Raw genomic sequence first — 113,546 nt, forward strand, 5'->3', positions numbered from 1 at the left:
ACACTCTTCCTGTCCTGGAAGAATTCACAGACAGGAAAGGATAGAGCCTCATGTTTTAAAATAATAATGAACGGTGATAAGTGCAACCGTAGAAACAATTTCAAGATACTGCAGGTACAGTAAGGCAGGAGTAGTTGATAAGGATTAAAACTAAGCTCCTTTCACAATATACCTAAGTCACATCATTATGGTGTACCCCTTAAACATATGCATTGCTGTGTGTCAACTATATCTCAATAAAACTGGGGAAAAAACTAAGGTAGGTTTAAAACATGTGTTGGAGGGTGGAGCAGGGGTTTGCTTCTTTTCTCTCCCAAGGCTTAAACAGTGGTTCCCAGCTGGGGACAGTTTTATCCCACAGTGTCAGGAGACATTTTGGTCATCACAGCTGGAAAGGGGAGGCATCTAATGGGTAGAGGCCAGGGATGCTGCTAAACACCCTATATTACACAGGATAGCCCCTTACAACAAAGAATTATCTGGCCCCAAACTTCAACAGTGGTAAGACTGAGAAACCCTGGCTTAAATAAATGCTCAATGCCTTATTTAATTTGATTTAATTTGTGATTATGTGACTGGACAGCAAATCCAAAGATGATATATCGATTTTCACTTTTTCTGTTAAATAGTAAGTATATGGTAATTTTATTTTTTTCATAAATTTATTTATTTTTGGCTGCATTGGGTCTTTGTTGCTGCGCACAGGTTTTCTCTAGTTGCGGCGAGCGGGGGCTACTCTTCGTTGCGGTGCGTGGGCTTCTCATTGCAGTGGCTTCTCTAGTTGCGGAGCACGGGCTCTAGGCACGCGGGCTTCAGTAGTTGTGGCTCGTGGGCTCAGTTGCTCCGCGGCATGGAGGATCTTCCAGGACCAGGGGTCAAACCCATGTGCCCTGCATTGCCAGGCAGATTCTTAACCACTGCACCACCAGGGAAGCCCAGTATATGGTAATTTTAAAAATTCATTCTGCTCATTTGTCCAACATAATTTGAGTGCATTGCTCCAGATGAAAACATTTGTCATTTGGAGGATTCTGTTTTAGGCTTTAAGCTCCTACATAATAATTACAATATGGTCATAGGAATTACCAAAGAAAATAGGAGTATTTCCAAAAGTGTGTTTTAAGTTAGTTGCTTCTGAATCTTAGACGCTGTCTTGTATAAAATTTTTGCAAAGATTTTGTATCCCCTATTAGGTGGTGAGGACTTTGTCCATTTTGATATCTGCTCCTTCCTCCTTGGCCTTCTCAGCCTTCAACCCCACTTAGAACAGTACTTCTCACATATATGCAAGTTTTCATTACAGATTGTTCTGTGATTGGACATTTTAATTTTAAATATATTTTTAAAGCAAGATACACATCAAAACTTAAACCCTCTAAAATTTAGGAGACTTTGTACACACAAATGCTTAAAGATATTATTTAATATTTAGTCCTAATCTATCCAAAGCAAAAAAGATTTAAATCTTTAGAAGAGTGTGACACACCATTAGAGTCAGCTTTGAAGCCTCAAACCACAGAGGTGCCCAATAGCCAAAAATCAAAATGTAGGCTAAGCCTGAGGAAATGTGTGATCAGAAACCGAACTCTAAAGATAACATGTTACCAAAACCCTGCATCTAGTTAAAACCAGGCCAGAGAACAGGTCAATTTAATGTGTTTTCATTGTGGTTATTACTTTAAACAGTTATCAGCAGTTTGTTTTTTCAAACTTCCCTTTTATAAGTAATTATAAAAAGTAAACAACTCCAATGAGGTGATATGCTTAGACTCTGGGGATTTTTAATTATACAGACACTTGACAGGTTTTGAAGCAACCATCACTAACCTCAGTCTCAGCCCGCTTCTCTCAGGCAGACCAATCAAAAGTGTGTTTGATTGTAGGAAGCAAATATTAACTGACTGAATGAACTTACACTAATCAACATTAATTGGAAGAGGATAGAGGAGAACTGACAATAAGCAGCCAGCACAAAGTTAAATAATTGGCAATTTAAGTTCAGTAAAACAAGTTTGCATTGAGAACTGTAAGCATCTAAAACACCAGCTCTAAGCACACCTTTGTTCTCTCCATGTAGTAAGTGCCAGTGATAAAAATCTATGTTTTTTTTAATGAATACAAAAAATTATTTATTTAATGATATCTTTGGGGACCTGGGGAAATGGTGAGGGGTAGGAGCTATATTAATATCCTAGGGCTGCCGTAACAAATTACCACAACCTGGGTGTCTTAAAAATGACAGAAATATACTCTCTCATAGTTCTGGAGGCCAGAAGTGTGAAATCAAAGTGTCAGCAGGGTTGATTCCCCTGGAGGCTCTGAGGGAGAAAATATCCCATACCTCTCTCCTAGCTTGCGGAGAAAGCCTCTGGTTGTCAGCGATCCCTGGTGTTCCTTGGCTTGTAGACACATCACTCCAATCTCTGCCTCCTCTTCACATTCTGCCTTCTCTGTGTGTCTCTGTGCCCAAATCTCCCTCTTCTTCCTCTTACGAAAACATCAGTCAGTGGATTTAAGGTCCACCCTGAATCCAGGATGAGATCCTTAACTAATTATGTCTGCAAAGACTGTATTTTCAAATAAGCGTAGTCACAAATTTTGGGGAGACACTGTTCAACCCACTACAGGGGCAGTCTGTGTGTTTAAGGGTACAAAATGTAAAGACGGGTTTTTGTTGTTTTTTTAACATGGGTAGATTTACTAGCTCTTGAGTTTAAAGTGAAAGTTCAAATTATTTGGCGGAAATTCAGGTGAAAGTTATTTATTAATAATTAGAAGAATTTTCCTATAAACTTCTTTGCTTTTTTAATACTCAACCTAATTGAATTTTTCTTCAATTTTTAAAAAAATATAACTATATATTACACAGTTACCATTGTCAAACTACTTGATCATAAACTCCATAACAGCAGTTAACATGTTTATACTTAACTTTTTATTTATTTTATTTTTTTTAACATCTTTATTGGAGTATAATTACTTTACAATGGTGTGTTAGTTTCTGCTTTATAACAAAGTGAGTCAGCTATACATATACATACACCCCCATATCTCCTCCCTCTTGCATGTCCCTCCCACCCTCCCTATCCCATCCCTCTAGGTGGTCACAAAGCACCAAGCTGATCTCCCTGTGCTATCTGGCTGCTTCCCACTAGCTATCTATTTTACATTTGGTAGTATATATAAGTACATGCCACTCTCTTACTTCATCCCATCTTACCCTTCCCTCTCCCCATGTCCTCAAGTCCATTCTCTATGTCTGTGTCTTTATTCCTGTCCTTTCCCTAGGTTCTTCAGAACCATTTTTTTTTTCTTTTTAGATTCCATATATATGTGTTAGCATACAGTATTTGTTTTTCTCTTTCTGACTTACTTCACTCTGTGTGACAGACTTTAGGTCCATCCATCTCATTACAAATAACTCAATTTCATTTCTTTTTATGGCTGAGTAATATTCCATTGTATATATGTGCCACATCTTCTTTATCCATTCATCTGTTGATGGACACTTAGGTTGCTTCCACGTCCTGACTATTGTAAATAGAGCTGCAATAAACATTGTGGTACATGATTCTTTTTGAATTATGATTTTCTCAGGGTATATGCCCAGTAGTGGGATTGCTGGGTCTTATGGTAGTTGTATTTTTAGGTTTTTAAGGAACTTCCATACTGCTCTCCATAGTGGCTGTATCAATTCACATTCCCACCAACAGTGCAAGAGGATTCCCTTTTCTTCACACCCTCTCCAGCATTTATTGTTTGTAGATTTTTTGATGACGGCCATTCTGACTGGTGTGAGGTGATACCTCATTGTAGTTTTGATTTGCATTTCTCTAATGATTAGTAATGCTGAACATCCTTTTTGTTGGCAATCTGTATATCTTCTTTGGAGAAATGTCGAGTTAGGTCTTCTGCCCATTTTTGGATTGGGTTGTTTGTTTTTTTGATATTGAGCTGCATGAACTGCTTGTATATTTTGGAGATTAATCCTCTGTCAGATGCTTCATTTGCAAATATTTTCTCCCATTCTGAGGGTTATCTTTTCATCTTGTTTATGTTTTCCTTTGCTGTGCAAAAGCTTTTAAGTTTCATTAGGTCTCATTTGTTTATTTTTGTTTTTATCTCCATTACTCTAGGAGGTGGGTCAAAAAGGATCTTGCTGTGATTTATGTCATAGAGTGTCCTGCCTGTGTTTTCCTCTAAGAGTTTTGTAGTGTCTGGCCTTACATTTAGGTCTTTAATCCATCTTGAGTTTATTTTTGTGTATGGTGTTAGGGAGTGTTTTAATTTCATTCTTTTATATGTAGTTGTCCAGTTTTCCCAATGCCACTTATTGAAGAGACTGTCTTTTCTCCATTGTATATTCTTGCCTCCTTTATCAAAAATAAGATGACCATATGTGTGTGGGTTTATCTCTGGGCTTTCTATCCTGTTCCATTGATCTATCTTTCTGTTTTTGTGCCAGTACCATACTGTCTTTTTTTTTTTTTTTTTTTTTTTTTTTTTTTTTCACATTTTTTTTTATTTATTTATTTATTTATTTTTTATTAACATCTTTATTGGGGTATAATTACTTTACAATGGTGTGTTAGTTTCTGCTTTATAACAAAGTGAATCAGTTATACATATACATATGTTCCCATATCTCTTCCCTCTTGCGTCTCCCTCCCTCCCACCCTCCCTATCCCACCCCTCCAGGCTGTCACAGAGCACCGAGCCAATATCCCCGTGCCATGCGGCTGCTTCCCTCTAGCTATCTACCTTACTACGTTTGTTAGTGTGTATATGTCCATGACTCTCTCTCGCCCCGTCACAGCTCACCCTTCCCCCTCCCCATAACCTCAAGTCCGTTCTCTAGGAGGTCTGCGTCTTTATTCCTGCCTTACCCCTAGGTTCTTCATGACATTTTTTTTTTCTTAAATTCCATATATATGTGTTAGCATACGGTATTTGTCTTTTTCGTTCTGACTTACTTCACTGTGTATGACAGACTCTAGGTCTATCCACCTCATTACAAATAGCTCAATTTCGTTTCTTTTTATGGCTGAGTAATATTCCATTGTATATATGTGCCACATCTTCTTTATCCATTCATCCGATGATGGGCACTTAGGTTGTTTCCATCTCCGGGCTATTGTAAATAGAGCTGCGATGAACATTTTGGTACATGACTCTTTTTGAATTTCGGTTTTCTCAGGGTATATGCCCAGTAGTGGGATTGCTGGGTCATATGGTAGTTCTATTTGTAGTTTTTTAAGGAACCTCCATACTGTTCTCCATAGTGGCTGAACCAATTCACATTCCCACCAGCAGTGCAAGAGGGTTCCCTTTTCTCCACACCCTCTCCAGCATTTATTGTTTCTAGATTTATTGATGATGGCCATTCTGACTGGTGTGAGATGATATCTCATTGTAGTTTTGATTTGCATTTCTCTAATGATTAATGATGTTGAGCATTCTTTCATGTGTTTGTTGGCAGTCTGTATATCTTCTTTGGAGAAATGTCTATTTAGGTCTTCTGCCCATTTTTGGATTGGGTTGTTTGTTTTTTTGTTGTTGTTGAGCTGCATGAGCTGCTTGTAAATTTTGGAGATTAATCCTTTGTCAGTTGCTTCATTTGCAAATATTTTCTCCCATTCTGAGGGTTGTCTTTTGGTCTTGTTTATGGTTTCCTTTGCTGTGCAAAAGCTTTGAAGTTTCATTAGGTCCCATTTGTTTATTTTTGTTTTTATTTCCATTACTCTAGGGGGTGGGTCAGAAAGAATCTTGCTGTGATTTATGTCATAGAGTGTTCTGCCTATGTTTTCCTCTAATAGTTTGATAGTTTCTGGCCTTATATTTAGGTCTTTAATCCATTTTGAGCTTATTTTTGTGTATGGTGTTAGGGAGTGTTCTAATTTCATTCTTTTACATGTACCTGTCCAGTTTTCCCAGCACCATTTATTGAAGAGGCTGTCCTTTCTCCACTGTACATTCCTGCCACCTTTATCAAAGATAAGGTGTCCATATGTGCATGGGTTTATCTCTGGGCTTTCTATCCTGTTCCATTGATCTATCTTTCTGTTTTTGTGCCAGTACCATACTGTCTTGATAACTGTAGCTTTGTAGTATAGTCTGAAGTCAGGGAGCCTGATTCCTCCAGCTCCGTTTTTCTTTCTCAAGGTTGCTTTGGCTATTCGGAGTCTTTTGTGTTTCCATACAAAGTGTGAAAGTTTTTGTACTAGTTCTGTGAAATATGCCATTGGTAGTTTGATAGGGATTGCATTGAATCTGTAGATTGCTTTGGGTAGTATAGTCATTTTCACAATGCTGATTCTTCCAATCCAAGAACATCGTATATCTCTCCATCTGTTTGTACCATCTTTAATTTCTTTCATCAGTGTCTTATAGTTTTCTGCATACAAATCTTTTGTCTCCTTAGGTAGATTTATTCCTAGGTATTTTATTCTTTTTGTTGCAATGGTAAATGGGAGTGTTTCCTTAATTTCTCTTTCAGATTTTTCATCATCAGTGTATAGGAATGCCAGAGATTTCTGTGTATTAATTTTGTATCCTGCAACTTTACCAAATTCATTGATTAGCTCTAGTAGTTTTCTGTTAACATCTTTAGGATTCTTTATGTATAGTATCATGTCATCTGCAAACAGTGACAGTTTTACTTCTTCTTTTCCAATTTGGATTCCTTTTATTTCTTTTTCTTCTCTGATTGCTGTGGCTAAAACTTCCAAAACTGTGTTGAATAATAGTGGTGAGAGTGGACAACCTTGTCTTGTTCCTGATCTTAGAGGAAATGGTTTCAGTTTTTCACCATTGAGAACGATGTTGGCTGTGGGTTTGTCATATATGGCCTTTATTATGTTGAGGTAAGTTCCCTCTATGCCTACTTTCTGGAGGGATATTATTACTTAACTTTTTAATGTTGCATTTGATGAAAACTCTAGTTCAAATACTTTTAAAGCAGTTTTGTGAACGTCATCTCTTTGTAGATCTCTTTTTAATGCTAGATGTTGCCCATAACAAAAAAGCAAAAACCAGATTCTGGTTTTCATTGGTTTTCATCTTACCACTTTCCTATCTGCTCCTACTTCTTTAACCATTCTTTCTCAGTTCTTTCACTGCTTAAATCTGCAAATGTTCTCTTGGCCCTCTTTCCTTTTAACTCTAATATTGTCTTCCTTCCAGTTTAATGTCAACTGTGCTATCACAACTCCCAGAGCTTAATGTCCAGCCCCAATCTCTCTCCTAACCTCCAAACTCATGCAGCCAACTGCCTGCTGGTCATTTCCACTGGGATATCCACATATATCTTAAACTCAATATGAAAAAATTCTGTCCTGATCTACAAAGGACTCTTGTATTTAGAATATATAAAGAACTCTCAAAACTCGACAGTTAAAAAAAATCCAAACAGAAAATGAGCAAAAGGCATAAAAAAATTTCACCAGAGAGGGATATAAGCACATGAAAAGATGTTCAACATCATTAGCCATTAAGGAAATGAAAATTATAACCACAATGAGGGCTTCCCTGGTGGCGCAGTGGTTGAGAGTCCGCCTGCCGATGCAGGGGACACGGGTTCGTGCCCCGGTCCGGGAAGATCCCACATGCCGCGGAGCGGCTGGGCCCGTGGGCCATGGCCGCTGAGCCTGCGCATCCGGAGCCTGTGCTCCGCAACAGGAGAGGCCACAACAGTGAGAGGCACGCGTACGGCAAAAAAAAAAAAAAAAAAAACACAATGAGACATCACTACACATCTATATGAATGTCTAAAAAAAAAAAGATAGTGACAATACCAAATGCTGGTGATGATGGGGAGAAGCTGGATCACTCACACATCACTAATGACAATGTAAAACGGTACTCATCACTGGAAAACAGTTCAGTGGTTTCTTAAAAAACTAAACTTGCAACTAGCATATGACCCAGAAATTATACTTCTGGGCATTTATCCCAGAGAAATGAAAATTTATGTTCACACAAAAACCTGTACATCAATGTTCATAGTAGCTTCATTCATAATAGTCCAAAACTGGAAACAACCCAAATGTCCTTCAACAGGTTGAACAGACTGTTGTATATCCTTACAATGGAATGCTTTTCAGCAATGAAAAGGAATGAAGTATTGATACACACAACAGCTTAAATGAAACTCCAGAGAATTATGTTGAGAGAAAAAAAGTCAGTCTCAAAAGGTTACATACCTGTATGATGCCATTTATAAAACATTCTTGAAATAACAAAATTGTGGAAATAGAGAACAGATTAGAAGTTTCTAGAGTTAAGAAGGAGGGTGGATGTGACTATAAAAGGGCAACAGGAGAGATCCTTATGATGATGAAGATGTTCTGTATCTTGACTGTATCAATGTCAGTATCCTGGTTGTGACACTATACTATAGTTTTGCAAAATGCTACCATTGGGGAGAAGTAGGTAAAGAGCACAAATATTCTCTTTGTATTATTTTTTACAACTGCACGTGAATCAACAATTATCTCAAAATAAAATATTTAATTCAAAAAATAAGCCTGGCAGGTGTAGTAAAATATTAATGATAGAATCTAGATGCCAACAGAAAGGGCAATGAGTACACTGTGCCAGAGATAGGGAAGCAGAACATGCCTCATACTTGACATTTATACATTAAACACTGACATTCCTAATTGTTTTTTGAATGCCAAATTTCAATGCTGAAAATAGCATTTCCAGCTATTACATTACCTTCCTGCTGGCCAGCAAGCACTTCAGTTCAGTTAGTTGAATTGTACAATTAGTAGAATATTGTACGTTGTAACTATTCACCAGAACTTCCTCTAAAATTTTTAACTCTCATATCTCATGCTTGGACCACCACTTTCTTTCCAACTCCTTTACTTCTTTCTTTTGATCCCCCTTTTCCTTCCAATCTATCACCCTCATCTTCAACCCTTCCTCTAGCTAGCTGAAACCATGAACAGCCTGTCAGCCCCTTCTGCCTTTATTCTTCTGCCTTAACTGCATCATGAAATTACACTCCCACTAACAGGCTTCTCAGTTTCCACATCAGGGTGGGAAGAGTTGCTAGAGAAAAGTCACGTAATTGTTCAGAGTGTTGCCCCTACAAGTCCCTGGTCTCCAACCTCAGGGGGACTTTCGGTACCACCCAGCTATCTTCCTGTGAGCACTCCCCCTTCCTCATCAGCTTCCTCTCCCAGAGCAGCTTTTGCAACTGTTGCCACTCTCCTCAAGTCCCTTCTTTTATGTCTCCCACCCTCGAAGTAAAGACATGTCCTTCTTTTTTGCTGAGAACATGGAGACCGTCTGAAGTTTCCAGCACCTTCCCTGTCCTGCAGTTTATCTGCATTTGCTTCCATTTCTTAGTGACATAGTTTTCTCCCATCTCAAATTATTCCTGCTGCCTGTACTTTGAGTTTATGAACTGCTACCTCCTCTGGTCCTTTAATCTCTCAATTTCCCCCCCCCCCTTTTTCCTGATGTGTTCCCTTACCTCATTGTCTTTGGCTAACAAACTAATCTTTCTCCCATTAAAACAAAACAAAACAAACCCATAATAGCAACAAAAACGTCCTTAATACACTTGTCTTGCAAACTTCTCATATCTCTCCCGTTTATTTCACAGTCAAGCTTAGAGCTGTCTATACATCCTAATACTGGCAATTGCTTGCACCCAAATCACTCACAAATCTATATTATTCCAATTGCTAATATCACTGGAATGCCTATTTATTAATTTATAGTGAGAAATATAGCCCAAACGGAATAGAATGTTTGTATCAGTGTCATCCACTTATTCTGGAGATAAAGTATAGCATATTGTCTCAGTTTGTAGACTCTTAATAAAACTGAGTTGCTCATTAACTATGTGATCTTAGGGAAGTTAAAGTCTCTGAATCTCAGTGTTTTTATCTATAAAATGGGGTAAGTGATAGAACCTACCTCATAGGGTTGTTTTGAAGATTAAATGAGATAATCCATGTAAAATGTACTTGGAACAGAGTTGGTGCTAAATATTAGCTATTATTGTTGTTATTTTTCCTCTCAAAATGCAAATTTATCCAGATAGTCAAACTATAGTCAGAAGATGGCTTGGTGAAGGAGGGTGTGGTTCCCAGAGGCGGTTGTTCATTCAGCTCTGTAATGACCTCGGACAGCACACAGCTGCCTAAGTGACTTCGGGGCTCAAACTCAGGGAGTGGGTGTGCTTTCCTGGATTCTTTAGAATCCTACTTTTATTTGACATCTCCACACAATTTGACACTCTTGGGCTTTCCGTCTTTAATCTTCTATTCCTCACTGTCTTCTCTCAGTTTTTGTCCTATGTAAACAGAGTAAACAGATTCCTCTTCTTCAACCTAACCATTCAGTTTGGTGCTTCTCTTTCCTCTTCTGCCTCTATATACTTTTTCCTAAGTTACCTCATTTCTTCCTGTGGCTTCAGCTATCAAATCTCTAACTCTAGGCAACATCCCTCTGAACTCCAAGTCCATGACTTAACTGTTGACTGAACAATTCCACTTTGACACTCCGGGTGCCAAATGAAATGTCCAGAATGGAATTAGTGAGAGGCCCCTGTTCAGTGAGAGTCTGCTTTCCTCTGGTTTTCTCACTCTTTGGGACTGAGGCACCAAAGCCAGAAACCTGGGAGTCATCCTTATCTCAGGCCTCTCTTTAATGCCTTATACACATCTGTCAGCTTCTTTCTAACATCTCTTGCATTTGGTCCTTCTCTCCAACCCCACAACCATTACCTTAGTAGCCATTATCACTTCTCACCGGAATTTCTGCTACAGCCATCAAACAGGCCTTCCTGCTTCTAGTTTCATACACTTCACAGCTACTAATCTCACACCTCTGAGTATCCTCACACCTAGAACAGTGTCTGGCATTTAGTAGACATGCAATAAATATTTCCTGAAGGAACAAATAAATGAATTCCTATCCTCATGGAGTTATACTCCAGCTAAGAGATCAACATTAAACCAACGTGTGCACTAGATGTTGGGGGAATCCCAGGCAATCTCCTGGCTCTTGAAGATGGAATGGAGCCCTGATCCAGATGGGAGTCAAGTGCTGACTGGCTGGGGCTACATTTCATAGCAGGCCCAAGAGACTAGGAGAGGAAGATAATTCACACAAATGAGACCCAAGAGAACAAACACATCAGTTAATTCTTCTCTCTGTTAATGAGGCCCCCATTAATTTAAAATGATATATAAGTTGCCATGATGATTTGGGCAGGGAAAAGTGAACAGAATTAGCTAGGAAAGAGTTGGGAGTGATGGAATAAAATGAAATAAGGCTTATTTTTTAAACTTTTTACTTGGAGACAATTGTACATTTACATGCAGCGGTAAGAAACAATAGGGAGAGATTTCATTTCCCCTTTACCCAGTTTCCTCTGATGGTAATGTCTTACATAACCATGCATTACTATAATACAATATCACATCCAGGAAACTGACAACATACAATACACCCACCTTAGTTTTACATGCACTCATTTGTGTATGTGTGTGTGCACACATGTAGTTAGTTCTATGCAATTTAATCACATGTGTAGATTCGTGTGATCACCACCAGTTAAGATCGGAATAGTTCCATCGCAAGGATTCTTCATACTTTTAATAGCCGCACCTACTTCTCTCCAAACCCCACCCCCTCCTCAATCCCTGGTAACCACTAAACTGTTCTCCATCTTTATAATTGTTTCACCTTTATAATTTTGTCATGTATAAATGGAATCATACAATAACCTTTTTGCTGTGGAGCACAGGCTCTGGACGCGCAGGCCCAGCTGCCATGGCTCGCGGGCCCAGCCACTCCGCACGCGGGATCCTCCCGGATCCTCCTGGGATCCTCCAGGACCGGGGCACGAACCCGTGTCCCCTGCACCGGCAGGCGGACTCCCAACCACTGCGCCACCAGGGAAGCCCTACAATAACCTTTTGAGATTACTTTCTTTTAACTCGGCATAATTCCCTTGAGAGCCATCAAAGCTGCATTTATCAGTGGTTTTCTTGCTGAATAGTGTTTTATGGTATGAATACCACAGTTAAACCATTCACCCGTTAAAGAATTTATGTTGTTCCCCATTTGGGCTATTATGAACAAACCTGTTATAAAAATTGGGGTACAGGTTTTTGTGTGAACATAAATCTTCATTTCTCTGGCATAAATGCCTAATTTGGGCTGCTTTAACAAAAATACCACAGACTGGGTGGAAGCACATCACTTAGCTGGTTTCACAGGTTCACAGCTGGAGAGGATCTTCGGCACTTTATAATAAGGATTGCCTTTTCTCCGTTGTCCAAAAACATCTTCATTTCTGTCTGATACCTCATCAGAATCACCTTTAGTGTCCATATTTCTAACAACATTCTGTACATGATTATTTGTATACTCTAAGAAGATGGAAGCTTTCTCTACAGCTCTCCTCTTTTCCTTTCTCAGCCCTGACCAGCATTACCATTAACAACCCCTTCATGGCAATGTCGACTTTTTCTAGCATGCATCAAAAACCACTACCAGCCTATACCCATTAACCAGTTCAAAAGCCTCTTCCACATTTTTAAGGTATTTGTTACAGCTGCACCCCACTTCTGAATATCAGATTCTTTCTCAGGGTTCTTCAGAGAAAGAGAACTTATATACATATATATATATATATATATATATATATATATATATGTGATTTACTATGAGGAATTGGCTTATGTGCTCAAGGAGGCTGCTAAGTTCCATGAGTTAATGTCTTCAAGCTGGAAACCCAGGAAAGCTAGTAGTGTAGTTCTAGTCCGAATCTGAAGGCCTGAGAATCAGAGCAACAGTGTAAAAAAGTCCATCCATGTTGTCTGCAAGTCCACTTTTCATATGTCATGAGAATAGGGCTAAAGTTATATAACAGTTAATAGGGAGAGGCGAAGGACAAGATCTCAATTATCTAACTTATCTAACAAAAGGGACTGTAAAGATACCCTGATGTCACCATGGATGCAGAATAGCCTCATCCTCAGATAAGAAAGTCTTAGGTAAGGAAAAGGGGTTAGCCATCATAAAAGTTCTAAGGGGAAACAAAGGGTAGTGAATGCAAACAAAAGCCTGGGACAGGATTGGAGCATCTGCTTTAGTGGAACATATAGGATAACTGTTGTTGAGCGTACAGTTTGTGGGGCTTTCTTATGCAATACAAAAGACTGGGCAAGAAGTGACTGACGACTACCTAAAAAAATGGATTTTTATGTTATTGGCATTACCTCACCTAATTTTTAAATTGTAATCTTGTCCTGTCTTTGTAATATATGCTCAGTGCTACAACATACTTACTTTATACATGAGGAAACTGAGGCCCAGAGAAGCTAAATCCCTTACTTACCCAAGACCGCACAGGCATTAAGGGTCTAGGCCAGGATCCAAAGTAAAGCTCTGGCCTACTTTGAACCCTACATTCTTTTTTTTTTTTTTCCTTTAGCCGTACGTGGGCCTCTCACTGTTGTGGCCTCTCCTGCCGTGGAGCACAGGCTCTGGACGCGCAGGCCCAGCGGCCATGGCTCAGGGGCCATGGCTCAGGGGCCCAGCCACTCCGCGGCATGTGGGATCCTCCTGGACCGGGGCACGAACCCACGTCCCTTGCATCGGCAGGCGGACTCTCAACCACTGCGCCACCAGGGAAGCCCTGAACCCTACATTCTTTCTCAACACCAAGGAACCACACTTTTTGCTGGCTTCCTTCCCTGACTCCATTATTTTTGCCAACCATCAACAGCATGAATCAGTTATTCACGATTGCCTTCATTAGAGCCATTTTCCTCTTGCAGTTGGGTGAAGATGTCAGTGTTTTCTTCATTAGCAAGAAGAGAAAATGGTTAAAAAGAGTTTTCTTAACTGAAATGATTCTCAAGATGACAATGGTGAAAAACATTAAGGCTTGCTTAAAATACAGGGCTACAATCAATTTGTGGAGATGTTTCAACCTAACAGTAAAGAAATCATTTTTCCCCTCCTTTTCATTACTTATATTCATCCTTCATTTGGCTTTAGTACCATCAGGACTGATTAAAACAGTAATTTACACATAAATAATGTCTAGAACTTTGTTGTGCAATGCGGTAGCCACTAGCCACAGGGGGCTATTGAGCACCTGAAATGTGCCTAATCCCAAGTGAGAATTGCAGAAAATGTAAAATACACTTTGGATTTTGATTAGTATGAAAAAAGAGAAACTCTCATTAATATCTTTATATTAATTACATGTTGGAATGATACCATTTGGGATCTACTGGGTTAAGTAAACTGTATTATGAAAATTAATTTCACCTGTTTCTTTTCACGCGCGTAATGTACCTTCTAGAAAATTTATAATTACATAAGTGGCTTGCATTTGTGGTTCGCATTATATTTTGATTGGACAGCACTGGTAAAAGATGAAAAGGAGGAGAGTTTCATTGAAAGGTAGGGTATTTTCTTAAAATTTCTGGAGGGGAAGAGAAAAGGGAAGAGAGTAAAGCTTGGTCACAGTGTGACCTACTGTGATAAATATCTACAGTGAATTGAGATGGGCCGGGGTGGGGGGCATTTGTGATTCTGTTCCTACTCCCCTCCCCGCAGCTCACGTAGCAGGTGGCAGAGCAGCTTCCAGAGCCCCCTTCCCGACTAGTCCTCCGGTCTCGCAGGCGCCGGGTCATTGAACACACCTGCGCGCCCACGGAGGTGCGCGTCCACGAACCCTGGCTCTGGCTCCACGCCCCTCCCCCCGTATTTTTATTTTCCTGGCATCAACCGTCAGTGACTTCTCTCCATAGAACCTCATGTAGGCCGGGCCCGCCAGGGGTAAGCGAGCCCGCCCCGGGAACCGACATGCCCTCGCCCCGAGCCCGGCCCTCGCCCGACAGCCCTCGCCCGGCCCGAGGCGAGCAGGGCTGTCCAGCGGTCTAGCTACCCCTCTCCCGGCAGCCTGCAGGACCGCGGCCGCCGGCCCGCCGCGAACGGGGCCTCCGGGCCGCGGGGGGCCGCTGTGACCCGCCTTCGCCCCCGACGCGCCGAAGGCGGGGGAGCTGGGTTTTGGGGGAGAATCAGAAAGCGGAGGGTAGCCGTGGGGGCCGGGCGCTCCGGTGCGGCGGCTTTGGCGGGTGCTCAAGCTGCCGTCCGCTCCGCCGAAGCGCGGAGGAGCCGAGCAGGGGCCCGCCGCCCTCCTCCATGAGGCCCCAGTGAGCTCGGCGGCGAGAGCCGGGCTGCGACGCCTCTCCCGGCGTCCTCTTCCGAGCGCAGCGGCGGTGGCCCCCGCAGGAGGAGGAGGAGGAGGAGCATGTCGGACGGTTTCGATCGGGCCCCAGGTGCTGGTCGGGGCCGGAGCCGGGGCCTGGGCCTGGGCCGCGGAGGGGGCGGGCCTGAGGGCGGCGGTTTCCCGAGCGGAACTGGGCCTGCTGAGCGGCCGCGGCACCCGCCGCCGCCGCAGCCCAAAGCCCCGGGCTTCCTGCAGCCGCCGCCGCTGCGCCAGCCCAGGACGGCCCCGCCGCCAGGGGCCCAGTGCGAGGTCCCCGCCGGCCCCCAGAGGCCTCCCCGGCCCGGGGCGCTCCCAGGTACGGAGGCGCTCTAGGGGACCCCGTCCTCCTGGGCCAAACGCTTCCCCACGGCCCTCCGCGCGCGCGCGCGAGGGCGGCGCTCTGTCTCCTCTTTCCTCCCGGTTCCCCGAAAGCATTCCCCGAGGGACCCGGTTGTTACGGGGTGGGGACGGGCCCGGAACGGGGTTTGGAAGGTGGCCGCTGGAATCCTTTGTGCGCCCGGGCTGGGGGAGGGGTCCGGTGCGCGGTCTCCTGAGTTCTGTTGTCCCGGGAGGAAGTAAAAATCGCCTCCCCCTCCCCAGCCCCCGAGAGGGAGGCCTTAGGCGGGCAACCATCTCTTTTTAACCGACTTTAAAAAGAAAAAAAAAAGGAAAAATAAGCCCTCAAGTGTTTATTAAGGAAGCAGGTCTGTTCATAAATGAGCTAAAGCAAGTCTATTGTTCCTTTTTGTAGGCTCTCTGCGCATATCCTGGCGATAACCTTAAATTTCGTGAGGGTTCTTGTTTGACTTAAAAACCATCCCTGCTCAGATGGCTTCTCAGTGTACAGTAAGTTGTTATACAAGGGCATGAACGCATCTAACACCGATTTTTTTTTTCCTTTCTCAGAACAAACGAGGCCCCTGAGAGCTCCACCTAGTTCGCAGGATAATAGCCCACAGCAGAATTCGGAGTCAACAATGGCTAAACCCCAGGTGGTTGCAGCTCCTGTGTTAATGTCTAAGCTGTCCGTGAACGCCCCTGAATTTTACCCATCAAGTTATTCTTCTAATTATACAGTAAGTACACTTTTACTGCAATTCTAGGTTAATATTATTGGAATAATATGGTTATTGCATCATTTATCAATATACTGGTGTGCTTTCTGTACCACACATAAAACATTGTATGAATTTATTGAAATCATGAAACAAAATTGATTCAAGAATGTATTTTGTAGTTATTATTTTCAAGATATCAGAATGTAAGCTTAAGAGTAGACAATCTTGTCTATTTTGTTCACTGCTGTATTTCCAGCATCTATAGACCATCTCTAGTCTAATAAATTTAAGGTGGTCAAGGACATCTTCAGTCTATGAAACTAAAGTCTGTGTCCTGACTTTATGGACAACCTATAGAATAGTGGCCTGGCAAAGTTAATTTTTGATTTTAGTAGGACAGCTGAATATTCATTGGTAGCTTTAGGGTAAATTATCAGTGGTTTTGCTGCAGACTAATTCAGGTAGGTTTTTGAATGTTGAGAAATACACATCTGGGCTCTGTTATGTTAAAATAGAAGTGTTTCTGGTTCTAATTAACAGTTATGTAGAAATGTAGGGAGTTTTGATGAAGTGTTTTAAACTTTTGATAAAGTGTTTTAAACTTTCAGAGTCATCTTTGTCAATAACGTAAGAATTTTAGAAATTGATCACACTTAAATGGCAGGAAAAAACACCAAGCACGATTGGGATATATAGAAAGGAATTTGTTGTGCTATGTAAATGCATAGCAATTAATTATAGATAAGTAGGGCAGGGACCATTCTGGATTGAAGAAATGATAATACTTTAGCATAAGTCCTATTTTTCCGGTCTTCATTTTTTGACATGTAATATACAGAATAGTGTACATTAAGTTATCAACACCCCCAAAGCCCGCTCTGTCCCCTTCTAATCATTACTGCTCTCCAAAGGTAACCGCTATTTTGCTTGAACAATAGTTTTGCCTCTGTTCAAAGTTCATATAAATGGAGTCATATAAAATATATTTTTCTTTCATTCAATATCAAAAGTAATCCATATAGTAGCATGTAATTGGAGGTGACTAATTCTCATAGCATTCCATTGTGTGAATATTTGTCTGTTGATGAGCATTTGGGTAGCTTTCAGTTTGGGGCGTTTACGATTAGGGCTGCTATTCTTGTCCATGCCTTGGTGGACATTTGCCCTTGTTTCTGTTTGGTATATACCTAGGAGTGGAGTTGTTGGGACTCAAGGTAGCCAGCTTTAGTAGAGACTGCCAAATATTTTTCCAAAGAGACTGTTCCAATGTATGTGTTGAGCACTGTTTGGTTTCCAGTCGCTTTAATTTCTTGTCAGCACTAGGTATTTGCTATTTAAGTTTAGCCATTCTGGTGGATGGGTGTTAGTTTTTTAATTTGAATGTATCTGATCAACTAATGGTGGCACACCTTTTTTTGTTACTTTTGGGGCGAGGATGGGGGGACTTGACTTTCATATTTGATAGGAAGCATGGGAAAGCTTTATTCCATATTTTAGAAACTTCATGCATCTTAGACTGCATTAAGAAGAACCTTGAGGCTGGAGAGGGGAAAATATAGGCATAGTAGGAAGAGCAATTGATTTGGGGTGGAATGGGCCATCAATCAGGTAAAGTAGAAATGAGAGCAGCTGGATTCTTGCCCCAAAACTGTATTTGGCTTAGAGAAGAAAGGAACCATTGGAGAGCTGTGAGTAGTTGAATAACTCTTAAGGATACTTACCTTAAGAACCACAAATGTTCCTCATTTGTTTGTCTTGCTATTGATTTGGGCTATCTTATGGTGGGAGGGATGCAATTTTTTTTTTTTTTGCAGTTCTTTGCCAACTAGTTTTATACATAGTTCAAGTGATTCCTGAGAGCAGTGTGTTGAGCCATGTTAGTCCACCTCCTTTGAGCCACGGCCATCTTTTAGGTGCTCCTTGGTCTCCTGAGATCCTGCTGCACTCATTTTGCCAGAAAAGATTGCAGACTGGAAGCCTGTGGCTCACGTGTACCCTGCAGGTGTGTCTTTTTTGGCCCTGAGTTTTTTTAAAAGGGGCTTTATAATTTACCAGTACTTAAATTAGGTATTGCAAATCTGAATTTTTTGGTTTCTTTTGAAATCCGTAAGATCTGGCCATACTGGACTGCTGTTTTGGTAGAGCAGAGTTGGCTGGAGCTGAATAGAGGCAGCCCCTTTATATAGAATGTGTAAGCTGTAATTTGCTCACTGGCTTACTTCATTTGCCTGTAATCCACCTGGATTCTATAAGCATTCAAGCTTGCTACCCCTGCCTTGATAAATTTTCGGGCCTTACCCTTTTACCCTCTGTCAAAGCTAGGAGTTTTTCTCAATCCAGTTAGTCACAGAACAGCAAAATCCTTGTTTTTCCCAAGTCTTAGGATAAAATCTGGTTATGAGAGAAACTTTTCCTTGTAGTAACCGTAATCCAAAGTCACTCACTCATTAAGAAATAGTTGAGGGCTTCCCTGGTGGCACAGTGGTTAAGAATCTGCCTGCCAATACAGGGGATGCGGGTTTGAGCCCTGGTCCAGGAAGATCCCGTATGCCGTGGAGCAACTAAGCCCATGTGCCACAACTACTGAGCCTGCGCTCCAGAGCCCGTGAGCCACAACTACTGAAGCCCGCGTGCCTAGAGCCCGTGCTGGGAAACAAAGAGAAGCCTCCACAATGAGAAGCCCATGCACTGCAATGAAGAGTAATCCCCACTCGCCGCAACTAGAGAAAGCCTGCGTGCGGCAATGAAGACCCAACGCAGCCAAAAATAAAATAAAATAAAAGTCGAATGCTTACCACGAGTCAAGGGCTGGGGATACATCAGTGGATAAAATGGACAAAAATTCTTGTCTTTGTAGAGCCTCTATTCTAGTGGTCTCCTAGCTGGGTTTCCAGAAATTCCTTGAGTCTGCTTTTGTTACACACATGAGAAGCTATTGCCTGGTATCATTGAGCTGGATCTGCTCTCAAGAATGCATGCTTTTTAAATTTTTTCTGATAGTCTTTTGCTGTGCTTTCATAACCCTTCTAAAACTCCAAGCCTTTTATCTTCGATCCTTCCTCTAATCCCACTGCTAGAATTTTACTGCTTACCATGCCTTCTTACCAATGAGTTGCTGTATCCATCTATTACTGGCCATTGCTTCTTCTCAGGTAAGCCATTACATCTTGAATATTTAATCATGGTTCACTTACGAGAACCAAAAATTCCACATAGGAGTTGATAAAGCATTCATTAAGAGACAACCCGCCCCCCCCCCCACATGCACAAAAAAATCCCAGCTTTTGCTAAGAATATCCTCCTTCAACTTACTGCCCAGTTTTTCTTCTGCCTTTCAATAGTGATATTCTCCAAAATGAAAAATTATTCACTGTTGGTACTACTTTACTTCTCACTGACCGTTCAAACCTCTGCAGACTGATCCTCTTAATTGTACTGATATTATTTTTGTGACAGATGCTGATGTTGTTTGGGTTTTAAAATCTATCGTCCTCTTAAACCTCATCTAAATAGACTTTGTTGACCACAGTATGATCTATAAGGTTTAATTCCCAGTGTGGGTCCTGTTCTAGGTGCCAAGGGTACCTTTTCAGTCTTTCAGGATTTCTTCCTTTTTATAAAAACTGAATATTTAAGATACTAATTTACTCAGGTTTTTTCTCTGTGTGCATAGTTCTGATTCCTAAGACTCTGCAACCATCATTCTCTCAGATTTTAACCAATGACATTATTCTGTAGCATTTGCTATTATGAGCACCTCTCCTCATTTACCTTTTCCTTTGGCTTCTGTGGCAGTACTTCATCCTCCCAACTTTGAGACCATTCCTCCTTCCCTCAGACTGCAGGCTCTGAGGTTCTGTCTTCTGTTTTATTACTTCCCTTAGTGATACTAGAATCCCCTAGAATCTGACCATCACCAACCTGCCTGTTGATAACTCTGGAATCTAATTCTTCCTCTTAACTCCAGGCTTGTGTTTCCATTTGTCTTGACCTTTTCTGAGGATCTCACATTCAAACTCAAGAACGAAAAAGAATTTATCTTTTGCAAACCTCTTCTTATACTTTTATATTCTAACTAGCTGCTCAGGCTAAAAGCTTGTGGTGTATTGACTCACTTTCCTCTTTCACACTCTTGCCCGCTTCCAATCAAGTTAACTAAAATAGTCTCGACTATTCCACCTAAGTGATCATTTCCTTTTATCCCACTGCTTTGGATTAGGTTCTCATCTCTTGACAGTGTATTCAAAGTACCTACTGGGAAGTGAGTTTTCTTTTTTGTTTTTTTTAATTAATAGACTGTTTTTTAGAGCAGCTTTAGATTCACAGCACAGCTGATTGGAGAGTACGGAGAGTTCCCATATACCCCTATCCCCCCGTATGTACCGCCTCCCCCCGGAAGTGAGTTTTCTAGTTGATGTCCCTCCTAACCTCTTGTCACAGAACTCTTTCTAAGAAAAATAAAACTTAAATATTCCTCTGCTTGGAAGCCATTTGACTTCACATTGAAGACTGAAGAAATGTATACTTTAAAAAATCTGGTACTAGAGAACTAATACAAGCTTTAATTCAAACACATTGGAGTGCTCATCTGTTCAGAATACTGTGTCTCCCTTTTTGCTTGAAACAACAGGCCCTGAATCACCTTTTCAGCTTTTTTCAGAACAGCTCTACTTTCCTCTTTTACTTTCACACTTCAAATTCTCTTAAAAGAGTTATGCTTATTTGGGAAAAAAAAAAGACTGAAATCAGTGTTCTAAACTGCATTTTGCCACAATGAATGATGTTTGATAGGAACAGTTAAGAAATCAGTACCATCAACTGGGACCTGTAGACTTCCTGCTTTTCATTGTCATTAATAGTAGGATACTACAAATCTGTAAAACTCTAAACTGTATATCAGAAACTTAAACTAGTTTTTAATTGTAAAATTCACACGTTTGTGGTTAACATTAAGTAATTATTTAATATACATGCATTTATAATGCTTAACTGCTTTCACAATTTCATAATAAAGGGTCTGTATTTATAACATAAATCTTTCCTCACTCCAGATGTAACTACTATTATCCCTTGTCTGTCTTCCCAGAAATTTTTATTGGCTGTAAGTCTCTCTAAAAATTAAATAATACTAAAATATGGTTTTGTGTTCTTTTAATTAAAAGGTTGGGAACTACTTAAAGGTGATAGTGGTATATTTAAAAAAAATTTTATTGGAGTATAGTTAATTTATAATGTTGTGTTAGTTTCAGCAAAGTGAATCAGTTATACATATATTCACTCTTTTTTAGATTCTTTTCCCATGTAGGTCATTACAGAGTATTGAGTAGAGTTCCTTTTGCTATACAGTAGGTCCTTATTAGTTATCTGTTTTATATATAGTAGTGTGTATATGTCAGTCCCATTCTCCCAGTTTATCCCTTCTCCCTCCTTTCCTCCCTGGTAGCCATAAGTTTGTTTTCTACATCTGTGACTCCATTTCTGTTTTGTAAATATGTTCATTTGTGTCATTTTTTTAGATTCCACATGTAAGTGATATCATATGATCTTTGTCTTTCTCTGTCTGACTGACTTCACTTAGTATGATAATCTCTGGGTCCATCCATGTTGCTGCAAATAGCATTATTTCATTCTTTTTTATGACTGAGTAATATTCCGTTGTATATAAGTACCACATCTTCTTTATCCACTCATCTGTCGATGGGCATTTAGGTTGCTTCCATACCTTGGCTATTGTAAATAATGTTGCTATGAACATTGGGGTGGTAGTGATAGATATTAATTGGAAACTGTTGCTACTATCAAGATTGGCTGGAAACTTGGACATAGCAAGTCTCCTACCACTGTACACTATGATATTTTATAGTCACTTAACTATATATTTATTTCCATGTCCTTGGGGATTGACAGATGACAAACTTCTTTTTTCAATATAGAAATTGTCAAATATCTACAAGGATAGAGAATGGTATAATGAATGCCCATGGCCTCAGTAGTTAGCTACAGGTGGCCATTCTTGTTTCTATATCTCTGGTCCCTCTCCCCCTCCCATTTTGAAACAAATCCTGGATCTTATTGTATCTATAAATCTTAATTTTGATCTTGGTATTATAATGAAATGTTGGTTTAAACTTTATTTCTCAGCCGTCTTGTAAATCTACCAGAGGTGAGAAGACAATTCTCTACCCAGCGAGATGAAGCCCTTCTATTATAACATTTTGGCTATTGGGCAAGGAAGAAGTGGACTTAACTTTTTGAAGAAAATAACACATTTTATCAGGTTAAGGATTCTTAAAAATATAATTTGAGCTAGAGACATCCCAACTCAAAGCTGCTTCATGTTTTTTTAGCCAGTTGCATGGATTAATTTATGTTTAACCTTTTGATCTATAGGAATCCTATGAGGATGGTTGTGAGGATTATCCCACTTTGTCAGAATATGTTCAGGATTTTTTGAATCATCTTACAGAGCAGCCTGGCAGTTTTGAAACTGAAATTGAACAGTTTGCAGAGACACTGAATGGCTGGGTTACAACAGATGATGCTTTGCAAGAACTTGTGGAACTCATCTATCAACAGGTAGGTTGGCTAATAGCATGGGGCAATCACTGGATAGCTTCCCTGATGCCCAAAGGTGGTGGCTGCTCCTTGAGGGAGGCCAGGTACGTGTTCACCAGCCTCCACACTCCTTGACTCTTTATGGTTCATGAGAGCTTTTAAGTCTCTGTTGTACAGAATTTCTGTAATTAGGGATCCAGGACTAGAGCCAGACTGCAAATTTTCCTGTGTAGCCAAGGCTCTGTACAGGCAGTTGGAAGGAGCTTTGGACACTTCTGAGGCCACTACATGAGTATCATGCCTTTTTTCCAAACCCCTGTTTTATAAGGATCTGCCATTATTGAAGTAGGGGAGAAAAAAAGTCATGGGAGAACTTTTTTGCCTCACAAATGATTCTTTATTTAAAAAAAAAAAAAAAAAGGACCACAAAACACCTTGATTTAAGTCTTAACATTTGTGCTTGTCTTTAAAAATTTCAAGGATTTACATCTCAATTCCTTTAAAAAATCTAATGTCAGTCTAGGTTGTTCACACAAAGTTTAGTTTTAATTCTAGCATATTGGTCACTGACACATTAATGCTATTTTAAGGGGGAAAAAATAGACAACACTCAATTTTGAAGACAAATTTAAGGTCAGTGAGGAGGCTGGCCAAAAACAGAGTAGGAGATAAACGCCACCAAAGGTTATATTTCTGTTTCAGTCATTGCTGAAAGAGCAGCTCAAACTGGGAATATATGTGAGGGTGACTTATGATAGCAGGTTGTTTTTTTGTGTGTTTTCTTAATCCTACCTCGTGTTTCATTTGACTACTTTTCCAGTTTGTTCTGGATTGTTACTGGACCTCAGTATTACCTGACCAACTCTTAGATTTCTAAAAATGCTTGAGGTTTTAGGAAGATAGATCTGCTCTATTTGTACTGATTCCTACTTTTGCCATCTAAATGGATTAAAAAGGAATATTAGATAAGAAAATGGAAGAATTTTACTGTTTTCTTTTTGCTTTTCTGGCTCTATTTAGTTTCAGCTCTTCAATAGGCTGCTTGATTATAGTTCTTATATCAGAATTATATTATTATAGTTCTTATTATGCTCGTATTATATCAGGGTTGGTTAGAAAGGCTCTAACCTAACAAACTACAATTTCTGTGATTGTCTCAAAGCCAACGCTTCATATATTTTAAGTTCTACCATTCTATGGTCAGTGATATAGATTTACCAACAGTAAAAAAAAAAAAAGCAGATTAAACCTACATACTCAATTTTGATTCCTCACCAAATACTACTGTAAAATGACAGTGTGGGGATTTTAGAACACCAAAAGCCCTTAAGGACTTATATGGCGAAAGGAGATAGAAGTACCCATTTTGGAGACTAGAACGCAGATGGGTGAGTGGTAACTGACCTGGCGGATTTTTTTAAAAGTTGAATTCCAAGCCAGTGGGGAAAGTCGAGAATCGCCCTGATTTATGATGCAGAATCTCCAAAAAGGTTCTAGGATAAGGATGGAATGAGGCTAAAAAGATTGCTTGAACATCTAAAAAAAATTAGACTGTCTAGATCTTTTTGCACTGAGTAACCAGTTTGAAGTTTTATCATAATCCTTCTTGAAGTTATTGAAGGAGGTACTCCACCAAAAGGAGGATTTAAGGATGAAGACATGGGAACTAGGAAACAGGGAATTTTACAGGAGAAGCTAAGTGAATCATCCAGATGATGGTGAAGGGAGATCCCAAGATAGTAGCCATGCACATAGTAGGCCTAGAGGTACAAGGCTTCACTGGAATCGGGCAGAATGCTCCAGGAGAGACTTCCCTGGTAAGATGAGGACACTCCCTTATGTTTGAAGATATTAAGAAGAAAAAACTAATGAGAAGTCAGTGAGAAATATATTTAAAAGTAGGAAAAATTAAGTCTAGGGAAAACAAGGTTGTGCAAGAGAGGAGAAATCAGCATAATACATGGTACAACTGTAAAGGGAAACACAAAACTATTTAAAAAAATCATGGTGTATCTACAGTTATACCATAGTGGAATGAAGTAAGGTTAAACAGGGTGAAAAGTAAATGCTTATCTTCCTTCGTGGGGAGCTAGTAAGAAATGGCTAAACTCAAATCATGGAGCATGGAGATACGGAGGTTAAAACCTTTTCAGCTGAAAGAATTGAAAGTGGTTGTCTATGGAAGTAAAATTGAGGTATAGCAGGGAGGCAGGAAACTTTAATGACCAGCCTTGTTGTCTTTAAATTTACTTTAAATTTTAAAAGTAAAGGAAAACAGGCAATGCCAATAATGGGAAAAGTATAAATTTTGAATTTCAAGTCTTTTGGGGTACATACATGAATGTCAGGAGGAATCAGTCTTTCTTCCTTGCTGAGAAATGTACAGGGTCCTGTGTGAGCAAGGAAATAATTAGAAATAAAAAGTTCTAACTATAAAGTACTTACTCCATGCCAGGCAATGCTAAACACTTGACCTGTAGTTAACTCATTTAATCCTCAGTGGTTGCAAGGTATTACTCTTATCCCCATTTTATACATAGCTTAACAGAGGTTAAATGACTTGTCTAAGGTTGCACATGAGTAACTAGACCCAACATAGGATTGGAGGGGCATCAGGCCATTTGTTAGATCTAGACTCTGGTAAACTACTACCTTTGTGAGATTGGCCAAGTCCCTTAACCTCTTAATGTGTGTATTCTACTGTTCTTTAAAAACTGCAGTGAAAGTTAAACTTCCTGAGTACTTCTTTGGCTATGTCACACAGTCTTTGATACTCAGTGTTTTTCCACTGTCTTCTTATTAAAAATAGCTTATTTCTTTTGATTTCCTCTTTTATTACCCCAAGTGTTTGGAGTGTTGTTGAAGTGTTAATCTTTTGCATCAGGTATCATTAATTACCTCTTTAGGAATCAAGAAACTGAAGCTCAGGGAGGTTTAGAGATATCCAGGGTCACAAAACAGGCCTGGGATTCTTGTTCTGGACTGCTAGATGCCAAAGTTGGTGCCATCCTATTCCTGAGAAATGCCACAGATCATTAGTTTGGCAAATATACTTCATAATTGGCACTATGCAACTGGGTACATGTACATATTTTGTGCAAAAATTAGTTGGTGTAAAGAGAGATTTATCTCTTTGCTTTCTGCTAACCTCGGGTAAATGGTGGGGAGAGCTTACCTTAATGTTTTTCTTTGTACTTATTCTGGTTCTTGGTGTAAGGTTGGGAGGGAGAGTTAATATCCTTATGCCTAACAATTACAAATGACTTGTACATTTTTCTGTACAGTTTTGGGGGCAGGAATGTTTTTCCTCTTTAGAATATTGCTGTTAAGTGTTTGCATTAATAACTTGATGTGTCTGTGTCATATAAAACTTTTTTCTTTTTGAAAGGCCACATCTATCCCAAATTTCTCTTACATGGGAGCTCGCCTCTGTAATTACCTGTCCCATCATCTGACAATTAGCCCACAGAGTGGCAACTTCCGCCAATTGCTACTTCAAAGGTTAGTGTGTATATATGAAATTAAAGGAAAACTACTTCTAAATGTACTAGAATTTGACCATTCTTCTTTGCTAAAGACTGTTCTTTATAGAAAGTTGCAGGGGAGAATAGGGCAGCCATTCTTTTTTTTTTTCTTTCTTTTTAAAATTTATTTATTTATTTATTTTTGGCTGCATTGGGTCTTCGTTGCTGTGCAGGAGCTTTCTCTAGTTGCAGTGAGCAGGGGCTACTCTTCGTTGTGGTGAGCGGGCTTCTCATTGCAGTGGCTTCTCTTGTTGTGGAGCACGGGCTCTAGGCACGCAGGCTTCAGTAGTTGCAGCTCGTGGGCTCAGTAGTTGTGGCTCGCGGGCTCTAGAGCACAGGCTCAGTAGTTGTGGTGCACAGGCTTAGTTGCTCCGTGACATGTGGGATCTTCCTGGACCAGGGCTCAAACCCGTGTACCCTGCATTGGCAGGTGGATTCTTGACCACTGTGCCACCAGGGAAACCTGGCAGGTGGATTCTTAACTGCTGCGCCACCAGGGAAGTCCAAGGGCAGACCATTCTTACTTGTATAGTATTAAGTTTATAGTCATGTATATGCCTTTTTCTTATGATGGTCTCTGCCTTTGGTTTTGTGCCTAGAAAGGTCTTTTCCTTTTCCAAGATCTTAAAAATGGTCACTTTACATATTTTTTAGTACTTTTGGCTTGAGTAAGGATCTAATTTCATTTATTGCCACATGTTTAACCACTTTTTTGAATGATCCATTCCTTATTAGAACTGCTGCCTTTATCACACTACATCCTTATATTTGCATTGATTCTGGACTTTCATTCTATTCCATTCATTACTTGTTCTCTTCCTGTTTTATTACCAGGCTATTAAAAAACTCTCATTTTTTCACACTAGTCTAGTTAGTTCCCCATTCGTTTGTGTGTCTGTGTGTGTGTGTGTGTGTGTGTGTGTCTGTGTGTGTGTGTAGTCTTCTTTGCTATTCTTGCATGCTTATTTTCTCTGAACTTTAGAATCAGCATGTGAAATTACACAAATGTTGTTACTTATTTATGTTTTGGGATGACATTGAATTAATGAGCTAATGTAGGGAAATGAATTTTCTTATAATCTGAGTTGTTTTATTCAATAACAAGGTTGTCTTTGAGTTTATTAGAGATTGCCTGTTAGTTCTTTAAAGATACTTTTAATGGTTGCAAAGTATTCCATCGTGTGGTTAAACTGCACTGGAACAGAATAAAGACTCCAAAAGTACACTCCAGAGACACTTGAAAATTAAGCTTTTAACGAAGGTGACACTTCAGATACATAAGTAAAAGACAAATTGTGCTGCTGACATAACTGGCTAGTCATTTGGGAAGAAAAAAAACACAGATGGGTTCCTGTCTCATTCTTTACACCAAAATATATTTCAGATATAAAACTGAAACAGTAAATACTAGGGGAAAAAATGACAAACAAAAATATTAGGTTGGTAAAGCCATTTTAAGCAAGACATGATACCTACAGGCCCTAAAACAAGAGATTAAACTTAATTTCATATAGATTATAATATTGGAGGGGTCATAAATTTATAAGAAGTGAAGTAAAAATAGGGACATTTGTAACAACATGGCAGTGAGCTCATTTATTTAATATGAAAAGAGGGGCCTCTTAGGAATGAGTAAGAAAAAGGCCAGAAATATTTCTATTTTTAATAGAAGTATTTGGAATGACTCTGGATAGGTGCAGTTTGGAAAAATATAAATGACAAAGTTACAGAAATATCCAACCTTACCTAATCATTAAAGTACAAATTATAGCTTTTGGAAAGATGTGAAAGTTGGCACTTTGAGGAGGTAGGATGGTAGAAAGGCTTGCTTATCTTCCCTTGTGCTACTCACCCCTGGCTCTGCCTTGGAGTTACCTAGAGACTTAAAATGGAGCTAAGCCCCCAGTCTTGGAAATTCTGATATAATTAGACTGAAGGAGAGTGTGGGCATGGTTTATAAATCTCCCCAAGTGATTCTACTATGTAGTCATGGTTGAGAATCACTCTTCTGGCTCTTTTGACTCTGTATCCCCTGTGTGTGCTTCTCTAGTACTAGGATACTGTCAAAGCTATCAACATGGAAAAACACTAATCATATAACAAGTGAAAAGATCATAATTCTGTTAACTTAAAAATGTAGAATACTTTGAAACAGATAGAAGTTACCTTCACAGCAGTTATTTCTGGGCTGCAGTGTCTTTATTCTTTATATTTTTCTGTTTTAACCTTTTTGAAATAGCCATGTATTACTTTTATAATTGAAAGTCTTTAGCTTAAAGTTTTAGAGTCTTTCCTCTCACCTAGATAATCAACCATGTACAAGGGTAGGGATTTGCATTTGTACGTACATTAACATATATTAATATATAATCTAATAGTAATGGCGTTGATAAAACAAAAAGGTCATTTCATCGAAGCTCTTACCTGAAAAGTCGTAAAAGGAAAGACAGAAAGGAAAGCAGCCAACAAGGTGCTTGGATAACTGAATTGGCATTAATTAACTGATCCTTTCCATTATTAACCAGTGTTCTATTTATAGATATCCCAACTTTTTTTCTGATGAGGAATTAATATATATGAGAAGATGACCAATATCTTTCCATGTCTGACTCAAACAGCAGATGTTGCTCATTTAATATAGCTTGTAAGCATTGGCACAATAAGCTAAGCTGGGTTTATGATTGATACATAAACTGAACCAAGGTAAATTCTTGGACAAGAAATGACTTTTTAGGTTCTTTTTGAAAATTTTTTTAAATTGGTACCTCAGGTATGAAAGCCATTAAGCCTTCATAAGCTGCTCCCTTGGTCTTTAAAAGGAGAACTATCAAAATCATTTTTATAAAACGCATGACTTTTCTAGAATGTTCTTACACCTTATCAATAAAAATAAAAAAATCTTAACACCAAAATGGTGAACATTAAAAGTAAATTTTAAAAATCCGTTTTAGTAACAGCTGACACCATAATTCATTGGTATAGACAATGACAGGCTTATTGTGATTATTTTAGATAATAAGAGCTATGTAAGCTCTAAGGTGAATGCACCAAGTCAGGGAGAAATCAAACAAGGGAAAATAAATTGACTCCTTTAGTCTCTATTAGAAACAAAGACCCAGACAAAGACCAGATTAATTGCCTTCTATGTTTCTGTGTGGTTTCAATTGGGGACTTCCTCCTCTTACTTCACTTCTCTGATTCGTATAATAGAAATTCTAAGAATAATGGGCTTAATAAGAATTCATTTTCAGCTTAGTTGGACGTCACCTGTATTTATATATCTTTTTTAAAGCTCTGTTCAAAGTTCGTATTTCAGCAAGAGCACAATATTTTAGGGATACTTCGCATAAAAACAGTGCTTTCTTAAAAAGCCTATGAGACAATAAATAAGGTGAGGCAGTGAGGGTTTTTGTTTTGTTTTTTAGTGCCAATATACAACGAACCTCATGAAATCTATGTAGCTGTAACTTGTTACAGTTTGTTCTAGTAATAGGTTTATTTTCAACTATTCTTATCAGTTTCTTAAAACTAGGAATCTTTGTATGAAAAGATAGTACATATTCTGATCGCTACAATAGACAGGAACACTTTTTATTACAGAAAATCAGAGTGTTGGTGCATTGTACTTGCCTCTGTATTGCTTGTGAACAACCAAACTGACAAATGGTCATCTTGTTTGACTATTTAAAAAACAAAGCAATGTGAGATTACAAAAGGTATGTCTTTATTAGATGTCGGACTGAATATGAAGTTAAAGATCAAGCTGCAAAAGGGGACGAAGTGACTCGAAAACGATTCCATGCATTTGTACTCTTTCTGGGAGAACTTTATCTTAACCTGGAGGTGAGGAGAAATTTTTCTTTTTAGTACTGACAAAGCCTGAGAATATAAATTGATCTCAATAAGGAATTTGTGTTTACTCTTTTATAACATTAAGAGTGAAATGGGAGATAAAGAAAATAGTCTCAGTACCTACTCATGGTAGTATCTGTCCTCAAATGGAACATATGTACCATTTTGTCTTCCTGTTCATGGGCAGTGTTGGGAGATAGTTACTAAGCTATGTACTTTTGGAAAGCCATGGTTTACATGTGATTTCAAGCTTTTGGAATACAGACAGTCACACCTTTTTGAATCCTTGTATCATAAATATTAGCACATTTAGTATGTTGACTTTCAGATGGTGACCCAAAAGCAACTTGCCTTGCAGAGCATAAAACTTTGAAGAGGGGAGAGACTAGAGTTTCTGTGTTTTTTGGGTTTTTTTTTTCACCTAATTCACCTACAGTAGTTCTTTTTGGTCCTATTTTATATATTAATCTTCTATATAGAATGTATTTGTACAAAGTCTACAGCTAAATTGGTGGCATACTTGAGTATATGCTTGTTGGGAGGCAACATTAAGTGCTGAATATTACTTTGTAATGGATTTGCTTGATTTTTTTTTTTTTTTAACTAGTTAGTCCCAGATATCGGTATACCTTCTTAAACTCTGATTTGAGGACTTAGTATTGTAAATACCACTGAAAAGACACACGAATCCACCGTCAAATGTACATCTCAGTCAGTGCATCTAAAAGGTCTTCGTGCAATCTCATGCCTAATTTACTATCCCTTTTTACCACAGATAACCTTAATTTTTAAAAAAATCTCATGCCATAATCTTTCTCAGTTTATTTTTGTATAAGCCAAATAAGAACACCAATATAAAATGTACCTTAAATGAATTGTCACTTTAAGAACGCAGTTGAACTTCCTATGTAGAAGTCATGATATGTGTGGTGGGAGTTATAAAGATAAGGCATGGCTCCTGAACCTACAGTTCTTCAAGCCAGAGAGCTGAGATACATGTTGTGTTCTGATGCAAGTTAGAGTATTTTTAAATAGTATAAAAAGCAGAAAAAAGCTCTGTGTTCCCAAAAAGGTGTTAATAGGCTAGAGACTGCTTTATGAAGCGGTAATATTAAAGGAGGCTTAAATTATCCTGACCATATATTTTTTTATATATATATAAATTTATTTATTTATTTTTGGCTGTGTTGGGTCTTTGTTGCTGTGCGCGGGCTTTCTCTAGTTGTGGCGAGCGGGGACTACTCTTCGTTGCAGTGCGCGGGCTTCTCATTGTCATGGCTTCTCTTGTTGCAGAGCACAGGCTCTAGGCGTGTGGGCTTCGGTAGCTGTGGTACGTGGGCTCAGTAGTTGTGGCTCGCGGGCTCTAGAGCGCAGGCTCAGTAGTTGTGGAGCACGAGCTTAGTTGCTCCGCGGCATGTGGGACCTTCCCCAGCCAGGGCTCGAACCTGTGTCCCTTGCATTGGCAGGCAGATTCTTAACCACTGCACCACCAGGGAAGACCCTGACCATATGTTTTGTATTGTTTAACTTAAAACACTTATTTTGCCAGCACTTTGTTAGACCATTTGTATATCTGTGTTATATTTTGGCATAGTTGCTTTTCATTTTCTTCTCCCCAAAAGATCAAAGGAACAAATGGGCAGGTTACAAGGGCAGACATTCTTCAGGTCGGTCTTCGGGAGTTGCTGAATGCCCTCTTTTCTAATCCTATGGACGACAACTTAATTTGTGCAGTAAAATTACTGAAGGTAGGTTTTACTTATTTTTTTCTTAAAATGTAACTGTTTCATCCCTTTAGTGTATAATTTAGAGGAAGGAAGGTACATATAATGCACAAATAGATCCAAGAGTTAGTTATGTAAGTTAAATATTGACATTTTACTTTACTCTCAAATTTAATATTGGGAAGGCAATATATACTTATTGTTTAATATAAGAAATTTAAAAGTGAAAAATGGAAGTCCTTCACTCCGCTCCATACGTAAAGTCCCTTTCTTTCCCTTCCTCTATCTGCATGTGTGCTCTCGTAAGGTCTTACTCTGATGTGGCTGGCTTTTTCGCCACCAAATGGAGGTCTTGGATTTCGGCTCTTTCCTCAGTAGCTTCCCAGTGCTCCATTGTATGCATGCACACTGCTTATGCATTCCATCCTTGAGCAGTTATTTTCAGTTTAGCCACTGTCGCACTGTCAGTAATCTTCCATTGTATCTTTATATATGCAGTTGTTTATGTAACTTAAATTCTTACCCATAGATTTGGTGGCTCAGTGAGCATGTATACCTTAATTTGATAAGTAATGCCAAATTTCCCTTCCAAATGCTGAACCAGAGTGTGTTCCCACCAACAGTGAATGAGTATACCTCTTTTCCCATATCCTTATCAGTGATGGAGAGAATCAATCCTAGGTTTTATTTTGTCATCGTGATGAGTAAAAACAAAAAGCTCATTTTAATTTGCATTTCCGTGACTAAAATCACTAGTGAATTAAAGCGTTTTTTTGTTTGTAAGCCATTTTTTTAGTTTCTGTGAATTACCTGCTTATATCCTTAACTCATTTTTTCCTGATTGTGTTTTTTAAATTCTGAGTTTCTACACTTGTTGGATGTTGCATATTTCAAAAAGTGATATGTTGATTAAAATTTTATAGCCTTGGTCATATAGCAAACATGCCATACAGTCATTGGCATATAAAGCCTATGATTAAACTTCTGCTATAGTTCATTCCTTTTCCCTGTCAAGAAAAAGTATAGCGATTCCTGAATATTAGATGGTAGAAAATAATTAGGAATATTTAACTTGCTAAATTCATCTTATTTAAAGAATGCTTGAACTACTACTAATATCTTTTTAGAATTTCTGTACTTTATTGAATTCTTTATTTTACTGACACTTGCTTTTTTAGTTGACAGGGTCAGTTTTAGAAGATGCCTGGAAGGAAAAAGGAAAGACTGATATGGAAGAAGTTATTCAGAGAATTGAAAATGTTGTCCTAGACGCAAATTGCAGCAGGTAGGAAAAGAAGTAATATAGACAGCCAGTAGATCTCAATTCCTTGCTTTTTCTTTGGGGTTGTTTTTAATCTGTTGTGCTTCATCAGAATACTCTTCATAGATCTACAGAAATTTTTTTTTACCTATGGCTTCTGCTCACCTAACCACTTTTCTTCAATTATGCTTATGAATGGAAGAAGTTAAGATATTCCTGGGGGAATATGAGTCCATTAAAAATAAAATGATTAATACTTTTAAGCTCAATAAATATTTGGGTAAAGTACTACTGTAAGTCCAGTTGGAGGTATAAAAGTGTTAGCAGGATCGCACTGCCTTTAAGAACCATATATAGCCACAGTTACATGGAATAAATTTCAAGCCTGTCTTAAAAAAAAAAGACAGCAGGAGCCAGGCAGTGGGCTGCGAGCATGTAGACTTCACCTCAGTGCGTAAGAGAGCACGTCAGACCCTCTGGACAGTGCTGGGTGCCGTTGACCAAATGTGGCTCTCAGAGGCGAGGACAGGCTCCTCAGTGGGCGGCAATGAGGGCTCTGGCCTCAGTAAAGCAGAAACCACTGCCAAGCGCAGCGAGGCCCAGTGAAGATCTGAAGGCGCTCCTCTGAAGTCCCACTACCTCCAGTGGAGCCCAGTCATCCCTTCCACAGCAGCATCAGTGAGAATCGAAGGCATGGAGACCTCACTGCAGGTTAGCTACCCTCCCGTGAGAGTCTGAAGGATACTATTACCAGAGCTCTGCCCTTTTGGAAGGAAGAAATAGTTTCCCAGATCAAGAAGGGGAAACGGGTATTGGCTGTAGCCCACGGCACCCGCCTCCAGGGGCATTGTCAAGCAGAGAGGGTCTCCGAAGAGCTTATCATGGAGCTGAGCCTGCTGACCGTGAATTGGACAAGAACATGAAGCCCATCACGCCTGTGCAGTTCCTGGGGGATGAGGAGACTGTGTGTAAAGCCATGGACGCTGTGGCTGCCCAGGGCAAGGCCAAGAAGGGAGGGCGAGCAGCAGACAAACTACTCCCAAGGACACCCTCCCTGCCCATCCCATTCCTCTGCACTTCTCCCCTACACATATCAAACTGACCGCATCTGTAAGTTGTAGATCCAGATGGGGACCAGTGGCTCCCAATTTCATATTAGCCATTTTTTTCTCTTGGACCCACTCCCTTCATGCAGTCTAGTCAGAATGCACCTCTGGGGCAGGGTTGTCAGTCCAAGCAAGGGAAGACTTGTCCAAGAGGGTGGACAGGAAGTAATTCGGGGGCGGGGGGTTGCTAATGCTTTGTCTATTACTAAGGATCTGCTTGAGTAAGGGTTGGGGGAACCATGTTAGGCGTGACCAATGAGGGAAAACAAGAGAGCCTATTTATGTTCCCAGGGGCCGGTCCTGTATTATTCTGTAGTCAGGTGACTGGGTGGCTGTAGTCATTCCATTGGAGAATGAATGTAATATGCGTAGCGATTGAAACAAATATTTCCTCCCTGCATGCAGAAGATTGGGATCAATCCTGGATGTTTATGTGTTGTATTTACTTTTACAAAAAAGTATATAATTTTTCTTTAATTTTTAATTTTTTTAACATCTTTATTGGAGTATAATTGCTTTACAATGTTGTGTTAGTTTCTGCTGTGTTACAAAGTGAGTCAGCTATACGTGTACATATACCCCCATAACCCCTCCCTCTTGTGTCTCCCTCCCACCCTCCCTATCCCACCCCTCTAGGTGGTCACAAAGCACCGAGCTGATCTCCCTGTGCTATGCAGCTGCTTCCCACTAGCTATCTGTTTTACATTTGGTAGTGTATATATATCAATGCTACTCTCTCACTTTGTCCCAGCTTACCCTTCCCCCTCCCCGGGTCCTCAAGTCCATTCTCTACATCTGTGTCTTTATTCCTGTCCTGCCCCTACGTTCATCAGAACTTTTTTTTTTTAGATTCCACATATATGTGTTAGCATATGGTATTTGTCTTTCTCTTTCTGACTTACTTCACTCTGTATGACAGACTCTAGGTCCATCGCCCCACTACAAATAACTCAGTTTCGTTTCTTTTTACGTCTGAGTAATATTCCATTGTATATATGTGCCACATCTTCTTTATCCATTCGTCTGTGGACACTTAGGCTGCTTCCATGTCCTGGCTATTGTAAATGGTGCTGCAATGAACATTGTGGTACATGTCTCTTTTTGAATTATGGTTTTCTCAGGGTATATGCCTAGTAGTGGGATTGCTGGGTCATATGGTAATTCTATTTTTAGTTTTTTAAGGAACCTCCATACTGTTCTCCATAGTGGCTGTATCAATTTACATTCCCACCAACAGTGCAGGAGGGTTTCTTTTTCTCCACACCCTCTCCAGCACTTATTGTTTGTAGATTTTAAAATTATATAATTAAAAAAAAAACCTTCTGGGGTTTCTGATGACTGTTGAAATATTCCCACGTGTGGTCATCAGAAAATGAGCCATTCCTTACACCAACATGGGATAAGCTCCTTGATTTCCAAGGTGTAGGAGTTCATCCTCTCACGTGTTAGAATCCCTCCGCTGCCTTATTATTTTATGGTAGTGAAATACCTCTTGATCACGTCCAAGTGTGTCTTTCACTGTGCCAGATTTCTGAATCATGTTCCAGTTGCTTGGCCTGCCACTTGGGCCCAGTACGCATTTGAGCATAACTGTACTAGATCCTTTTTTCCAGATCAGTATAGTAAAGGAGTGATGTGCATTTTTTTTAAAAGATAAATTTGTGTTATTAAAGGAAATGTCTAGAATATCAAAGCATGTTAAATTTTTGAAACAACGTTTTAGGCATCTGTGATATATTAGAGCACAATGACACTTGCTCGTTTTAACTCATTTTCAACTTTTGTCTGCAGAGATGTAAAACAGATGCTCTTGAAGCTTGTAGAACTCCGGTCAAGTAACTGGGGTAGAGTCCATGCAACTTCAACATACAGGGAAGCAACACCTGAAAATGATCCTAATTATTTTATGGTATGCCAGTGTTTGCATTTTAAATTTGGTTATTGCTTGAATTCAATTTTGGCAATTTGTAGATAAGTTACATAAACTTATCTCAGAATTTAATACCTAATAACTCTTTTCACTGGCTTAGAGTCACATGGCAGCCATGGAAGGAATCCTCAGTGAAAGGGTAGACTAGACAAAGAGCCATTCAATGGCAAGGGAAATGAATAAGGTTTGACTTGGACTTGGGTGAGTGTAGGGATTCCTCAAAGCAGTTTTTCCAGAGAATTCATGATCAAAGGCCTGCATTTCAAACTTTTACTTGGCATTTTGTAGTAAAGTAAATTAAGAAAACGAAAATGATTACCAGGCCAGTGATGCCCTGAAGCTCTCGACAGGATCAAACAGAAAGAAACTATGGAGGAATGCTCTTACAATCCAGTCTTGGAAATACTTAAAGAAAAAAATGGTTGCAGGGGGTGGGAACCACAACTAAAAATCAGCTGACACTAAATCACAGTGCACGACGTCGCACCAAGTCGCCAAGGGTGTGACAGGCGGCAGACGGTGGGGTTAGACCCACAAGAACTTGAGATAATAGAATAGTAATCTGAAGACCATAGACTTTCCCAGTGAAATGAAAATGGCTGCTAGGAATTTAGTTTTTTGCTTGTTTTTGTATTATCAGGTACAGATGAATGAAATCAGCCATGCTCAATTAATGTGCTTTAAAAAAGCAATTCTGAAATGATAACATGTTTTAATCGCTCTGATTCCTCCTAGAATGAGCCAACATTTTATACATCTGATGGTGTTCCTTTCACTGCTGCTGATCCAGGTATGTTGTCTCAGTCATTTTCCGACCATTTTTTGGTAAGATAGTAAATTACAGAAAACCATACCCTCACTGGCACAAAGTTGTAGCATTTTGAAGAGTTCACATCGTTCTAAAATCTAGGGTAAAGGTTTGTCTCACTAGAATATTCTTATAGTTACCACTTGGAACCATTTCACATCGAACATTTGATTCAGTATATAGTGTCTTGTCACCCTAACAGTGAAGGATTGGAAGAATCCCTCAATTAAATGCAAGCATTTTTATTTTATATTTCCTCTAATATTTTGTTTTTATACTCTAAACTTTCAGGTAGTTAAAGCGGAAGGGGTAGTTATACTATATAGTTCACTATATAGTCAGCAGCTTTCATTGGTACAGGTTAATACTTGCAGATACTAAAAATTGTGAATCTTATTAATATTTGGTGGGTCAGTTAATTAAAATCTAAATCTCTGCGCACTTCCCTTCCCAGAAAAGAGCCGTTTTATAGAATGAGTGCTTTAATTGTGATCAACAGAACTGCACTGTGAGCAAGAGAACATTTCCCCACTTTGAACAAACTTACAACCAGCTTATCAGAATTTTCCCATTTGTTTCCTCTGGATAGCAGGCACTGACTGTCCTGTGCCTCTAGCACAAAGGGGTAGAAAGAAGAACCGCTTAACTTCTCAATTTTAAATTATGAAATATTCAAAAATATTAAAACCACACACAAAAAAGGGCATATTGATTCACTGTCAAGATTGAACCAATTTCACTTATCAATATATACTTTGGGTCTTTTCAAAGAAATAAAACCCTTTATAGATAGTAATAACCATTCTCTGTTTCTATAATTGATAACCTCACCTTCAAGTCCAGTCCTTCCATAACTTCCCCCCACAGAGGTAATTACCGTCCTGACATTGGTGTCCTTGTGCTGTCTTTTTACTTCATGTATGACTGTAAATGATAGGTGTTGCCATACACAGCAGTATTGACCTAAATGGTGCCTTATTGTGCAGATCTTTTTGCAACTTATTTTTTATTCAGTATTTTTGGTGTTCATGTTGATTGATATATATATAGGTTTAGTTCATTCATTTTAAATGCCAAATAATAACCTACTCAGAGTAAACCACAGTTTATGGATCCCCTCCCACTTGTGGATGGTTGGTTGGTTCACACTCGTTACTACCCACAGTGCTGCGCAAACATCTTTAAGAATCTTTGTGCACATGCAGGAACTTCTTTAGGGTAACGAAGTAGAATTGTTACATTATAGGCTATATGCATCTTCAACTTCACTAAATGTTGCTAAACTGCTTTCCATCATGATTATACCACTTAATATTCCCACCAGCAACATGTGAAAGTTCCTATTTCCCATTGTTGGCAACACTTATTGATACCAGACCTATTTTTTTTTTTTTAACATCTTTATTGGGGTATAATTACTTTACAATGGTGTGTTAGTTTCTGCTTTCAGACCTATTTTTTTGTCAGTCTGTTTGTATGAAATTGTAAACTTTTATTTCCCTACTAGTGGTAGTGAATTTCTTTTCATGTTTCTATTGACCTCTTGATTTCTTTGTTTGAGAATCACCTGTTTGTGTCCTTTGCCTGTATTTCTGTTGGATCATTTGTCTTTCTCACTGATTTGTAATTACTTACATGGCCTGGAAAGTGATCCTTAGTTTCTCCTACTATGTGCTGTCTTTCCATTTCATGTGTTGTCACTTAGAAGCTTTGAGTGTTAAAGTCTTGTTTGTGCTCTCTGTGACTTAGTTTCCTTACTATGATCAAATTCCATTGTCTTCTAAACCTTGTTGCTTTTTATATTTAGGTGATTAATCCATCTGGCTAGTTTTTATATGTGGTAAATGGTAGGACTTAAATATTCTATAGTTACTCATCTCAGCAACAGGTCATCCTTCCTCTCTTGGACAAAACGTTCCTCTGTGTACCATGTAACTCCCTGTAGATTTGTGTCTTATTCCTGTGTCCATGAATGTGGATCTTTCTTCTTGTTTGTCTTGACACCAATACTGCATTCTTAATTATTCTTACCTACTGTAAATCTTGCTATGTCTGGTGAGACAAATTTCCCTTCGTCCCTTATTCTTTGAGGCTACCTTGATTCATTTTGGTTCTTCGATCTTCATCTTTGTCCAATCTGTTTTTCCTACTTATTTCTAGTGGCTGTTTTATTTATAGAAATTCAATTTGGTTTTCAAACTGAATTTTGTTTCTGCATTTTGTTCAAAGTATCTTGATCTTAAAGTTTTGAGTCCTTTTTTTCTCATCATTCTAAACATGCTTATTTTTGCTTCATATTTTTGTTTTCTTTTAATTCTAACCCTGTTATTTCTAATTGTCATATACAAAATGCTTTATGTTGTGTTCTTGTTTTGCAGTCTCATATTTAACTGTCTTTCTTAAACTTTTTTTGTGGAAGTGATTTCAAACTTACAGTAAAGTTATAAAAGTAAAAACTGTGCAAAGAACATCCATCTACCTTTTACTCAGATGTACCTTCAACAGTTTACTCCATTTATTATTTGTTCTCTCCACACTCACTTTTTTTTTCTAAATCATTTGAAGTTAAGTTGCATATACTATGGCCCTTCATGACAGCTCCAGCGTTTTAACCGCCTGTTTGTTTTTGTTTATGAAAACTTGTGGCTTGGATTGTAGGAACATCTCTCCAAAGGGGGGTTTATATTTGCTTGTGCCAGGAGCCACAGCGGTAATACTGGCTTGGAACAAGTTTCTATTTTCTTGTCGTAGGGATTCTTTATGTGGATAATAGAAATTTGAAGTGCAGGCCCATTGTTAAAAATTCTCTGGGGAACCAGTTTCTTCAGAGTACTTCTGTCCTCACTCCAAACCCAGGCAGAGACAAGCAAGCTTCTTTGCCATCTCCCTTTGCCACCGGTTCACCTTTTGCTTGCAATACCAGTTCTTTGAATGTTCAGCCTTTGTGTTGGTGGGATGGACTTGGGGCATGAATTCCATCTCTCTGTTTCACATGGACTCAAGGCCTTGCTTTCTGACCTTCTGTGGGTTTTAAAATCGAAACCCTTTGTTCATAATACCACCTGGTCTATCAGCCTCCCAGCTGCAGTAGTTATGTATGGCTTTCAGTTCCCTTCTCGTTTCTGTCATCTGGTGACTTGATTGTGTGTGTGTGTGTGTGTGTGTGTGTGTGAACTCATTCGTACATTTAAAAGAATGTTTTATCTGTTGCCTTAAGTATTTGTTGCAGGAAGGTTTTATAGTTAAAATTGTCTCCAAATTGCCAAGATTGGGTATCAAAATATCACTAACCCTTTAAGCTAGAATTAGAGTTTTATAGAGACTGACAATCTTGGAAAAACATGGTCTCTATCGAGTTAAATGTAATTACATCATCCTCTCAAAATTTGAGGTAGCTGTTGTTCATAAGAAACTAATTGTAAGATAACTAGTTTTAATATACACTGACCCATTTTATTATTCAGAGGTAAGGACTTCATACACACATGCTAATCTTAAAAGATACTCGGTAACTCTGCTTAAGACAGTTGGCAGATGGAGAGCTATAATATCACCTGTTATTGCCTTAGAAGAGCCCAACCAAGGAAAAGTTAGTATAGCTGAAACATTTATCAGGTATCTACGTTCCAGCTGTCTCTAAGGAGAGGGAAGAAAAGAAAATCTCCTATGCTCAGAACATTTGCTAGGTTAGCCTCCTCTGATTGAGAAACTTCAAGCAATGATGGCTCTTACCTGCCAGCCAGGTAGCTCACTTTACCTCCTTGGGAAGGAGTAATGGGGGAGCCAGAAACTAGGAGGTTTGATTGAAATCCCTCCTTGTGGAAGGAAAAACAGTAGTATGGAAGAAACATGTTCTTCCCCAACAAGTTAGGACAATATCTTGTCTGATGGAAAGAAGCAGCAGAGAATGTAAACAGCATGCACACTGGGTGTGAAATGTACTCTGTTATGTTCATAGTGGCTTTGATTTCCATCTTATATTTAGAGGAATATTAAATATACATTTGACCCCTGAACAACACAGGTTTGAACTGCACAGGTCTGTTTATATGTGGATTTTTTCTCTAAGTATGTGCTACAGTACTTACACAGGGTTGGTTGAATCGCGAATACAAAGGAAACGTGTGTAAGGAGGGCGGGGTAAGTTATATGTGGATTTTCGATTGTGTGGAGGGTCAGTGACCCTAAAGGGCCAACTGTATAATTTATGAGCGTATTTTGGGGGCGGGGAGAGATAAAGCAAGCCAATTAGAATATAAGTTTTGTAAAAGATATTCTTAAATATGTAGTTGGAACCTTGCTGTTATTTAAATGTATCTGCTTAAATGAAAAGCCATAATATTAAAAACATTTTTAGGGATAACTGGCCATTTCATATGAATATTTTTCAGCATTAAAATTTTTCATTTTTTGTAGATTACCAAGAGAAATATCAAGAGTTACTTGAAAGAGAAGACTTTTTTCCAGATTATGAAGAAAATGGAACAGATTTATCAGGGGCTGGTGATCCGTAAGTTCTGTTTAGCTGCTTTCTTTTTTGGGGTTTTTTGGGTTGGGGTTGTTTCTTGGGTTTTTTTTATTGGTGGGGGGGTTGTTTTGCTTTGTTTGGCCATGCCGCGTGGCTTGCCAGCATGATCTTAGTTCCCCAACCAGGGATTGAACCCGGCCCCCCTGCAGTGGAAGTGTGGAGTCCTAACCACTGGACTGCCAGGGAATTCTCATCTTTAGCCGCTTTCTTTGTGAAATTTCTGTGGCCACAGTTTGTAGATGGAGTTTAGACTAGAAAAGATGATGAAAGAATGTGCATTTTGATTTAATGGTGTTATAGTGGTATATATGTAGTAGTTATTTACCAAAAATTTTCAGAAAATCATATTAGAGAAAACACTATGGTTCTGAAAATTAAATATAGTTAAGGTGGAAAAACTATTAATGTAGCATATTCAAACAATTAGTTTTTATAAAATAAATACTATTATTATACCCAAGACTTTAAATAAGTAACTAATGCTGTAAGATCTTAGGTAAGTTTTGCGCCTGTTTCTCCATCTATTAAATAGGAATAGTAGACCCCTCCTTGAGTTTTTTTGAGAACTAAATGAGATACATAAACACTGAGACAGCCCCCTGGCACATAGTAAAAGGCTCAAAGCTTAGCTGTTAAACGATTAAAATTAAAACATAGATAATTATATAAAAATGTTTGGACTGATAGACATATATAAATTATAGTCCTGTTCTCATCTCTCAATCTTCATCTGCCATTCTTTGTAATAAAATAAACTTTTACTGTATTACTCATTCATCGTTAGACCGTACTGCATTTTGTATATGGAAGGACCAAGAACTTACGAGGTTTAGTTCCAGTTCTGTTAACAATTCATGTGAATTTGGACATGCTACTTGGATTCTCCTCTTCATAAGTGGAGGGTGGAAATAAATTAAGTCTGTGGCTTCAGTTTTTCTTATCCCATCTCATGTGTTGTAGGTTTAAAAAAAAAAATGAACCACCTTTATTCTGTCTCTAAGTAGTAACATTTTAATTATAAGTCAGTGTAAGATTTTCTAATGTTAACATACTTTTATGTACTAGTTTAATAGAAAAAAATACAGGGATGTGCTTCCAAGCACAATTAGGAAGGTTCAGCCCTGCCGAGAGTATACTACTGGAAATTAAAGTTGCCCTTGGCATTGAATTTCAGGTTATCCTCTAAAGTTTTGTTTGGTAAACATTATATTCTCTTTGCCCTAATGAACTTGTGGCATTTCAACATATGGCCTTGTATTAGAAATGGGAGAGGAAGAAGGAGAAAGACCCATCAGCAATTGGTAGGATTGGCAAGATAGTTTTGTCACATGTTGGTAGAAAGGGTCATGGGGGGGGGGGTGAGGAGACACATATTTACTTTCATGGCGTAGTATCTTAGACATTTTCTGAATTAAAAAACATTAAACTTGTCATATATGCTTCTTTCACAGATACTTGGATGATATTGATGATGAGATGGACCCAGAGATAGAAGAAGCTTATGAAAAGTTTTGTTTGGAATCAGAGCGTAAGCGAAAACAGTAAAATTAAATTTCAGCATATCAATTTTATGAAGCAGTTTAGGTTATGGTGATTTAGCAGAACACAGGAAAGCAAGAAAATGTGTCACACTTATACCAAATTAAGGATGTTGAGTTATGTTACTAATGTATGCAACTTTAATTTTGTTTAACACTCTCTGCCAAAATAAACTTTATTCCCTATAACTTAAAATGTGTATATATATATAATAGTTTATTATGTACAGTTAATTCCACTGTTTTGGCTGCAATAAAATCGATTTTGAAAAAAATGAAAAATGTCGAAAGTAAATTTTGCTAGCTGGTTAGAAGCTTATCCTTTAAATTCTACTTTCCTTGAGGGAAAAATTCTTAGCCTGGAAATACATATTACTGCAAAATGTAGCATCCTTTTTTAGATATGAGTATTATAGCTTTCACTTAGTTTTACATTTAGTGTCTCAATGAATTGAGTTTCAAATATGAATCAGAATCATGAATATCTTTAGCACTGAAGTCTTAGAATATATCATTAACAACTGATTCACATATCCAGATGCTATTTGAGACCAAGGGCTTTTAAAATGGCTTAAAAAAAAAAAGACTAAGAACTCCCAACTAAACAACCAAGATTCTTCACTGAGGATTTACTGCAATTCTAGAATTGGTTTTTTTCACCTAACCTCACTACCCTAAAGCCTGGAACATTATTCTGCTTTATTTATATGACTTTCTCATTTTTGTTTTATAGCATGAGTTGCATTGACTTTTTTACTAGAGAATTTTACTAGATCTTTGTCACTCAAGTTTTCATCTGCTTTATAATTGCTATACCTTGAGAATCACTTTTCTAATACTTTTATTACTATAATGTGGTACCACCTCAGCCCTACCTAATTAATATTTTTACCAATGTCAAAAATCTTTTTCCAACTAACTAAAAGTAAAACTTAATGTACAAAAGGATTGCTTGTAAATATGCATGTAAATAGTTCTGTTAATAACCCACTGTTTTACATTTGGTACATCTGTGTCTGCCTATACAATCAGCTTTCTCACTTTTCTGCTTGTTTGTTTGGTCTGGATTAAAATTAGACTTTAAAAATAAAATTTAAATAGTTTTGTTTCCTCTAAGTTTTTGGAGTGGTATCCTGGTATTTTAAAGAGTTTCTGTTGAACTTTTTTACATGACATCATAAAGTTCAGATTTGAAATCAGAGAAACTATACTAGGATAGAAGATATTCTTTGAACAAGAGTTTCAATAACATATACATCTACTCAGAAAAAAACCAGCAATTATAAAACATTAAAATTCTTTAGTGTCCTTATTATAAAAGAGAAATATATATGTAATTGGGGCTTTTGGAAATTGTAATAGTCAGAATTCTTTTTTTCAAAATGGCTCCTAACATGGTGGCTAGTACTTTAATCTGCAGTTCTCTAAAGATTGTGCTCACTGTAAGTCTGAGGGATAGGGGGAAGGGGGTGTAGGGAAGGGGCCCGACATTAGACTGGGGCCAAGAATATGCTAACTGAATATACTTTAAACTTTGCCCAGTCGCTCTGTGCATAACCACCCAGTTTATCTGCTAGCTCATTGTCACCAACTACTGCTGTACTCAAAACAGCTACCAACAGGATCAGTGTGTTCCAATTACTAGTGCTACTTAAGTAACCACCCAAACTTAGTGTCTTCAAACAATAAGCGTTTTATTATGCTCATGCTTCTGTGGCTCAGGAATTTGGACAGGGTACAATAGGGGTGGCTTTTCTCTATCCTGCAGTGTTTTGAGGCCTCGGCTGGGAAAACTAAGGACGAGGGGTGGCTCCAACAGCTGGTGGCTCTAATCATCTGGAGTCGTCTTGACTCACATGGCTGATGACCCGGCTGAGATGACTTGAAGCCATCACTCGACCAGACCCACCTACACAAGGCCTGTCCACATGGCTTGGGCTTCTTGCAACATGGCAGCTGGGTGTTGAGGGGCCATTGCAAAAGACCTGGAAGAAGCTGCCTTGGAAGCTGCGTGCAGCATTACTTCTGCTACAGTGTCTTGGTTCTAAGTGAGACGCTTGCTATAAAGCTGTATCAGATAGAAGGCCTTCAAAGAATGTGTGGACATGCTTTAAAGCTGCAACAGTACATACTGAAAGGAAGAGTTGGCCGTGTGCCACGATAGTTGGCCTTTAGGATTGCCGTATCTTCAACAGAAATATGGATCAGTAAGTCTTTTGTAACAGGGACTATTAGTACAGATCTTTAATGAGCAAGGACACAAAGGTGCCAGTGAATGTTAGTCTCGTGTCTGGTAACAAAGTGCAAATATTAGTCTGAACCTGGCAGTTGTGTCATCAACTCAGATCCTCTGTATTGTCAGTGCTCTTCAGCCAAAGACTATCAGGACCATACCTGTACCTGAATGTGCTGGGTTTAGCACTTGTTGTCGTGAGGCAGAATTTACACCATGCGGAACTGTGGGGTATGTCAGTAAGAGGGTGTTCAAAAGAACTTATAGGATTTGGGCTTTGGTTGGATAATTTGGGAGAGGGCCTAAGAAACCGGAGGTACACTAGCTTAGATGCTGTCAGAAAGCAGGGGCAATTCTATGATTAGGTATTTCATTCAATCTTACCTGTAGGGAGGACAGTAGAGTATGGATTAAGTTGTAATTTGTTTAATAAAAAAATCGTCACATTTATCGAGAGAGGATGCTTGGTGTAAAAGAGTAAAAACCTGTCCAGGACTGAAGGACTGAAAATTAGCTCGTACTGAAAAAGAAGGAAGTAGCCCTGCCTATTAATCAGTCTGGGAGGACAGACACAGGTAAAGCCAGCTGCAAATTTAACAGGAAACATTTTTCCCCAAGGCCATGACCACCTCTTTGTGTGACCGCTGCTCTGTTAACAATGATGTCTCCAGACCTGCTTTGCTATCCTCACCCATCTTTTACTGGGGATACCCAATTGCTAAACTGCACTCACCTCATGATAACAGCAGTTAAACCCTGCTTCTAATCCTGTGCAGAAACAGCATCCAACCAGGAAGTGGTCTCTTCCCTTAGAGCTTCCTCAGAATTCTTCAGCAGGAACCCAAACCTTACAACGATGACGCCCTCCTCCCCCTGTGGAGAGCACCATTTGTGTTTCCTCTGAAGTGTGCTTTCTTCCTTACATGTCAAATATTTTGTCAGACTACAGGCTTGAGCCTGGTGGTCTTTGGCTGACTAGACTTTAGCAGATGTAAATAATTTAAGGTCATGTATGCTACTGCTGTATTATGTAAGCCTAGCAAAATGCCAGCCCTGGACGAACTGGACACTGCTGCTGCATCCAAGCATCTGCAGGTCATGTTTCTGGTAGGTTTGTACTGCTATAAATTCATAGTCACCACCTTCATTTAGGCTGTCAGTGCTGCCTGTAATCTTACATTTCTTCATTCTCTTGTTTAATTCAAACCCTCTCTACTCTGCTTGCCCCTTTATTCCCTAAAGACTTGCTTCACCGGAAAAAAAAAAAAAAGCCACCAGACAAATGTATACAAATGCATCTGCATGTACTTCATTCCTCCTCTTCCTGTATAAGAAGTATCCCTCCACCTATTAAAAACCAGTTATTCAACATGTGCTTGAATCCCATGGCCTCTCACTCTCATGAACTCTATTGTTACTTGGTCTGTAATTTTTTAAAAAATCTTTCTGCATCGGCCCTTTGCATGAGCTGTTGACCATGCCATTCCTCTCATCAAAAGAAATCTGGCCCTTACATTTCTCTCCAATTACAGTCCTATCTTTGGTTCCTAGTCAGACTTCTCAAGTGTTTTCCCATTTTTTTTCCATTTCCTTACCCATTTGCTCTTCAAACCCACTATAGCTTCTGCCACCACTATATACAACAGACCTCATTAGTCAATAATGACGTCCATGTCATTAAGTTGAATAAAGACTTCATTCTTTAGCTTGTTCTCTAGGCAAGACACCAAAATTGAATACACCCAGGCATCTAGAATACAATAGCTTGCTTTCTAGCTTTTGTGCTGTTTCTCAGTGTTTGGGGGGATTCTTTTCCCTTACCGAATCTGTAAGAACTGGAGTTCCTCAAAGCTCAGTCCTAAGCATTCTTTTCTCATGTCACAATATCCTTGGACTATTTCATCTTCTGAAGCTTCAGTTAGCATCTATCACCATTGACCTCCATATTTATTTCTAATCTCCTGATTCTAGACCTTTACTAATTTGTTTCCACTGGGAGGTCTCACAAAATTTGTCATACTATTCCCTAAATTTACTCTTCTTACATTCCCCCCTCGTTGATCGCACTGACACCTACTCACTTTCCCCAATCAGAAACCCCTGGAATTGTTTTTAACTCCTACTCTTAAATCATCCCTAAGACCAAAGAGTTGATCTCCTAAATATTTCTTGGAGCTATGCTCTCCATTCTCACTGTCCAGTCTTGAGTCTGAACTGCCGTCATCTCTCCTGTTGCTCTTTCAAAAGCCTTTTACTGGGCTCCACACGTCTGTTCTCATATCCTACAATCCACTCTCTATTCAGCAGTTCCAGGAATTTTTCTAAAGTACAAAAAGCACCACAAAACCCCTCTGTAGTAGACAGAATTTATATATAGGAGGTTCTTATACACTGGAGGGGGAAAAGGTGGGAGTTGGATAGGACCTAAGTTAGCACTGTGTAATAAAACTGATGTTACAGATCAATGAAAACATGGCTGTCTGAGGATGCCCTTATTACACTTTACATAAGATTGAGGTCAATTTGCGTATCAGACTTTTAAAAATGGAGATGAATTTAAGGAGCTATACTTCAATCCCTTAGTGCTGCCACCTTTTGCTTAAAGCTCTTGTAATAGTTTACCACTGCTATTAAGATAAAGTCCATAATTCATAAATCTGTACTACCTACCTCTATAGCCCAATTTCAGGCTTCTCTCCCCTAAGAAGAGCCTCTCTCTTCTCTTTAATCATTCTTAAACCAAACTGGCTTTTTTTTTCAGCCCTTTTAAGGGGCCAGATCTTTCCTTTGGGCCTCAGAGCCTTAACACAAGGCTGTTACCTCTGCTTGAAACACTTTCCCCCTCTACTTGGCTAACACCTACTTAGCCTTTGGATTTCAGTGAAAATATTTCTTCAGTCTAGGTTAAGTCTGCCCACTATATACTCCCACAGACCTCTGTATTTTATCTTAGGAACACTTATCACAACTGTGATCAAATTATTGTCCAGTCGTTTCTTTCCAGTTAATCTCTAGCCCCCATCCTCAACCCTGGGTCTCATTCGCTGCTTTATCCCCAGCACGCCCAGCACGTAAAAGGCTCTCCATAAATACTTGTTTTAATGGAAATAAATAAATATAGCAGACGCGTCCACCTGCCATTGTAGAAAAAGATTTAAAAGGTGCAGAGAAACTGTTGAAAGTCATTTTCTGATACCAAACTAGGAAAAGAAGGTCTCTACCTTTGCCCAATTTTTTTAACAGCTTTATTGACGTATAATTGCTTAGATTATTTAAATAACCATTACTCCACTAAATTATACCTCTGTAGCTACCTCGGATAGACCATCAGAATGCAAGTCCCAACCAGGTTTGAAACAACCAGGTCTGAAACAACCAGGTCAGACCAGCTCCTTGTGGGGTACCGGAAGTAAAAACCGGAGAGGAGCGGACCAGCTTCCGGACTGGGAGCCCCCGCCTCCCCTACTTCCGGTCCCGTCCCCCGATGCGAGCGGAGGGCGCGGTCAGGTCGGGACTTCCGGTGTTCATTTGTAAAGTGGGGCGGCTTTTCTAGGATGCGGGAAGGTTTGAATCGCAGCTGTTTGTCTTCGCTTCCTCTCCGGGGTCAGAGCTGTCGATGCTGCTGCCGCTGCTCCTCCGCTCCTCTGACTCGACGAAAGACCGCCAAATACTCTCCCTGTGGCCTTATTCCTCTCGGTTATGATTGTTTTCTTTCATCGAGAAACATAACTTGCTGGTAATTTGTTAAACTCAAAACAAATTCCTCGAGAAGCAGTCGTGGGCGGGCGCAGACGTTTCTACTCCGACCATTTTGGCAAATTAAAAGCACAAGGGCCGTTGATTGTCCTCATTTCCACGACTTTTCAGCTCAGAACTGCTTGCTGTGTGAGTTTAAGATGTTGGTTGTTGTTTTGATGAGGCTTTTTCTGTAACTAGATAGCGCATTTTGAAAAATGAGGCTCCCGTTTATGTCAAGAACAAACTTGTGGCTTTTTGATCGTTAAATGTACTCGGACGTAATCTGCTGGGTAGTGAAAACACAAACAGGAATAAGACAGTAGAGATGACGCTGGAAATTTAGGTTGGAGCTGGATTATTTTTTTTATGATGCCAAGAACTTTAGACATTTCTACTGTTTCTTGTGTATGCTTGATTCTTTAAATAATCTAAACAACAATTATACCCCAATGAGCTGTTAAAAAAAAAAGAAAACTTGGCTAAAGATAAAGACCTTTTTCCAGTTGTTATCAGAAAATATGTTTTCCAACTGTGTATCTGCACTTGTTTTTTTCAGAAATAGCAAGTTGATATCATGCATATATATGATACGTATAGCTGCAATATAAATATATTTATTGCCGTTTAACAAGTATGTAGACAAGTGATGTAAAGCGGTTGGTATGGTCGGGTTGTGGAAAGTTACTTGTGAGGGCAGTACTGGAAATGGATTGGAGAGGGGAAAAATTGGATAAGGGTCCCAGACAGTCTACAGGAATGGAGGGGAAAGTTGAGGCCTGAAATAGGAAAAGGAGGAGCCAGATTTATGGGGGAGACTGACAAAATCAACAGGACTTGTTACTTGGATGTAAAGGGAAACACTGAGAAATCAAATATTGCTAACATTGAGATGCCATTAACTCAAATTGCAAATTCAGGAGGAGCAAGAATTTTAAAATTCACTTATATATTCTTATATATTACTTATATATTTATCATTAAAAAAAGTTTATTGCACCCTTATTATTGGCCAAGTATTGTTTTAGGTGCCAGGGATAGAACTGTGAATAAGACAGATGAGGGCCCTGCTCTGATTGAGTTTATGTCCTAGTGGGAAAAGACTAAAAGCAAGTAAATAAATAGAACAGTTTTGATAGTAATAGATATTGTGAAGAAAAACGATGAAATGGTTAAAAAGTGATTGGGAGATGGTTGGGAACAACTTTAACTGGTCAAGTTAGGCCTTTGAGGAAGTTAGATATTTGTGCTGAGATATTAACGGTGCCAAAGAACCAGCGATGTGATGAGCCAGGGAAAGGACATGCTAGGCGGAAGGAACAGTGCAAAGGTTCTGACATGTGATACAGCTTTCTTAAAAAAACATTAAAAAGGCCAACGTAGCTAAGTTGTCCTGAACAAGGAGGAGAGGGTTAGGAGATGACATTGGAGAGGTAGAAGATGACATTGGAGAGGTAGATGGGGACAGGTTGTATGGCTTTTATAGGCTGTGGTTAAGAATTTGAGTTTGGGGCTTCCCTGGTGGTGCAGTGGTTAAGAATCCACCTGCCAATGCAGGGGACACGGGTTTGAGCCCTGGTTCGGGAAGATCCCACATGCCAAGGAGCAACTAAGCCCATGCACCGCAACTACTGAGCCTGTGCTCTAGAGCCCGTGAGCCGCAATTACTGAGCCGGTGTGCCACAACTGAAGCCCGCGTGCCTAGAGCCTGTGCTCCGCAACAAGAGAAGCCACTGCAATGAGAAGCCTGCGCACCGCAACGAAGAGTAACCCCCGCTCGCTGCAACTAGAGAGAGCCCGTGCACAGCAAAGAAGACCCAATGCAGCCAAAAATAAATAAATAAAATACATTAATTAAAAAAAATTATTCAGGTTTTATCTAAGTGCAAATGTTGGGTTGTAAGTCAAGAAGGGTTAGATCTCATTTTTATTTTAAAAGGTCCCTCTAGCTACCGTTTGTAGACTGGCCTCCAGGGAGTTGAGTGAAAGTGAATTAGGGGGTATTACTGAAGTCTGCTTTTGGTGGGAGTGATTAAGTTCCATTTTTGTCATGTGGAGTTTGATGTATCTGTGGAACAGGGACATGAAGAGAGGTCCTGCAGGCAACTGGAAGCTCTGGAGAGAGGTCAGGTAGATTTGGAAGTTCTCTAGAGAAAGAAAATGATTAAAGTTGTGTGAATTTCCTCAGGAGAGATCATTTAATATTGGTTTAATATTTACTTATGTGCTGACATATTCTGCAAAAGATTATAGGCTATATCATATGTAGCTAATTATATACATTGAAAAGGGGTAAGATTTTTTTTAAAAAGCAAGGGTGGGCATAAAAGCAACATGGGTGTATCTGGTAAGAAGAGATGAAATGGGGACTAACTAAGGTCAGGTGCTGATGAATCCTTGATTTGAGAGAATGGTGAAGAAAAGGAATGATTAAACTAAAAAGAGCAATAGATATAGATGGGGTGGTGGAGGAGGGACCATGGCGCACCCCCCACCCTTTTTTTAAAAAAATAAGAGGCAGAGGAAAAGGAAGTTTGGTGCAAGGGAAGATAGACAACATTGTCACACGTTGACCAGTTTAGTAGGGTGAAGACTGAAGTCATTGGGTATAGGAAGATACTGGTAACCGTTGTGAAACAATTTCAGTAAAGAGGTGGAGGAGAAAGCTGGATTGCAATTCATCGAAGATTGTTGGGAGAGAAAGCTGACACTGAGTGGATACTATACCTGAGAAGTTTATTGGTAGGAAATAGAGGTAAACTGGGGAAAGTGGTATCCATGGAAAGTTTTTTTTTTCTGACAGGTGAAACTTTATCACCTGAGTAACAGAAGGAGATGATGTCCTAGAAGGGGATGGAGTTAGTTTTAGAAAGAATCATAAAATTTACTGAGCTCCTACAAGGCAACATTCACACTACTGGCACTGTCATACATGTTGTCTCATTTAATCCTCACAACGATCCTGTTACCCCCGTTTTACAAATAAGGAAACAACCAACCCAGCCAACCTGTGGTTTATAGCTATGAGCTAGTGGAGTTGGAACCCAGCCCTCCATTCCTCTTCCGTCACACCTATATGGAAAGCATAAGTGAAAATACAGAGACATTTCAGAGGTAAAGAAGAGAAAATTGAATTCAATGAAATAAGGATGAATCTAAGACACTAGCTGGTTAATTAGCTTTCTGAGTCGTGACATGGATCTACTTCCTTAATGCCAGGCTAGGGGCAAGAATCCAGGTGTTCTTTTCCCTTAGGCCTAATAGTTACTTTTGGCCTGCCTTTTACATGTCCTACAAATGATTTGATGTATTCTTTTTGCGAAGATGGAATTTGCTTGTTATTTGAAATGAGATACTGAGCATACAATCTTCAGAAGTTAAACTTCAGATGCTACTAAAGCTACTAAAATGATAAGGGCATTTATAACTTGGTGGGCCATCTCCCTCTCAGTTATCTTCCACATTGAAGTAGAGCCCTTGGGGTTAATGAAGGCATTCAGATCACATAAGCGTGTATAGCAAGATAATCACTTTTCATTCAACAAAAGTAAATGCAATGGCAATTTTGTGTTTTGCTTATGTTCACTTATTTTGATAGAACTTTTGTACATGACGAGAACTATTTGGTGCTACTGTATTTCTTATTTCCTCAGCCTTTGCCTTGGAAGGACATTTTAGCCATAGTCACAATAATGGCGGCTGAAGTGCAAATAGTACTTTATGAAGATGACTCAGTGGAGGTACAATATGTTGATGGTTCCAGATTGCAGCTTTCTCCCTGTGGCTCTGAATTTTTATTTGAAAAAGCACCTCCTATTTCAGCACATCCTTTACAACAACCAGAAAGAATTCGCCAAAGGACACACTTTGTTATTAGCACGTACCGAGTAAGTAAAGATGACACAAAAACTACTCTTTTTAATACTAAAATATTGTTGAGGTGGCCAGAATATGGAAAGTAGTTAGTATTCCGGATTACTGTCATTCTAAATTGATTTTCAAATCATTTTTTTAAATTACTTTGTATTTCTTTTTGTAGGAGCAGCTACAGCGAGCCCTAGATTTCCGTAACTCCTTTGCTACTTGCCCTTTTTTATCTGAAAGCATCATACCTTCTGAAAGGAAAATGGTAATATTTTTTAAACTTCATTTTTAAAACAAATATTTGAGGACAAGTAATTACAAACAGGTAGTTTAATATTTAGTCTTTTTCTTCATGACACTTTGAGCATAGACATGTTGCTATAGAACACAGGCCTATATATTTCCACAGACTAGGGTGTTTTGATATTTTGTACATTGAGACACAGAAGTTATATAGTTTCTCTCTCTGCCTTTTTTTTTCCTTTAACATCTTTATTGGAGTATAATTGCTTTACAATGTTGTGTTAGTTTCTGCTGTATAACAAAGTGAATCAGCTATACATATACATATATCCCCATATCCCCTCCCTCTTGCGTCTCCCTCCCACCCTCCCTATCCTACCCCTCTAGGTGGTCGCAAAGCACCGAGCTGATCTCCCTGTGCTAGGCGGCTGCTCCCCACTAGCTATCTATTTTACATTTGGTAGTGTATATATGTCCATGCCACTCTTTCACTTCGTCCCAGCTTACCCTTCCCCCTCCCTGTGTCCTCAAGTCCATTCCCTATGTCTGCATCTTTATTCCTGTCCTGCCCTAGGTTCTTCAGAACCATTTATATGTGTTAGCATATATATGTGTTAGATTCCATATATATTCCATATATATGTGTTAGCATACGGTATTTGTTTTTCTCTTTCTGACTTCACTCTGTATGACCGACTCTAGGTCCATCCACCCCACTACAAATAACTCAATTTTGTTTCTTTTTATGGCTGAGTAATATTCCATTGTATATATGTACCACATCTTCTTTATCCATTCGTCTGTCAATGGACACTTAGGTTGCTTCCATGTCCTGGCTACTGTAAATAGTGCTACCATGAACCTTGGGGTACATGACTCTTTTTTTCTTTTTTTTTTTTTAATTTATTTTCTTTTTGGCTGCATTGGGTCTTTGTTGCTGAGCGCGGACATTCTCTAGTTGTGGCGAGTGGGGGCTATTCTTTGTTGCGGTGCGCAGGCTTCTCATTGCAGTGGCTTCTCTTGTTGCAGAGCATGGGCTCTAGGCGCATGGGCTTCAGTAGTTGTGGCACGTGGGCTCAGTAGTTGTGGTTTACGGGCTCTAGAGCACAAGCTCAGTAGTTGTGGCGCATGGGCTTAGTTGCTCCGCGGCATGTGGGATCTTTCCAGACCAGGGCTCGAACCCGTGTTCCCTGCGTTGGCAGGTGGATTCTTAACCACTGCGCCACCTGGGAAGCCCTGTGCCACACTTTAGATTCCACATATATGTGATATCATATGGTATTTGTCTTTCCCTTTCTGACTTACTTCACTTAGTACAGTAATCTCTAGTTGTATCCATGTTGCTGCAAATGGTATGAATACTTCCCTTAATTTTAGCACACTAACATCTGTACACATAGATAGCACTGTAAATTTACCAGGCTTTCTTGACAGTAGTTTTCGTAAATCTAAGGTTTTATATAAATGGAAGGTGAAATGTGTAAATTGGCAAAAGCTTAACTGATTAAAAGACTGTTATGTGACACTTGCCATTTTTATCTTATATGAAAAGATGCAACAGGCACTGTTACCTGTTATGAATCTGTTTGCTGTTGGTCCAGATCAGTTTACCTTTGAGTAATTCGGTTTTTTTAAATGTTACCCTTTAAGGCACCCAGAATTTAGTGTGTGCTGTACCTGGCGCTATGTAGGACGAGTACCTTATACATGTTATCCTATTTAGTCCATGTGATAATCCTTTGAGGTAGCATTTCCCAAATGCTGTTCAATAATTTCAGTACCATTTATTAAATATGTAATTCGCCCTTTCCCCCCTTGTTTTGAAAACCTTATGTTATCGTATGTAACATTTTGAGATACGGTTGAGTCTGTTTCTGTGTTCTCTAAATCGTTCTGTCAGTGATTGTTATGCTGGTTCCATACCATTTAGGTTATGATTGCTTTTCATACAGTAGTGCTGGTCTTCCCTCATTTATATTCTTTTTCAGAGTAGACTTTTGGAGAGGGGCTGCAAATCTATTTATCTCTGATGCAGTGTACACTTTAAATCAAAATACGTTTAACATTAAATATAACCAAGATGATTTTTCTTTTCTGTCCTTTTTGTCAGAGTGTGTGTGTGTGTGTGTGTGTGTGTGTGTTTTATGTCTACTTTTCTAAGAAATAATCTTAACAATATCAAGTGCTCTCTGGAAAACCATATATAGGCTGACATTTTTCATTCTTTCTAGGTAGTAGAACACAAAACTTTAAGAGCTTTCTTAAGTAATATGTAAGTATCAAATGTATGGAAAAAATTGGACTGTTAACAGAAAATACCATCCCTTTTTCTCCCCTCAACTCAGCGTATCTTCACTGACATCTCAGAAGTAAGATGGCCCGATCTTGATACTGATGGTGGCATGATATGTATGCAGAGTGACACCGTGAAGATATCATCTTTAGACGGTCACGCATACCTTTGCCTGCCCAAATCTCAGCATGAATTTACAGTACATTTTTTGTGTAAAGTAAGCCAGAAGCCAGACTCATCTATAGTACTGTCAGAAAAAAATAATAAAGCCAAAAAGGACAAACTAGTTGAAAAAGCTGGCAAAATCTGTACATATGGAAGTTTTTCAGGACAGAGACTGAAGAATAAAGAAAATGAACTTTATTATCAGATCACGAAATCCAAAGAACCTTTAGAGAAGAGTTGTGTAAATGGAACTGAAGGGAGGGAGGCACTGTCTTCACCTGGGACAAAAGACACGTGTGTATACACGTGGGTAAAGCAGTGCTGGTCAGTGGCCTCCTGTCCGGAGGAATGGGAATATCCTTTGTCTTTAGCACTTCGTTTTCATAATAAAATCAGCAATATGTCTGGAACTGATGCAGATATCACCCAGAAGAGAATTTTAACTTCTGACGTTTCTGAGGAAAGAGGAAAAGAAGTTTCTGTTCTTCCCAGGGCCCTGTTACTAAGCTGTCCTGTCCCACACCTGCACAGGTAATGGAAGAATGACTTATTTGTCCTAATGCTTTTGTCAGAACCAGACCTACCTAAGGATCATTTTTCTTTCGGAATCATCTGATACCATTCATAAGGAAAGTTCAGTTGATCTAAAACTTTGCTTGTGACGGATAGTAAATAATGTCCCCGGCTAATGTGTTGCTTATATTTCTTACTTCACATCCATGCATTGGATGTTGGTGGAAGGCTGACTACACTGGGTACTTTGTTAAGCATGGAGACTGTAGAGATGAAGAGTCCCTGCTTTCTAGGAGCTTAGGGTCTAGTAAGGGTCACTATCACTGAAAAGATTATTAAAGTGTGGTAAGTGACGGCACAGAGCTCTGTGGGAGCGAGCCCTGGGAAGCATCCGCTGCTGCTCAGTGGAACCTGTTAGTTCTGTTGCTGGAGCATGGACCTGACGTGTGTGATCATGGGTTCTTTCTTTCATACATAGCCTCAGAGGACACCCTTGTCTTTGGTTAACTGACTGTAAATATGTCCATCTTCAACAGGGATAAACATGGAGAGGCTTCTGGCTGGCTAGGTACAGACCTTTTACCTTCACTAAGAAATGAATAGCCTAATGGTTATAGATTTGTAACATGAACTCTGCATAAGTAGTGTAGTAATAATGATAATAGCTAACACAGAGCACTTACTTTGTGCCAGGCATGTTATACTTTACCTATTTTGTCCTCATAGTAACCCTATGAGGTAGGTACTATTATCAACCCCATTTTGTAGAGGAACTTGAGACACAGAAATGTTGAATAACTCAAGCACAGTCTCACACCTAGTGCTTGTAGAATTGGGATATGATCCCAGGCAGTCTTCTGAGTACATATTTGTTATTGGAAACAAAAAATGGGAATGATTTTTAGCCTTGTCATGATTATGTAGTTAGAATTGGGAATTCCGGTATTATAAGTACACATCAAAAGAGATTTATGCTTCTAAATTAACAGTTTTTCAATAACTTGCCACTGGCCTTGATTGAAATCCATTATCCTTAGGCATGGCTTAACAGGCCTTCTGTTATATGGTCTTTTCGTGGGTCTGTAATCCTCACCACTCTTGCCCTTGCTTTCTCTACTCTTGCTAAACTGGACTTCTTGCGGTCCATAGAATTCTTGCCCAAGCTTTCTTTTACCACGGCACCTACTCTTTCCATGCCAGGAACACTCCTTTTATCTCTCTCAGCTCGCTAACTTATGCTCATTTTCAGGTCTTAGCATAAATAAGCCTTTCTTCCTTAGGGTCATTATTCTGAAGTCCCTAGATTGGATTAGGCTCTATACAATCCCATAGCATACAGTAATTCTCTTTTCTTTATGTTCAGTATCTACTACTTTATGTCCCTGCTAGATAGAATCTCCACTGAGGGCAGGGACCATGTCTGCTTTCTTGGGTGTCATATCCATAGTGTGTATTGCACAGTGCCTGGCTCACCATAGATATTTCAGTAAATATTTATTGTTTGAATCCTAAATTTTACAGGTTAGTGAAACTTAATTTATGTATTTATGCTGAGATTCAATAATGAGATTATTAAAAATACTAAGAAAAATACATGAAAAATAAGATTACAGTTGACTCTTGGACAACACGGATTTGAACTGTGTGGGTCCACTTATACACAGGTTTTTTCAATAAATATAGTGCTGTATTTTTATTTTTCAGATCTTTAAATGAACTAAGTATGGGGGGAAAGTTGGTGTTCGATTAGAGATCACAATTTGGGGAATCAACAGAACTAGGGTTTGAGTGCTGATTTTATCCAGACTGTTTCAGCTTCCTGCCCTCGGGTGAGTCATTTATAAACTCCTTTGTTTTTGAGGCAGAGATAACCGTACTCGGTTTTCTACTGCACTGGGGTTAGTGCCCCCAACCCCCATGTTGTTCAAGGGTCAACTGTAGTTTTAAATTTCATTAATGCACTTTCATATTAATTTTTACTTTTCTTTGATCTAATGACTTAAGCAAGAAATAAATCTTACTACAGTAGCACTGTTCTGTTCACTTCTAAAGGTAATTATGTTAGGCAACCAGAATTAATAGCTTGTATTTTGTCCTTCACAGGTGGGAGTTTTGTGATTCACTTTCACAGAGACAGTTTGTTGAAGAAGAATATTCCTATCCTGAACTAGTGAAAGTGGTTTGGTACAAGGGTATCACCTATAGGTAAGGCACTTGTGTTGCATTTGGAGCTATTTAGCAATGTCACAGAGGGTATAGGACTACCCTTGTGGATAGACTCCCCCGTGAGTACAGTTTTGCCTGGGGCCACCATTCTCCTGTGTTTGGCCCTGAGTTTTACAGATCTCTATGTGTACTAATAAAATTTAAATTAAATTAAATTTAAATTTAATTAAAACTGAATAAAATTTAATTAATAATTTTATTAGTCCACATAGATGTCTTGTGACTAATTCACATTACCCATATTCACAAGATTTTTGTGACAACTCCAAAGCCAATGAGGAATTAGTTTTGCTTGTGAATGAAATATTTTGCCAGTTATTTAGGATACCCCTTCCAAGCAATAGGGGATCTAGTCATCTGAATTAGTCATGCCAGAAGGATGCGTGTTGAGCATGGAATTAGAGGAGAAGTTAGCTAGCCTAGAAGAGATTTCAGCCACCATTCATGCCACAAATATTCACTGAATGTCTCCTCTGTGTCTGCACTATTCTATTGAATTATCCCTATTCTACCACAAAGTACACCTCGCTAGTGACTGGAATACTAGTGTTGGCTAGATTCAGAGTTTCACTTCTGTAAATAGTGCTAGAAGAGATCTGTGAAATTTTTGTTCTTTGGGGGTCTCCTTTTCCTGCATGAAAACCACCCCTTTCTCTTTTTTTTTTGTTTGTTTTTGTTACTTTTATTTAAAAAATTTTTTTATTGAAGTATAGTTGATTTACAATGTTGTGTTAGTTTCAGGTGTACAGCAAAGTGATTCAGTTATACATATATATGTATGTGTGTGTATATATATATGTATGTGTGTGTGTATGTATATATATATATATTCTTTTTCAGGTTTTTTTCCCTTAGAGATTATTACAAAATATTGAGTATAGTTCTCTGTGCTATACAGTAGGTCCCTGTTGGTTATCTATTTTTTATATAGTAGTGTGTATATGTTAATCCCAAACTCCCAGTTTATCCCTCCTGCCCTTTCCCCTTTGGTAACCACAAGTTTCTTTTCTATGTCTGTGGGTCTATTTCTGTTTTACAAATAAGTTCATTTGTTTTGTTTTGTTTTGTTTTTTAAGATTCCACATGTAAGTGATATCATATGATACTTGTCTTTCTCTGTCTGGCTTACTTCACTTGGTATGATAATCTCTGGGTCCATCCATGTTGCTGCAAATGGCATTATTTCATTCTTTTTTAAGGCCAAGTGGTATTCCATTGTATATTATACCACATCTTCTTTATCCATTCATCTGTCAACGGACATTTAGGTTGCTACTGTGTCTTGGCTATTGTAAATAGTGCTGCTGTGAACATTGGGGTGCATGTATCTTTTCGAATTAGAGATTTCGTCTTTTCTGGATATGTACCCAGGAGTGGGACTGCTGGATCATATGGTAACTCTGTTTTTAGTTTTTTAAGGAACCTCCATACTATTCTCCATAGTGGCTACACCAATTTACATTCCCACCAACAGTGTAGGAGGGTTCCCTTTTCTCCACATCCTCACCAACATTTGTTATTTGTGATCTTTTTGATGATGGCCATTCTGACTGGTGTGAGGCGATACTGCATTGTAGGGGTTTTTTTGTTTGTTTTTTTTGCGGTACGCGGGCCTCACTGTTGTGGCCTCTCCCGTTGCGGAGCACAGGCTCCAGACGCGCAGGCTCAGCGGCCATGGCTCACGGGCCCAGCCGCTCTGCGGCATGTGGGATCTTCCTGGACCAGGGCACGAACCCATGTCCCCTGCATCGGCAGGCGGACTCTCAACCACTGCGCCACCAGGGAAGCACCCTCATGGTAGTTTTGATTTGTATTTCTCTAATAATTAGCAATGTTGAGCAGTTTTTCATGTGCCTGTTGGCCATCTGTATGTCTTCTTTGGAGAAATGTCTATTTAGATCTTCTGCCCATTTTTTAATTGGGTTGTTTGTTTTTTTGATATTGAGCTGTGTGAGCTGTTTATATATTTTGGAAATTAATCCCTGGTCAGTAGCATCATTTGCAGATATAATCTCCCAGTCCATAGGTTGACTTTTTGTTTTGTTTATGGTTTCCTTTGCTGTGCAAAAGCTTTTAAGTTTAATTAGGTTTAGAGAAACTTAGAGAAATTAAAGAAACAATTCCATTTACCATCACATCAAAAAGAATAAAATACCTAGGAATAAACCTACCTAAGGAGACAAAAGACCTGTACTCCGAAAACTGTAAGACACTGATGAAAGAAATTGAAGACGACACAAACAGATGGAAAGATATACCGTGTTCTTGGATTGGAAACATCGACATTGTTAGAATGACTATACTACCCAAGGCAATCTACAGATTCATTGCAATCCCTATCAAATTAGCAACGGCATTTTTCACAGAACTTGAACAAAAAAATCTTAAAATTTGTATGGAGACACAAAAGACCCCAAATAGCCAAAGTAATCTTGAGAAAGAAAAATGGAGCTGGAAGAATCAGGCTCCCTGACTTCAGACTATACTACAAAGCTACAGTAATCAAAGTAGTATGGTACTGGCACAAAAACAGACATATAGATCAATGGAATAGGATAGAAAGCACAGAAATAAATCCACGCACCTCTGGTCAATTAATCTATGACAAAGGAGGCAAGACTATATAATGGAGAAAAGACAGTCTCTTCAATAAGTGGTGCTGGGAAAACTGGACAGCTACATGTAAAAGAATGAAATTAGAACATTCTCTAACACTATATACATAAATAAACTCAAAATGGATTAAAGACTTAAATGTAAGACTGGAAACCATAAAACTCCTAGAGGAAAATATAGGCAGAACACTCCAAAGAGTGTTCAAAAGATAAGTTGCAGTGATATCTTTTTGGATCTGTGTCCTAGAGTAATGGAAATAAAAACAAAAATAAACAAATGAGACCTAAACCCACCCCTTCTGACAATATGTTCTTCATATATGTTTCGATAAAATTGACTTGGCTTAAGTTTTTATGAATTATATACCCAATACCTTGACTGTACCTGGCTGCTCCAGGTACAGTCACCTTCTCTTAGGGGTGGCTCCTTTTACACATGGCTAACCTCATCCATCAGGTATTGATTCTACTAGTTTCATTTTTACAGAATAATATTATTTTTAGGCTCTGGAGTTGTCATATTTAACTCCTATGCAGTGGGCATTGCTTTGTTGACTATAATGTACCAGCCACTGTGAGTGGCAGTGGGATACCAGGATGATAAGACAAGATGCCTGACTTCTAGAAGTTGAGCTTAGTTGAAATAGATACATTAACCAATTCTGGGTGTTCTGTTTATTTTTTTCAGAAAAATTAATTTAGCTGTTTGATGTGCAGAGTATGAAATTATCCGTTTTTTTTAGATAGGCAAAAAAACCCCTCATACTACCTTTTTTTTTTAATATGATTGCCATCATCTATATGTTAATCTCAATGAGAAAAATATTTTTTTAATGATTATTTCTTTTCCTTAGACTTACCCACAAAAATATGAACTCAATAGAGGTTTATCCTGGAGATGGATCTGTTTTCAAATCAGAAGGAGCTTATTTGGGAAACTATTTTATATATTATTCCATTCAAGAAGGATCAGAAGAGGTAAGTTGACAATGAGGTCTCAGCTCAAGAAGATTTTTGGTACATGGCTGTTTATAAATAATTCTGAATATATATATATATATATATATATATATATAGGAAATTTGATCTTCTATAAAATTTCTTGCTACTACTTCTTAGTCTAGAGAATTAATATAATCTTACTGCCAGCATTGGCACAGTAATTACTAACTGCCTTATTTTTGCTGTATTCTCATCCAGTATTCTGTCATCCATTTGCCTAAGCAGTTTGTTTTTAAATCAGAAATTAAATTTCTTCTGTCATAGAATTTATCAATAGGAAACACTAAAACCAGCAATATTATTTGGAATCAGTATACTTCTTTGAATTAATATTTGCATATTAAAAAGCACATTCTTTTCTCTCCACATACAAGTGCTTGCATATATAAAACACCTCTTAACTCCTAAATCTTCATATACAATTAGAACATTGAACAGGATCATTCTGTTGTTGAAAACAGTGAAACATAACATGATCTATTTAATATATCAGACCAAAATGTAATCATGTGGAAATTTTGTTGATAGTCTAAATTTGCTTGTTCCCAGTCTGACATTTGAAATCCACCCTTTTATAGGGATTACTATAGTATCACACAGCTTTGCTTCGCAGGATGGAACATAATACGTTTTCTTTCTCTATTACAGAGTATTTGAGTGATAAGATTATCACGGTTGCTAGGAAGAAGACTTAAAACTAGAGCAGATTTTTTTTTAACTAGGGAAAATTTCAAACATATGCAAAAGCAGAAAGACTGGCGTAACAGACCTTCATGTACCCATTACCCAGCTTGTTCCATCTATACTTCCCACTGCCCCCTCCACTTCCTATTTATTTTTAAGTAAATCCCAAGTATCATTTTATTCATAAATATTTTAGCATATATTAGAGCAGATTCCCTGCTGAAGTCTATTTGTAGGAAAGTATTTATTCAATAAATATTAATTGAACATTCATAGGCAGGCACTCTGTTAAGCACTGGGTAAAGATGAAGCGTTCTTGCAGTCAAGAGTTCACAGTCTAGTAGTCAGTCAGTCAGGCAAACAGGCAAATGAGATGAAAGCATGACCAGTAGTGTGTGTGTGTGCGCGCGCGCACGCACGTGTGTAGTGCATGAGATGATTCAGTAAACAGGCAAATAGAATGGGTATGCATATACATCCACACTACTGACTGCTATGTATCGAGAGTTCAAACAACTACAAGGCAAATACAGAACATCTTCCTGGAGCTTCAGTTTTACTCAAAGGTGTCGTGGGGAGGGGGTGATAATTTTTATACTGAAGCAAACGTATCACATGTGCTTTGGAGATAAAACAAAACTTCCAGACAAGTTAGCTGTGCCTTGTGGTGGGCTGCTGTGGGCTTCACACACTCAGACCCCAGGGAGCAGCACATTCATTCTTCTCTGTCCACTTGAGTGAAAAGATTTAGAAACAATTTGCTTTCTTTGGGGAGTAAAATTGTTTGCTCCTTACTTTAGCCCATATTCCAAAATAAATTCCAGGTGGATTAAAGGGCTAAATGTAAGAAACCAAACTTAATATTTATTAAAAGAAAATAGGACAGTGTTTATAGTGTTGTGATAGGGAAGGCCTTCTTAAGTACAATACACAAAACCAGAAGGCATAAAGGAAAGTTTGATCAGCTTGAAATTTTTAAATGTATGTTAAATTTTAAATATTTAACTTCTGTTAAATTAGATAAAGTAAAAAAGACAAAGGCCTGGAAGAAAATATTGTACACTATAAATCATTAATAAAAAGACCAGAAAAAAACCTAACAGAAAAATGAGCAAAGGATAAGAATGATTATGCCATGTAACCCATAGTATTTGAAAACATGTTCAGCTTTACTACTTGCATCAAAGAAATGCAGATTAAAATAACAATGATATAATATTTTTCACTCATCAAATTGTCAAAAGGTTGATAATATCTACTGCCAGCAAGGGTATGGGGGAAAGGGGTGCTTTCATAGTGTTGATTGGAGTGTAAATTGATTCAGCCTTCATGAAGGCCAACTTGATAATACCAAGTAAAATTGGCTAGAAATTCTGCTTCTAAGGTATCTATCCTAGAAAACTATGAGCACATATATACAAAGAAGCATGGCCAAGGATGTGGACTGTGGTCTTGTTTGTAGTAGTGAAAAACTGGTAGTGATCTAAATGTTCATCAGTAGAAAATGGTGAAATAAGCTGTGGTGATCAGGTCATGGGAATGTTGGAAGCAGTTTAAAAGAATGAGGAAGATGTAGACGCATAGAAAGACAGATACTGAAAGATCTCCAAAATGCTGTTGAGTGAAAAAAAAGTTGCATGAGAAGATGTACAATGATATCTTCTGTGTAAAGAACAAAAAACAAACCCCAAACCCAATTATATTACTGTATATAATACACGTGTAAATGCACAGGGAAAGATCTGGGCAGATAAAAACTAAACTGAAGTGGTTACTTTTGGGGAGGAATCTGGGATTTTGTGAGGGAGGAAGAGTCGGGAGGGGCTGAAATCTTATATTTTTGAACTCTTCCCCCCCCCCAAAATGTAGTAATGTATCATTGCTTGTATAATTAAAAATTTAAAGAGGAAAGATTGACAGGGACTGACAGTGCTTCCATAGAGATAAACGCTTGGTGCCTTGGGTCCACATAAGGAAGGGTACCTGACCCTGTTTGGGAGGCTCCAGGAAAGCCTTCTGGAGGAAGACATGGCAGGAGGAGTTATGCAAAAGAGGGATGGATGTTAGAGGAGCATATAGCTAAGGGAACACTGTTCTTGCTCAACTCTTTGCATGGCTGGCCTTTTGTCATTAGACTTTCTATTTGAATGCCACCTCCTCAAGGAAGCTTTTCCTGACTATCCAGCTTAAAGAAGCTACCTTATGACACTCCCTATCAAGGTACCCTCCTCTTTTTTTCTTCTTGGCATTTAGTACTTTGTGACATTTTCATATTGATCAGTGTTTGTTTACTAACTAACCCACCTAGAGGTAAGCCTTGTCTTGTTCAACACACTATTTTGCTAGTGCATAGAACAGTAGATAAATGTCATCTAACTGGAGGCAAGAGTCTGGGGCCAGTATGGAATGTTGAAGGAAATGAAAATGCTGTGGTAGGCTGTAGTAGACTAAAACAGAGGTAGAATGGTGGGGGATATGTCCACAGAAGAGATTAGACCAAGTTGAGCCAGTTCACTAATGGAGCATGAGAAACCCTATTGCTTTTGGAGAGCCACTGAAGGATTTAAGTAGGGAAGTGACATCATATTTTTGTTAGGTCTTTTCAGAGGAAGATGAACTGAGATGGGGAAGCAGTGGCACTTCAAGCTGTAGAACCAGTTAGAAGACATGTATAGTAGTGCAGAGAAGGAAGTATTAGGGCCAGGCAGTGGTAATGAGAATGGAAAGATACGAATGGACCCAAGAAATATTAAGGAGACAGAACTAATGACTGAACGGGATATTGGGGATGGGGAAGGAGTTGAAAATGATGCCAAGTTATTGAATTAATCAGTGAGTGGTGGTACCAGGCACTGGATTAAACCAAAAAAATTTTTAAACCGAAAGTGTATTGATGATGGCATTTTTTGAACTTACCAAGAGATTTCCATAAAAGATTTAAATTCTATTATAGTTCAGTCCCATCTGCCTGATAGTAATTGAAAGAAACTCTTAATTGTAAGATGCATCTTTATTTCAGAGAGGTTAAATTGTGAAAAATAAGCATTTTAGAATTGATGAAATTAGGCAGTGGAAAAAGACAAGAACCTTCGAGGGACTCAGTATCCGATAGAGAAGGACATAAATAATTAAGGTGTGATATTTTGAGTGCCTACCATGTGACTTAGCCCACTGTGCTCATAAATGCTGAGGATACAGAGGTCAGCAAAACAGATTCAGCCCCTACCTTCACGAAGCTCCATTCTAGCAGAGAAGACCAACATTAAGTATAAAACATTAAATTGCAATTGTAATGGAAACCAAGAAGCAGGAATAGAGGTTTTCTGTGCTTGTAGACATAACTAGGGGGTTTCACCTAGCGTATGGGACCTCCTTAATGGCTTCCCTGATGCTGAAGGAAAAGTAGGAGTTAGTCAGACAAAGGGAGGCGATGGAGGGAGGGAGCTGAGTTCTAGGAAGAGGGAATAACATGTAATGATTGACATACCAGAGGTAAATATGAAGTAGGAGGGAGGGAAAAAAAATGCAGATTTTGAAGGAAAGGTAATTTCATTTTGACATGTTGAAGTTGAAATGTCTTTGTAATATCCGGTAGATATTTAGATATTCAAGTCTACAGTCCAGGATAAAAGAGGAGAGATTATTTTTTGAGTACCATACTATAGACTAAATTCTGTCCCAGTTGCTTTATATATGTATTATTTTATTAATCCTCGGGACAATGTGGATGGTAGGTAGTATCCCCATTTCATAGGTTGTAGGCACTGAGACTTAACACAAGTTTGTATAACCTGCCCATCATTATAGTAGTAAAAGGCACACCTGTGATTTGAATCCAGCTCCGACTTTGAAGCTTATTTTCTCTCACTGATGGTAGAGTATGGGCAACACTCTCTTGTGGTTCAATTCAGACCTCTACTACTACTTAGCCCTCAAGCCTCAGTTTCCTTATCTAAAAAATAGACATTAATATTTCATATCTCTCAGGATTATTTTGAGGAGTAAATGAGATAATCCTTTGTAAACTACATAGCATAGCACCTAGCACATAGTATCATCTGTTTAATAAATGTTAGTTGTTGCTGTTGTGATATTTATTATGCACACAGTTTTGGACCCTCCTGGGATTACCCAAGAAGAAACAGGAAATCAGAAGAGAAGGCTGGAGACAGAGTCCTGGTAAACGCTAGCATGAAAGAGTCTCAGAAAGGAAATTCAGAGGGAATAACAAAACAACATTTTTTTCTAATTCAAGAAGTTGAGCTTGTAAATAATAATGTTGTCTTACACAAACTAGCAATTGTTCTTCCATTAATAAAATACAAGAAAATGATATAGTCATTCAATTAAAATAGTAATTAAAACAGTTTTTTAAGCCTATTTAGCCACCGCCGCCTTTTTTTTTTTTTTTTCCAGTCTAAAGGGAAAAAGGGGCTTATGGTAGGTTTCCTGTTAATGCACAGGGAAATTAGTTCGTTAATTTGAGTACAGCCAAGATTTAAATTGAGCAGTAAGTTATAGGCTATTAGAATGTAATTTTTGAGTAGGATAACTTATGATAGGAGGAATTCTAGACTTTTAAAAAAAAAAGGGAAAATGGAAAAGCATCATAAAATACCTTTTAAAGTTACCTTTTATGGGCTATTGATTAACTTAAAATAACTGCTTGCCTTTTCACTGTATAAATACGTATTTTAAGGAAAAAAATAGCTAAGTAATAATGGCCAAAATTTATTATTGAATCTTTTTTAAACTAATTTTCAGAGAGAAGAGAAAACTTATTCAGTAAATAACCTTCCTCCAGATAGACCAGGAAGTCCATTTTCTGTTTGTTCTCTAATTAAACAGGCAACCAGGTAAGTGCTTCACATTCAACTGAATCAAGTGTTATGTGTCTGAGAAACTTGATACATTTTCTAGTGGTTCAGATAAGATTAAGAATTGGTGGGTACAGTGGAAATGTCTTTAGTAAAATCTGTCAACTTTTCTAGTCTCATCATTTATAAAATAAAGTGATCACAATGTCATTATAAGAGTACTTCTTGGCACTTCCCTGGTGGTCCAGTGGCTACCACACTCCCAATGCAGGGGGGCCCAGGTTCGATCCCTGGTCAGGGAACTGGATCCCACGTGTTGCAACTAAGAGTTTGCATGCCACAACTAAAAGATCCTGCATGCCGCAGCTAAAGATCCCACATACCACAACAAAAATCCCTTGTGCCACAACCAAGACCCGGCACAGCCAAATAAATAAATAAAGATTAAAAGAACAGCAACAACAAAATCCCAATTATTTAAAAAAAAAAAGTACTTCTGGCTTTGAAATTTGAAGTTAAATATGGAGAAACATCCACATATGGCAAGCAACTGCTGGAAGAAAATAAGTGCCTTTTCTCTAGGTAAGTGTGGCATCATTATTGTTCCTTGGAATCAAGTTGAAGATTTGATGATACATTTGAATTTTCATACTTCGTTATTATCCTAGAGTAATAACGATTTCTGAGAATGAACAGAAGGTGAACTGTAGTTTGGTTCTTTGGTTCATGTTTTTTAATTCATTAATCAGTCTGTGGCACCGAGAGGAATGAAAGTGGATTGTTGAATTAAATTATTTGTTTTATAAACTTATGTTTAAGCAACTTCTAAAGTAGATTTGAAGGAGCAGAACTGGTCATTTGATTTTCTAGGGACAGTTGATTCACATCCCCACCACTCTTAGACTATGCTAAACCTTTCAGGTGCTGTGAATCTGTCACTTCTTAAAAAGGAGCAAATTCTGAAAATCCTCTCCATTTGGAGTCATTTCATTGCTAAAAATTAGAGGAATAACCTTAATTATGTAAGATTAGCACAAAGGGAAGCAACAGTAGTAGTTCCCTTCTAGGGGCTTAAGGAAGAAAGAGGTCCAAACGTATTTTTGTGGAAACGAGTTACTTGCCTAAAATGTTGTATAGCAGTGAGAATGGGTTGCTAGAATTGGAAAATGACATTATTTGCAAATGTTTAAGTAGTATTTTTCTTGTTCACAGAATTCTTCAGCATTGTGCCAAGATGAAGCTTTCTTTAAGCCATAACTATCATATATGCTGCTGGAAAATGGTATCTTAAATTATTTTAAAAGCAAGATATTTTTAATTGCTTTATTATTTGTATACATACATATAAGTTCAAATTACTTTCATCTAAGTCATGTGAGAAAGTCTTTGTAATATTAATACTGGTTTATTTAAAAAATCCATTTAATAGATAAACACTGCAAAACTGGGCTTTTATGTTATACTTTTACTGTATATAGTTTGTTGTTTCTTTTTTCTTAGAGGGGTAGGACAGGGGAATTGATTGGATTTGAAGTATGTGAAAACATAGTTATTTTGAAACATATTACAGTATTCATTCTATTTCCATAACTGTAAAAGTAAATTTTTTTTAATGCTGACTTGGAGGAAGTGATTCTCAGACCTTGATTTCTGTATCTATACTGCTTTGATTATAAACCTATATGTTGCTGTAGTTCCTAATCTTTGTCCATTTTCTATGTAAAGTTCAGCAGAATGGTGACTTTCCAAAGGTATTAGTACTTAATCTGCTTACAATAGACTCTTTTGGGTAGCCACTTCTGGAAAAGTCAAAACATCCATAAGGGTTCTACAATATTCAACTTCTGAATGAGAATCTGAAGTTGCCTCAGTGTTCATTAATCATTTCAATCTTATTAGTGGATAACTGTCTTTCCTGCTATTTTTATTTTCTGGTTTTAGGTACCTGGGATAAATGATAGCAATATACTGCCTTTGCTTTTGAGAGAATCGTTCATACCCAACGTGGGAAGATTTCTTGCATACTCTGATGACAAAGTACATGCTGTCTTTTTAGATGGCATTACTCTAACCCTGAATTGGAATTTCAGCTCTCTTATTGAAAAGAGACAGGTAATTATACTTCAGACTGAAATCTATTTTTTATTTATTTATTTTTAATCTGTGGAAATAGAAAATGAAGTACCACAGTATCTCTATTTTTTGAAGTATAAAATCTGTCAAGAGGCTTTACTGATCTCATTGGATTTCCTAGCAGAAATCAGAAAGATGTGACAAATCGTCATTTTTATAAATGTAACTCATTATAGAGAGAGGGACTAGTATTTTTGTTCTTTTGATAATTATCTATATAAGGGTGGTGGTTAAATAATACCCATATCCCATGTAAAACAAAACTTTTAAGTTAGTCAAAATAAAGTGTTAATGATTCGTCTACTTCTTTTTTTTTTTTTAACTGAAAATTAATTAAAAAGAAGGTTTTGTTTTTCAGTTCTAGAATACTAAAACTTTCCTTTCCTCCTTGCTTCTTAAGGTAAATCGAGGTCTCAATTTATGTTGGTGTAAGTTAACTTTTCCTGATGGACAAAATCAGTTAATTCAGATTCAACACCCTGGACCATATGAAAGGTACTGGAAAGCAATTAAAAAAATAATTTCATGTTAGTAAACAACTTCCTTTTAGAGAGGAAGCATAAAAACATTATTTAAATGTTGTATATATTTTTAGTTTTTCCATGTGGAAAATGCATAAAGTCATTTCAGCAGGTTTCAGTAGCTGCATTGTTTTTGTTTTTGTTGTTTTGGCCATACCGTGTGGCTTGTGGGATCTTAGTTCCCCGACTGGTGATCAAACTCACGCCCCCTGTAGTGGAAGCGCAGAGTCTTAACCACTGGACCTCCAGGGAATTCCTCAGCAGGTTTCAGGGTTTACAGTTATATTGGTCTCTAGCATAACTAAATAGATCAGGTCAGCTTTAATCATTTCCATTTGTATTCTAGTGATTTTTCAAAAGAAATGTGTTATAGATATAACTGGCTTGCTGTGGAGGTTGGACTGTGGTCAGCTGTGTTAACCAGTTAACTAATTAATCCCCTAACCAATTTAAACTAAGGCTTACAGCCACAAATAACTAAACTTATGTATTATTTCTGTAAAGTGAAATAAAACAAACTATCTAACGATTATTCTTAAAATGGAGAAGATTCTTGAGATCAGCTTTTTATGAATATACTTTTTCTCTTTTGGCTTATGTAATTTGTTATAATCATCATTCTCTTTGTGATGTTCTTGACATGTTAGTGATTTTGCTTGAGGATGTTCACAAAACAATTGCTTTTTTTACCTCTTGAATTTATTTTTCTGTTGGGAGTTATTGCATTTTGGTTTAAATGCTCCAACATTCATTGCTAGTTTGAATAATTTGCCTCAAAAGATAGTGTCTGTTTAGCAAACATTAACTATTTATTTCAGCCAGTCACTCCAAATCATTCGTTTTATTGAACTTGATACTTGTTTTGTGTGTTTGATGAGTTATATGTAATTCTGGATGTGTGTGTGTGTGCATTAACAGGTGTGTTCTGGTTTAAATTTTAGAAAGCAAATGCTCACTTAGTCTTGTGTGTAAAGACATTTTCATGATAAAATTTAATGAAATTCATTTTACTTTGAAAAACTAAAAGGAGAATTTAGGTATTAGAACTTTGAATGAAATCCAAGTGTTAACCTGTGTTCTGATTCTTAAATCTCATCTTTATTAATCATATATGTGAGTAAATCATCTTATTCCTGATGAATGAGAAAAACTTGCTTTTTCTTTTTCCAATGAAAACGATTTAAAAATTGCCCTACTTTAGAATTTTTTCTTTATTCTTTTTTCCCAAACCATCTTAATGATTTTTCCAATTTTTAAATGCTTTTATAAATATTCTACAAGTTCGTTTTTCAAATATCTGTCTTAATGTATTCAATCTAGATATGTGACAACAGTAATATCATGGTGCAGAAGACTGACCCAGACTAGTCAGAAAGAAATGCCTACACATCCTTCATCTTCTGTTCCGGAAGAAAACTGGTATTTGTATTTATTTTAAACTTAATCTGTGTAGAAGAGCCAAGTAATCCTCAAAAATTAAAATGTTAAAAGGTAAACTGACTCTTTTTCCCAAAAAAACTTAGTTAAATATATTTAACTCCTATGATGTTTTGATAGCTTAAATCTTGAAAATATCTTTAATTGGATATCTCACTTATTACCTTTCATCATAGTATATTTCATCTGAAGATTTGAAAACTTCATATCAAAATGGGTGACTCTTTTAGTGTAATAAATTCATCCTGAAAACTTTATGGAAAAATTTAGAGGATATATATTTTTTTTATCTTAGTAATATTAAAGGAAATAAAATGTTGACTAACATAACAAGCTTTCAGGAAAAGTTGATTTTTAAATAATTTCTATTATATTAATTGCCTCCCCCAAATTAATTGATAAATCAACAAATAAAGCAAGATTTCAGTCCCTCCTGTGTGCCTTTCAGTGTGTAGGGGACTAGAACTGGGCTCCGAAGGAATATTTAGGGAAATTAAGACATTTTAGGGAGGAAGCAAGGGCAGAGGTAAAAAAGGGTATTTTGGCTTGTGGAGATAGTAAGAAGTTAGTTTTTATGGAGCAGACACTTACCTGCTTGGGTGTAGTGTGACTCTGATGGATAGGAATAGACCTTGTAATCAATAGAGGAGTTCAGACTTCATAGAATTACAAGTTCCTATATGGAAAAATGACAGGAAGAAAGAGCCTTAGGAAGGTTAGTGTCACTGCAAGAGTATAATCTGATTATATTGGAAAAGAAGGATATCAGGAACAATTTAGGAAGCTTTAAATTAAAGTAAGTTGTAAGAGGACTTACCTGGTGGTCCAGCTGTTAAGACTCCGAACTCTCAATGCAGGGGGCCCAGATTGGATCCCTGGTCAGGGAACTAGATCCCACATGCCGTAACTAAGAGCCCACATGCTGCAGCTAAAGATCCTGCGTGCCGCAACTAAGACCTGGCACAGCCAAATAAATAAATAAAAAGAATAAAGTAAGCTGTAAGGTGTCTTAGTGCATGGTGCATGGTGAAAAAATATATATACAATAAGCTTGATTCTTATCACCTTTTCCTAAGTTACTTAGAGAAAGAGGTACAATCAAATCAGTAGATGTTATTTGAATATCCAGATATCTTAAGGATTCAGCTTTCCAGGTCCCGCTCTTCAGCTACAGTTTAGGAGCAGAAAAGTTGCCTTAATAGCTAGCAAAAAACATAGTTGGGAAGAAAGGGAAATTGTACATGGCTATAAAATTGGTTACTTCATCATTGCTCAGCTGGCAAAGTTTGTAAAATGCTAGGCTTTTTATTTGAAAGCTTAGAAGAGGATAACTGTCAAGACAAACTGAGAAGTGAGGGGGTAAGAGAAGTACAGATTGGTGAAAGCAGCTATGGGTGGAAGCAACGCGGAGCAGAGGGGAGACAGGAATTGAGGAGTGGGGAGGGGAGATACAGCACTTGAACAGCTCCATTCCCCTCCCAAAGCCTAAGACATCTCCACAGAATCAGATGATTCTTGTTTTCTTGTCAAAGTGGATAGGTTGAAGGGAGAGAAGAGATCGCATAATAAACAGTTACCTAAATTGTATTTCAGCTGTAAACATAATATACAGCTACCTAAATTGTATTTCAATATTTTATTTCCAACTCACCCTATATTATTAGCTTACTCGTTCAACTTTTTAATAGGAATGCTTGTCAAAAAATAGTACAGGAGATATTTTATAAGACGTTGGTTTATCATATGAGTGACAGCATTAAAGGTAGTTTGTACGGTTCTGGGTGTACCCAGAAAATGTGTCTCATGTTTAAAAAAGGCAGGGGGAGTGTGTTTTGCAATGATGAAGAGTCGGCGGGTTTTGGAGTAAGTCACATCCAGGTTTTTACTACGGATGCTTAAAATGATGAAAGGTCTCTTTTATTCTCCGTTCATAGGCTGTAGTACAAGGAAAGAGTGCAGGCTGATGAGGTGCATGTGGTCCATTGTGTATGGTCCATTGTCTGCCAGTAAAGCAGACAAGTCGTATACCCTATTGTGAGCTGTGAAAAGACTTTTCTAGTGACTTGAATAAAGAGATGTTTTAGCATGAATGTCCTCATTAATTTTGCAAAGCTAGTCCAGTTACACTATTTTCTAGTTGTGTGCCACTGCTCATATTTCATCTAGTGATGAGGGAAAACACAAAGAACACACACGTAAGAGGTTCTGCTGGATTTGTGTACATTTAGCCTTCTATCCCACACCAGTTGCCCCAATATCTGTTTCTGTGGAACATGGTAAGGGCTGATGTTCATATATTAACCCTTCAAGTCAAGAAGAGAATGTTTAGTATACTGTGCTTAAGAAAACAATGAAATGGTAGTCTATTCCAGAAGAAATTTAATAGAAAGTAGTCATTATGTTTTGACACCTAATTCAGTCGTATAAAAAGTTGGCCCTGGAGACCGTCCATTCCCTAAGAGTTCCATAAAAATGAGGTCTTAACTATATGTGTAAGATCCCTTCTCCTCCAAAGAAACTATCTAGGTATGAAGATCAGAAAATTAAATAGTTCAAGAGAAAGCATTACAAAGAAGTTTATGATTAATTAACATACTGCTGTAGGAATTCAAAGGAGAGAGTATTTCTTTCATAGAAGTGATGAGATTTTAGTAGGTTTTTAAAGTTTTAGTAAACCTTGAGGAGGAAAGTAGAAGATATGCCATGTCAGTACTGAGTTGTAGCAGGAAGGCTCATTACCTTCAAACCTCAATACTTAATTCAAAAGTCCTGGAGGTGGAGGACTTTTATTCACTTGCCTTACTCATGAAAGGCACTGAGTAAGCATCAGTTGAATCAAGGTGATTTGTTGCTAAATAAAGCCAATATAAAGAGAATTCTTAACCTCTAGGTTCTTATGTCAAAAATTCTAACCTTTATGAAAAAAAATTAAGTATGCTCATTTGAAATATTGTGGATATAAAAGAATCAGACAACTAGCATGAAGTTTTTTTTGCACAGGTCTGTGGCTTCTGAACTTGAAAAGATACAGAAGTTTAACTGTATCCTTTAAACAGAATGTATTGTCCTGCATAATTTCTCTCTTTCCATTGTAGGCTTAATTCATGACTCTACTTTATATTAATCCGTACTTATATATTACAGAGCTTTATTGAATAATATTTAAGATTGTAATTTAAGATGTATCTTGTCTATAGGAGGTACATCATGTTAGCATTTGTACTTTTCATTGGGTTTAACTCAGCAAAGGACAGTGAACTGGGGTTAAGATGTCCTATGGAGACTTTCACACTTATATAATTATATTCTAAATTATAACTGAGAACTATCTCTGACTTCTTTCTTTTTTTAAATTTGTAGGATTTTTATATACTATTATTTGTAAAAAAATTTCAGCTTTATTGAGGTATAATTGAAAAAATTATAAGATACTTAAATAGTATATCATAGTGACCTGACACACATACACATTGTAAAAGGATCACCCTATCTTGTTAATTAACACATATATCACTTCACATATCTATCTTCCTCCTCTCCTCTACCTCACCAACCCTCCCGGGGTAGATGGTGGTGAGAACATCTGATTTCCACCCTCCCAACAAACCTCAGTCATACAACACAGTGTTATCAGCTACAGTCACCATGTTATACATTAGATCCTCAGACCTTATTCATCTTATAGCTGAAAGTTCATATGCTTTTACCAACCTCTCCCTCTTTCCCCACCCCCAGCCCCTGGCAACTACCAGTCTACATTCTGTTTCCATGAGTTTGACTTTTTAAAAAATTCCACATATGAGTGACACCATGTATTTGTCTTTCTCTGTCTAGCTTAGTTCACTTAGCAAAATGCTGTCAAGGTCCATCCGTGTTGTTGCAAATGTCAGAATTTCCTTCTTTCTCATGGCTGAGTAGTATTCCATTGTGTGTATATATATGTACCACATCTTCTTTATCCATTCATCCAACAGTGGACACTTAGGTTGTCTCCATATCTTGGCTATTGTGAAAAATGCTGCAGCAAACAAAAGAGTACAGCTATCTCTTCAATAGACTGTTTTCATTTCTTTTTTTTTGTTTTTGTTTTTGGTTTTTTTGTGGTACGTGGGCCTCTCACTGTTGTGGCCTCTCCCGTTGCGGAGCACAGGCTCCAGATGCGCAGGCTTAGCGGCCATGGCTCATGGGCCCAGCTGCTCCGCAGCATGTGGGATCTTCCCGGACCGGGGCATGAACCCGTGTCCCCTGCATCGGCAGGTGGACTCGCAACCACTGCTTCACCAGGGAAGCCCCGACTGTTTTCATTTCTTTTGGATATATACCCAGAAGTAAGATTGCTGGATCATATGGTAGTTCTATTTGTAAATTTTTGAGGAAACTTCCATACTGTTTTCCACAGTGGCTGTACTAATTTATATTTCTACCAAGGTACACAAGGGTTCTCTTTTCTCCATATCCTTACCAACACTTGTTATGTCTTATCTTTTTGATGATAGCCATTCTAACAGGTGTGAGGTGATAGCTCATTGGTTTTGATTTGCATTTCCCATGATGATTAGTGATGTTGAGCACCTTTTCATGTACCTGTTGGCCATCTGTATGTCTTTGGAAAAGTACCTATTCAGTTCCTCTGCTCATTTTTTAATTGTTTTTTTTTTTTTTTTTTTTTTTTTTTGCTATTGAGTTGTATGAGTTGTTTGAATATCTTGGATATTAACCTCTTATCAGAAATATAATTTGCAATATTTTCTTCCATTCCATAGGTTGCCTTTTCATTTTGTTGAAGGTGTCCTTTGCTGTGCAAAAGCTTTTTAGTTTGACAAGTACTGCTTGTTTATTTTTGCTTTTGTTTTCTTTGCTTTTGGTGTCAAAAAGTCATTGCCAAGACTGATGTCAAGGACTTTATTACACCCTATGTTTTCTTCTAGGGGTTTTATGGTCTCAGGTCTTACATTCAAGTCTTTAATCCATTTTGAGTTGATTTTTGTGTATGGTGTAAGGTGGAGGTCCAGTTTTCCCAACATCGTTTATTAAAGAGTCTATCCTTTCTCCATTGTATATTTTTGACTGTTTGTTGTAAATTAATTGACCATTACAGACATACGTGACTTTATTTCTGGACTTTTTATTCTGTTCCATTGATCTATATTTCTGGTTTTTGCCAATGTCATACTGTTTTGATTACCATAGTTTGAAATCAGAAAACTTCCAGCGTTGTTCTTCTTTCTCAAGTTTGCTTTGGCTATTTGAGTTATTTTTTGGTTCCATACAAATTTCAGTACTGTTTGTTCTATTTCTGTGAAAAATGCCATTAGAATTTTGTATTGTTCAATACATTGAATATTGTATTGAATCTGTAGATTGCTTTGCGTAGTATGGACATTTTAACAATATTAATTCTTCCAATTCATGAGTACAGAATATCTTTCCATTTATTTGTGTCTTATTCTGTTTCATCTAATGTTTTATAGTTTTCAATGTACAGATCTTTCACCTTTTTGCTTAAATTTATTCCTAGGTATTTTATTCTTTTTGATGTAATTGTAAATGGAATTGTTTTCCTACTTTCTTTTTCTGATAATTCATTATTTATTTTTAGAAATTTTATTTATTTATTTATTTATTTTTGGCTGTATTGGGTCTTCATTGCTGTGCGCAGGCTTTCTCTAGTTGCGTCAAGCGGGGGCTGCTCTTTGTTGTGGTGTGCGGGCTTCTCACTGCAGTGGCTTCTCTTGTTGCAGAACATGGGCTCTAGGCACGCAGGCTTCAGTAGTTGTGGCACGTGCACTCAGTAGTTGTGGTTCATGGGCTCTAGAGCTCAGGCTCAGTAGTTGTGGTACACGGGCTTAGTTGCTCCACGGCATGTGAGATCTTCCCGAACCAGGGCTCAAACCCATGTACCCTGCATTGGCAGGCAGATTCTTAACCACTGCGCCACCAGGGAAGCCCAGGTAATTCATTATTAATGTATAGAAATGCAGCTTATTTTTTTATATTGATTTTGTATCCTGCAACTTTACTAAATTTATTAGTTCTACCAGGTTTTTGGTGGAGACTTTAGCAGAGTCTATATATAATATCATATCATCTGCAAATAGAGACAGCTTTACTTCTTCCCTTCTGATTTGTATGCCTTTTATTTCTTCTTCTTCTTTTTTTTTTTTTTTTTTTTTTGTCTAATTGCTCTGGCTGGGACTTCCAGTACTATATTGAATAAAAGGGGTTGAGAGTGAGCATTACTGTCTTATTTCTTATTTTAGAAGAAAAGCTTTCAGCTTTTCACTGTTGAATATGATATTAGTTGTAGGCTAATCATATATAGCCTTTATTATGTTCAGGTATGTTCCCTCTATACCCAGTTTGTTGAGTGTTTTTCTGCATCTATTGACATATGATTTCTATCCTTCATTTTGTTAATGTGGTATACCACATTAATTTTCATATGTTTAACCATCCTTGTATCCCTAGAATAAATCCCACTTGATCATGGTGTATGACCATTTTAATATATTGTTGAATTTGGTTTGCTAATGTTTTGTTGAGGACTTTTGCATCTATGTTCATCAGAGATACTGGCCTGTAATTTTCTTTTCTTGTAGTGTCTTTATCTGGTTCTGGTTGTCAGGGTAACCGTGGCCTCGTAAAATTAGTTTTGAGGTATATTCTCTCCTCTTCCATTTTTTGGAAGAGTTTGAGAAGGATTGGTATTAATTCTTGTTTAAATATTTAGTAGAATTCACCAGTGAAACCATTTGTGTTGGGAGGTATTTGATTACTGATTCAATTTCCTTACTAGTAATCAGCCTGGATTCAGTATGTTTCTAGGAATCTATCCATTTCTTTTAGGTTGTCCAATATCTTGGCCTATAATTGTTCATAGTAGTCTCTCATGATCCTTTGTATTATGTGGTATTGGTTGTGATTTCTCTTCTTTCATTTCTAATTTTATTTGTTTGAGTTTTCTTTTTTCTTGTTAAGTCTAGCTTTAGCTAGACTATTTGTCTATTTTGTCTTTGCAAAAAAAAAACCCAGCTCTTTGTTTCACTGACATTTTCTTTTGTGTATAAGCTCCTTCCAGGGAGATAGCAGCAACCTTGAGTAGGCCAGAGAAAGAATGTGGAGATATCATCTGCCAGCCTCCTGAGTCTCCAGGGAGGATCACATTCAGCCCCTAGGCACGTGCTAAATTAGAAGCTTTTAAAACATGCAAATAGGCATACCTCAGGCAGCAGCTTCTAAAGTATGCAAATAGCCCTCTTTGAGGGAAAGACTGGGAGATGGGTGTTTCTGTCTGCTCAGAACTAGGAGTTTTAGGGGCCTGTCCTACACTTAGGAGTCTTAAAAGTTGGAGCATTAGATCTTGGGGCAAACTGTTTACTCTTCCGGGAGAAGCTGGGAATTGTGAGTTCCCCCCTATTGTGCTAAGGGTGGGGTTTATAGTGAAAGTGTGTCTCAACCTTTCTTACCCATTTAATTGTGTATATATTCTTATTCACTCAGTGTATAGGAGTCACTCGGGTAGTTCCTGGATTTCTGACAGCGAGAATTTCTCCATGTGTAGCTGTAGATTCAGTGTCACATTTGTGGGAGGAGGTGAGTTCAGGAACCTCCTACCTCACCAGCTTGGACTGGACTCTTACTTCTTTTTCTTATTAATCCTTTTGTTCTGTACATTCCTATCCCAATCATCTAAATTTCTTTTATCCTGTTATTTTTCCATAATCCTATTCAAATAATAAAGTAGCTCTGCAACAGAGGACAGATTCTTTTCACTCTAGATGTTTTAAGTTAAAAATACCTTACACAGATTGTTTGTATTCCTCTCACCCCTACTTTGGTTCCCTTTTATTCCCATATCACTTCTTCATTTAAAGAAATGTTACTGAGGTTTTAATTCTTTTATTTCCTCCCTGTCACCAAACTTCCATCCAAATACAGACATACATACTCTCTTTTCCTTTCCCCCTCTTATAGTCTTAACTAGTTTCTTCATCTATAAGGGATAGACTTGATAAATTCTGAAGTCCCAACTCTACTGTGAATCCAAGAGATCTTCCTCCCAATGGAGAAATAATATTTTAATATGAAGGCTAGGCTTTCTGAATTAAAAACAATTATAATGAAAAATATGGGGGAAAAGCTCCTTAACTAAGCAACTTAGTATTATTGGAGAACAGTGGTGTCCTAAGCCAGATTTCTAACAAGAAAAATGAACAGTCTTTGGATCATTGTAAACCAAAATCTTCAGAAGACTTGCTAAAAGAAGTTAATGAAAAGAGTGTATCAGTGGCATTGAAAAAAACCTCTGAAATCCTTCAGGATATTGACTGTCTTCTATCAAACTCTAAAAGGTGAAATATGGAATTATTACAATATATTATTAAACCTTGAGGATGTTATTTCAAGTGACTGGTAGAAAATTACTAGAAAGCCAAGAAATTATATATATGACTTCTGTACAATGATTTTATGAGAAATGACATTTAACTTTGGAGGTATTTTACCTAACTTGTAAATTTTAAAATATATATTTTATTAATAAAGAACTATTTTAAAAATTTGAACAATTTCTTATCTCAGATTTGAGAAAAAATTTTATAAAACTGTAGTTGTTGCTGTTTTGTCTTGTGGAGCATTCACTATTAATCAAGTTTCTTTCATTTTACTTATGCAGAATTGTGTACATTGATCATTTGCTATTTAGTCTCTCTACTCCAAGTATTTTTCAGTAGAACCATGAAAAGAGAATTAGATCTTAAAAAAACAAAACGAAAAACCTTAATGTGGGCAATATTGCTTCAAGCTAAGAATCGAGCACTTTAGCTAAGACAAAATTTTATCTGGACTATCTCATGTACCAGATATTTTCATTTGTTTTGAACATCTCCAAAGATTTATGCTACAAAGTGTATGAAACCAAAAGAGGAATGAGCTCACCAAAAGTGCTATGTATTACACCTGTCTCTTGGGAAAGAACAAAACCATACATCTAGAAAGACTTCAAGATTATAGCAGACATAATCAGAAATGTTCAAATTAACTTATGATTTCTTGAAAAGACCAGTCTCTTCACATAAAAGAGAAGAAGCAACAGAGGAAACAACGAGAAAAATAGAGAGCAAAGCAAGCAGAGTGTAGTAGGTTAGGAGAGGTAATGTAAGCAATTTGAATGGGCACAATGCTCTCTTTAGCTCACAGTGGGCTCCCTGCCACCTTCAGGTCTCAGCACAAATATCCCTGCCTCAGAGGGGCCTCCCCCAGTTACTATTACATCACCATGTTTACTTCCTTTAGAACACATATTTCAGTCATTCAACTTACTTCTTTGTGGTCTGTATCCTCCACTAGAACTTGAGCTCCATAAAGTTATTTTATAGTCTTATTACCAAGCATAGTGCCTGGCATATTGAGAGCGCTCAGTATGTATTGTGTAATGAACAGTCCCTTTGGGCAGCAGACTGCCCACAGAGAAAATAACTAAGTTCTGTTTTGGTTGCAGGAAACCACCTATGTTGTCCCTAAATAACTCTAGAAAGCCTAGACTATAAGAAATGCACCCATGCTGCCATAAGGGTAATGCCAAACTGTTACTGCATTCAGACAGAAAATATTTGTTCTTAACATGACTAAAAGCACCCAATATTGTGGTTAATGTGTTCAGTAATATTTTTAATAAGCTTTTAAGCTGTGCAGGTAAAACATGTATAATTTCCTCCCTCAGTTGAGTCTTTCCCGTTGGCTAAGAACCAAGAGTGTGACAAGCAATGAAAAGTTCTGTAACAGAAACTCAGCCACACTTTAAGGTTCCGTGAAAGACCTAGAAGTTTGCTCGAGATAGAAGATTCGGACTCTCTATGGTCTCCTTCAACTATGTACTTAATATAATCCCATTGCCGCCCCTGCATTACATCCAACACTTGTTTTGAGAAACCAGGTAGGAAGGAGAAAGAAATTTTCCTCTTTGAGCCCCCGCTTTTCGCCCAGTGCTTACTAGAGCCACATGTCAAGCTCCGTGTCTCCTTGGTGCTCACAGAGCAGCCACCACTCCGAGGCAGGGAGTCGGGATGGGAACTGGCCACAGACCCACTAAACAAGCTGCACCTTGTCCGTCCAGTTAATCAGAGTCAAGCCACCCTTTATGTTGTCTCTTTTTCCGACTCTTGGGCATTCAGTAGTCATGATTAAGCGTTCTAGCCTTCTCACTGCTGTCCACAAGAAAAAGCTGCCCCCAACGTATACCGCACAGCGCCAAAGAGTAATTATCAAGAGCTCCCCAAGGGGGCGGTGGAGCGCCACAGAGGACCGTAAGGTCCGCAAAGTCGCCCGGTCTTGCGGAGTGAAAAACTCTCTCCTACGCCCACCCTAAAGGATCCCATGCAGGAAGTCGGAAACATCTCTACATCTCCGGGACAGCCGGCGGCACCTCTGGGCAGAAGCCCGCGCGTCCCATATTCGGTGAGGTTAATTCGCGTCCCCGGCTTCCCGCCGCCGCGTGGGTGCGCTGTGGACGGCGCCGGCTAAGCCGAGAATGAATCCTCAGGGTCGAGAGAGGGGAACCAACAAGGCACTTTTCACTTCCCACCCGTCGTCCCAAATGTGTCCTTTTGGAGAGCACGACGGTAGGGGAACTCGAGGTACCCAACCCCTCGTCTTAAGAGCCCTCAAGCCGCGTTCCTGACCGCGTAGAGTGGAACCAGTATCCCGGCGTCCTCTCGGCCTGCGTCGCGGGCTAGAGCCGCTCAGGCCCGCGGCCGGCGTCTCTATGGTACCGACGGAAGCGGGTGTGGAGGGGCGGAGCCGCCGTTCGCGCGGCTGGCTTGTTTCAGCTGGGGGAGCAGATGGTGGGTGCGGCTGATTCTCAGCGAGGGACCGGGTCGGGGGGTGACTGTATGGACGCCGCGAAACTGCGTCCTGAGGTGGCAGGCCGGAGGCGGGGACCACCTGAACCTGAAGTCTAGAAGAACCAGGTTCCCGATGGGGAAGGCGTGGAGGGGCGGCAGTCGCGTGGGACCCGAGAGCAGGCGGGGTGTGCTCGACAGACACTGGCCGGTGTCTCCGGGATCTGCGCGATCCCTGCACGGCCCTCCTGCTTCGTCGCGCCTTATAGATCCCATGGGCGTCAAGCCCTCGCCTAGGCTTCGCGCCCCTGGCGTTTCCCTGGCTCTGGGCGGGTTGCCGGCGATCTTGCCAGAGTTGCCCATTGCCACCTTACCAGCCACGAGGGCCCTTAAGGCGCCCAGGCTCCCGGGAGGGGTGATTGTGGAGATTGTAACTTGTTCCCTTCCCTGCAGACGCCAGGGCTTTCCACCTATTTTCTTAATCGACGTTTTAAAAATTATTGAATCATGCCAACCTTAGGAAAGAATGACTTTGGGAATTTGCTAAGACTTGTTGAAATTCAGAATCGTATGTATTTATAATGGTCATAGGAAAGAAACATTTTACATGCAGGTTACGAAGAGTATCCGTGAAAGTGAGCAAGATTTGTGTTTCCTTTCTTTGCAAATTAGCTGAATTAGATTTGGCATCTGCTTTGAGTACTATAGCATTAAAGAAAGTAAATATATATTAAGTTTCACAGCAACTACAGTTCATTGAAGAGGACTTATTTGTAAAGCATAATAAAGGCAGTTTTCGGATTCTAGACGGTGCTTTTTCCTCAGGTTTTTGTAAATATTTGTGATGGGGTTTGGGGTGGGGGAGAAGGGGTGAAGCAGAAAAGGACATTTCTGTTGGGAATTTGCTACCTCTTATTTTTTTGGTAGGAATAACGTCAGAGATTATTAACAAACAATGCACAACAGTGTGTAAAGTAACTGGCTAAGTGTGTGTTTGTCGAGTTAAGGAAAGGGAGGATTACTGCTAAGTATACTTTGAAGACCCCATAGTTGATGGCATAGTACTCTTATAGGAATGGTGCGTGGCAGAGTTTGGCCATTGCCGAAAATGGCTCCCGCAAGTCATAGACATTTATGATCTGGGTAACTGGCTGTTATGGCAGAAATCATTCCAAATAATATCTTCAGTTGACAGGCTGAGGATTGCTAACCTGCTTACCCCCTGTATTAGTATAATGAAATATTAAACACCTTGAGCACATTAACTTCATGCATGACAAGTTTAAGAAACTTACAATTACTGCTCTTAATGAACTTACCCAACAAAAGTGAATATGTAAAATAAAGGTATTTTACAGCTTAAGAGGTTCTGGAGTCCATTCTATTTATGCGGGAGGAGCAGGAAGTGGAAAAAGGAAGCAGAAGAAAAATGGGATACTTAGGTGTTCTAGTCAGAGACAATAAATAAGAGGAAGTACAACTATTAAATTACTTTCTCATACTCAGAATCTACTCTAAATATCTGCACCAGTAGTTGGAGTGGAATAGATGTCGAAACTGTGTTTCTGGGACCATAATTATACCTTTCTTGAAAAGAGAAACTACTGTTTTAGCTATCCGTGCTGCATAACAAATTACTGTACCCCAAAACTTAGAGGCTTAAAACAGTAAGCAGTTATTATCTCACTGTACCTTTGGGCCAGAACTTTTGGAAGAGGCTTAGCTAGATGGTTCTGCTCAGAGTCTCATGAAGTTGTAGTCCAGATGTTGGCAGTGCTGCAGACATCTGTAGGCTTGACTAGGGCTGAAAGGATCTGCTTCTGAGTTTGCCCAGGTGAGCTTTTTGTTCCTCTCTCATCAAGCAAGCTGTTTAAACTTTCCATTTAAAATGCATTTTGTGCTGCCCCATTATGTGTATCTGTTCCTATTCATAAACTACTACAGTATAGAGACATTTGGAAAACAGTAAGTTTTTCTTTTTCACGTCGCTTTAAATTTGGATCATCATTTAAATACTTTAAGTGATCTTTTCATGTTTCACTTTGCTCATGACACTTCATTAGCTACTCGATCCTTTCTTGTATCTGAACTCATCGAGTAAAACATTAGGTGAGTACATTTAAATATATTTAGTGATGACAAAAATTGTTTAGTGAGTAAAAGAAGATGGATGTAATGAAATGGCTTTATAGAGACATCATGCAATTTGCAATTAGGTGTATAATGACCTTTTGTCTGCTTTCTAGGATGAGACTTGACAATAAATTTGCAATTAAATGCACACAGAAGCATAGTTTGAGCGGCAGAAGAGCTTTTCTGTTAGGCCTCTGTGTATACTGTGCCCAGCATACGTTCTCCTCACAACTCATCCATCTGACTGGCCTTCTTTCTTCTTAGGGCTAATTTACAGGCCACGGCTTACCGAAGGAGGGGGATATTGCTCTGCGGCTATACCTCTCTGGCTTGGTCATTAATTCAAGCTTTCTGTGTCCCAGTTCCCATCCAGCTAAGGGGATAATGATATTATCTTTGGTTCAAAGGAATATTTTATAAACTTTAAAATTATATGCACTGAGCCTTTAAACACATTGACTTCTTTATCCATTCAGGTGTCAGATGTTTACTTTGCAAAGCAGAGACCTGATTCATGATGTGTGGAACTATAAATCCTAAGGTATATGGAAAGGATTCATGACCTTGGTTTCTTTTGCATTTTGGTCATATCTCTTGGTTGAAAGTATCTTGAAATCATTATTTCCTAATCCTGGAAGAATCTGTAGACTATAACTCAATCTTAGTGCTTTAGAGAACAATTTTCATTTTTCCAAATGACTAAGAATTTGAGGATGGTTTTAGATTCCATTGTCATTAACAAAATAGTTGTTCTCTGCAAAGCAAGTATTCTTCACACTAATAAAAAAACTTAAAGGAACCTGCATAAGTTTATTTCATCTGGAGATACAGAAATCTTTCATACAGGCTTTTCATGTACCAACTAATACATAAATGTAAATACATTATTTTTATATTATACTATAAATTTGACGTGAGATTTGCATACAATTTTATTAATGTTTAATATTCTAATCTTTTATTAATATTTATAATGTTATAAATATGTTTCTACATTTTAAAAAATTATACTTTAAGAAACTGAGCTTAGCATCATGGTCTGAGTTATTAATTACTTCTAACTTTTCAAAGGAGCTTTATTGGTTTTGTTTTCATGATAGTAATAACATTAAAAATTTTTATGAAATCAAAGAAAAGGGAAAAGTAATGATCACATGTAAGCCCACTAGTGAGAGATAAGCCAATTGAACAGCCTTCCAGATTTTTTATGCATATGTACATATTTTTAACAAAAATGTAATATTTTACATATTATTTTTAGGCTACCTTTTAAATTTTAGTATTTATTGAGCATTTCCTATGTCAACAAATATGGGAATAAGTATTTTTTTAATGACTGCATAATTGTATGGAATTTATTTCACTAGCCCTGTATTTTGGACACACAGTTTCTAATTTTTCCTTATTATAAACAATGCTGTGCTGAACATCCATGTGTAACTCTTTGTATTTATCTAATTCATTTCTTAGGATAATTTCCTAGAATTGGAAATCCTGAGTCAAGTGTTTGCTCATTTATTAATCATTTTTGATACATATTGTCAAATTGTCTGCTAAAAGAGTTATACCAATTTATACAACTGCTAATACTGAGTGATCGTTTCCCCACCACAAACAAATCATTAGCAATCTTTCGTCGATCTTATGTTGAAATCTCATTGTTTTAAATTCAATTGATTACCAATAAAGTTGAAATCTTTTAATAGTTTTCTTTGACCGTTTGTATTTATTCCTTTTCCAAATTGCCTTTTCATAGACATTGCCATGTTATTATTGGGATACGTATTTTTTCTTCTTGTTAGTTTTAAAAGCCCTTAGTAAAGTAGGGCTTCTAATCTTTCTCCATCATAAATGTTCAAAATTTCCTCCATTTATTAGTCTTTAATTTTGAAATGCAGAAGTCTACATTTTTATATAGTTATGTCTATCAGTATTTTTTTAATTTTTTTTTTTTTGCAGTACGCGGGCCTCTCATTGTTGTGGGCTCACCCATTGTGGAGCACAGGCTCCGGGCGCGCAGGCTCAGCGGCCATGGCTCATGGGCCCAGCCGCTCCGCGGCATGTGGGATCTTCGCGGACCGGGGCACGAACCCGTGTCCCCTGCATCGGCAGGCGGACTCTCAACCACTGCGCCACCAGGGAAGCCCCCAACTCCAAGTTTTGAGAGCAAAGAAACAAATATGCCAAGAATCTTTTATGACAGCAGCAGATAGGGCAGTACTAGCAGCAATGCCAATGATAATATGTGGTGAGGGGTCAGGCAGTGTAAGCTGGGCTCGGGGGCAGAGAAGTCTTCACCACAGGTGTCTGGTGTCATTTTCACTGAGGTGCTTGAGGCAGAGTTTGAAGCCTGGTTCTTGAAACCTGGCAAGTCTGTGATTTCCCAATATCCTTTTAATGGTTTTTGCTTTTACTTAGAGTCCTTTCTCTTCCGTGCACTTAAGAACCCTACCTGACACAGGATCTGAGTGAAATAATTGTTCCTTACCAATTTGGAATTCTACATACATTTCCGCCTTCCCCAAACACACACTTGACCTGTCTCAGACTTTGCATTTACCTTTCAGTATTCATATTACTCTGCTTTTGCAAGTTTATTGGCATTAACTCTTTCGAATGCCAATCTGAAAATGTTTTGTGAAGTTGCTAAAAGAAAATCCCTTTTATGATTTTGATGAGTTACATTAAATTTATAGATTAATTTGAGGAGGATAATACCATCCATGTTGTCTTCTTCCTCAGTAAAATGGTCTGGCTCTTGTATCAGTAAAGTTCCATCAAAGGAACAGAACTACTTTGCGTGCTAAGGAATAAGAAGTTTAGACCTGCTGTAATCGTGGGGCTTGGAGGGCAGGCGCTGCAGGCCGTTGCCTCTGAGTCTGTTTTTGAACCTGAAGCTGCAGCAAGTCGGGAGGGGAAGGTAGATGTGGATGAGAACAAGAACAGAATGGAACCTGCACTGGCCTCTCACCAAATCCAGTTTTGATGCTGTGGGTGACCTGCAGGAGAGGCTGGCACTCTTGACCTTGGGGCTGCACATGCAGGCCCAGGATTTGGAGAAGCTGAAGGAAGATAACGGTGAAGGCTGAAGGAGCTGCAGGCCTAGCTGCTTGCTCATGCCAGCAAGGTGAGCTGACAGATCAGCAGCAAGACGTGCGAGCTCCATGGTGCGTCCAGCACCAACCTTTAGAGTTAAAAAATGTGGCTGCTGCTTCACTTCTGCCTTCCAAGTCCCATGTACAGTGTCTCCTGTAGCCAGCACTACAAACAACTATAAAAGGAAGGGGATTCTCGGAAATGTCCTTCCAACTTAGATGCGTTAACATAGCACAAGCTCTAAATAGCACAGAGCTCTAAATAGCTGATTGATAAAGTACAGTTTTGACATTTTCTTCACATGCATTACCTGTTTAGTTTATTCCTTGATATTTGAATTTTTATTGCTGTTGTGAACGTTCATTTTCCTGTATTTTCCCCTTATGATTATTGCTGGTATATTAATAATTTATCTTGAATTAGCCGCCTTTTGCAACTTAAATTCTAACAATTTTCAATTTATTCTCTTGGATAGGCAGTCATTTCACTTACAAACTAATGTAATTGTTTTCTTCCTGATATGGTAATGATACATTTCTCTCTCCCTCCCTCTATCCCTTCCTTGCCTCATTACATTGATTAAAACTGCCAGAACAATATTATAATAGCTGTACTGTTTTGACTTTAAAGGTAATGTTTCTTGGTTTTCATTCATTTTGGTTTCTTATAACCTAGCAGTTCTTAATGTTTAGTGAATATAAGGATTACCTGGTATTCGCACTTGCTAAAAATGGAGATTTCCAGGAACACATGCTACATTTTACTAAATGCCATTTAATCATTTAATAGGCAATACCTGGTGGATAACAGATACAGTGTATGATGATTTTTATTTAATTCATTCAATAATCTCTTGTTGAGCATCCACTGTGTGCTAAAAGATAGTGGTGAACAGATAGACAAAGTCTGCTCTCTGAGCTTTTGTCTTCTTTCCTGAAATGTTTACAGAGCATAAACACTTGAAAAGTAAGCAAGTCTTTTGGCTCTAACAGAATTATTTGCACCACCATTTAAGCTTAGTTTCTTTGAGCTAATTAGGTCACTATTTTTCTTTTAAGCAGTTTAAAAGTGATGAATTATATATTGCATTGTGGTCAGAGAATTTGGCCTGAACATTTCCACTTTTTAGATTTTGTTGAAGTTTTTCTTGTGGATGAGTAAATGTGTAATTAAATTTTATAAATGAGCCACAGACATTTGGAAATAATGTGTATTCTATGTAATATACACAGTTTTAGACCTGTATATGAAATAAAATTTGTAATTAAATTATTCAGACTATCTATATCTTTTTTTTTTGCTACTTGACCTCATTCATGTAAGCACGATTTGACATGTAAGCATCTTCTTATCTAACTTTACTATGACTTGAATATTTTATCCCTTTTAGTCCCACTAAGTCTTTTGCCATAAATTGTGTTTGATGGTAGTATTACCACAGCTGCTTAATTTTGTTTGTGTTTTCTAGGTATGTATTTTCTCATCTCTTTATTTTCTATATTGCTAAGACTTTTTGTTTGAGATGTTTTCTTATGAACAGTAACGTGGGAGATGTTTACTTCTATTCCAATCTGTCTCCTTATAGAGAAATTTAATACATTCACATATATTATAGTATTTGTGTTTGATGTGTTTGTTTCCTTTTTTATTTTTTTGGTGGGTGGGGGTGGGAGTAAAATTTTCTTCTTCATTTTTTTTTTCTGTTTTGCTATATTGAGCAAGTTTTCTGTATTCCTCTCTTTTTCCCCTAGAAATTTAGAAGTGCTGCTCCTTATTTTTTCCCCAGAAATCATATATAAAAGTGTTATAATTTCTAAGGTAAAAATCTTAAAATTTGCAGTTGTCACGTAGGGGCCATAATTTAGTTGTTTAGAACCCTATTGTCATAGTCCTGTTCTCCCAGAGCTCTGTAATTTTTGTCCCACAATATTTGGTGTTAATGTTAATCACATTCTCTTTCTTTTGCAGATAACCATTGTTGTTGATGATGATGTTTTTTTTGGACGTGGAAACTCTTAAGGATTTTCTCTATATTTTTATTTTTTTAACGGTTTTTATATACTATTTATACATTAATTATAAACAATAGCAGTAAAAGCTTTCCGAACATTGGCAAGAAAAGCCGAAAAATTGTTGGTCTTCCTTACATTTTCTTGAAATTCTGCTAGGCACTCAAAATGAGGAGCGCTATCTGACACCTCATAGTCCCTTGCTTCATTTAGGCTCAGGGAAAACATAAATACGCTCTCAGCATGCTTAGGGTCAATATTAGTGAATATAAACTGCAACTTATCACCATAAATTTTTCGAATTTCTAGTCCAAGTCGACCTGTATACAGGTCTACAGATTTCTGTAGCCTTTTCAACCTCTCTTCTTTAGCTTTGTTAGCAGTGGAAATAGTTTCCCTCTTCCTAGCATATTCTTCCTTAAGGTCCTGGATATCTGCAGTCAGTGCGTCCAGTTCCTGCTTTTTGTCTTTTACTTCAGCAATCAACTTCAACAAATTCTCTTTCTTTTCTTGAGTGAGCTTATTCTGCCTGCAGATCTGATTTTGATATTCCAGAAACATCTCAGCCATTCGTTCTTCTTCCTTTAATTTCACAGCCAGCTTTTCTGCAAATGCTTTAATGGAATCCTTGTAGGTATCTCTTAGGCCCACCATCTGACAGGAGGTGTCACTGACAGTGCTTCTGAATTTATTCCAAAATTCATTTATGCTTTTATCGAATAGTGCCAGTTCGTCCTCTACCACTTTGTAAGACAATGTGATACCAGCCAACAGCAGGTCTCCAGAATCGGATCCCGCAGCCGCGCCAACTTTCCTATTTCAAAACTCTCTTTATTTTTTGAATTTGTTTTTTCTTTCAATGCCCACCTCTTTGTCCTTTTTTTCTCCCTCAAGCTTTGGGAAAATTCTTTGAAAGTATTTTTACTCACTAATTGTGTTTTTTGAAGCATACATTTTACTATGCATTGCTTCTATTGACTTTTATTTGGGCCATCAGGTTTTTTATCCCCATAATCTCTTTCTTGTTTTCAGATGCTCCTTTTACATGAAAGGCTGCTACTGTTACTGACAATAAAATGTTTTCTCTAACTTTTTAACATCTTTATTGGAGTATAATTGACATGTAATAAACTGTACATATTTAAAATGTGCGATTTGATGTGGGTATGAGACTATGAACCGTGAAACTGTTACCACAATCAAGATGATGAACGTATCTGTCCCTCCAGTTTCCTCATGCTCCTTTTTTTTTTTTTTTTTTGCGGTACGTGGGCCTCTCACCGCCGCGGCCTCTCCAGTTACGGAGTGCAGGCTCCGGACGCGCAGGCTCAGCGGCCATGGCTCACAGGCCCAGCCGCTCCGCGGCATGTGGGATCTTCCCGGATCGGGGCACGAACCCGTGTCCCCTGCATCGGCAGGCGGACTCTCAACCACTGCGCCACCAGGGAAGCCCTTATGCTCCTTTTGAATCCTTCCTGCCCCTCCGGTCTCCAGGCAACCACTGATCTGCTTTCTGTCACTTAGATTAGTTTGTACTTTCTAGAATTGTATATAAATGGAATCATACTATGTACTCTTTTAAAACAATATTTCTAAATGAAAATTTCAAACATAAAAGGAGTATAATGAACTAAAGTATATCCATTACCTAAATTTAACAATTATAACATTTTCACATACTTGCTTCAATTATTTACTTTTTAAAAATAGACCTTTTTTTTTTTTTATAGTAGTTTTAGGTTTACGGGAAAATGGAGCAGAGTAGAGAGTGTTCCCATATATTCCTTCTACCTCTGCACACATTTCTCCCTATTAACTTTTTGCATGAGTGTGGCACATTTGTTACAATTAATGAACCAATATTGATACATTATTATTGACTAAAGTCCATAGTTTACATTAGGGTTCATTCTTTGTGTTATACAGTTCTATGGGTTTTGACTATGTAATCTTTTTTTTTTTTTTTTGGTCTGGTTTAGTGTTATTTTAAGGTTCATTCATGTTTTTGTATGATTCACGTTTTGGTTTCTTTTTATTTCTTTTTTTCCACATTTTGTTTATCCAGTTGGGTTGTTTCCAGCTTGGAGCTAATGTTAAGAAAGCTGCTATGAGCATTGATGTGCACGTCTTTGATGTGCAAGTCTTTGTGCAGATGTTTGCTCTCATTTCTCATAGGTAAATACCTAGGAATAGAATGACTGAGTCATATGGTAGGAGTATGTTCAACTTTTTCAGAAACTGGAAAGTTGTATCATTTTACATTTCCACCAGCAGTGTATGAGAGTTCTGGTTGCTCCACATCTTGTCAACATTTGGAATGGTCAGTCTTAAATTTTAGCAGTTCTAATAGTTATGTTTGGAATCTCATTGTGGTTTTAGTTTCCATTTCCCTAATCATGAATGATATTGAACATATTTCATGTGCTTCTTGACCACCTGTATATCATCGTTGTAAAGTACCTTTTCAGATCTTTCACCCAACTTTGTATCAGTCTGTTTTTCTGTTATCATGCTTTGAGAATTCTTTGCTCTGTGTACAAATCCTTTATCAAATATGAGATATGCAAATATTTTCTCCCAGTCTGTGTCTTGTCTTTTCATTCTCTTAACATTGTCTTTCAAAGAGCAGAAGTTCTTAACTTTGATGAAATTCAGTATATCAACTTTTTAAAACAGATGGAGCTTTTGATACTGACACTAAGAACTCTTTGTATAACCCAAGGACAAAAATATTCTCCTGTGTTTTCTTCCAGAAGTTTTACAGTTTTGTTTTACTTTTAGGTCTGTGATCCATTTTGAGTTAATTTTTGTATAGGGAGGAAGGTATGGATTGAGGTTCATTATTTTTGCATATGGCTATCCAGTTGTTCCAGCACCATTTGTTGAAAGGAATATCTTTGCTCCATTGACTTTCCTTCGCATGTTTGTCAAATAATCAATTGACCATTATGTGTGGATCTATTTGTGATCCCACTCTCTATTCTGTTGCATTGACATATTTGTCCATCTTCATAACGATACCACATTCTTCATTACTGTAGCTTTATAATAGACTTGAAATCAGATGGTGTAAGTCCTTCAACTTAGTTCTTTTTTAAAGGTGTTTTCCTATTCTAGGTCTTTTGCATTTCCCTATAAATTTTAGAATATATACAATGAGCTATGCATAGTTTTTATTACAGAATGGAGGTTGAATCATTCTCAATAAATCATTTAGTTATTCTTTAAGTCTCAGAACTAAAACAAAACAATACAAAAACTTCAGGTATCACACAACGTTGATAACTTTAACTAGATAAGTGATTTCAATATTCTATGCCAGGCAAGCACTCAGAATTATGATTGCCTTTTTATGTCAGTTAAGGTTCTTTGGTTAGAGGTAACAGAAAGGAAAAGGGGGCTTATTGGGAAAATCCTGAGGTAGCTCATGGAAGGTGAAAGGTGAGCTGCAGGAACCAGGGCAGCTCTGAGAACCTTAGAGATTGGACCTGAGTACTTGATGTCCTTATGATTCTTTTTTCCTAGGCTGTCCCATGTAGTGGAGTCCATGGTCTGTAAGAAGAAAAAGAACTTTCCCCATCATCTCCACTAGGGAAAATTCTGGAAGGGAGTCTGATTGGCCCAGCTGGGGTCACCTTCATAAGCAGAGTAATCACTACTATAAAATTATTACTAATTAGTAATTGCTTGTTAATCACTACTATTAATAAGGGATACAGGTAATTCTAATTGGTCAGCTCCAGAGTTTGGGTATTTTGATGAGCAGTTTTCCCAAGGGAAGTGGATGCTCTTATCAGAGAAAGTATGGAAAGCAGTTGCTGGGTACACAGACGCATTGGATCCCCACTACTGTGTAGTACACATTGCTGAAAGAAAGAACTATTTGATGACCTCAAAGTAGAAGATTAGTCAGTGGGCTTTCTTAAATTTCCCTTGATACATGCTACCATCTAAACTGTTGTTCCTACAAAGCTAATCTGTTCTCTTTGGGCCACATGGCGTATTATATATAAATGTAAGAAATACCATTTCTTCTAATACGAAAGTTGCTAAGAGTATATCGTAAATGTTCTCATCACACTCACACAAAGGTAACCATGTAAAGTCATGAATGTGTTAACTAACCTTATTGTGGTAATCATTTCACAATACATATGTATATCAAATCATCATGTTGTGTAAGATAAACTTACACAGTGCTATGTACCAGTTATATCTCACTAAAGCTGGAAAAAATAAAATGAAATTACTGATAACAGTTAAAGAAAAAAAGAAATACCAGTTTTTACAACTTGGTTTTATACTTGTAAAATTATTCTCGATATTGTTTTGTTTATATATTATAATGGCAGCCCATAATCTTCATTTTCTCTGCTTTCTATTTTAGGGTGACTGGGAATGTAAACAAGAATAAGCTGTTTGTTTCCTGATGGCTTTTAGCATATACTGACATACCATTTGTGATGGCATCTGAGACTGAGAAGACCCATGCTTTACTCCAGTCTTGTAGCACTGAATCTCTTATTTCCAGCCTTGGTCTGGGCATTTTCTGCCTAGTAGCTGACAGACTTCTTCAGTTTTCCATAATTCAACGAAATGACTGGCTTCGTGCACTCTCAGATAATTCAGTACATTGCGTGATTGGCATGTGGTCATGGGCAATAGTCATTGGAATCAAGAAGAAGACTGACATTGGAGAAATCGTCTTAGCTGGATTTTTAGCCTCTGTTATTGATATAGACCACTTTTTTCTAGCTGGATCCCTATCTTTAAAGGTAAGAAACCTATATGTTTAATTTTTCTGGTCTTTCATTTTTTTTAACATCATTTTATTTATCTTCACAGCATCATTCTACTTAGAGCTAGAGAAGATTAGCCTTATTTTAAAACAGGAAAGCCCATTCTTCCAACTTTTTTGAGCACCGAGTACTTCCCTGAGGGCACAGACATGTTGCTGACCACATTATATGGCATCACAAAGTGCCGTGGAGGCACCCAGAGCAAGGGCTCACTAATTGTACCGAAGGAGTTCCATTCTGGCTTTACAGAGGATGTGTTTAGCCAAGTCTTTTTCTTTTTTTTTAATTTAAGTATAGTTAATTTACAATGTTGTGTTAATTTCTGCTGTACAGCAAAGTGGTTCAGTTACATGTATATATACATTCTTTTTTCTAATATTTTTTTCCATTATGGTTTATCATAGGATATTGAATAGAGTTCCCTGTGCTATAAATAGGATATTGTTGTTTATCCATTACCCAAGTCTTGAAGGAAAGATTAGCTAACTGCTTTAAAGTAATGGGGGTCATTCTCAAGGCCATCCTAGTCCTTTTTGTATCAAGGTTCTTTCTTTAGGACCACACTTAAAATTTTCCCCTATTTTTCATGTTTTACAGTTAATATGAAGCGTGCCTATGTGCTCCATAACAGCTGAATAGCTTTAAGATGATTCCTAGGCCTGGGGAATGACTGTAATGGATTCATTCATTCCTCAAGTCCCTCTTGAGGCCAAGGTGTGCATTTCAGCAGGCTGATCAGGACACAGTCCCTGGTGGAGAAATTGAGGAATTTCATTGAGGCTTTAGGGGTATAGCTTACACAGTGACCTATTAGTATAGCTTATACAGTGACCTATTAGTATTTAAGCCTAAAATGGCAGTTCAGATAATATTTTCTAAGTGTCAACAGATTTACCTACTGTTTGTGTAGTTATGATCTATAAACACATCAGGAAAGAAATACAAACTTGTAGAGCAAGGACTTAGCTTTGTTCACCACTGGCTAGAACACTGTCTGGCTTACCCAGTAGGTGTTCAGTAAACATGTGTTGAATGAATAAGAAATGATCTTTTGTTCTTCCCAGTATGTGTCAAGTCCCGCACCAGGTACTTCTCAGAGGTTGTCTCACTTATTTAGAAATTTAATCAGTAAGGAATCAGTAATTCCTGATTAAAGACAAATTTTAACTTTTTTTTTTTTTTTTTTGCTATAAGTAGAGGCAGCATAACATTGCTGTTTAAGATTGGAATCAGAAGACCAGAGTTTAAATCCTAGTATATGGTCTCAGCAGAGCACTTTTCTTCCTTAAGTCTCAATTTTGTCATCTCTAAAATGTGGATTGTAACGTTACTTCCCTCATAGGGTTGTTGTGAGGATTAAATGAGTATGTTAAGTGACACACCCTGGCAAATAGTTGGTGAAAAGTGTGATTTAGGAGAGCTGCCAAGATGGTGGAGTAGAAAGACCCTGAGCTCACCTCCTCTCATGAGCACACCAAAATCACAACTATCTGCAGAACAACCATCAACGAAAAAGACCGGAACTTACCAGAAAAGATCTTCTACAGCTAAAGACATACAGAAGGAACCACAACGAGATGGGCAGGAGGGGCAGACTCGTGATACAGTCAAATCCCATACCCCCTGGGTGGGTGAACCACAAACTGGAGAATAGTTATACTGCAGAGGTTCTCCCACAGGAGTAAGAGTTCTGAACCCCATGGCAGGCTTCCCAGCCTGGAGGTCTGGCACCAGGAAGACAAGCCCCCAGAGCATTTGGCTTTGATGCCAGCAGGGTTTAATTGCAGGAGCCTCACAAGACTGGGGGAAAGAGACTTCACGCTTAAAGGGTGCACACAAAATCTCATGTGCACTGGGACCCAGAGCAAAAACGTTAATTTGATAGGAGCCTGGGCCAAACCTACTTGCTGGTCTTGGAGAATCTCCTGGAGAGACGGGGCAGCTATGGCGCAACCTGGAGACATAGACATTGGTGGCAGAGATATTGGGAAATATTCAAATGTGTAAATACTGCTGCTGGGGGCTGCCATCTTAGCTCATTAGTGCCAAAACCTGGCCCCACCCAACAGCCTGTAGGCGCCAATGATGCCTCAGGCCAAACAACTAACTGGGTGGGGAATAGCCCCACCCATTAGCAGAAAGTCTGCCTAAAGATTTCTGACCCAGACACACCGCTAGACATGGCCCTTCCCACCAGAGAGCCAAGACCCACCTCTAGCCACCAGTGGGCAGGCACCAGCTCTTCCCACCAGGAAGCCTATACTAGTCTCTAGACTAGCCTCACCCACCAGGGGGCACACGCCAGTAGCAGAAAAATACAGTCCTTCAGGCTGCAGACCAAGCCTGCCAACAGCAAGCCAGACCTGACCCTGAGACAAGCTGGGCCCTGCCCCTGCCCACTAGCATGCCAACGCAATCTTTGGGACACTCCACACACTATACCCAACTGTGTCAGGAACTGCCCCCCACCAGCCAGTGATTCGAAACACGCTTTGGGATCCCTGGGCCCTGCAGTCAGACCAGGAACGAGCTCTGCCTGCCAGTAGTCCAGCACTAACCCCAGGATCTAGCTTCACCTGCCAGTGGGTAGGCAATAGCCCCAGTGTCTTCAGGACCCTGACTCCGCTCAGCAGTAAGCCAATACTAGCCGCAGGGCCCCATGGAGTTCTGCAGCCAGCTGCCTCATGACCAGGCCCCACCATAGAGTTCTGCAGCCAGCTGCCTCATGACCAGGCCCCGCTAAACAGCAGCCAGCAGCATCCACACAAGACAGGGCCTGGCAACCAACTGGACTAAGAGCCAGCCAAGCCTACCAGGCCACCCACATAGCCCAACACAAAAGAAGGACCCACACAGCCCTCTTAGGGGGACCCCTAGACCATATAGCTTGGGTGATGAGAGGGGAGTGCACTGCTGGGATGCATAGGATGTCTCCTACAAAAGGCTACTTCTCCAAAGTTGAGAAATGTAACTAACCTACCACATACACAAAAATGTAAATAGCAACCTATGACAGAATGAAGCAGCAGAGGAATATGTTTCAGATGAAGGAACAAGATAAAAACCCAGAAGAACTAAGTGAAGTGGAGTAGGCTATCTACCTGAGAAAGTTCAGAGTAATGATTGTAAAGGTGATCAAAGAACTCAGGAGGAGAATGGATGCACAGAGTGAAAAGTTAGAAGTTTTTAACAAAGAGTTAGAAAATATAAAGAAAAACCAAACAGAAATGAAGGATACAATAACTGAAATGAAAAATGCACTAGAAGGGATCAATAGTAGACTAAATGATACAGAAGAATGGATCAGTGAGCTGAAAGACAGAATACTGAAAATCACTGCTGCTGAACAGAAAAAAAGAATGAAAAGAAATAAGGACAGTTTAAGAGACCTCTGGGACAACATCAAATGCACTAATATTCACATTGTAGTGGTCCTGGAAGGGGAAGAGAGAGACAAAGGGCCTGAGAAAATATTGAAGAGATAACAGCTGAAAACTTCCCTAACGTGGGAAAAGAAATAGTTACCCAAGTCCAGGAATTGCAGAGTCCCATGCAGGATTAACCCAAAGAGGAAGACACCAAGACACACTGTAATCAAAATGACAAAAATTAAAGATAAAGAGAGAATATTAAAAGTAGCAAGGGAAAAGCAACAAATAACATACATGGGAACTCCCATAAGGCTATCAGCTGATTTTTCAGCAGAAAACTCTGCAGGCCAGAAGGGAGTGGCAGGATATATTTAAAGTGATGAAAGGGGAAAACCTACAACCAAGAACACTCCACCCAGCAAGGCTCTTGTTCAGATTTCAGGGAGAAAGCAAAAGCTTTATAGACAAGCAAAAGCTAAAAGAATTCAGCACCACCAACCCAGCTTTACAACAAATGTTAAAGGAAATTCTCTAGGCCAAAAAGGAAAGTCTGCAACTAGCAACAAGAAAATTATGAAAGGAAAAACTCATGGTAAAGGCAAACCTACAGTAAAGGTAGGAAATCATCCAAACACAAAGCTAGTAGGGAGGTTAAAAGACAAAAGTAGTAAAAATCATCTGTATCCACAATAAGCGGTTAAGAGATACACAGAACAATTAGATGTAAAATATGACATCAAAAGCAGTAATTGTGAGGGCAGGAGAGTACAAATGCAGGGTATCTAAAATGCATTTGAAATTAAGAGATCAACAACTTAAAACAATCATATATATACATATATATATATATATATATATATATATATATGGAGAGAGAGAGAGAGAGAGAGAGAGAGACTCTTACAAAAACCTCATGGTAATTGCAAACCAAAAATCTCTAATAGATATACACACAAAAAGAAAAAGGAATCCAGACATAACACCAAAGATAGTCATCAAATCACAAGAGAACAAAAGAAGAAAGGGGGGAAAACACATACAAAAACAAATCCAAAACAATTAACAAAATGAGAATAAGAACATACATATAGATAATTACCGGAAATGTAAATGGACTAAATGCTCCAAACAAAAGACATAGAGTGGCTGAATGGATACGAAAATAAGACCCATATATATTCTGCCTACAAGTAACTCACTTCAGATCCAGAGACACATACAGACTGAAAGCAAGAGTATAGAAAAGGGTATTCCATGCAAATAGAAATCAAAAGAAAACCAGAATAGCAATACTTATATCAAACAAAATGGACATTAAAATAAAGACTGTTAACAGAGACGAAGAAGGACACTACACAATGATCAAGGGATGAATCCAAGAAGAAGATATAACAATTATAAATATATGCACCCAACTTAGAAGTACCTCAATATATAAGGCAAATATTAACAGCTACAAAAGGAGAAATCAACAATAACAAACTAATAGTAGGGGACTTTAACACCCCACTTACATCAATGGACAAATCGTCCAGACAGAAATCAATAAGGAAACACAAGCCTTAAATAACACGTTAGACCAAATGAACTTAATTGATATATAGAGAGCATTCCATCCGAAAGCAGCAGAATACACATTCTTTTCAAGTTGGAACATTCTCCAGGACAGATCACATGCTAGGCCACAAAACAAGCCTCGGTAAATTTAAGGAAACTGAAATCATATTAAGCATCTTTTCCAACCAAAACACTGTGAGACTAGAAATCAACTACAAGGAAAAAAAACTGCAAGAAACAACATGTGGAGGCTAAACAGTATGCTACTAAACAACAAATGAATCACTAAAGAAATAGAGGAAATCAAACAATACCTAGAAACAAATGATAACAAAAACATGCTGAGCCAAAACTTATGGGATGCAGTAAAAGCAGTTCTAAGAGGGATGTTTATAGCAATATAAGCTTACCTTCAGAAACAAGAAAAATCTCATAAATAACCTAACTTTACACCTAAAGGAACTAGAGAAAGAAGGAAAAACAAAACCCAAAGTTAGTAGAAAGAAAGAAATCATAAAGATCAGAGCAGAAATCAATGAAATAGACATGAAGAAAACAATAGAAATGATCAATGAAACTAAAAGCTGGTTCTTTGAAAACATAAACAAAATTGATAAACCTTTAGCCAGACTCATCAAGAAAAAAAGAGAGAGGGCCCAAATCAATAAAATTAGAAATGAAAAATGAGAAGTTACAACCGACACAACAGAAATACAAAGGACCATAAGAGACTACTATGAGGAACTATATGCAAATAAAATGGACAACCTCTAAGAGATGGACAAATTCTTGGATAGGTACAGTCTCCCAAGACTGAACCAGGAAGAAACAGAAAATATGAACAGACCAATCACCAGTACTGAAATTTAATCAGTAATTTTAAAACTCCCAACAAGGGACTTCCCTCGTGGTCCAGTGGGTAAGTCTCCACGCTCCCAATGCAGGGGACCCGGGTTCGATCTCTAGTAGGGGAACTAGATCCCGCATGCATGCCACAACTAAAAGTTCGCATGCTGCAACTAAGTCTGCATGCCGCAACTAAGAGTCCGCATGCTGCAACTAAGAAGGCCACATGCCACAACTAAGAAGGCCTCATGCCACAACTAAGAAGCCCGAGTCTGCATGCCACAACTAAAAGGTCCCACATGCCGCAACTAAAGATCCCCCATGCTTCAGCGAAGACCCTGTGTGCCGCGACTATGACCCAGCGCAGCCTAAATAAATTAATTAATAAATTAAAAAAAAAAACTCCCAACAAACAAAAGTCCAGGATTAGTTGGCTTCACAGGTTAATTCTACCAAACAAATAGAGAAAAGTTAACACCTATCCTTCTGAAACTGTTCCAAAAAATTGCAGAGGAAAGAATACTTCCAAACTCATTCTATGAGGCCACCATCACCCTGATACCAAAACCAGACACAGATACCACACACACAAAAAAATTACAGGCCAGTATCACTGATGAACATAGATGCAAAAATCATCAACAAAATACTAGCAAACTCACTCCAACAATACATTAAAAGGACCATACACCATGATCAAGTGGATTTATCCTAGGGATGCAATGATTTTTCAGTATCCACAAATCAATCAGTGTGATACACCACATTAACAAACTGAAAAATAACCATATGATCATCTCAATAGATGCAGAATAAGCTTTTGATAAAATTCTATATATATTATTAAAAAATTCTCCAGAAAGTGGGCATAGAGGGAACATACCTCAACATAATAAAGGCCATATATGACAAACCCACAGCTAACATCATAGTCAATGCTGAAAAGCTGAAAGCATTTCCTTTAAGATCAGGAACAAGACAAGGATGTCCACTCTTGCTACTTTTATTCAACATAGTTTTGGAAATCCTAACCACAGCAATCAGAGAAGAAAAGGAAATAAAAGGAATCCAAATTGGAAAGAAGTAAAGCTGTCAGTGTTTGCAGATGACATGATACTATACATAGAAATTCCTAAACATGCCACCGGAAAACTACTAAACCTCGTCAATGAATTCAATGAACTAAACCTCGTCAATTCAGTAAAGTTGCAGGATACAAAATTAATATACAGAAATATGTTGCATTTCTATACACTAACAATGAAATATAAAAAACAGAAAAAAGAAACAATTCCATTTACCATCACATCAAAAAGAATAAAATACCTAGGAATAAACATAACTAAAGAGGCAAAAGACCTGTACTCAGAAAATTATGAGACCCTGATGAAATAAATTGAAGATGACACAAACAGATGGAAAGATATGCCATGTTCTTAGATTACAAAATCAATATTGTTAAAATGACCATACTATCCAAGGCAATCTACAGATTCAATGCAATCCCTATAAAATACCAATGGCATTTTTCACATAACTAGAACAAATAATTTTAAAATTTGTCTGGAAACACAAAAGACCCCGATTAGCCAAGAGTCTTGAGAAAGAAGAACAGAGCTGGAGGCATCAGGCTCCATGACTTCGGCCTATACTGCAAACTCCAGTAATCAAAACAGTATGGTACTGACACAAAAACAAACACATAGATCAATGGAACAGGATAGCAAGCCCAGAAATAAACCCATGCACTTATGCTCAATTAATCTACCACAAAGGAGGCAAGAATACACAATGGAGAAAAGGCAGTCTTTTCAGTAAGTGGTGCTGGGAAAACTTGACAGCTACATGTGAAAGAATGAAATTAGAACATTTTCTAACACCATATACAAAAATAAACCCAAAATGGATTAAAGACCTAAATATAAGACCAAATACTATAAAACTCATAGAGGAAACATAGGCAGAACACTCTTTGCCATTAAATCATACCAGTATTTTTTGGATCTGTCTCCTAGAGTAGTGGAAATAAAAGCAAAGATAAACAAATTGGACCTAATTAAACTTAAAAACTTTCATACAGCAAAGGAAATTATAAACAAAATGAAAAAACAACCTATGGAATAAGAGAAAATATTTGCAAACGATGCAACTGACAAGGGATTAATTTCCAAAGTGTACCAATAGCTCATATAGCTCAATATCAAAAAAAACAAACAACCCAATCAAAAAATGAGCAGAAGAACTGAATAGACACTTTTCCAAAGAGGAAATGCAGATGGCCAACAGGCACATGAAAAGATGCTCAACATTGCTAACCATCAGGGAAATGCAAATCAAAACCACAGTGAGATATCACCTCACACCTGTTAGAATGAATATCATGAAAAAGATTACGAATAACAAATGTTGGTGATGATGTGGAGAAAAGGGAACGCTCATACGCTGTTGGTAAGAATGTAAATTGTGTAGCCACTATGGAGAACAGTATGAAGGTTCCATTAAAAGCTAAAAATAGAGCTACCACATGATCCTGCAATCCCACTCCTGGGCATATATCCAGAAAAGATGAAAACTCTAATTTGAAAAGATATATGCACCTCAGTGTTCATAGTAGCAGTATTTACAATAGCCGAGACGTGGAAGCAACCTAAATGTCCATCGACAGAAGAATGGGTAAAGAAGATGCAGTGTATGTATATGTGTGTGTGTGTGTGTGTGTGTGTGTGTGTATAGATAGATAGATAGATAGATAGATACACACACAATGGAATATGTCATTTGCAGCAGTATGGATGGACCTAGAGATTATCATACTAAGTGAAGTCAGACAGAGAAAGGCAAATATGTGACATCACTTATATGTGAAATCTTAAGAAAACGATATGGTCTTATTTACAAAACAGAAATTGGCTCACAGACATAGAAAACCAACTTATGGTTATCAAAGGGGAAAGGTGGGGGAGGAAGGGATAAATTAGGAGTTTGGGATTAACAGATACACACTACTATATAGAAAATATTGAATAGATAGACAACAAAGACCTACTGTAGAGCACAGGGAACTATACTCACTATCTTGTAATAACCTATAATGGAAAATAATCTGAAAATGAATAAATATATGTGTATAACTGAAGCACTTTCCTGTATACCTGAAGCTAACACAACATTGTAAATCAACTGTACTTCAATTAGAAACAAAAACAAAAAAGGAAAAGTGTAATTTATAAATGCATTCATCTAGAATTTAAGTATTTCTACTGTAATTCTTAAAAAACATTTAGGCTGTATACTGTATTTATTCCCTAATTCATTGATAAGCAGTAATGTTAAGAATATGAGTCATAGAGTCAGGCAGATCCAGTATCAGATTCCAACTCTGCCACTTGATAACTGCACACTGTGGGGAAGTTACTTAGTCTCTCTAAGTCCCAGTTTCCTCCTCTATAAAATAATCCCTAACTCATAGGGCTATTTCTAGGATTAAATGAGATACTGTACATAAAGTATAGCATAGTGCATGTATTGATCCTTATATTTTCTTTTAACATCTTTACTGGAGTATAATTGCTTTACAATGTTGTGTTAGTTTCTGTTGTATTACAAAATGAATCAGCTATATGTATACACATACCCCTCTTGCGTCTCCCTCCCACCCTCCCTATCCCACCCCTCTAGGTGGTCACAAAGCACTGTGCTGATCTCCCTGTGCTATGCAGCTGCTTCCCACTAGCTATCTATTTTACATTTCATAGTGTATATATGTCAATGCCACTCTCTCACTTCATCCCAGCTTACTATTCCCTGTCCCCGTGTCCTCAAGTCCATTCTCTATGTCTGCATCTTTATTTCTGTCCTGCCCCAGGGTTCTTCAGAACTTTTTTTTTTAGATTCAAAATATATGTGTTAGCATACGGTATTTGTTTTTCTCTTTCTGACTTACCTCACTCTGTATGACAGACTCTAGGTCCATCCACCCCACTACAAATAACTGAATTTCATTTCTTTTTATGGTTGAGTAATATTCCATTGTATATATACGCCACATCTTCTTTATCCATTCATCTGTTGATGGACACTTAGCTTGCTTCCATGTCCTGGCGATTGTAAATAGTGCTGCAATGAACATTGTGGTACTGTCTCTTTTTGAATTATGGTTTTCTCAGGGTATATGCCCAGTAGTGGGATTGCTGGGTCATATGGTAGTTCTATTTTTAGTTTTTAAAGGAACCTCCATACTGTTCTCCATAGTGACTGTATCAATTTACATTCCCACCAACAGTGCAAGAGGGTTCCCTTTTCTCCACACCCTCTCCAGCATTTATTTTTTGTAGATTTTCTGATGATGGCCATTCTGATTGGTGTGAAGTGATACCTCATTGTAGTTTTGATTTGCATTTCTCTAATAATTAGTGCTGTTGAGCAGCTTTTCATGTGCTTCTTGGCCATCTGTGTGTCTTCTTTGGAGAAATGTCTATTTAGGTCTTCTGCCCATTTTTGATTGGTTTTTTTTTTTTTAATATTGAGCTGCATGAGCTGTTGATATATTTTGGAGATTAATCCTTTGTCCGTTGATTCATTTGCAAATATTTTCTCCCATCTGAGGGTTGTCTTTTTCCCTTGTTTGTAGTTTCCTTTGCTTTGCAAAAGCTTTTAAGTTTCATTAGGTCCCATTTGTTTTTATTTCCATTACTCTAGGACGTGGATAAAAAAAGATCCTGCTGTGATTTATGTCAAAGAGTGTTCTCCCTATGTTTTCCTCAAAGAGTTTCATAGTGTCCAGTCTTACATTTAGGTCTCTAATCCATTTTGAGTTTATTTTTGTGGGTGGTGTTAGGGAGTGTCCTAATTTCATTTTTTTACATGTAGCTGTCCAGTTTTCCCAGCACCACTTATTGAAGAGACTGTCTTTTCTCCATTGTATATCCTTGTCTCCTTTGTCATAGATTAGTTGACCATAGGTGCGTGGGTTTATCTCTGGGCTTTCTATCCTGTTCCATTGATCTATATTTCTGTTTTTGTGCCAGTACCATACTGTCTTGATTACTGTAGCTTTGTAATATAGTCTGAAGTCAGGGAGTCTGATTCCTCCAGCTCTGTTTTTCTTTCCTCAAGACTGTTTTGGCTATTTAGGGTCTGTTGTGTCTCCAAACAAATTTTAAGATTTTTTGTTCTAGATCTGTAAAATATGCCATTCGTAACTTGATAGGGATTGCATTGGATCTGTACATTGCTTTGGGTAGTATAGTCATTTTCACAATATTGATTCTTCCAATCCAAGAACATGGTATGTCTCTCCATCTGTTTGTGTCACCTTTAATTTCTTTCATCAGTGTCTTATAGTTTTCTGAGTACAGGTCTTTTGTCTCCTTAGGTAGGTTTATTCCTAGGTATTTTATTCTTTTTGTTACAATGGTGAATGGGATTGTTTCCTTAATTTCTCTTTCTGATCCTTCGTTGTTAGTGTACAGGAATGCAAGAGATTTCTGTGCATTAATTTTGTAGCCTGCAACTTTACCAGATTCATTGATTAGCTCTAGTAGTTTTCTGGTGACATCTTTAGGATTCTCTATGTATAGTATCATGTCATCTGCAAACAGTGACAGTTTTACTTCTTCTTTTGCAATTTGTATTCCTTTTATTCCTTTTTCTTCGCTGATTGCCGTGGCTAGGACTTCCAAAACTATGTTGAATAATAGTGGCAAGAGTGGACATCCTTGTCTTGTTCCTGATCTTAGAGGAAATGGTTTCAGTTTTTCGCCATTGAGAATGATGTTTGCTGTGTGTTTGTCATATGTGGCCTTTATTATGTTGAGGTAGGTTCTCTCTATGCCCACTTTCTGGAGGGTTTTTATCATAAATCGGTGTTGAATTTTATCAAAAGCTTTTCCTGCATCTATTGAGATGATCATATGGTTTTTATCCTTCAGTTTGTTAATATGGTGTATCACATTGATTGATTTGCGTATATTGAAGAATCCTTGCATTCCTGGGATAAACCCTACTTGATCATAGTGTATGATCCTTTTAATGTGTTGTTGGATTCTGTTTGCTAGTATTCTGTTGAGGATTTTTGCATCTATATTCATCAGTGATATTGGTCTGTAATTTTCATTTTCTTTTTTTTTTTTTTTTTTGTGGTACGCGGGCCTCTCACTGTTGTGGCCTCTCCCGTTGTGGAGCACAGGTTCCGGACGTGCAGGGTCAGCAGTCATGGCTCATGTGCCTACCCGCTCTGCGGCATGTGGGATCTTCCCAGACCAGGGCATGAACCCGTGTCCCCTGCATCGACAGGTGGACTCTCAACCACTGCGCCACCAGGGAAGCCCTGTAATTTTCTTTTTTTGTAGTATCTTTTTCTGGTTTTGATATCAGGGTGATGGTGGCCTCATAGAATGAGTTTGGGAGTGTTCCTTTCTCTGCAAGTTTTTGGAAGGTTTGAGAAGGATGGGTGTTAGCTCTTCTCTAAATGTTTGATAGAATTCACCTGTGAAGCCATCTGGTCCTGGACTGTTGTTTGTTGGAAGGTTTTTAATCATGGTTTCAATTTCATTACTTGTGATTGATCTGTTCATATTTTCTGTTTTTTCCTGGTTCAGTCTTAGAAGGTTTTACCTTTCTAAGGATTTGTCCATTTCTTCCAGGTTGTCCATTTTATTGGCATAGAGTTGCTTGTAGTAGTCTCTTATGCTGCTTTGTATTTCTGCAGTGTCTGTTGTAACTTCTCCTCTTTCATTTCTAATTTTATTGATTTGAGTCCTCTCCCTCTTTTTCTTGATGAGTCTGGGTAAAGGTTTATCAATTTTGTTTATCTTCTCAAAGAACCACCTTTTAGTTTTATTTATCTTTGGTATTGTTTTCTTTGTTTCTATTTCATTTCTTTTATTTATTTATTTATGGTCGTGTTGGGTCTTCGTTGCTGTGCAGGCTTTCTCTAGTTGTGGTGAACGGGAGCTACTCTTCATTGCGGTCTGTGGGCTTCTCATTGTTGTGGCTTCTCTTGTTTCAGAGCACAGGCTCTAGGCATGCAGGCTTCAGTAGTCCTGGCACGTGGGCTCAGTACTTGTGGCTTGTGCGCTCTAGAGCTCAGGCTCCATCATTGTGGCACCTGGGCTTAGTTGCTCCATGGCATGTGGGATCTTCCTGGGCCAGGGCTTGAACCCACGTACCCTGCCGTGGCAGGCAGATTCTTGACCACTGCGCCACCAGGTAAGCCCTTTTTCATTTATTTCTGCTCTGATCTTTATGATTTCTTTCCTTCTACTAACTTTGGGTTTTGCTTGTTCTTCTTTCTCTAGTTCCTTTAGGTGTAAGTTTAGATTGTTTAGCTGAGATTTTTCTTGTTTCTTGAGGTAGGCTTGTATTGCTATAAACTTACCTCTTAGAACTGCTTTTGCTGCACCCCATAGGTTTTGGATCATCGTGTTTTCATTGTCATTTGTCTCTAGGTATTTTTTTATTTCCTCTTTGATTTCTTCAGTGATCTCTTGGTTATTTAGTAACGTATTGTTTAGCCTCCATATGTTTTTGTTTTTTACGTTTTTTCCCCTGTAATTGATTTCTAATCTCATAGCATTGTGGTCAGAAAGACGCTTGATATGATTTCAATTTTCTTAAATATACTGAGGCTTGATTTGTGACCCAAGATGTGATCTATCCTGGAGAATGTTCCGTGTGCACTTGAGAAGAAAGTGTAATCTGCTGTTTTTGGATGGAATGTCCTATAAATATCAATTAAATGTATCTGGTCAATTGTTTCATTTAAAGCTTGTGTTTCCTTATTAATTTTCTGTCTGGATGATCTGTCCATTGATGTAAGTTAGATGTTGAAGTCCCCCACTATTATTGTGTTACTGTCGATTTCCTCTTTTATAGCTGTTAGTAGTTGCCTTATGTGTTGAGGTGATCCTATGTTGGGTGCATACATATTTATAATTGTTATATCTTCTTCTTGGATTGATCCCTTGATCATATGTAGTGTCCTTCCTTGTCTCTTGTAACATCCTTTATTTTAATGTCTATTTTGTCTGATATGAGTATTGCTACTCCAGGTTTCTTTTGATTTCTATTTGCATGGAATATCTTTTTCCATCCCCTCACTTTCAGTTTGTATGTGTCCCTAGGTCTGAAGTGGGCCTCTTTTAGACAGCATATATATGGATCTTGTTTTTGTATCCATTCAGTGAGCCTGTGTCTTTTGGTTGGAGAATTTAATCCATTTATGTTTAATGTAATTATCGATATGTATGTTCCTTTTACCATTTTCTTAATTGTCATGGGTTTGTTTTTGTAGGTCCTTTTCTTATCTTGTGTTTCCCACTTAGAGAAGTTCCTTTAGCATTTGTTGTAGAGCTGGTTTGGTGGTGCTGAATTCTCTTAGCTCTTGCTTGTCTGTAAAGATTTTGATTTCTCTGTCAAATCTGAATGAGATCCTTGCCAGTTAGAGTAATCTTGGTTGTAGGTTCTTCCCTTTTATCACTTTAAATATATTGTGCCACTCCCTTCTGGCTTGTAGAGTTTCTGCTGAGAAATCAGCTGTTAACCTTATGGGAGTTCCCTTGTATGTTTTTTGTCATTTTTCCCTTGTTGCTTTTAATAATTTTTCTTTAATTTTTGTCAGTTTGATTACTGTGTGTCTCGGCATGTTTCTCCTTGGGTTTATATTGCCTGGGACTCTCTGTGCTTCCTGGACTTGGGTGGCTATTTCCTTTCCCATGTTAGTGAAGTTTCGACAATAATCTCTTCAAATATTTTCTTGGGTCCTTTCTCTCTCTCTCTTCTCCTTCTGGGACCCCTAAAATGTGAATATTGTTGCATTTAATGTTGTCCCAGAGGTCTCTTAGGCTGTCTTCATTTCTTTTCATTCTTATTTTCTTTATTCTGTTCCACAGCAGTGAATTCTACCATTCTGTCCTCCAGGTCACTTATCCATTCTTCTCCCTCAGTTATGCTGCTATTGATTCCTTCTAGTGTATCTTTCACTTCAGTTATTGTATTGTTCATCTCTGTTTGTTTTTAATTCTTCTAGGTGTTTATTCTTTAATTCTTCTAGGTCTTTGTTAAACAGTTCTTGCATCCTCTCAATCTTTGCCTCCATTGTTTTTCCGAGGTCCTGGATTATCTTCAGTGTCATTATTCTGAATTCTTTTTCTGGGAGGTTGCCTATCTCCACATCATTTAGTTGTTTTTCTGAGTTTCATCTTGTTCCTTCATCTGGTACATAGTCCTCTCCCTTTTCATTTTGTCTATCTTTCTGTGAATGTGGTTTTCCTTCCACAGGCTGCAGAATTGTAGTTCTCCTTGCTTCTGCTGTCTGCCCTCTGATGGATGATGCTATCTAAGAGGCTTGTGCAAGCTTCCTGATGGGAGGGACTGGTGGTGGGTCGCTACTTCTATTTTTAAGATATCTATTTTTACTTGTATAATTTTATGTTATGTCTTTGTTTTATTATTTATCTATGAATGAAAAATTTGCATGAATATTTTAGAAATTAGGCAAGCAACAGAAACTTCTTGTTTCTTCCTTAGCAACTATTAATATAAATAGACTTCACAAATGAAATTGTGAATAGTCAGTATCCCTCCACACATCCAGAGCACAACTGCTAATCATCTCAACATGAGGCTCTTGCTCTCCACCAAGTACTGATTACTGTAGCCCATCCTGCCCCCCATCCCACGCTGCTATTGAGGAGCATGATATATTGTGGGTATATAACTTAAAAACAAAGGTGGAGGCTAAAATGGCATAATACAGAAATGTTATGTGTTCTGACAAAGTAAAAATAAAACAACTAAAAATGTGGAGGAGTAGGGAGAGGTAATTAGGAATGTAGAATAAATAAACTCTTTGATGTTCAGCGGGTAGGTGGGGATTAAAGAATACTGGTTTAAGGAGTGGCTTTACAAGATACCCAGTTTAAGGTTGGTCTGATTTGACAGTGTTGCAAGGTACAGTCTCTTTAATGAATGATTTTTTTTTAATGTGGTGGGAAGGTTGTGTCCTCTATTTTTTAAAAAATAGGAACCTGACTTTTGCCTTTACTACTTCTTTTTTCCCTTTACTACTTCTTTTTTCCCTTTACCACCCGAGTCTCCAAAGGCTACCTCTCTCTTCCTTTGTACCATCTTCTCCTGGAAAACTAATGCTTTTCAGAGCCTTGAATCATGCCCACTTTTAAGTCCTTTCTGTGTAGTTAGTGCTCTTATGTACGAGGACCCCACACTTGGGTTGAACTTTCTCTTTCTAGTGGTAACTTTAGATCAATCTTAGATTTCCCCTCATCTTTCTTCAATGCAGTTTTTTTTGGCTTGAGTGGGGAGTGTGAGAGAGTGCTCACTGACTTGGTGTTTAATACTTTAGAGTAATTGAAGTTTGGGCATTCTCTGACTTCTGGCTATGCTAAGTGGGGCTTGGTATAGTTTTATTTGTCGTTGTTCTGTAGTGTTTTTGAAGATGTGTGGGGAGATTCCAAATCAGGCAATCTTCTCTATCTTCAGCTTTATTTTTATTAGAAATTATCTAGTTGGAAATTAGCCTTTAGAATGTGTGAGAATGAAACCTTACTCATGGATCATTCAGGTGTTAAGCCTGAAATTTTCATTGGTTTAGATATTGATTACATTTTTACAATGGTTTAGAAATGCTATTGGTTTATTTAACTCAACTTTCAAATACTTGTTTAAAATAATATACTGCCTCTAAATGTTGTTATAAATAAATTCTGAAAGTATTCAAGGCTAATATAAAAGGTTACAACAAAAATACTCACCTTTTATGCATTTATTAATTGAAGAATGGGGTGGGGGGAGGGACAAGATAGGGGAAGGAGATTAAGAGGTACAGACTATTAGGTATAAAATAATTAAGATACAAGGATATAATTTACAGCACAGGGAATATAACCAGTATTTTATAATAACATTAAATGGAGTATAATCAATAAAAATATATGTTGTACACCTGAAACTAATATAACATTATATATCAACTATACTTCAATTTTAAAAAGTTTAATTGAAGAATATTTTATTCAGTTGTGAGACTTTTTCAATACTCTTAGAGGTCCCAGACAATTCTTTAAAAGTCCAAGTTTACACTAACCATATATTTAGGATATAAACTGTTTGTATTGTGACTTTTCTAAGTAAATAATAGGAAGCTTTTAAAAATTAATCACATGTTCCTGAGATCGTGATTTCATTTTTAGTGCAAAGTGTTTTTGGAGGAGGTAGCATAGAAAATGTTTCCTCTGCATTTCCAATAGCCTGCAGGAAAACAGATGGTTACAATATTAGGAAGCAGCTATAAAATTTTGTTTGCCAAGAAGGAAATGATACTAGCTACCGCTTTCCCTGTGCAGGCTGCTATTACTCTTCCACGAAGACCTTTCCTTCACTGTTCTACTGTGATACCCGCCGTGGTTCTGACCCTGAAGTTTACGATGCACCTTTTCAAGCTCAAAGATTCATGGTGCTGTCTTCCCTGGATGTTATTTATATCCTGGACCTCACACCATGTTCGAGATGCAATTCGCCATGGCTTGTGGATATGCCCATTTGGAGAAACTTCTCCTTTGCCATTTTGGCTTTATGTAATAATCACATCATCTTTACCTCACATCTGTTCATTTGTTATGTATTTCACAGGGACGAGCCAAGTGATGTCTTCAAAACATGGAAATTATATTGATGTCTGAGATAACCATATGGCAGTCTTAAAGAACCAGTGGTTGAGATAATGACAGCCAACATTAAAGTGAATTTTAAAAACATGTTAGGTACTTATATTAATTATAAGATGTATAATGAATGCTAACATTTCTTTATTTCATATATTTTGATCCTGACTGAAGTTTAATTTGCCAAGTGCTTTAGTGAGTTGTGATTACTGGCAGAAACTGCTTTTGTGCACTTATGTTATAATATTCTTAAAAGACAGTAACATTAGACCTAGGTTATTGTTTCAGAAATAACTGTAGGAAATAATTATTATAATATGTTGACTGTAGTAACATTCTACCAAAGTAGTATTTTTTCATTATCTTTGCCCTCAAATCTCATGTGTTGGAGTTTTAACTGTTTGGAAAAACAGAACTAAATTTAACAAAATATTTGTTTAAAATTAACATTAACAAAATATTGATACTTGACTCATAACCATAAAATCCACAAAAAAGGACCTAACCAATAATGTCATTTCAAATGTAAACTCCTGAATGTGCCATTAAAATTGTTTTAGTTGCTATCAATTTGTTTACATACTATTCTAAAGTATACCAGTTAAATCATTTTTTAAAAATTTGCCTGATACTAAGAGACAAAACAATTTTTTTTCAAAAAAGTAGTTTTAGGAAATTGGCTTTTTCCTTTGTTCTTTCAGGTTATCTTCTGTTAAAAATGATTAACCTTTATTAGAGAAGGAAAATTGAGTTGCTGTAAGTTTTACATTTGCACAGTTTAATATACTTTGACATAACAATCAGTGCCCCAAAGGCACCTGTTTTTGGTAGCATTTGTACCAGCTGCTGTCTTCAGATTTTCTTACACATTTGTGTTTGTAATGCTGGTGACTGTGTGCCTTAATCTCTGAGAAGTGATGAAACAGTGCCTTATCCAAAGCAGATTTTTCTCATTAAGTTAAACAGAGTTCTGTAAATTGTTATAAAGGGTCAGCCTCTTTACTTTTTGTTGTTAAGCAATTGGTTGCAATCTGTTATATTTTATAATTTATCAGCTCTTACAATGTATTATTGTCTTTTGAGAGCAATTATTGTCAATTTAGTTGGTTTAATAGTAAACATTATATAGTGGGGGTAAATTTGATTAAGGTAGAGATTTTTAAAAGCATATGATTTCAGAAATCCCTGGAAATAAAGCATATATGTTGTGTAACTCTTTCTGACTAAATCACAAAACTTTCCCTTTTTTAATTTCTCCGTATTAAACAAATGAATATCATAAAAATATAAGGCCTTATTTAAGAATGTCACATTGACATTTTGGGGGTCGTCCTAACTTTATTAGAATGGGAACTCACTTTGACCATGAGTCCTTGCTTAAACAGTAATTGCAAATTTTAAGTGTGGGTTTATCTTTATCTTTGTTCCTACCTCATCAGAAATGTTCCTTGTCCTCTAAGTGGTCTCTGAAAGCTGTAGTTGTAACCTCTAGAGATATAGTAAGCAAATTCCCATGCCGCCATTTTGTCCCTTTTCTTAGAGAAAGAGTTTGCTTCAATACAACTTATGTTGAAAGTTGCATTGTATCTTCTTTG

The 113,546-nt window shown here is 38.1% G+C and overlaps 3 protein-coding genes, 1 long non-coding RNA gene and 2 pseudogenes across 6 annotated transcripts; 4 read left to right on the top strand and 2 right to left on the bottom strand.

Annotated features, from left to right (window-relative positions):
- Positions 1-14,978: 14,978 nt before the first annotated feature.
- On the top strand, positions 14,979-43,336 carry PAIP1 (poly(A) binding protein interacting protein 1). Of its 2 annotated transcripts, none has more exons than XM_060009520.1 (11): positions 14,979-15,572; positions 16,163-16,332; positions 22,705-22,890; positions 26,258-26,370; positions 30,125-30,236; positions 31,868-31,993; positions 33,148-33,254; positions 36,128-36,245; positions 37,002-37,056; positions 41,491-41,584; positions 43,054-43,336. In XM_060009520.1, exons 1-11 carry the CDS (start codon positions 15,299-15,301, stop codon positions 43,145-43,147), a joined length of 1,449 nt encoding a protein of 482 aa, XP_059865503.1. In that variant the 5' UTR covers positions 14,979-15,298; the 3' UTR covers positions 43,148-43,336. The 2 variants fall into 2 exon arrangements, with proteins under 2 accessions (XP_059865503.1, XP_059865504.1); XM_060009521.1 differs by having other exon boundaries at positions 14,988-15,326.
- Positions 33,426-34,402, top strand: LOC132421633 (phosphoglycerate mutase 1-like; annotated as a pseudogene).
- A 5,838-nt stretch (positions 43,337-49,174) lies between the features above and the next one.
- Positions 49,175-80,079, top strand: C3H5orf34 (chromosome 3 C5orf34 homolog). Its single transcript, XM_060007059.1, has 13 exons — positions 49,175-49,258; positions 52,762-52,995; positions 53,148-53,237; positions 55,561-56,204; positions 58,290-58,391; positions 61,882-62,005; positions 67,478-67,569; positions 68,743-68,812; positions 69,472-69,642; positions 70,064-70,158; positions 71,505-71,603; positions 74,622-74,662; positions 79,783-80,079. The coding sequence occupies exons 2-13, from the start codon at positions 52,801-52,803 to the stop codon at positions 79,974-79,976; spliced, it is 1,917 nt and encodes a 638-aa protein (XP_059863042.1). The 5' UTR covers positions 49,175-49,258; positions 52,762-52,800; the 3' UTR covers positions 79,977-80,079.
- LOC132422262 (uncharacterized) lies at positions 51,219-72,540 on the bottom strand. The gene is made up of 3 exons (XR_009518837.1): positions 72,439-72,540; positions 72,213-72,297; positions 51,219-51,255 (listed from the first exon to the last, which is right to left on the bottom strand). It is a non-coding gene; the product is annotated as an uncharacterized lncRNA (long non-coding RNA).
- A 1,619-nt stretch (positions 80,080-81,698) lies between the features above and the next one.
- TMEM267 (transmembrane protein 267) lies at positions 81,699-113,169 on the top strand. Of its 2 annotated transcripts, XM_060007058.1 has the most exons (3): positions 81,699-82,076; positions 94,085-94,472; positions 111,634-113,169. In XM_060007058.1, the coding sequence occupies exons 2-3, from the start codon at positions 94,161-94,163 to the stop codon at positions 111,967-111,969; spliced, it is 648 nt and encodes a 215-aa protein (XP_059863041.1). In that variant the 5' UTR covers positions 81,699-82,076; positions 94,085-94,160; the 3' UTR covers positions 111,970-113,169. The 2 variants fall into 2 exon arrangements, with proteins under 2 accessions (XP_059863041.1, XP_059863040.1); XM_060007057.1 differs by lacking the exon at positions 81,699-82,076 and having other exon boundaries at positions 93,892-94,472.
- On the bottom strand, positions 89,761-91,998 carry LOC132422471 (kinetochore protein Spc25 pseudogene; annotated as a pseudogene).
- Positions 113,170-113,546: the final 377 nt, after the last annotated feature.

Source organism: Delphinus delphis, chromosome 3, assembly GCF_949987515.2.
Source record: "Delphinus delphis chromosome 3, mDelDel1.2, whole genome shotgun sequence".
NCBI classification, from domain to species: Eukaryota; Metazoa; Chordata; class Mammalia; order Artiodactyla; family Delphinidae; genus Delphinus; species Delphinus delphis.

What these genes read in the sequence shown, in the direction of transcription:
- PAIP1 (XM_060009520.1), top strand. Translation starts at nt 15,299, where the DNA reads ATGTCGGACGGTTTCGATCGGGCCCCAGGTGCTGGTCGGGGCCGGAGC. An exon ending in GTTATTCTTCTAATTATACA is followed by an intron (nt 16,333 to 22,704) that starts GTAAGTACACTT and finishes TTTGATCTATAG; the next exon opens with GAATCCTATGAGGATGGTTG. An exon ending in TTATCAGGGGCTGGTGATCC is followed by an intron (nt 41,585 to 43,053) that starts GTAAGTTCTGTT and finishes CTTCTTTCACAG; the next exon opens with ATACTTGGATGATATTGATG.
- C3H5orf34 (XM_060007059.1), top strand. Translation starts at nt 52,801, where the DNA reads ATGGCGGCTGAAGTGCAAATAGTACTTTATGAAGATGACTCAGTGGAG. An exon ending in CACCCTGGACCATATGAAAG is followed by an intron (nt 70,159 to 71,504) that starts GTACTGGAAAGC and finishes TATTCAATCTAG; the next exon opens with ATATGTGACAACAGTAATAT. An exon ending in AAAGATACAGAAGTTTAACT is followed by an intron (nt 74,663 to 79,782) that starts GTATCCTTTAAA and finishes TAAGCAACTTAG; the next exon opens with TATTATTGGAGAACAGTGGT.
- TMEM267 (XM_060007058.1), top strand. Translation starts at nt 94,161, where the DNA reads ATGGCATCTGAGACTGAGAAGACCCATGCTTTACTCCAGTCTTGTAGC. An exon ending in CTGGATCCCTATCTTTAAAG is followed by an intron (nt 94,473 to 111,633) that starts GTAAGAAACCTA and finishes TTCCCTGTGCAG; the next exon opens with GCTGCTATTACTCTTCCACG.